We start from the raw sequence: 144,179 nt of genomic DNA, 5'->3' as shown, positions 1-144,179 counted from the left end.
GCGTTGTTAACATTCTCGCGATCGAATTTCGAGGGTAATTGAGTCAAGGTTGATCCGAAAAAGGGTAGCCGTTTTCTTTTGTTAGTTTGAGTGTCGAAAAGTACTCGAAATTCGTTTGCCGATTCTTTTGCTTGGTGACCGTAGCCTGAGTTGCGCGTAAGAGAGTAACGTTAACTTCGGGGAATCCAGAAAATCGAGTCGAGCCACGGGTTGAGCCGAGACGTTATTGTCTCGAGCTTGAGTGTGACCGAAGTCCGTTACACGGGGTCAATTCACGTCATCCGGCACATCTTCGATTATCGTACAGGTCGCGAGCAATCACGGGGAGCATTCGAATTCGCGACTGCGGCATGCCGTCGCCGAGGCAGTGAAGCTCGGGTGCGTGCTGATAAGCGTATGCGTTTTTAGAGGAGGATCGCGGGTGTCGCGACGAGCCTCGCATCACTTTAGTTATTTAATATTCTTTTTAGTTATTTAATATTCTTTTTTTTCTTTTTTTTGTTTGCATTATCAGTTAGTATTAAGTTGGCGATTAGCGCCATTGTGTAAAGGACGTTCGCGGGCAGCGTGTCGAGTCCGATTTTGTTTTTTTTTTTATGAAGTAGGGTATTGTTAAGACGGCGACTAGCGCACGTAGGCCGTAGAGGTCTCTTAGATTTATTCACCTTTTTTTTTGTTGTTATTATTTTTCTATTTTTATTTTTATTTGGAGTATTTCTACCTTTCTTATTTAGTTTAGATAATAGTAACATTGTGTTTGGAATCGCGAAAGACGACTTGCGTGGTCGTATTATCATTCTTTTTTTTTCTTTATTATTTTTCTTTCTTTTTATTTTGTACTATCGCTGATGAAAAATATACCATCGGAATTTTATAGTAATTTGGCCACAGCACGTGTTGGCTTACTGGTTGCAATTCTCTCTACCCGAAAATCACCCCTCCCCTCTCCGCGGTACTGAGCTACCGAGCATATGGTCGCGGTATATCGTATGACCGATTTCGAGGCGTGTTGACCACGCCAGGCGCCCAACAAATTTCGCGATATTGTTTTAGATCCAGGGTACATCGTGGACGCCAAATTATTGTGCACGCGGTAAGTTCCCGGTTATTTGCTCCGAGTAACCGAGGTGCAGAAAAATCCACGTCACAAATTGGCGCCCAACGTGGGGCCTTCGCGAAATTTCCGCTGTAAATTTCCGAGAAAGATAATAGCGTTGCGCGCTTTGGAAAATTTCGAATTAGTAACGGATAGCGCTCGCGTAACGAAAACAGCGGTCGGAGGTTACGGGAGAGAGAGGTTGCGCGACACTTCGGATAAGCGTGTTGACGTTTGCAGTACAGCGAGACAATTTTGAATACAGAGGACGAGAATAAAATTGTATACAAAGGGTGGCAAATAACACCGAAACTGGCGATTTACGACTCAGGCTACGACTTGAAGAATATATCGGGTGGCGAAAAAGTACCCCGTATATATTCACACCGTATATTTCTAATACTGGGGATAAGATCGCCTGCTTTTACCGCCAATCTCTTGCTTGTGTCATTTTATTTTCTTTTGTTATCGCTTTTGGATTTTTGCTTCCCTTTTAGTTTTCTTGTGTTTTCTTTTGTTTGCTGCAATTTCGAAATATTTTTTTTTTGTTTTTGTTTTTTTTTTGTGTGTTTCGAAGACGGAGTTCAGCATCGCGGTTGAAGATTTTTTTTTTTTTTTTTTTTGGTTTTGTTGCTGGTGCGACAATATATTTTTTTTTTCCAGCCCGTCTTTTGTTTTTTTTTGTTCTGTTTTATTTTGTTTACGGTATTTTTTTTGTTGGCGCTTTTATTCGCAATTTTGATATCGTTAAGGTAATAGAGGTGATTACACCAATACGAGGAAACATCTCTCTCACGTTCTGTTGGTGCTGGTGGAAAATAGCGAACTAATTCAACAAGTTTCGCGGAAGTATCCATACTGGGTATCATTGCTTGCGCTCAGACTCTACCTACGGCTTTTGTCTTTCGGTGCGAATAGTGGTTGTGCGTGCTTTCACTTTCATCACTTCTCATTTCTTTTGTGCGCTTTTACCTTAATTTCTGCTCTTCATTTTCGCGGGTAAAGTCAACATGGCGGAAGTACCCATTGGCGCGTGGTTGTATGACATGACGAGCGATGAGCTCGAGTTGGCGTTAGTGACCGCGAGGGTAAATTCCACCGGTAGCCTACTGGTGCGTCGTGACCGATACGTACGACACCTCCTGCGTGAGCGCGGGGATTTGACGGTCACCTGGGAACCAGAGGACGAGGATGTCTTCGCGGGGTTGGCCGAATTAGCGACCATTCCGGAACCAGTGAGGGAACAGCCCCGAAGGGCTAGCGATTCGCGGCTGTTAGAACCCGTCAATATTACCATCGCGACCCGACTAACCACGGTCGCGACGACGAGTACGGTGGTGAGCGTAGCCGTCGCCTCGGCGGCCATCACCACCTCGGCGGTTTATGGTAGCGCCTCGCGACCGACCGCGTACCAGGTTCCGACGCGAATACCCTTCCACTCGATTCCGTTTTCAAGGGCGAGTGGAGCACAGGGGTACTGGGGAGAGGCCTCCCCAATCCAAGGGCATCGACATGGGCTCGAGGAACCCATCGGGGATTCTACCCGGCTAGTAGCGGGGCCGCCAGCTCCGCGGGTCGAGTTCCGGTCGCTGCCGGTCGATCCCGCCACAATTCCTCGCGATATGGCGACCGCTGCCCGGCCGACCTGGGCCCGGGATTCAAACATCGAATCGCGTACCCGGGATTCAAACATCGAATCGCGTACCCGGGAAACAATCCGTGACATCCCGAGGGCCCTGCGAGGGTGGAACCTCAAGTTCTCTGGGATTGGCGAGCCGAGTGTCGAGGATTTCTTGACGCGGTTGGAAGAGTGGCGTAGTTTGTCGGAATTGAGCGAGAACGAAGTGTTGAGTTCGCTCACGATGATCTTCTCGGGCGTAGCCTTGGAATGGTTGCGTTGCGAACGGGACAGCTGGGTCACGTACGATGAGTTTCGCGCAGCATTACGTTTGTGGTTCGGGGACGGGACAGTCGGAAGTCGCGTGGAGGACCAGGCTAGGTCGCGAACTCAGGGACCAGTAGAGTCAGTTACGGAATATCTTTCCTGCGTTCGAGGGTTGTTGAGACGGATGCCGCGTCCGTACACGATGGAACAGCAACTAGACCTGGCCTTTAAGAACCTGCGTCCCGAAATTCGCGAAGTCCTCCGTCGAAGGGAAATTCGTACGTGGAGCGAATTAATCTATCTCGCCACGGAGCGGGAACGAAACCTCGCGTTATCTCGCGAATACCGCCCCCCGCCCACGCCGAAAGAATCCTTCATTAGTGAACTAGCGTGCCGGACCAAAACCGCGGCGGCTCGAGGCGAACCGGGATTAGCCGCAATTACCGAACCAGGGGTCGAGTCAACCGTAGCGCAGACGATCGAGAAGCTACTCGCGGCCCAGGTGAAAGGGCTCGAGGAGAAATTGCTGAAGGCTATGGCGGTGGCGACCCAGAGGGGTAAGTCTAGCGGCGCACAGCCAAGTGGCGGAAGCCCGGCTTCAACGAGGCCGACCTCGCCAAAGTTACCCGCGCGAGGACCAAGGAGGGGAGCGACCCCCTCGGTTAACCAGCCGGCCCCTAGCGTGTCCCGGGCCGAACAATTTCGTGGCGACAAGGTGTGGGACAACAAGCTATGCATGAATTGTCATCGTCCCGGTCACCGATTTAGCCGTTGCCCGGACCCCTTGCGAATCTTTTGCTACCATTGCGGGTACGACGGCGTCTATTCGACGAATTGTCCGCGGTGTTCGGGAAACCAGGGAGGGCAGCCTCGCTAAGTGTCGGCGCGGCGCCCCGAGTGGAAGACACCACGGCATTGCGTGGCGTCGAGGGGGAAATCGCGACGTGTTTTCCGATGCAAACCATGGAGTTCGGTCAACGCTGGTTTTTGCGGGTGTGCATCGGGGGCACATGGGTCAGGGCGTTGTTAGACACCGGCTCATCGCGAACATTTCTCGGTACGATCGGACACCAAATTGCGTTAGAGTACGGTCAACCGGTAAAATCACCCAGCTGTTCGAGTGTCGTATTGGCGAATGGATCGGTAGAATCAATAACCGGAGAAGTAGAGCTGCCGATAACGTTGCTGAGTGTCGCGCATAAGTTTTCGTTGCGGATTATCCCCACCTTAGTTGGAGATTGCGTTCTGGGCATGGATTTCGTGCGAAAATTTGGCTTTTCGATTAATGGCGCGCGCGAATCATGGAGAATCGCGAATATTCCGGAATACGAGGGAAAATTTGAGGAGGGTCACCCGATCCCCGTTACCGAGGTGTCAAGTTGCAGCGGTATCGTAGAGCTAGGGGATACCGAGAATCGCGAACTACGGGAATTCTTAGCGAAGGAATTACCGAAAGTCTCGGGAGACTTGGGCCTCACTCATCTCGCGGAGCACAAAATAGACGTGCAGGGAAGCGCCCCGATTAAACAGCGGTATTACCTCGTATCCCCGAAGGTGCAGGAAGCTATTAACGAGGAGGTAGACCGTATGCTCGCGGATGGAGTGATCGAACCCTCCCAAAGTTCGTGGTCGACGCCAATCGTGATGGTCAAAAAGCCAAACGGGAAATACCGGTTTTGTTTGGATTTTAGAAAAGTCAATAGCGTTTCGAAAAAAGATGCGTATCCGATCCCGTTTATGAACGGTATCTTGGATAAATTGCGGTCGGCCAAGTACATCTCGACTATAGACTTGAGTCAAGCTTACCACCAGATTCCCTTGACACCCGAGAGTCGCGAAATAACGGCGTTTACGGTCCCCGGTCGCGGATTATTTCAGTTTGTGCGGATGCCATACGGGCTTACCGGAGCCCCGGCCACCTTTCAACGGTTAATAGACAAATTAATTACTCCCGAGATGGAGCCGCATGCCTTCGCGTATCTCGACGACATTATTGTAGTGACCACCGATTTTCGTTCGCACTTAAAATGGCTATCCCGCGTTATCGAACGGATAGTGTTGGCCGGGCTTACCATCAACCCGGAGAAGTGCGAGTTTTGTCGTAGCGAAGTTCGGTATCTAGGGTTCAAGGTGAACCAGGACGGCCTACAGGTCGATGCCGACAAGGTGGAACCGATTCTCGAATATCCCGCGCCGAAAAACCTGCGGCAATTGAGGCGATTTTTGGGTATGGCGTCGTGGTATCGAAAGTTCATCCCCGAGTTCGCGAGCGTGGCGGAACCCCTTACCCGGCTATTGCGTAAGGATAAGAGATGGGACTGGGGTCGCGAACAGGAAGCGGCGTTCAAACGCATAAAAGCCGCGTTAACGTCGGCTCCGGTTTTAACGTGTCCCGATTTTGAGCACGAGTTCGTAGTACAGACCGATGCGAGTAGCTTTGGCATTGGCGCAGTCTTGACACAGACTATTGGCGGTATTGAGCGTGTGATCGCGTACGCGAGCCGGACAATGTCGGATGCGGAACGAAAGTATTCCACAACCGAACAGGAATGTCTCGCGGTGATTTGGGCCGTTAAAAAGTTTAGAGCATACCTAGAAGGATATCACTTCACGGTAATAACCGACCACGCGAGTCTAAAGTGGTTGCGGGAATTGCGAAATCCGACGGGTCGGTTGGCTAGGTGGGCGCTCGACTTACTCGAGTACGATTGCGAGATCAAACATCGAAAGGGGGCGATGCACCATGTGCCCGATGCACTATCGCGAATGTACGAGGGCGAAAACGAGGGGACGGAGCAGCTAGCCGCCCTCGACGTGGCTGGTGACGGCAAACCAGGGACGGAGCGTAAGGCCGTCTGGGAAGTCGTAGTCGATCCCTGGTACCAACATCGCGTCAAGGACGTCCTGGACTACCCTCACAAGTTCCGAACTTGGTCGGTGGTCGAGGGACGTCTCTACCATCTCCGGGCGGACCCCTTAGTCGAGCCAATACTAGCGGACTTGGCGCCGTGGAAATTGGTGCTCCCGAGGGAGCAGCGATCGCGGATTTTTGCGGAAGTCCACGAGGACCCCCAGGCAGGGCATCTTGGCGTCGAGAAGACCTACGCGCGAGCGAGGGCCGACTACTACTGGCCCGGAATGTATCGCGATATAGTTTTGATGGTTCGAGCGTGCGAGCGTTGCCAAGAGTGCAAAGTACAACAGGTGCCACCAGCGGGCCTTATGGGTCGACGGGTCGTCGACACGCCCTGGACTGTGGTTGCGGCGGACGTCATGGGTCCATTTCCCCGAAGTCGCGCCGGGTTCGAGTATTTGTTGGTTTTTGAAGATCTGTTTACCCGGTGGGTGGAGGTAGCGCCATTGCGAAAATCCAACGCGAAAAACATCCTTGCCGCGCTGGAAGATCTCGTGCTGTCCCGATGGGGTACCCCGGAGGTGCTCCTGACGGATAACGGCACGGAATTCGCGAATAAGGCCGTCGACGAACTGTGCGCTGCGTACCATATTACCCACGCGAAAGTACCGCCGTACCACGCGCAAGCTAACCCCGTTGAGAGGGTGAATCGCGTATTAAAAACCATGATCGTGGCCTACATCGAGGCAGATCACCGGGATTGGGATGTACACCTTCACGAATTTCGGTTTGCGTATAATACCGCTGTGCATAGCTCACTGAGAGTCAGTCCCGCGTTTTTAAACTTGGGTCGCGATCCCAAACCACGGATGCAGTTGCGACGACTCGCGGAAGGTCCCGCGGAAATCCCCGTTCCCCGTCCCGAAGTATGGGGGGACCGAATGGCGAAATTGGGTGAGCTGCGTGACTTAGTAACTAAACATCTCGAGGAGGCCCACGAGCGACAGGCACGCTATTATAACCAAGGACACCGGGATATCCGTTTCGAAGTAGGGGAATGGGTATGGAAGCGAAACCGAGTTCTGTCCTCGGCCACCCAACAGGTCGCTGCGAAGCTAGCCCCCAAGTTTACCGGTCCATTTCGCGTTGCGCAAGTAATCTCGCCCGTCGTCTATGAATTAGAGGATAGCGAAGGAGGGGGTCGCGGTAGACACCACATAAAGGATTTGAAGCGGTACGTGGAGTCTGAAGCAATCGCGCGAAGAGACGGGTAGGAACCGTGAGGGGGAAAATAGGCTTCGCGGGGAGAGGAAAGGAGTGACCGACGATCGCCACGATCCTGACTACCTTTTCCCCTTAGCTGGAGGAGATGTAGCGAGGACGGAGGATGATGTCCGGGCGATCCGGGACCTCCTCCAGTGGGCCAGGATCCCGCGCCCACCAGCCAGCGGGGAGTATACCGGGAGCCGCCTCGCGCCCCCAGACTGGCGACGGTGGATGCCACCAGCGGGGTGCTGGAATTGCTGGTGGCGGCGCCACGACTACCACGATTGCGAGGAGAAGTTGGGGCTATTTTGCCGCCGGTGTGGGTGGCCGGGCTGCGCGAAGCCCTCCTGCCCGAGCTGCCACAACCTGCCCAGCCGACCGGGCAGGTGCGCCCTCCCGACGCCACCAGCAAGCCAGCGGATCCCCCCCCTGATGTCAGTAAGGGTCCCGATGTTCCCCATAGCGAGGGAGATACCCCCGGAGAGGGCCCTAATAGCGAGGGAAGCCACCCCCCATATCCCCGTTGCGAGGGGAGTGGAGAACGATAGCGAGAAGGTGGAAGTGCTCCGCCAGCGGATCCTCGCGTCCGCCACCGGCCGGGGCCGAGACCGAGGCCGGCCGGGGCGGCGGGGCTAGAAAAACCGTCATAAATTTTTTTTTTTTTTTTTTTTTTTTTTTTCTTTTTTTTTTTCTTTCTTTCTTTTTTTTTTTTTTGTGTAGTCGTTTTTTTTTTGTTGTTATATATAATAAATTCTTAGCCCCGAACATGAATGGCGTCCGCTTCTTTCATAGATCCCAGGTGGCGGGTTTTGGAAAAAAAAAATTTCAGATCCAGTGGCGCAGTAGAAAGCTCCCCGAGGCAACCATGGCGTGAGGAAGGGGATCAGTTGAGCTCGCGAAGGATCCCAGAGGACACGGGAGAAAATCTTTTTTTTTGTTTTTTTTTGTTGTTTTACCGTCCTCTTGGGAGGGGATTCTCGGTGAATACCGCGCAGTAGCGTGTAAGTACTTCGAGCTTGCGGTCACCTCGCGAAGTTCGGCTCGCGGGATGCAGCGCTGGCGCTCTGGCACCCCACGATCCGTCTAGGGGGGGGGGAGTTGTAACGTGGCAGTTCGGCTAGGCCTGCCCGTTACAAGAGACTCCCTGAACCCTGGGCGAGATCCCGGAATCAGGGTCTAGAAAATCGAGTCGCGGAATAATTTCAGAGAGCGCCAGAACTGGAGTCACGCACCCGAGCTTCGACAGGGACAAAATAGAGCATTGCGACCCAGATATTTCAGGTTTTTGTTTTTAATTTGTTTTTCGAGTGCACCGGCTACCCTCCAGTGACCAATTCCAACACCGAACATCTTTCGAGGCCAGGCGAAACCACGACGATCTCGCGGGAAGGACACCGAGGCTGCGGAGGGGGAGGCAACGCAGATCCCTGCAGCGAGGGAATCCAAGGCGGACGCGATTCCCGCTGGCGGCCGGCGCGCCGCAGCCTCCCCGCTCACCCCGCTTACGCCCAACCAAGGCAACCGCGAGGCACCAGCTAGCGACGAGGGAGCACCACCCCGCCCAACCCCAGGACTACGTAGAGCTGCGCGGGCGACGACATCGCGATCTAGCCTTAAGTTCTGCGCCGCGTAGAGACGACAGGTGCGCGGCAAGTTGCGCAATCCCCAAAAATCGATGACCGATCGATTGTTGCGCATTCTTAGGGTGATGACGTCACGAAAAATTAGCGCGACGAGATCGGCGTTGCGACCATCCGAGATCACTTGAGTTCTGGCGACTAACCAAGACAGTAGTCAAGTGGCGAAGTTGCGTTAGGTCAGGCTTTTCTTTGGGTTTGCGTTATTGTACAGAAGTGGTGATCGCGAGGAATGATGACTAGCCATCGTCACGAGGGAGTTGGACCCTTCGTAGCGTGGATGTGGAGCGGTAAGCGTTGTTAACATTCTCGCGATCGAATTTCGAGGGTAATTGAGTCAAGGTTGATCCGAAAAAGGGTAGCCGTTTTCTTTTGTTAGTTTGAGTGTCGAAAAGTACTCGAAATTCGTTTGCCGATTCTTTTGCTTGGTGACCGTAGCCTGAGTTGCGCGTAAGAGAGTAACGTTAACTTCGGGGAATCCAGAAAATCGAGTCGAGCCACGGGTTGAGCCGAGACGTTATTGTCTCGAGCTTGAGTGTGACCGAAGTCCGTTACACGGGGTCAATTCACGTCATCCGGCACATCTTCGATTATCGTACAGGTCGCGAGCAATCACGGGGAGCATTCGAATTCGCGACTGCGGCATGCCGTCGCCGAGGCAGTGAAGCTCGGGTGCGTGCTGATAAGCGTATGCGTTTTTAGAGGAGGATCGCGGGTGTCGCGACGAGCCTCGCATCACTTTAGTTATTTAATATTCTTTTTAGTTATTTAATATTCTTTTTTTTCTTTTTTTTGTTTGCATTATCAGTTAGTATTAAGTTGGCGATTAGCGCCATTGTGTAAAGGACGTTCGCGGGCAGCGTGTCGAGTCCGATTTTGTTTTTTTTTTTATGAAGTAGGGTATTGTTAAGACGGCGACTAGCGCACGTAGGCCGTAGAGGTCTCTTAGATTTATTCACCTTTTTTTTTGTTGTTATTATTTTTCTATTTTTATTTTTATTTGGAGTATTTCTACCTTTCTTATTTAGTTTAGATAATAGTAACATTGTGTTTGGAATCGCGAAAGACGACTTGCGTGGTCGTATTATCATTCTTTTTTTTTCTTTATTATTTTTCTTTCTTTTTATTTTGTACTATCGCTGATGAAAAATATACCATCGGAATTTTATAGTAATTTGGCCACAGCACGTGTTGGCTTACTGGTTGCAATTCTCTCTACCCGAAAATCACCCCTCCCCTCTCCGCGGTACTGAGCTACCGAGCATATGGTCGCGGTATATCGTATGACCGATTTCGAGGCGTGTTGACCACGCCAGGCGCCCAACAAATTTCGCGATATTGTTTTAGATCCAGGGTACATCGTGGACGCCAAATTATTGTGCACGCGGTAAGTTCCCGGTTATTTGCTCCGAGTAACCGAGGTGCAGAAAAATCCACGTCACAATACATATAACCATCACAAATAAAAATATTTGGTACCATAAGCATAAAACCAATTAACGAATCGAAACAACGAAGCAAATAAAAATAAACACGAGGATGTGGGAGAATTATGTAAACCACGGCAGTATATTATTTGGTATTGATAAAAAATTGATTGTCGAAATAGTAAAAAGAAAAGTGAGGTCTTTTTTTTTAAGAAGTTACTTGTCGTACGATATTGCTATTCCCCAATCTTGTTGATTACCAACTAAAAATACGTTAAAAGAAAGCATTGATACATTATACACACAGCCGTCATTTAAAATGAAATCACACATTATCTAGCCGATACAAGATTATATAGTTCAAGAATGCAAAGAAAAGAAACTTAACGCTTGAGGAGAAAAGAAGAATAATTGAAATACATTATTAAGTTATTCAACTCCAAAAACAAAACACATAACGTACTGTAACGTGGCGTTTCAGAGTCGCCCGTCACAAGGGCACACAACCGTTATTATTTTTAGTTTACGCGTCCTCAGCAGGGTACTCCAACCGAACTCGATACAAAATAGGCAATAACTACTTTTAACTAATTCTTTTTTTGTAAATTCTTTATTTCGCGCTTCGGCGCAAGCTAATAAGGTACTTGGACGACAACGATCCCGACCAACGAGGGACCACTAGCTACCGTTTGCAGCTCTCGACGACTTCGCCTACCGACGGTCTAATCAGACTATACTGGCTACCTTGGTGCACCTTTATATACACCTGGGGTAGCATCCACCCGAACCTTCCGTATCGCCTCGACTGCCGGTGAACAGGGAGATAAAAATCCTCCCGGCGGCCGAGGGCACCGTTTCTCGAAGAGGAACCAGCCGCCAGCTCTATCGGTTGCCGTAAGGATGGCGTGAAGGGCAGACCGTAGCCTGCCATCCTCCGACTTACCGGCCTGGTGCCGGACCGACCCCAAACCACTACGTTCAGGTTGATAAAGCCATCGTTCCGAGGATCGACGCTGCCTTCCTATCAGCAAGGACTAATTGTGTGGGTCGTGGTCCACGGTTTGGCCAACCGTCTGACTGCACGACCTCAGGTACAGGCAGCTAGCTACTGTCTGTGCAAAAAGCCGGTGGAGGTGAACAATGAGGCGTCACTTTCCACTCGGTAACTTTGGCCGAGAGGCACCCTGTGTATGCCTCTGTCAAAGAAGTCCCCGATGATAGGCAGCCTGGACCGTAAACCGAAGCAGCTACAAAATCGTACGAGTTGGTGTCAACGACGAAATCGCGAGCAGCACATTACGCCACATCTAGCGGTAATTTTGGAAAACGTATGACCACGCAGTAACCAATATTCGCCACAGGGGGATGGCCTATTTGCGGTGGGGGTCAACCAACCAATCAAAGAAGAAGAATCACCTCACGACAACCGCGAGATCGGCGAGCCGAACTACGACCTCCTATTCTACGCTTGACGTGCTGAGCGACAGCTTTGTTTTCCGCATCCTTCCGATTATTCTCTCGATTTAAGCTACCGATCCTTCTTCCTTTCATTCTACCGTTATTGTATCTACCATTTTTCCATACTCTCTATCGTTGCACTACCGTTAACTTCTTCCTGTAAATTCAAGTCCTTTCCTTCCTTTCTACTTTCGTTTTATTATTCTAAGTTTGATTTAAATTAGAGTCAGTTTGTGTGCCTGAAGTCAACAGCCAAGGTAAGGCTTCTGCCTTTGAAGTGTATCGTTACGAATTTGCTCATAAATTCTATTCTTTCTTATGGTATTTATCGACTTTGTGTGAATCATGGTCCACGGCTTAAAGTTGCAGTAAGCCGCCGTGTGGCTGCATGATTTCGGTCATTAATATTATATTTATTGTTTCTTGGTTGCATCGTGTGATGCCAGTTTTGTGTGAATCATGGTCCACGGCCTAGAGTTGCAGTAAGCCGCCGTGTGACTGCATGATTTCAGTAATTTATTATTTTCGTATCTGAGCGACCTCGTAACTGCCGAATAATTATTTCCCTTGTATTTATGATTTTTCTGATTATTTGTGAATCTCTATTAGCCTGCTTCTGTACTTTCTATCGTATTTTGAGCCCTATTGGCTTTATATTTCGTTTCATACTCTTTTGTAATAGTAGTGTGCTTCATATTTTATTTCTGTTATTGCTTATTATATTTTTATTCATTTTTGTGCCTATTGTATCATATATCGAGTTCCTTGGAGTACAACCGAGCGTAGTATCAGCCCCTAGATATTACCGCACTTTCTCTTTATTGCTACTGGCAATTTTATATTATTTTTGCCTGTTATTTATTTCTCTGTATTTTGTTAAATTAAGTTCTGCGAATTATTCTTTTGTACTGCGGTGTATTTAGTGTATTTCTTTATTTTGTAAACTCTCCGAAATTCTCACTCTCTCATAATTTTGTATTTTGTATTCTCTCAAAAGTTATGTTTAGGAATTCGGTATTTAATTCCTCAAGTCCGTAATAATTGTAAATTATCGAATCTACCGTTCATGAATAATTCTACCGTAGGCTATCTAGTCGATCGTTTGCCGACTTTGTAAATTGTTAATGAATGTCAATCTCTCGTACTGGTTATAATTTATGGTAAATTCGTCGTATTATCTACCGGACTATCGTTACGTTGTTTTCTACCGATCGCAGTAAAGTTCTCTCGTTTCTAATTGACAGAATAATAATTTTCGTAGCGTCATTTACAACTTGGGTAAGATCACGTCGCCCAGTGACGTGTAGTTTTAAGTAAATTCTTGCATTATATCGCATCTCCCGACCTACGTTCATTTTTCTCTGTTAACTACCGTCTCTCGTTTTAAAGCTACCGTTTACTGCTATTCTACCGAAATTATTGTGAACAACGATTGTTTATTTTATTAACTACCGCTGTCGATACCATTTTATTTGCCTATCTCAACCATGTAAACTTCTCGACAATATATGATCGATTGACCTGTTCATTTTCCTTCTGACGTGAGTTTATTCTTTATTTTGTTATTTTCTTTAATTCTGGAATTACTGTTAGCTGCCTTGAATACAGTGCCGGCGCTAGCCCACGGCTGGTCCCGGGCGAGCCTTGAAAATCGGGCCCCTTATCAGAAATTTTTGGACCACTGAAGTCTTAAAGTGGGACTTTGCGAGATTTTTTGTTCGCAAAAGATGCTATAATATCGCTGAAATTCAACTCGTTGCAAATTCCATGCTCAATTGACATCGCAGCTAAACCATTCAGTCGATCTTGGCACATAGTGGATCGCAGGTAAGTTTTGATGAGCTTTAGCTTTGAGAAGGTCCTTTCACCCGACGCGGAGGTTACTGGTAATGTTAAGAAAATTCTTAAGGTCACAGTGAAATTTGGATATATCTCATCCAGACCTTTATCAATAATGTGCGATATCATAACGAGTGCACTCAAGTCGGTCATTCCAGCGGCTACGAAGTAAGCTTTTAAAGATTCCAGTTCTTCGGCAAGCTCCCGACCATCAATGTCACTGTTCTCGTCTTCACCAGTCAGATAATTTTCTAAAGCCTTGGACTTAGTCAAAATTTGGGTTCTGTCCTATCTCATAAAGTTATCCGAGTTTCGGATGATACTAAATGGTTCACAAACGTTTTGGGTCATTTCGAAACGTTCGCGTAGGCTTGATATCGCTATATCGCATAATTTGTTGAAAAATTCAATTTCTAACCTTTTCATCGGATCGCTAGGTCGTTCGTCGTGCTGAGACTCATAATCAAAGAATCGTCTTGTTCGTGGGGTACGTGATTCGGGTAAAGTTTGTGAAATATCTAACTTCTCAGCCATTTTTTTAGCGGTGGCTATGCAAGTTTCGAAACCGGATTCTCGAAAGGTTTGTAATTGAAGAAGAGCACCATCAATCATGTTCATCGCAGTATGCAAATCAACTTTCGGACATTGTAAAGCTTTACTGATTTTGTTGATCACTTGCAGTACATCATACCATACTACCAATCTAATCAGAAAAGACAATGACTCAATTTCGAAACATAGGCCTCTCAGTTCCGATCTCAGCTTTGCATCTTTACCTTGCGACATTCGACAAAGTTCCTGCAACGCATCTCTGATTTCTGCTACCTGGAACCTCACAGCTTTTACAGCATTTATTTTCCCTTCCCAGCGAGTTTCAGGCAATGATTTCACACTGATATTAACGTGCTCCTTCAATATTTGCCACCTCTGGGTTGAAGCAGCGAAGACTGCGAATAGCCTTTGAAGAACACCAAAGAATAGTTCAGCTGTGACGGACGAATGTCCGGCATCTGAAACTACTAGGTTGAGGTTGTGACAACTGCAGGAAACGAAAAACGCTCTTTTATTATCCTTCAAAATTCTGGCCTGAACACCACTATTTTTACCTTTCATATTACTGCCATTGTCATACCCTTGACCCCGACAGTTATTCAATTCAAGATTGTTTGATTTCAAGATATCTAACAACGTTTTATACAATCCCTTACCAGTTGTATCGTCTACAACAACGAAGCCAATGAAATGCTCGCAAATGTCCACGGTGTTTTCAGACACAGTGACAAATCGAACAACGGCAGTCATTTGTTCTTCATGACTAATATCGGAGGTGCAGTCTAAAATTATGGAGTAATATTTCGCGGCTACCACTCGCCTGCTAATTTCTTTGAAAATTGCATTACCCAGTATGTCAATGAATTCGTTCTGAGTTTCCTTTCCCAAATAGTGAACGCGCTGGAGGTCCCCACTTTGAACTCGACGTACATGTTCGCTTAAAATAGGATCGAATTTCGCCATCAGTTCAACTTGGCTCAAGAAATTACCGTTATTCGGCTCGTGTAATCGATCGACAGTACCTTGAAATGCCATATTCCGCTTAGCTAAATGCTTAATTATTTCAACGAGTCTTTCAAGTACTTGTTTCCAATAGGTTTCCTCTCTTTGGATTAAATTTTGATTCTCATCATCGATGGTTTTTCTACAATCTAAACGGACTTTGAGTTCTTTCCAGTCTGTCATGCATTCAATGTGCATTTTGGATTTTTCATGCGAGCTCAAACTGTCTTGCAAGTGCCGCCAGGATCTAAATCCGGTCGATTGCAATTGGGTTGGAATGTTGCGGAGGCCAAACAATTTGCAGCAAAAACAATAAACGGAATCCTTAGTCTCTGAATAAATTAACCAGGATCTCTCCATTTTTTCGCCATTCTTCAGGGTTCGATAACAATTTTCTATGCTGAAGCGCCGGCGATCTGTATCAAAAGGAAAAATTGTATTCCGATCTATTTTTGTAGGCCCTAGCTTTACCAATGCTACGCGTGAACTGTCGCTGATGTTATTCGGCCACTTAGCAGGATCTTGCCAATCAATATTTGATACTGTAGAATCTTTTTCTATAACTTTTTCTGCCCAGTTGTTTCTATCTGTAGCTATCGTCATATCTCCGGTATTCACTGACTGAGCGTCCAAATTTCCATCAGAATCTACGGCGTCCTTGGAAGGTGGACAAGCGGGGTCTAAATCATCCGTGGTTTGGCTACATTCACCACCCTCATTATCAGACCTCAACCGCTTAACATAGCCTTGAAAAAAAACAGCACTTTTTTTGTCCGCTTCACATCGAGCTTTTTTTAATTTCCGCTTTTGGGACCCTGATAAGTCTTTGGGCTTGTTCATAATGACTATCGACTATGACTTGTGCAATCCAACAATTACAAAAATAAATTCAGAAAAATTCAATCAAATCGTAATTTATGCAATGTGAGTCAAGTTGAACGCGGTTAATTAATGTTGAGTAATATGAATATCCGTAGAAATGCCTATATTAAAGATTGTGCCCTAAACGTGATCGGCCGCTGCCTGACCGGAACGTCGGCAGCTTCTGAATAAATGTCTCGTCGATATCCGAGAGTTTGCAAATTACTAGTAATTTCAAAAGAGCATCGAGAATAAAAAATAAGAAACAACAATAGGTAGCGAGAAAATTTTCAAGAAATGTTCACGTTGTTGAAAGAGTTCCTATGGAATATGCGAATACAGCGGTTCAGCTAGACAGAGCGTAGCAGTGAATCCACAGTCCATACAAGTTACAAGCAGCGTTGTCTGATAGTAGTCTCTGGGCACGCCGCGCCGCACGACGTAGCTTGACGTTTGAGCTATAAACTGGCGCATGCGCTGCAGCCGAACAAATTGTGGTGGGGGCCGTCGGTCCAGCCAACACCCCGCGCGGTCCGTGCTCGCCGTTAACCTAGTACAGCAGCGTGAGCCGTACAATGTTTCTACAAGGGCCCAATCGTTCAACCTCATTTTATAATTTTTTTTCATATTTTTTTTCTTACACCTATCATCTCGATGTTCACACACAGGATAATGTATTATCGCAGTTAACCTTATTCCGAAAAAAATTCTTATTTTCTTCAGTCTTTGGGCCCCCTCGGGAACAGGGCCCCGGGCGGTTGCCCGGTTAGCCCATACGTAGCGCCGGCGCTGAACTTGAATACCGCCACTCTACCGGGATGTACGCGAACGTACCTGAGCCTAGCCAGCCATACAACGGGTTCTCTATTTATCTTTTTTGTACGGTTTTGTGTTATTTTTATTGATTTGTATTATTGTTTGAAAATCGACGCTAACGCGTCTGGCGCCCAACCTAATTGATTTTGTTATAGTTTGATATTGTGAATAAGTAGAGAATCGCGCCAAAGTGTCAACGGTAAGTCCTCATCCGAGGGTAACAGAATTTAGCGTTACAGTACAAAAGGAAACTTACACTAGAAAAAGGGGGTCTAATATATATATACACAATAAACTTAAAACTACTCCATAATTATTAACCCTCAGGCTCTGCAACAAACAAATAAATATTGGTTAAACTATCACCTTATGGAAACCTGCAAGGGGGACCGCGTAGGTCCTATACCGACTCGTCGCGTACCTACAGCTCGATACTAACGAACGAACGGTGAAATTAGTTGACTATTTACCAACATTAACCATAATTAACTACATCTAAATGCATGGACCATTAGGCTCATGGTAACAAGGGCTTCAGTAACAAATAAGATAAAATAACCATACCCTGTCGTATCACGGTGCCTGGTTTCAGGCGCCCGTCGGCGTATAGAGCCTCAGCCTCCGTGGCCACGTACAGACTAAATTCGCCAATGCAAAGGCCACACTTACAATTAGCTCCCGACAGCCTCACCACCGGACGGGCGCAATTATCGCAAATCATCAGGATGTCGAGTGGCAGCGCGAATAATGTGTGGCAACCCAACCTAACGTAGGATCCCAATTCCATAACCACACAAATGCAGCAATACACCCCCCCCCCCCCCCCCCGCAGGGCGGGCGCCTCGCATCGAAATCGGTGCAACGCGTTTTTTTGCAAAAGCTTGCCCATAAGGCGGTCGCCGCTCCTTCAGCAAACCACAAAAGGGCAAGTCCCAACGCTCAACGGCCAACAACACATCCTTCATGAGTTTGGTTAAAAATAACCTTGGTCGAACTAAAACAACAAAACACAATTAAAATCCCATCCACACAAACAACGTGAGACACGACCAACAAAATCAACCGATATCCATTTCTGATCTTTTTCTTTCTTTTTTTTTTCCTCCTTCAAATTTTTCTCCCCCAAACTATTTTCCAACGTTAGACTCTCCCAAAAACAAAAGGCGACTGAGCCCGCAGGGGATTCAGCCGGGGTCTATGTAGGCCCTCGAGAGTACCCAAAATCTTGGTGAAAATCGTAAACTAAGGCCCAACTATGCCACACATTCACACACACACATCACACCAACCCAAGATTAAAGGGTGGTACACCAGGAGAGGGAGTAAGGGTGAACCAGAACCCATAAACACGCCCGCGCATATCCACATACTCTATGCTCACGCATTTCCCCTACGCTTAGCGATCAAAAAGGAAAAAATTTAAAACTTACGCTTCCCCTACCTACTCTAAGAAGACACATATCCAACCACCGTAATTCCCCGCTGAAAGCCACCCGCTCACAATTAATAATCCTCATCAGCATTATGATTTCAACTACTACATCAACATTTCACTTTTGCAGATGAATCCCTTGGCAAACCAGGAAAAATTGGTTGTACTATTCGCTGATAGATTTCGGCCAGATATGCGAACCTTAGAAATAAATCGTGCTGTTAATATTACTGTCGTAATATGCTATAGAACCATACCAGATTGAGTAAAGAGCATGATCCGTCAGTTGTTATGGAACGACGATCTGCCACCAAGAATCTATAATTATAGCGTATATACCGACTACATCATTAACGATATGTATACCACCGTCAATCATCTCGACTACGGCAACCACCCGAATAGCATAGTAATGATCAAAGACGTAGATGGCGACATATTTTCAGTACTTTTGATGGTCAAAATTACAAAAGGTCGAGCAACACTTTATAATCGACAATCTGGCAATCGAAATTCCTAACGACGATAACGATGAACTAATAAATCAAAACCATGACGAGACCCACTGTCGGGTGCGTAATCAAATAATTCTATTACCACAACTAATTATGCCGCGCATAGATATCTCTAGTTTAGTACATCGGATATATGTATAGCATACATTCAACAATAAGATAAGAATAAAGAAACACCCAACCCTTATGTAGAGATGACAGCTAGTGTACGACGAAATGTATACAGTTACCACTCAAGACATAACCTCCGCCTTTTCGAAGGAAGGACGTCAACAATTATGTGGGTACGAGTTGATTCAAACCGAACACACAAAACTACTCATCATCGAGGAGCCAACTAAAAATGCGTTCAGTCACAAAAAACCCATAGCGATCAGTAACCTGGACATTTTCACCTATGTAAACTCAAAATTCGTCTACGTGAAAAGACACATGAGAATGCAGATGTCAGCCTTATACCGAGACGTACTCTCACAGAAATGCAAACTGGAACAACAAGTCTTACGGAACTTATTGACCACCGCAGCCCTAACGCCCGACGACTTCGCGCATCAGCTGATGAAAGGACCTGGCCACATGGCAACAATAGCACGAGAGGTAATCCACGTGATCAAATGCATACCACTTGACGTAAAGGTCAGAAAGACCAAGAACTGTTACCAAGAATCACCGGTACTCAGAGGAAACGCCAGCATGTTTGTATCACCAAAGAGTCGCATGTTGTTAAAAACTGGAGTACAGATAGAATGTAACGCTTTCATCCCAGTAATGTTCAACCTCGATAAGAAATGGTATAAACTACTACCAGAATTAACCGAATCAGTGAAACTAGGTACAATCGAACCTTTGACTACACCAACATGGAAATACATTAACCCCAATAATCCAGCCGCCAGTGAAATTTACTACCCAGAAGATCTGGAACGACTAAGAGATCATATCATGTTCCCAGCAGAAAGATCTGGAATATTGAACGACATAGCAAGAGGAATGTCAGGACAAACCATAGCCAACCAACAATTATCTATCATACAATTTCCAACCGAAGAAACAATGCAAAAAATAGCAAAGGACACATGGACGAAAATGTGGGGCTGGTTCGTAAGTTTTGGCACCCTCACCGCAGGAGGAATCGGAATTTGGGTAACCATCCAAATAACCAAATTCATCCTTGACACAATAATCCACGGATATGCTGTGAAAAACGCCTACGGGTGCAGCTTTCACATGCTTGGAGCCATATGGAATTCCCTGACAAACCTGCTCTTACATTTAGCTAGACAAAAACAAGTGGAAGATACGGGATCCAAAGAACTACCTAACAATCAAGCTAAGCCACCCCTAGAACCAAAACCTTTAGATATATCCTGGAACCAAGAATAACCAAAACCGAAACACTGTTCTGGAATCCCCGGAATACACATGGATGTGTCAATCAAACATGAATACGCGATACCGGGATCCTTCACGCAAGAAATACGAACACCAAAATCTACAGTCACACAATATTATGAACCAATGGGAAACAACAAGAGAAACATTAGCTAAGAAACATTAGACTAAGCCAACAACAAAAGGGAACGGAGGATACAAAACACCCCAAGAAAAGCCGATACCCATACATACCAATTTAAACATGCAACCAAACAACGAAGCACACTCATCAACCCAAATACCAGTTGCAAAGAACGTGTCAACATCAACTATGGGCCCCAAGGACAACCAAAATACCGTATTGATTCAACAACCTACAGCACCCAACGACCGTCAGGAAGAATGATCGATCAAAGGCTCGCCATTCTTGTGTAAGAGGAGAGGTGTACATTCGACCGGAACGTTCGTATGTTTTGACGATTATTATTATTGTGTTTCACTTTTATCAACTAACCAAACTCGACGTACGGCAATCTTGTAACCATAAGGTAATAAAACAACTGTTTCATAGTTATTTATATCTATGGATATTCCAAATAGTTAGACAACTATTCGGAATATCCCTAGATGTAAATAACTATGAAATTCACTAACCAAAGCCTAAAAACCATGTTACGAGATCTTGGCACTACAAAGAGCTATAATATTATTATACTTTATTATATATCAGTATCATACTAACACCATAATTAACTAAAACCATTATACCCAATTATTATATAACAATCAACAATGCCATTTGCGCATTTGGAGCTGAGAGCTACACTATAAGCAACTTACGCTATACCATACAGCCTAGAGAATAGAAGACTGTAAAACCATAGATACATGTGTAACCGATATAATGTGAAGATAGATGCTTTGCTGCAATAATCCATAAAACCAGTAGTAGGGGAGCCCAAGCGGGGATTTTGGGTTTTATTTAGGCGCGGCAGAAAAACATAAGGGAAGAAACCTTGCACCCTGTTATTAACGACCACCATATATGAACCCTTAATATACAAGGGTGCGTCTAGGGCAGCCAATGAGATAAGTAAAAAAAAAATCGACCGTTGAATTAATTCGAGCTCGTCAGATTGACAGAAGGTAAGTTAATTACATGCAGAAAAGTGTAAATTTCAATATTCTGACGATTTGACCATGACATAAGAAAATAAGCGAGTCACTATGCAAAAAAAAAAAACGTCACCTGGAAGTATTCGAGCGCGGATAAATTTTTTTTATTTTGAAGGAAATCATGTAAGGATTACGGATATAATATAATCTGCCGGTTTCTACAACGTGAAAAAGCTAAAATTATTAATAAAGTGAGGTACGTGCAGGTGCTGAGAACTATGTATTTCGCACTCCGCGCCTCTCTCCCCTTCTCACTCTTTCTCTATTTCTCACTGTCTCGCACTGTCCCCACCATATATATGTATGTATATTTTTTTTACCTTATATATTATGTTCTATTTATTGTAATTGTTCCATTTAATAACAAAAAAGAAAAAGAATCAAAATTTTCTTTTAAACTGTCAAAACAACGAAATTCCTCTACATAATTGTCAGATTCTAGGTCAGCACAACAAGGACATCAAGCTAAACCATCTGTATATAAATCTGATGAGCTTAAGTATTTCAAGGTCACGATTTTTTTTTACATTTTCAAAAATCGACCGTGAGTTCTGACTGCATCCAAATCGTCAGTCTTTTGAATATAATACCTTTTAGAGGTCACTTAACATTCGTCCTGAATATCTGATAAGCTTGAATAAAAATTTTTTTTTTCTCATTTTCTACCCCTTCATGCTGCCACCCCCGACTTGTAAGCCGGAAGATTGATATTTCTCTGTTACCAGAAGCATATAGGGCGTATACGATATTAATGTCTGACGCGCTCTAGTATTTCTTTGTAATAAATTTTTTTTACATTTTTTAAAATTAGTACACACTTCCCCCAGGAGTGAAAGGGCATATATCATATGAACTTTTTTCTTTTTCAGTATCTAATCTTCACAATCAAATAGGTTCCCGCAACGCCTAAATAACATCCCATTTAGCCTCTTGGGCTCCCCTACTACAGAGACTGCAAAACCTTCAAAACCGTGAATACCGATTATCCAGCATGAATTATACTTTCCTCCGTAACGCTGCATTGTAGGCAACGCGTGCAGCGTTTTGAAGGAAATGCAGATCTCCAATGTGGAGCCATACAGAGCCCCATTTGGAGAACACATTAGGAAACTTAACGGTGAAACGATGGAAGGTAAATCAACTCACGGAATGATTCTGTAAGGCGAAACAACTAATCAGAATTACAATAAATGTATCAATACACTAACGATCGACCCTTTTAAGTGAGCAAAGACGATACCAATTTTGAGGTAAAACGTAAGAAAACATATCCCTAGCGCCTTATAGGTATTGTATGACACCAAGGAATAAACTCATAGATGTATGCGTGGCAACGCCCAGTAACAGGCAACCAACAAACATAAGAACAACGCTCCAATACCTTCCAAGCCGATCTATATCAATATAAGAATTAACAATTACAGAAGAGAATTATACGAAAGCACATATGTAAACCTGCTCTAAAACTAAGAATTATCAAATTATTAAACACCCTAAATCCGTTAAGATTGCTATATACAAACTCCTAAGAATATTCACAGCAGTGCAATCCTAATAATATTAAGTAATTAGAAACTATGTTTCGTAAATAATCACTTTTGCACTCCAGATGAATAACGATAGTAATCAATTATCATACATATGCATTTTAAATATTTACATGAGTAAGAATTTCTTCTCTGCATGCACGATGTAAGGAGACTGTAGTGTGTAGATGTTTATGTTTACCCCTTTCAATCCTTCGCTTCCGATGAGAAGCCCGTAAGACAGAATGCTGTCTAATAAATGAGATGCGGGTGTGCAAATCATTAATCTACGAGAGAATATTTGTTGAGAAAATGTAAATTTGAACAACTGGTGAATTTGAAAAATTAACGACGGAGCCAGGAATCGAACCTGGAATCTAGCGATGCTTTACCGGAGACTTACTCCACTAGACCACCTAGCCGCCCTAAGGCGGCTTTTTTTTAGGGCGGCTAGGGCGGCTAGGTGGTCTAGTGGAGTAAGTCTCCGGTAAAGCATCGCTAGATTCCAGGTTCGATTCCTGGCTCCGTCGTTAATTTTTCAAATTCACCAGTTGTTCAAATTTACATTTTCTCATTAAATATTTACACTTGGTAATCTTAATATATAGACTTTGTAACGAACAGGATAGTAAGAACATTCAAGAAGTAAACTACGACTAGAATTCAGCGTATCGTGACCCCGAAAAATGCACACAGCCCTAACGTCCTCGACATATGACATCACGAAACATGGGTCACCTCTAGCGCATGTGAAATGTGATCACCATATTAGGAAATAGCAGCGAAAATCGGACCAGGTCCTAACGCCCACGAAAAGGGGGGAAAAAGCACGATAGCCAAGGGGGGTTGCTGCCCGTACACCAAAGCCCACGCAGATAGCAAGCTTGGAAGCTGACGGCGCAACGACCCTATGCCCACACCACCGCACCAACAGAGCGTTATGCCATACATAAAAAGCTTGCAATATAGTAATAGCTAAAGAGCTAAGATCACGAGCGAACATGTGACGAAGATGTCGTGCCCTCATTTTAATTCCTAGAAAAGGGGGAAGGTGAGCAGAAGTTGACAAAGAGCTAAAGAAGGGGATCGTTCTGCGCAGCGATCGATACCCGTAAAACGGCGACCGATCATCGGATCGTTCTCTTGTTTTCTGCCACTAGATTCGTTATCTTGTCCCGGTACAGTCTCGCGGTAAAATCCTTTTGCCTTTTGCATTTAAACTTTTCCTATGAAGTTACTCTGTCCAAAACTCCAGCGAACGAGCTTTCAGCTCAATTTTTGTCATATTAATTCAAAATCTAACAACTAAGTAACCCCGTTGTTTGTGACTTGAAATACTGAACTTACAAAATAAATCCAAGTTAATCAAAGTTTCCAAATACATTAAAATCAGTCATTCCGTTAAATCACCAATCTACGCTGCAATTCATCATATCCAGATAATCCTCAAAAGGTGAGCCAATTAATCAAATCTTTTATCCAACAATTACTCATTCCTCGGTTCATTCGATTACAGTGATAGAACGACCGTTGTCCGGTGTATTTCAATATTTTATCGGTAATTGGTGACCCAAACTATTGATGTGAATGTAACTGTAGCTGTGTAAAGGATTCCAGTGTCTAACATCTAGAAATTTCCACCGGGTACCGTACTTTTAATATATTTGGATACTTTGATGAACTTGGATTTATTTTGTAAGTTCAGATTTCAAGTCACAAACAACGGGGTGGCTTAGTTGTTAGATCTTAAATTAATATGACAAAATGGAGCTGGAAACTCGCTGGAGTTTTAGACACAGTAACTTCGTAGGAAAGGTTTAAATGCAAAAGGTAAAAAGATGTCACCGCGAGACTGTACCGGGACAAGGGAACGAATCTAGTGGTAGAAATCAAGAGGACGATCCGCTGATCAGTCGCCGTTTTTATGGGTATCGATCGTTGCGAAGAACGATCCTCCTCTTTTACTGTGTCAACTTCTTCGTACCTTCCCCCTTTTTCTAGGAATTAAAATTAGGGCACGATATCTTCATCGCATGTTTGCCCGTGATCTTGGCTCTTTAGCTATTACTATATTGCAAGCTTTTTTATATATGGTATAACGCTGTGTTGGTGCGGTGGTGTGGGCGTAGGGTCGTTGCGCCGTCAGCTTCCTATCCGCGTCAGCTTTGGTGTTGGGGCAGCAATCTCCTTAGCTACCGTGCTTCCTCTCCTCTTTTTGTAGGTGTTAGGACCTGGGCCGATTCTAGCTGCTATTCCATAATATGGTAATCACAGTGCACGTGCGCTAGCGGTGACCTCTGTTTCGTGGTGTCATATGTCGCGGACGTTAGTGCCGTGTGCACTCTCGGGGTCACGATGCGCTGAGTTCTAGACGTAGTTTACTTCTTAAATATTCTTACTATCCTGTTGGTTACGAGGTCTATAAATTAAGATTATCATATCGGTTATTTTTTATTTTGTTAGTTTTATAGTGTGTAAATATGTAGAATTGCATGTGTGTTATAATTAATTACTATCATTATTCACCTGGAGTACAATAGTGGGACATAGTTGCTATTTATTTAATATTAAATGTAATACTAGGATTGCCCTGCTGCGAATATTCTTAGGTGTTCGTGTTATAACAATCTTAAGAGATTTAGGGTATTTAACAATTTGATAATTCGTAGTTTTGGAGCTGGTTTACATATGTGCTTTTGTATAATCCTCTTCTGTAATTGTTAATTCTTATATTGATATAGATTGGCTTGAAAGGTATTAGAGCATTGTTCTTATGTTTGTTGGTTGCCTGTTACTAGGCGTTGCCACGTATATATCTTTGAGTTAATTCCTTGGTGTCGTACAATACCTGTAAGGAGCTAGGGATATGTTTTCTTACGTTTTACCTTAAAACTGGTATAAGCCTTGTTTACCTGAAAGGGTTGATTGTTATTGTATTGATACGTTAATTGTAATTCTGTTTGGTTGTTTCGCTTTACAAGATCATCCCATCAGTTGATTCATCTACAATCGTTTCGTCGTTAAGCTTCGTAATATGTTCTCTAGATGAGGCTCTGTATGGCTCCACATTGGAGATCAGCATTACCTTCAAAACGCTGCACACGTTACCTACAATACGGCGATACGGTGGAAAGTATAATTCATGACGGATATTTGGTATTCACGGTTTTGAATGTTTTGCAGTCTCTGGTGTTATGGATTATTGCAGCAGTGCATCTATCTTTACATAATATCGGTTATACATTTATCTATGGTTTCACAGTCTTCTACTCTCCAGATTATACGGTATAGCGTAAGTTGCATATAGTGTAGGTCTCAGCTCAAAATGTGCAAATGGCATTGTCGAGTGTTTTATAATAATTGGATATAATGGTGTTAGTTAATCATAGTGTTAATATGATAATGATATATAATAACGTATAATAATATTATAGCTCTTTGTAGTGCGAACTACATCTCGTAACATGGTTTTTAAGCCTTGATTAGTGAATTTCATAGTTATTTCTATCTAGGGATATTCCAAATAGTTAGACGGTTGTTTTAATACCTTACGGTTACAAGATTGTTGTACGTAGAGTTTGGTTAGTTAATAAAAATGATAAATAATAATAACCATCCATTATATTAACGTCCATGATATATCATACAAACAACAGGAATTAACAGGAACTTGGACTATTGATAAACGCAAATCATTGATTCCGCAACGTTTCGACCATTTTATTTGGCCTTCTTCAGGCGTCTATAAACATACATATAAATACAAAATATTTTAAACACAACGCATAATACATAAAACAAGATTATACAATTAATAGCAAATAAATTTACCTCAATTTATAAGCGTAAACAATATAAATCTTCTTATACAACTTCATTAGCTCCTCATAAATAATTAACAAAATTCAAAAATTTTATTAATTAAAAAGAACGCAGCTAACGGAACCGACTTGTACATGTAAATAAACTGTCGACCGCAGTCAACCTCAAAATGTACATAAATGAGGAAACAGTAAGCGAATGAAGCGCCCTTGTTTCCCACATTCACCGTCGCGGGAATTCAAAAACAATACTAATAGCTTTGAAGAGAATATCCAGTTCACCATGGAAGTGGAACAGAATGGTTGTATTCCATTCCTAGATATCATGGTTGAAAGATCCAACAACCATTTGAAGACTAATTGGTACACCAAACCAACTAGTTCAGGAAGAATTTTGAATTTCTGTTCCAATCACCCAATGTCACAGAAAGTGGGAATGATTCATGGTTTACTGGATAGAATGTTTAGACTTAGCAGCGAGGAGTATCATGAGGACAATTATCAAAAAATTGAGATGTTGTTAACCAATAACAGTTATCCAAGATCGTTTGTTCGTGCAGCTATCATTAAGTTTAAAGAGAATAAAGCAAATGGTGGGGTTGGTGGAGTTCGTCCTACGAATTTCATCAAGTACTGCCGGTTTCCTTTTGTTCCGGGCTTGTCACATAAAATTAATAGTTGTTTTACAGGTACTAATGTAAAGCTGGCTTATTATAACGTGTATAAAATAAAATCATTATACACTAAGTTAAAGGATCCAGTGCAGCAGGATCAAAGAGCAGGTGTAGTGTACAAGATCCCGTGCTCTTGTGGACTTTGTTATGTGGGTCAAACCAAACAGTATTTAAAAAATAGGATTTACCAACATAGGAATAGTTGTAGGAATGTTAAAATCTTAGATGAGAATAAAACAGCACTGGCCGCACATTACTTCGACTCGGGTCATGGGTTTGATTTTGACAAAGCGAAGATCTTAGATTTAGAGAATAACTGGTTAAAAAGATCGGTTAGTGAAATGATTTGGATTAAACTTAATGACACGGTAAACAAGCGTACTGACACCCAGAATCTGAGTGCAATGTACAACGAGATTTTATCGGTCTATAACGATTATCTTGGTGACGCACGTTAGTTTTACTTTATTTTGAATGTTTAGACTATTTTAATGTATTTAATTTTTGTTTTGACTCAGATATTGTAGAAATGTTTTAGAGTATTGTTTTGAATTCCCACGACGGTGAATGTGGGAAACAAGGGCGCTTCATTCGCTTACTGTTTCCTCATTTATGTACATTTTGAGGTTGACTGCGGTCGACAGTTTATTTACATGTACAAGTCGGTTCTGTTAGCTGCGTTCTTTTTAATTAATAAAATTTTTGAATTTTGTTAATTATTTATGAGGAGCTAATGAAGTTGTATAAGAAGATTTATATTGTTTACGCTTATAAATTGAGGTAAATTTATTTGCTATTAATTGTATAATCTTGTTTTATGTATTATGCGTTGTGTTTAAAATATTTTGTATTTATATGTATGTTTATAGACGCCTGAAGAAAGCCAAATAAAATGGTCGAAACGTTGCGGAATCAATGATTTGCGTTTATCAATAGTCCAAGTTCCTGTTAATTCCTGTTGTTTGAATAATAATAACAATAATCGATAAAACATACGGACGTTCCGGTCGGATGTTACAGTACAGAGCATAAAATATGTCTAATCCATATAAATTTACACTGATCTCACGTAGGTATCCAATTATGACGTCACGCCACATCCTTCGCAATGACAGGGCGTTCCTTTCCGCCGGATATTTTGTTATATTCATTTTTTTTCAACAAATACAATTCTAAAATCCATTTCTACGCTTTAATTTTTACTTAAATTACATAATGTTAATAATATAGTAATGATCTGATAAAATTTTTTATTATCAGACAACCCTATTCATTTTCGCGATTCAATTTTGAGTCTATCTCGTAATTTGTCCAGAATTGACTGCTAGGACGTCACTTCTGATTGCTTATGAGCGCCTTTCTGGTGACTTGTTGAACCCCGTCGCTTTTCGGTGGTCACTTCTTTAGTTGAAAATCCATACGACATACTTTTCCTTGCCTTTACACTGCGTAGTTTATGCTGATCGTGAGTGGTGAAACGCGATCTAAGCTGAATTCGGTATTTCTCTTCCTATTTTATTAAAAATCGGACCTCTACGGTTTTCGATGTCTTCAAAAAGTGCTTAGGCCAAGTCTGGACAATGGCAGCACACAAGACAGGCGGCCAAAGCGCCCGGAAGAAAGTCCAGGTGAGTACGGATCAGTCCGTATAACCAAAGCTTAGTGAAAACGTAAACAAATCATCATACGAGATGTTAACATGACAGGTTACATTTATCATATATTTGTATGTAACTTCTTGTCCTACACCTTCATTGCTCCTCGCAATGATGTTATTGCGTTACATTGCTCATTATCGAATCTTCCTTTCCTCTGCAACGGTAAAAGGTGTCTATGGTAATTAGAGACGAAGTTGAACGTAAGCATAGAGCTGGCGTAAACTCACTGCAGTATGATCCAGTATCGCACAGACTCTATTCGGCAGGAAGAGACAGTATAATTCGAATATGGAACTGCAAAAATATAAAAGAACCGTACATCCAGTCAATGGAACATCATACTGACTGGGTGAACGACATTGTGTCGTGTTGCGGTGGAAAGAATTGTAAGTCAAAGTGACTTCTTGCCACGTTGTCTTTCTTCTTTGATGCTTTCAAATTCTTTACTCTTATTTTGCTTTATCAATTTTCTCAGTGATATCAGCTAGTTCGGACACAACAGTCAAAGTTTGGAATGCTCACAAAGGCTTTTGTATGTCTACATTGCGTACGCATAAAGATTATGTGAAAGCGCTTGCTTATGCCAAGGACAGAGAACAGGTGGCCAGTGCCGGATTGGACAGAGCAATATTCCTATGGGATGTCAACACTCTCACTGCTCTCACTGCTAGCAACAATACAGTAACCAGTAAGTATGATCACTTGAATCTCGCTCATAGTTCTGCGATTGATGCAACATCTGGCTGCCACAATATTTTTAGGAATATTATGTTTTTAATCTTTATCATTGGTCTTCAAGTTCAAATAAATTAAAATGAACTGAAAGTATTATTTTCGAATTTGCTGGAATCAAAAATAAGTTCAAAAGAACATAAGGTTAAAATTTGTAATGTTAATATAACCACGCATACACAGGAAACCTGACGTCTGTAATGTCAGCAGAACGATGTTGGAAAAATCGATTCTTACAGATACCATAACTAGGTGCTCTTTAGGTGCTAATTAGGTGTCCTATTCAAAAATTAGATGCTCGATTCTATTACCGATAAGAAAGATTCTTCACTCTGAGCTGCTGATCCAATGTCATGCTAGTAGCGCATAGTCTGAAAATGTCCAATATTGGTTATGGTTTTCCATTGTTATGGTAGTCTAAAAATGACTGCGCAAGAGTTAGGTGCCCTTTAACTCGAATTCATTGTCTTAAAAAATGTATTTACTTTTCAAAAAATCGTTAAATAATAGCGGTAGAATAAAAATGGTTGACTCAGGAATTAGGTGCTTTTTAGGTGCTGATTGCCTGATTTAAGAGCTTTTAAATACCAGTGGTGACAATTTCTGATTTTCAATCCTTAGTAAAAAACAAAAAAAAAAAAAAACCATCCTTAAAATTCATTGCAGCGATTTCTTTTTTATGGCAAAATGTTCAGCGATCTAAGAGCTAACCGGACATGAATGATTTGATTTTTGAGATACTGCCCCCTAATAACCCCCTGTTCCAATTTGTTTCCGATCATCAGAAAACTACCCTTCAAATTCATCGCAGCGAATTTTTTTTTTACAGCAACTCACACAACATGCCAGTACTCATCGTTTTGAATTTTGTTTTCTCCTCTCATCGTGATTGGGCGTGGATATATCCATAGGGGTTGTTTCTACGACATTTTTTCCAATGTATTTCAGGAGTTCCTAATTAGTTCCTAATTCTTACATGATCAAAATGATTAAAAAAAATTTTTTTTCTGTGGCGGGGCTAGCTTTTCGGTAAGCTGATCCCCCCACTTTACAAAATGGATTTTCTCGTAACAGAAACGAGCTCAAAAATCGCGGTTTGCGGCATTGTAGAACGCATAAATAGCTCCTTAATCTATGATTTAAAAAAAATTTTTGGAGCATGTGGAGAGGGCAGCTTTTTGGAGGTGTAATCTTTGTATTGTTCTCAAAATAAGCAGGATACCGCGCTCTATCCATATCTGAACCTCAAATTTCTGTACTCCTAAAGGCAACTGAAATATTAAAACTAAAATTTTCAAAAAATCAAAAAAGTTAATAAAAGTCAGAAAAAAGTCATTTTTATGGCGATTTATGAAAATTTGAATGTCTTACTCTAGGTCAAGAAATCAGGACCTATATAGAGGTGCCCGTTCATGCTGGACCTTGAATTGGAAAATTGGTATTTTTTTTGTTTAAGCACCGATTTTGCACAACCTAATAATCGCGCAAGGAGGGAGGTTTGGAATTAGATTAGGGATGGAATGAACCACCCAATCTTCGATTTTCCAAATCATCTGTTGAAATTGAGTATTGTTTCAAAGCCGTTAAAAGAACGGTTTTTCGTCTCCAAATTTGAAATTAAAAATTCGGAAACAATTTCATCTTGTAGGAAATTTTATAGCAAACATGAAAAGTGCTGTACATTTTTATGCTCAGAGCCGTCATTTCGGAATTATTTCAATTAAACTGATGGGAAAACTTTGGATTTGCACTAGCGGAATTTTTTTCATAATTTGCCGTCACATTCAGCCCGGCGCACATCGATATTCTCAAATGTTACATTTTTTGGGAAATACTCAAAAAAAAAAAAAAATGTGATCTTTCATTTGGTCAAATCATTAGTTAAAAGCTGTTTGGATGACTGGTCTAAAACGCATTTTAATCTAAAAAAACGTTTCAAAAGTTGTAAAAATTGAGTTTGAGATTTGCAACTTTTTAACTGAGCTTCAAATGATACTCCAAAGAAATAAGATGATGGATATTGAGATACCTTTATTATTTCGAAATTAAATAATTTAAAAATATCTAAAGAATATTTTTCACTGCAGATTTCTGTGTAAAAAGTTACCCCAAGAAAAAAAATCACCAGCCGGGTGACTTGCTCCTTTAACATGACGATACATTGCATCAGCAAGCTTACGTAAAACTTAATTGCGAATGATATGAAATGTAGCACCTAATTTTTTATAGTATACACAATCAGTACCTAAAGAGCACATAATTCCTGGGTCAACTATTTTTTTCTACCGCCATTATTTGACAACTTTACGAAGTGGAAATACATTTTTTAAGATAATAAATTCAAGCACTTAATTTTTGAACAGAGCACCTGAAGAGCAACTAATTCTTGCATAAAGTAATTTTTTCCATACTCAATATTCCGCGCCTTTAGACTATGTGCTGCCAGGATGACATTCTGTCAGCAGCTCAGAGTGAAAATCCTTTTTTATCGGTAATGGAATCGAGCACCTAATTTTTGAAAAGGACACCTAATTAGCACCTAAAGAGCACCTATTATGGTATCTGTAACGATCAATTTTTCCAATATGGTTCTGCTAACATTACAGACGTCCAGATCGAACACAGGGCAATTTTTATCGACATTTATTCGGATTTGAACAAATTAGATTTTTTAAACATAAATACATATCTGCAACTTTTGAAACTAAAAACCAATTTCAATCTCTAAGACATTGAAATTGCAAAGATGTTGTAATGAATTATTCTGTATCCCACTCATCTGATTTGATTTAGTTTACTGAGGCAAACATGTTGCATCAATATGAGGTTGAAGTTCACAACGCTAATGTAACGATAAGTTTGATGAAAAATCAGTTATTCAAAGAGTTCTGGATTGTTTGAATAATGGGTGGGGATAAAAATGTCGTAAGATCAGAAAATAGAACGATCATAATGTTACGTCTGGTGTTCCACCACGCATCTTTCCTCATCTTCTTCGACCAACTCTACCTGCTAATTCTTCCACATTCCTTATAGTAACATTATAGTCTCCATCCTGTCCTATTTCCATCCAGCCTCACACTACTCATTATCGCCCTCAATTCACTTATTCTATTCCCCACTATTCTGGATTCCAGCACCTTTCGTGTACTCACAATTTTTGTCCTAAAACACTTCTATTTTATTGTTCATCAGATATACTTCAATCCCAACGTTCGTGTAATCGACCTCTATTCCATCCTACATGAAATATACAGTGAAACTTCGTAATAGCAGACATCTTCGGGACTAGTAATATTATCCATTATTGAGGAGTGTTCGCTATTCAGGATAATATTAACGTGTGAATTGTGCTTCTGGAGATTTTTAGACTGTCTCTTGTAAAGCGGAATCCGTTGTTGGGAGGTGTCCGTTAAGAGAAGTTTCACTGTATGCCAATTCCAATATTCAGACAATCCACTTTGTTCAACTATACATTTAAATTCCTCACTATTCCAATAAAGCATTTATACATTCAACCATAAACCTTCCTTGAATCAATTCTTACTCCTTCCTCCATTCTTTTACTCAAGAGCAGTGACGAAATCAGACCCAAAGATACCTGAAACAACATATCGAGTGGGTATAGAAACGTATCGATAGCCGTTCGTCAATACCTCCCCGCTATCCTATAACAACAATATTGGATTTACAAAAACACGAAGATCCATTATTATTTATAGATTTTCAAAATGTTGAAAATCAAAGTGAAAAGATTTTAAAATGTTGAAAGCCAAAGTATGAAATCGTCAGAATGAATGCAAATATAGCAAGCAAAAATAGTATCGTCAGAAGTCTAATGATTCTATATATTATGGTGTACTACTTTACCTCTTTACATTTTGACTTTTCTTTATTTCGATTTTCTACATCTTAAACTTCTATGAATTGGCTTTTCCAGTCTTTGAAAATCTGATATTGTGACTCTTGTATTTTTTGGATGTTCTTACATTTTTATCCCTACTCATTATTGTTGTTCGTTGTTTCTGAAGTACAAGATTTTATATAGAATTACAGAACATACCACACTTTGGAATTACTGTTATAAAAGTAAAGAAGTGAACCTGATGTCTGTCTCCATTATTGGGTATTTTTCAGCAGTAATTCCTAATTTCTAACGCATCAACGCATAAAATTTTCTGACGATCCTGTTTTTTATGCGGCAGACTTAATCTTACATAATGTCAAAAATTGATTGTTTTAATGAAATCGTTTACAAAGTAGTTAGTGCATCTTTTGCAACTTGTAATCTTGCCTTCATCATTTTTGTGACTAGTTACACTTGCTTCATTGTTTTTCAACCTCTTATTTCAGCTGCTGAGCTCTCTCGATTATCAATATTCATTTATGATGATATTAATCACAATGGGAATTTGTATGCTGAATATCTAGCCTTTATATTTACTAATATTGGAAACCGTCTGCTTATTATTTAATCAATAATTGAATCTCAGTGTTTTTAAAAGTAAAGAAAAAGTGTTGTAAAATGCAATATGTTGAAGTAGGGAAAACGCGTAATTTTGGGTTGGGAAATGGGAGGAAAATTTGGAGAGTGTTTAAAACAAAATTGAGGGCCACTCTGTAACTTACATAAGAAAAATCATATATAGATGTACACGTACTTTATTTTACAGCATCCTCGTTAACTGGAAATAAGGACTCTATTTACAGCCTGGCGATGAATCCTTCTGGGACTGTGATAGTCAGTGGCAGTACCGAGAAAGTGTTGCGTGTCTGGGATCCCAGGTCATGTGCAAAATTGATGAAGCTCAGGGGGCATGCGGATAATATTAAAGCTTTGGTGTTAAACAAAGATGGTACTCAATGTCTCTCTGCAAGCTCAGACGGTACCATAAAATTATGGTCTCTTGGCCAACAGTGGTGCATACAAACTTTCAGGGTACACACGGAAGGCGTTTGGGCTTTACTAGTACGTATTGTATTTCAACTCAGATTATCATTATCCTACTTGAGAATTTCATGAATTCTGCTAAAATTGTAAATATTAAACTCCTTTAGGTGTTTTTTTATCAAGTATCAAATTTACAAAAAACATCCATTATTTGATTTGTTTTCATGAAAAATCAACTGTCAATAATAAATGCTCTCAGTATGATTCACACATAATTTAACACGAGAATGCGTGATCAATCTTGAATCACCGAATTTCGTGCTAAAAACAAAGAATCATTTTATAATTAAATTTTCCACTAGAAATATGGAATTATGTTAAAATCAAATTTCCCACTAGAATCATTAAATTGTTTCTAAATTGCTAAATTTCCCAATGAAGACGCTAATTTACCTAAGAATCACTAGATTTTTTGCTGACCTTGGTAAATGAATAAGTCTTGACGAAAACCTTCCAAAACAACTAAATATTGCGTGAAAATAACTGAATTAATGATACTACACATTCTGGCCGTTTGGTTCAGTTGCACCTTATGTTTTAGAGAGTGAGGTCATATCAAACATAAATTTGCAACTAAAAACACTGGATTTGCTACGTCTTATTTTTGCATAAAAATTGTATAACCCAATTTTCATAGCATGATATTGAGAATTTCGCATTATCCAAGAACTCTTATGCAGAAATATTAAGGTGGTGCCCTGTTGGATTTCGATATTGATGTATGTATCTCCAAATATCGAGGTCCATATATCTCAAACACGAAAAGGGCTTGACAGCACTATTCTATATATAATTCTGAACAAAACCATTCCAAACTATTTTCATTTGAGGCCGAAAAAAAGAAATAGCGAGGATTCTACAAAATCGCAATAGTAAATTTTGCAGAATTCATGTCATTTCTTTATTTCTGCGTCACACGAAAGTGCTTTGGAGTATTTTTGTTCAGGATTGTGTATAGAATGGGGCTGTTAAGGTTTTTTTCGCGTTTAGAATGCGTGGACTTCGATATTTAGATATATACGATAACGTCGAAATCAACTAGGGTACCCCTGCAAGGGGGGTATTCATACCAATCATTTCCTTTGTACTATTTCGCAAAATGAAATCCTTTGGCGGTATGGAATAATCATTCCTTTTAAAAATGATACATTTGCTGGCCAAGGATATCAGATCATCATGCCACATAGTGTGGCATTTACGTTAAAATAGCCAAAAAAATTAAGACAAATATGTGAAACACACTTTGAAAAGTTACGAAAAGTATTTCAAGCTTTTCTAAGCGTATACTCGATATAACTATAATAACTATAAAAAAAAAAATTTTACACGAAATTAGGAAATCTGAAACATTTCTTGTAATTCTACGAACCTTTTCAAAGACCCTGAATTTATTTGATATCCCTTCAGAATCAAAAGTGTCAAATGTTTATATCATCCCTCTACTGAATTTCTATTGACTGAATCTTAATACACAAATTTAGGCCACGGATACATTCAGTCATGTGATATCTGGAGGAAGAGATAGAAAAGTAATAATGACAGAGCTGAGAGCAACTGAGAAATGTACTGTTATATGTGAGGAAAATGCTCCGATCCTTAAAATGGCTATGACGCCCGATCAGACCAGCTTGTGGGTAGCAACAAGTGAATCTACCATAAATAATTGGGTATGTGAAGAGGAAAAACCTTATTTTGACCGATTCCTCATTTTCCCAATTAGCTTTTTAAGTTGAAAATTTCAACCTGGTTGCAAATTGCATGTGTTGTAGATATTATTCAGTTTAATATACTTTTATACTTAATATACTTATAAATACACTACGAGATGAAAATCTTCCATTTTTTAGGTAAAAATTTCAACTTTTCCTGTCAAGAAAAAAAAAAAATATCAATTAATGTGTTTTTGGTAAAAATCTATGATGCTTCCGAACGTGAAATCCATTTTGCGGTAAATCTTTATGAACTGCTAAGGAACATGATTGTTGGCCTTTCGAGTTCTGTAGATTCGAACGCCCAAAAAATAAGTTTATTTTTTTTTCTTGAACAGTAGATATTTTGAAGTAGGTATATTCTACAATTGTTTGAGCGGTTTGAAAATAACAGCGATTTTGAATTTTGCAAGTTCATCGTAGGAAAAATAAAAAATAGATTTATTTTTGGTCTAAAAAAGTAGCAATTTTTTGTATGTTCTGAAATTTTTAGTGGAATTAAAGTAGGATTATAATTGAGTCCGTAATTCCCCTAATATAAAATATATTCAGAAAATGCTAAATCCCTGGAATATTCGTACCAATCCTATTATGATGCCATGTTCATGCCACTCAAAATTTTAGCATACATTGAAGAATGTCTACTTTTTCGCGCAATGAAATGTAAACAAATGAAAATTCAAAGACAAAAGATCCAGTTTAAAAACGTGATAAAATTGATCAACGCGTTTTTTGTAACCGTTAAGGCCAAAAAATGCAGGGATTTTCATAGCATCGTGCAGGCTACAACAAAGTCAAATTGCAACCCACTAAAAATAGTAATCCTACAAAGGTAGACGAAAGGTTGCAGATCGGTTCGTTTATAACTGTGCGGAAGTTGAGACTTTTTATTTTCACATTTCTTTTTGATATGCAGACAATTACTCAAAAAGACTGGCAGTGTGGTGACTATTGCGAAGACGCAATGGGGAACGGAGGTGGTTTGAGGACTATGGGACCACGTAACTCGGACCCTGCACAAAAAATTATAGGTGGTGCTGCAGTTAGGCATTGTCATGTATTAAATGACAGAAGACACGTTTTGACTCGGGACACTGAGGAGAATGTGGCGCTTTATGATGTCTTGAAAGCTGTCAAAGTCGTTGATCTTGGACGAGTAGACTTTGAGCAGGAAGTGAAGAAGAGAAATAAGACTGTATATGTCCCTAACTGGTTCAATGTCGACCTCAAAACCGGGGTCAGTTGCTATTCCCATTATTACCTGCATATTCGTCCAGAATAAAATTTTACTTTGTATAGTGACAGTGATTTATTGTCGTTTAGTAACCAAAACTATCGTACTGTTTGACAAATTTGATCAAAGTTTCCTGTGCCCTGACGCTGAGCGACTATCGTAGTTTGTGAACAGATACTAATAATACTCTTTTAGCTTCAAAGAATATCAAATTACTTAGATTTTGGCTCGGAAATTGAAATGAAAAAATATTCGGCATGCATTCATTTGACAAGTCTCTTATTTTTGGTTTCACTGCCTGTCGAATTTCAGTTGTCTGATGAATGATCCGTATCTTGTTTTGTTCGATAAATCATTACTGATCATTGTTTAAATCCGTTTTATCGCATTTACTGCAAGATTTTTATTGTCGTTTATAGATGCTGACAATACACTTGGGCCAGGACGAAAATGACTGTTTTTCTGCATGGGTGTCTGCAAAAGAAACGAACTTGGCTGACAACGATGCTGTTGACCAAAAAGGTACAAAATATTGTTGAATTCAAAATTCCGTGTCATTGGTATGTTGACATTTTTAGGCTTCAATTTTTTATATTCAAGTTGTACATTACGCTGTCGAGTGTCACGGCAACTGAGATATGATAGAAGAAATTTGTCTTCAACTATTGGTTTGCGATCAAGACTATCAATTAAATTCGTAACAACTTTTACTTTAATTTATGCACCTTGAAATATTAATCTACACCCAATTGGAATTGAATTTTCGACACTTAATTTTTTTTCCATTCTAATCATTTCAATGAAGGTCGGTAACTGTCTAGTTCCGCTTTTCAACTAAAGCTTACATCTATGATTTATATCTGATTGTTTCTGATCTTTTTTCGGTTTTTAACTCTTAAGACTTCAAATTTTTACGAACCTGAAGATAGTATGGTAAACGTATCGAAATATTTTTAGAAAATTCGCCAATTTACAATTTGACAATAACTTTGAAGGTGTTGAATTTGTTTTGGTTTATTACAACGTAGTGAATTTTATACCATCCCGATATTGGGAAATAACAATTTTTCGTTAAAAGGCATCGCTCATCAATGCTAAAAATTTCAACGTCAACCATTTTTTTTATACCGATTTGACATTCTGCTTATGGCTTACTCTCGGTTATATAAAACTTTGAATTCTTGAAAATCTTGAAAAGGGACAGACTCTAATACAAAATTCATCACTTTTCATCTATTTTCACTGTTGTTAAAAACCCCGATTTTTTAATGGGTGTAGTTTTTCGAAGACAGCAATTTTTGAAGTTCGTAACATGAAGTTAAAAAAACTTTCGTTTTAAATCGCTATTCTAAAACTTGAACTTTATATGATACATACTCGGATAATTGAAAGATGCTGGACCTCAACGATAACGTGCCGGGAGTCACGCTGACTGTTAAATGTCATATACACCCAGACACAGCAGTTGAATCTATAGTTTGCTTAGTGTGCAAAGAATTGTGGATCAAAAGTGACTTCGTAAGATTGCTACCAAAAGAAATGAGATCTTAGAATATGGGAGACGAGAGTATGGAATGTGTGACTTCTTAGTGTGCGAAAAATTGTGGTTCAAATGTGACTTCGTAAGGTTGCTATCAAAAGAAACGAGATTTCGGAATATATGATGCTCATCTGGACATGACCTCCAAGTGTCAACAGGGAGATACTGATAATTATTCCTTACGTGATTCGTTCATTACTAAAGCAGTGCTTGCATATTACGTAAATATGTACCGTTACCTAAACCAGTCAAGAGCCAAATATAAAAAAGTCATACCAAGATAACATGCAAGTAAAAGAGAACAGCAAAGACGGTGTGAAAGATGGGAATGTTACTTTCGAGACTGAACCGCCAAAAATACTGTATTGGCCCGAATACAATTAGACCCCAAATTTTTTACCTCTGATTCAGGACTTTTTTTGGATCCGAATGTAGGTCAAATTTCAGAAGCAAACTACCTATTATCACAGGTGGATATTTATTTATAATATTGCAGTTTTTTTTAGAATATACTACATATTACTACATAAATTGAACTTGAGTCAAACAAAATTAGACATGGTTTTAGGTACATTTCTATCAGCAGAGTTTTCATCGGTGTCCTTCCCAGTTGCTGAGGCTTTGACAGAGCTCTTCTCGGTCATTGAACTTTTGTTTTCTGGGATGGGAGCATCTTCATTTTCCCAGAGCACGTCATCTTCAGTTCCATCCATTTCGTTGCTTATGCAGTATTTTTTGAAGCCTGCGACGATAGTTTCACTTTTAATAGAATCAGATTGCCAGGCAGTTTTTATCTATTACAACAATAAAGGAACAAACGGTTTCCATATTTTTCCAGTCCGTGTAAGAGTCCAAGATCTGCTTCCAAGCATCCAGTTCGTATAACCCTTCAGCTTGCCTTTGAAGGGTTTGTTCACCATTGTCCAGGACTTGTAACTGACAAGTAAACTGCCTGAGGTTCCCCCTCCCCCCGATTTCGACAATTTGAACATATGTTCAAATAAAAAACATTGAAAGAAATCGGAAAGTTAACATGGAATGGTTTGTATACCATTGAAGAAATTAAAGTTACCACCACTATCAAGGTATTCACCCCTTTAAACCGTTCTTCCGCCGATAAAAAGAAATACGTATCGCTTATATTTTGATGGAGAATAACATATCCTCAAATGGTCGAAATCGGGGGGGGGGGGGGGGGGGGGGGGAGCACCTCAGGCAGTTTCCTTGTGAGACAAAATGCCTCCTGAGATGATGATTAAATCTGACTTTAAATTTTGGATTTGACTTTTTACGGTGACAGTTGTGTGCCCACGGAAAGCATCTCGAACAAACATTACCCTCCAACTCAGCAGAGCGGCAGGTCGCTTATCCCATACCACTCTCAGCCAGTCTTGCACTAGATCTTCAGACATCCACCTATTGTCTTGGCAGCGAACGTATATTTCAAGTGGTAGCGTTTCTTTCGGTACCGTTTGCGTTTTGGTACAACGTGCGGTGGAAGTTTAGTGCTGTCAGTTAGCACCACCAACATTACAATTATCCTTAATTTCTTACTTCCAGAGCTTTTGATGAGTACGCTCTTTGCACCTCTGACCGTCGTATTTGATGGCATATCAAAATATACTGGTGTCTAGTCAGCACTAACCATTTGGCCAAGTAGATAGTTGTACTCTTTCCTTAATTTTAATACAAATCGCTGGTACTTGACTACGTTTTTTTTCGAAATCATTGGCTAGGCACTGGGCGAGAGGTGTTCTTTACCGTACAGTTAAACCGTGTCTTCTCATCATACACTTACACCATCCCATACTAGTTTTAAACCGCATTCGTGGAATACTCATGGAACTATTTCCAATCCCTTGAATTGTATAACTCCGCACGTAATTGCCAAACCTTGCATTCTTTTTTCGCGCACAAAGGCTGCGACTCGATTATCCAATTCTGTATAGAAATCCGGCAGAAGCCGGATCTATGTGCTCTAAAACAGTCGCATACATTTTTTCTATTATATCGTATTTTAACACGGCTCGGCAATTGTTGGTGTTTTCGGCTTCCCGCACAACCATTAGTTTGAAGTTCGCATTATAACTATGACGAACTTTTTTTTGTACCTGATTTGTCTGTGAAACCCGAGACTTCACTCTATATGCACTCCGAACATTGATTTTTCACAATTCTCAATTATTACACGCGTGAAATATCAAATTAACAACTTGTTTACCCCGACTTCAGACTGATGCTTCGAAAAATTGAAGTTTGAATCTTCGATCTTCGAGATTGGGCACGCGCACTGCGCGAATATGCGTAGCATTGCTAAAATATTAGGATTATCGATCGATAACGAAGTTTTCAGTTGATAATGCTAATTCTCTACAAAGTCCCGAATATAAGTCTAGTACGGTTTTTGAGGGTAAGATCTCTTACCAAAAACCACGACTTATATTCAGACCAATATAGTAATTTCCAGATGAAGTTATATGACAAATTAAAAAGCAAAAATAGTCTATTGATTGAAAAATTTAACACTAACAGAAACATCGCATTTTCTCAGGTTGTGAAATCTGGCAATATAAGCAAGCAAAGGTATAATGGACAATAGCTTTAATCAAGTTAACATACCCTCTATGATTATAGAGTGTAGTTAAAAAGATAATATAGATAATGTTGAGAAGGAAATAAAGAAAAAAATCATTGCTAAAACACCTGTAATTGCTACATACAAAAAAGTGAATAAGAATAAAATCATTTTGAAATGCCTTGGTGGAAACGAAATTAAGAACCTCATGGAACAGCAGTGATCAATGAATAGTATAAGGTCACGATCGACAAGCAGAAGAGTCCTTTAATAAAAGTTATAGGAATTAATGCAGATTTCGATTATAAAAATGACTCATTAGAAAAGGAAATCATCGAGAGAAAAAAGTTTTATGATCTGCAAGATAAATTAAGAATGCCGAATGTCCAAAGTACTAGGAAGCTGAACACAAAGTCGCACACGGGAACCCTTGAAGTAAACAGAGAAGTATATTCTGTCTTCATGAACACAAAAAGAATATACGTAGGATGGCAAAGTTGTAGAATAGTAGATGAATTTAATCTAAACAGATGTTTTAAATGCTGCGGCTATATCGACTTTTCTAAAAAGCACCATAGTGCAGGTAAGTGTTACAAGTGTGCTTGTGACCACGGCGAAAGTAACTGTAACAGTAGCATAATTAACTACGTGGTTTATCTCCCTGTAAATGAAAAGTATAACTTAGGCTTGAGCACGAGTCATAAATGTACTGAAGGGGAAAAATGTGGCTCCTATTTATGATTTTTGACAAAAGTGATCAAAGAGACGGATTACCCATATAATAAACCCCTAGGAAGACATATGAGTTTATTGTGTGGAAACCTACCTGTGTTGCCACACGATCGGTATTGGCTTATCGCCTCGTTCTCGGGCCTAGGATTGCCAGGTAAGCCTAGAGAATTTCGAGGCTTACCACGAGATAAGTTATTCAATCAGGTGGATTAATTGTCAGGTCGTCTTTTGTTTATTGCGAATAAAGTAAAGATTAAAAAATGGACACGCAGGAAATATAACGTAAGCATCGGTGTGGCTTGAGGATAAAGACAGCCTGGTGAAAAACCACGCGTAAGATGTGTAAGACAAAGCAACTTATGCGGACGACTCGTAGTCCACGTTATCAGCGGTGGTGCATCTCAGCTGACGATCATGAGGAACCTGGCTTACTTTGAATGTACGTCTGGGATTTCCCATGACAAGTTGATATACCAACAAGGGTAGCAGGAAAAGTGAAGACGCTAGCAACAAAAATCCTAAAAATAGCCGTGACAAGTAATCTGGCTCAATTTCATATTGTCGAGGGTTCAGTCATAGATGGTAAATTGTTTAGAAAAGCTACCAATCAGGCAGTCACGATTATGTGATGAAGAAGCTGGTGAAGGTGGTATTGCTCTAATTAAAGAACTCATATTTAATAACATTGATTATCTTAATAAAAATATTATCTAAGTAAAAGAAATCTCGATCATGTATCCGAATATTAGAAGTTTGAACTGCAATTTTGGACAAATGTTGATGCTACTTCAAAGCTTGAACCAAATCATTTGTGGGTGCAAGTCGTCGGAATTGTGGAAACGTTCATTGGAAAATGAAAAGATGACCTTGGCAGACGTACTAGACATCGTGCAAGTGCTCGATGGCACAAGCCAAGTTGACGAGTAGGGAATCGGTCACAAGGATTTCTAACAAGTCGCCAGGGATGGCTAGAGATCAGAATAAAAGTTTTAAATGCTTCGGATGCGGTCGTTCAGGTCACATGACAAGTGACAAATTTGTCCAGCTAGGGATAAAAAATGTGCGAAGTGCAAGAAGAGAGGTCGCTACGCGATTGTCTGTAAAACGGAAAAGACGTCTAAAAACAAAGTAGAGCGGCAAAAGAAACCGAATAACCAAAACAAATAGAAGTCGGATCAAGTCAAGATGGTCGAAGCGAGGACGAGGGGCTAGTCACTCTCGATGTATGTATAGTCGCTTCTTACTACCTTATCTAACTTATTTGCTGGTGACGAGTACCGATGAGTATCGACGAGTCTTTAGATGGATAAGGCAAATAAGTTAAATAAGACAGTAAGACGCGAGTATTCTCGAGAGTGACTAGCCCCTTGGGCCAGGACAACAGCGCGGTGGACTACGCGTTCACACTGACGGCGTGGGATTCAATCAATAATGTGATCGAGAAGACAGATTCCGCTGAAGTAGGTGGAATATCAATGGCCATCGTAGTCGATTCGGCATCAGCGTGAAATATTATAAGTCATGATACGTGGCAATGGTGCAGAAAGCAAGGTATAAGTTGCGTTTCGGCAATAAGGTCTGATAGAATAGTTTTTGCATACGGTCGAAAGACAATCTTCAACTCGGGGAGAGTTTCATTGTTCTCTTAAAGTGGGGAAATACGAAGTCAAAGTTGAGTTGCTAGTAGTCCATGATTCAACAAAATCTGTGACGAGTTATAAAACGGTAGTTGAGCTACAGGTAACACAAATCGGGACAGAACTTCAAGTATATAGCATTAGAGAAGTCGATGATAAATTGTTTAACGGCATTGGCAAAGAGAAGTGAATTCGAACATGTTTTTGGTGAATAGAAAAATTAACGACGGTGCCAGGAATCGAACCTGGTATCTAGAAATGCTTTGCGGGAGACTTACTCCACTAGACCACCTTCGGCACAACAGCCGCCCCCGAAGCTCCGCGCCAGGACGTCGTATGCGTACCTCAATCATGTGAACTCTAAATCCAGGGGTAATTACTACTCGAGCAAGGACAGCTCCTGCGACGACCTTGGAAGAGCGAGGATCGAGGTCCTCCTAGACCGCGGTACAGAGGGGCTGCAGGCGGCCTCGACGTCGATAGTGCCGGACCCTGGTAGCAGGGGGTACCTCCACCATCGCCTGCCGTGATCAAAGGCCTTCAAATAATGATAATAATAATAACGACGACGACGACGACGACGACGACGACGACGACGACAATAATAATAATAATAATAATAATGATAATCTATAATTTTTCGATACGATTAATGCTTATTTTATTTTTTGGTGAACTTTTTTTCATTTTCGGAAATTTTTCTTCGTTTTCTGGAAACTTTTTTTCATTTTCTGAAAGCTTTTTTTTGTTTTCTAGAAACTTTTTTTACGTGTTAATTAAATAGGAAAAATGTTTTCGGGAAAACTTTTTTTACGTGCTAATTAAATGGGAAAAATGTTTTCGGAAAACTTTTTTTCGTTTTCTGAACACTTTTTTTCATTTTCTGAAAACTTTTTTTCGTTTTCTGGAAACTTTTTTTCATTTTCTGAAAACTTTTTTTACGTGTTAATCAAATGGGAAAAAAGTTTTCGGAAAACTTTTTTTCGTTTTCTGGAAACTTTTTTCCATTTTCGGAAAACTTTTTTTCGTGGTAAACGAATAAATATGAATAATTGTTCAATATATTAATAATAAATAAATAAATAATTGATGAATACATGAATTTACATGGTATTCGAATTTTAAAACTTCGATCTGCTCAATATCGTATTGCTGGCGAAACGTCTCTGCTTCATGAAGTATTGCCCTGGGTATCAAACGCATATATTTACAACGGTTCTATGCCCTCGGTTCCAGCCTACGGCTAGTTTATTGCGGGGCTGCAGCACACCCTCCAAGTTCTGGTGCCCGTTTGCCCAGGTATCGGTTGCATATTACCGTCATGTCAACTCATGATCAATTTTTCAGTACATTGGGGCTAACCTCGCGTTTTTTACTACGTATTAAACACTGTGAGGTTGATCAACTCTTGGTAAGCCCCTCAGACGGTTCTTATAATCATTAAACGTGATGTTATTTATCGTTGCAGTTTTCGCATCCCTTGACACGTTTGCTCACTTTGATAATGTTGATATGTATCGTTTCGTCTTCAACCGTGGTGGTAAATGTGTATAGTTTCGCACGGATCTATCGTATTGTTGAAGAATTATCTCTGTTTGATGATGGGGTTGTCCTTACAGCAGTTCTATGCCCTCAGTTCTATCCTATGGTCAGTTTATTGTGGGGGTGGTGGTAACCCCCTCAAGGTATTGCGTCTGTTTGTCCAGGTACCAGTTGCATATTACAGTCTTGCCAACTCAACGTCAATTTTTCAGTACAATGGGACTAACTTCATGTTTTTTACTACGTATTAGGCATTGTGGTATGGACCAACTCTTTGTAAGCCTCCCCATGCGATGCTTATAATCGTTAAACGTGACGGTTTTCAACGTTGCACTTTTGGCATCCTTGACACGCTTACCCACTTTAACACCGTTGTCACATTTTTGTTTCATCCTCATCCGTGGTGGGGGGAAAGATGCGGCTGCTGCTATGAAATCTGTACTGACTCAGAGCCGTATACCTGCACATCTATACGTTGATCAATGCAAAGAATTTCACAACAGAAAATTGAAAGCCCTCAGAATGCAGCACAATATCAACATGTATTTGACACTCAGCAACTTAAAGGCGTCGATATGCGAATGTTTTAGTCGAACATTGAAAAAATAAAATGTGGATGCGGTTTACTCTCCTAGGATTTCACAAGTAGATTAATATTTTGGGTTGATTCAATGAAGTCCTACAATAGCACCAAGCATCGCACGATTCGAATAAAACTTACAGGATGTTAGCACGGAGAATGAAAAACAGCTGTATCGTAGCGTGTACAAGCCTCGGCAAATCAAACGAAGTGATCGAGCGCGGAAATTCAGTGTAGGCGATCGAGTTCGAATCAGCAAGTACAAGAATATATTCGGAAAAGGCTATACACCCAATTGAACGACTGAAATATTCACCGTGAGTGAGGTGAAAAATACCAATCCACCCACCTACAAACTTACCGATTATCAAGATCATCCCATCGAGGGGGGCTTCTATGAGGAAGAGCTCACCAAAGTGAAATATCCCAATGCTACCTTGTGGGGAAAGTATTACGCAAACGGATGAATCTGTTCTATGTGAAGTGGTTGGGTTTTGATAATTCGCATAATAGTTGGATAAATAAAACAGACATGTAACATAATTTGTATGTATTTTCCGAATTACAATAAAAGATTTTGAATATACAAATATTTCCACATTTTATCTCCTTTGTACGCACATGTGCCATACTCTGTACTACGAAAATAACAACAACAACAACAACAACAACAACAACAACAACAACAACAACAACAACAACAACAACAACAACAACAACAACAACAGCAACAATAATAATGATGATAATATGCCATACGATTTTTACACATTTTATTTTTTGGAAAACTTATTTTCATTTTCTGAAAACGTTTTTTTATTTTCTGAAAACTTTTCTCGTGGCAAACGAATAAATATAAATAATTGCTCGATATATTAATAATAATAAATAAGTAATTGTTAAGTATTTGAATTCACATTTTTAAATCCATTAAATATCGTATTGATGGTGAAACGTTTCCGCCCGATGGTGGGTCGTCCGAGGCGTCAAACATCAAATATTTACATCAATTTTACGTCTACAGTTTTATCATATAGCTATTGGGAGGCTGGGACAAACCTCCAAGGTACGGTGTCGGTCTGTCCAGGTATCAATTGCCGCTTGTCATCCTGCCAACTCAGAGCCAATTTTTTTTCTACGATCGTGCTTACTTCGTGTTTTTTGCTGCGTATTAAACACTGTGGAAGAGTCAACTCTTGGTAAGCCGTCAGACAGCGCTTATAATCATCAAACGTGGTGCTATTTATCGATGAATTTCTTACACCCTTGGCGCGCTTACTCACTTTCACGCCACTGTCATATTTTTCCCCATCCTCACCCATCGTAGTGAATGTGTACAGCTTTGCTCGCAGTCCCACAAACTTTGTCATAATTTTACCATTATTTTCATCCTTCATTAGCCCTAGTTGTTTTTTGTTTTTAAGGGGAATACCATACACATTGTCGGGAGGATAGTCAGAGGTATCAAACATTGTATCTACATCACGTTTGATGATATCGTAGATATTAGGCACATTGAATTGATAAATAAGGCTGTCTGTGTCGGTATACATCAATGTGGCTTGTTTATTCGAAAAGTTGGTTTTAATATAATTATAGTGGAAATCGTAGAGAAAGATTTTTGACAGATCTAGAATTGATGCGCCGACGTAAATAGGTTTGGCGAAGTGAACTTTGACACGATTCATTTCAATGATAACCATATCAGTGCCAAATACGGTGCAGCTGTGAAAGTTTGCTCGGGCAATAAGCGTCCTCGCACCACCTCTTCCCTCCCATTTTGTGACCAATTTGACATCTTAATGATTTCGCACATTCTCCATAGTCTTCCGAACACAGCGTTATTCATGAGTTTGTAAAAGTTTTTCTCAAATTCATTCCTAGACCGCTTACGCATGTCTGTGTTGAGAGTGATGTAAGGCTCAAGCCATGGAGATTGTGCAAACTTTAAAATTCTGTGCGCTTTCGTTAATTTCAATCCTAAACTCAAACACTGTTTCAAATTTCTATAGTGCAATATATACTTTGTTTTGGGGTGAAGGGTGGTCGCGAGTTTGGCATTTTTACTACCTGGAGGAGTAAAATGTTCGGGGCAAAGAGGTAAGTCTTTGTGATCCTCGTGGAGTTCCACAGAATAGTCCAAATCTACCTCCAGAAAGTAACCGATCGACGAATCGTCCGGATGGCTTGTTATATCGATGTGCTGATACTCCCACTCGAACGAACCGATTGGCAAATGCACGCTCATAGCTGCACCGTACAGATTATTCCCGTCAAAATACGTGAAATACGATTCCGCTTTGTTTGGATCAAAATCTGTTCTCATGAATCTGTTATTGGCCCGAGCGTGTCGATTAGAACATTGTGCTACGCCGCCTCAAATGGTTCTTTTAGTAAATAACAACATTTCAGGGTTGTCTAAAAGTTGCAAATTTACATTAGTATGCTTGAGCATCGCGTCAAAAGCAAGTCCCGGTACAGCGTAGTAGTGCAACGGATCCAAATCGTATGTTTTGAAGCAGCTAGCGCGGAAATTTTCGAAAATATCGGCAAGCAAAAGAACATCGGTCCTCAAATATAAATCTGAATAGTCCCCCAATGACTCTAAATGGAATTCCTCCCAAACAGTTTTCGTGTGCTCGTAATCGGTGTCTGAAATATTTGCATCGCAGAGGTGCGAGTAGAAATGCTTCTTTGCAGGTAATCGCGTTTCATCGAGTTTCCCCCAACAATCGACGTATTCATAGGGAAAAACGCGTTTGCGGGTCATCAAACTGAACTGAGTCGGGTTATTATAAAATTTACGTGTTATGCGTTTATCGGTATCGGTCAAATATGTGGAAAGTTTATTGATGCTGCTAGCCATAAATCGAAACGAATCGATGAATCTCAAGTGCATCATTGTTTCATCGACGCGTTTCGTGAAGGATATATATTTTTCCTTATTTATGGGTAGCAGTGTAATTTTACCGGGGAAAGTTGACGCGAGGGATTTTATTAAAAAGTGAGAATCGTAACCGGACAAATTGTGGAAAACTTTCGGAATTGTGTGCGACTCTCTGAAATTCAAATTACACCGATTATGAGCAGGACCACGATATTTACCCGTGAAGTGACAGTGATCGTAACACTTTTTCTCCTCAGGGGTAAACGGTTTTTCGCAAATATAACAATTTTTTGCGCGCATGTGACGATCGCGTTACACTTGGGTAAGAGACTTCATCGGAATTATGTTTTTGATGCGTGACTCTACTTGAATTGATAAATCCATAAGCTGTTTCATAAACCAATCTATGCAATCGACACCGCGTTTACCGTGAAACTCCGATAAAGTCTCATCGTACGCGCAATGTATATTGTACGCTACACTGTGCGGGACATGCTTTTGAATTTCACAAGTCTTACGAGTTTCAAATTCATCTACAGGTTCAGGGTTTAATATACATTCGAGATCGGCGTATACGACAAATGGAACGGTGCCTTTGTTTTGAAAATTGGAAAATACGAAATCTTTACACTTGGGAAATTCCATGCATACTTTATTTAGCATAATACAATCTTGTCGATGATTGTCGTAGGCATGTTTCACGGTAAAGTGGCACAAACAATTGTCACATAAAAACAGTCGACCATCATGATCAGACAATTGTTTGCTCACCAATCGGGAAAGATTTTTAATCCAAGCAAAGTAGAATCTTGGTGCAAACTCACCAGTCATATCGTCTTCCGGATTACTCTCAACCATTAGAAGATGGATCGTGTCAATGTTTACGCTATGCAAATTTTTACTCAAATAAATTGGCACGATGACGCTTTTATTTGATTCTGCACGATGCGAAAAAGTTTGAGATTTTATTCCATATACGTTGATTCGCAAATTATTCAATCTCTCAAGCTTTTTTACATCATGTCGAGTAGCAGGGAATTTGATACCTGTACAGTCCAACTCGGAAATATAGCGACGATAGTTGTGAGTCTTATCGGTGTGGGTGTTGACCGGGTGGAGGGCTGCTGTGACGGACCAGAGGAGGCATCCTTCGTCCTCGTTCATCACGTTCACCACCGCTCTCTTCCGTTGAATGTCTTGGGGCAGCTCGATGAATGTTGAAGCCCCCGCGGCGAGAGGCTGGTAGCGATTGATATTTACAGCGATGTTGAGGATCTCAATCATACTCCAGCCGGAATCACGTTGCTCGAAATCTTCCACCTTTGATAGCAGATCACCCCGTGCACGTGTAAACCAACCATTTATATCGCTCGATGGGAGAAGAATCGCCACGTTGGAGGTGTTGAAACTCTTAACTTCGGTAGAGATCTTTTCGTGCTTGACATTTTCGAATTTGCATGATAATATGAGCCTAACCTTCACATTTCCTTCCTCGCGCAGTATCAGCTCCAACTTCTCGGTGACGACGCGCTGCACATCGTTCAGAAAGACGTCCAAATTTTTTTGACGGAGATTTGTCACAACCCCCGTTCTGATTCGGCTGGCAAAAGCACTATCCACGTCGTCCCATTGTACACCCGCAGGAGTACCGATATTTCCACCCGTCACCACTACGCACTGCTGCAACTGCTTGATCTTCGTCACCCAAGATTGCAGGAGTGCGATCATATCATGCGAAAATACGGATCATGTTGGATCCGTATTTTCGCACCAACGGTTGTTCCTCGTTGCATGGAAATATCGCGCAGAACTTGGATATTTGCAATTCCAACATCAGTCCAATGATTGATGACAGCGTCATTATCTTCTCCGGGTGGTTGCTCTCTCAGCAAATTGTACGTCCCCTTCATCTGCTCTGCAAGTCCCATATACGCTTCGACTGCCATGACTTTAACGGTTATAGGTAACAATTGTATGTCAGAGAAATGAAAATTATAGGCTTTTGACTTGCACGTATCGTGTTAGACTGATGAGTTTGCGTCGGATGCGTTGAGCTTATATATAGGCCGATAGATCACAAGAATTTGGGAACGGTGCGCACTGCGTTCTGCGCATATCGGAGGAAAAAATGACGTCAGAGATGCGGTGCGCACTGCGTTCTGCGCATCTCGGAGGGAAAAATGATGTCAGAGACGGCTGGGTCCGCCCTTTACCCGACCCGCCATCCCTAAATTTTTGGGTTTTATTGCTCTCCCGGCTCTGCAAAGATGATGAAATTCATGTAAAAAAATGACGTCAAAGACAGCGGGGTCCGCAGTCCCCGCCCGCACCATCCCTAAATTTTTACGGTTTATTGCTCGTTTGAAGTCACCCGGTTCCGCAGCTGCATCTTGCCTAAAAGCGTGTTGGAACAGGTTTTCACCCTCTCCCCCTCCCCCTCTCCACGAACCCACCGCCGCCTACGATGGACGCCCACCTAAGTATAAAAATCTGCGCAAATGCTGTGAGTAGAGTAGCCATGTATAGTTTCCCAAGCGTGTATGTAATGGAAATCGGTCAACGAAGTGCAGGTAGTGGGCGCTGCAGGTATAAAAAATCGGGGCCCAGAGCCCTTGCCCCGAATACCTACGTTTATGACGTTCGGCGGAAAACAAGTCTCTGTGTGTGTGTGTGCGTGCGTGCGTGCGTGCGTGCGTGCGTGCGTGCGTGAGAGAGAGAGAGAGAGAGAGAGAGAGAGAGAGGGAGAGGGAGAGGGAGAGGGAGAGGGAGAGGGAGAGGGAGAGGGAGAGGGAGAGGGAGAGGGAGAGGGAGAGGGAGAGGGAGAGGGAGAGGGAGAGGGAGAGGGAGAGGGAGAGGGAGAGGGAGAGGGAGAGGGAGAGGGAGAGGGAGAGGGAGAGGGAGAGGGAGAGGGAGAGGGAGAGGGAGAGGGAGAGGGAGAGGGAGAGGGAGAGGGAGAGGGAGAGGGAGAGGGAGAGGGAGAGGGAGAGGGAGAGGGAGAGGGAGAGGGAGAGGGAGAGGGAGAGGGAGAGGGAGAGGGAGAGGGAGAGGGAGAGGGAGAGGGAGAGGGAGAGGGAGAGGGAGAGGGAGAGGGAGAGGGAGAGGGAGAGGGAGAGGGAGAGGGAGAGGGAGAGGGAGAGGGAGAGGGAGAGGGAGAGGGAGAGGGAGAGGGAGAGGGAGAGGGAGAGGGAGAGGGAGAGGGAGAGGGAGAGGGAGAGGGAGAGGGAGAGGGAGAGGGAGAGGGAGAGGGAGAGGGAGAGGGAGAGGGAGAGGGAGAGGGAGAGGGAGAGGGAGAGGGAGAGGGAGAGGGAGAGGGAGAGGGAGAGGGAGAGGGAGAGGGAGAGGGAGAGGGAGAGGGAGAGGGAGAGGGAGAGGGAGAGGGAGAGGGAGAGGGAGAGGGAGAGGGAGAGGGAGAGGGAGAGGGAGAGGGAGAGGGAGAGAGAGAGAGAGAGAGAGAGAGAGAGAGAGAGCTGGGGTCGGGGGGGGGGGGGCTCAATCCAGATTCGGCCTCCCTCGGGCTGAGGGGGGGGCTAGGGGGGAGCTAGGGGGGAACGCCGCCATTGTGTGGTCCAGATCTGTCGTATATACACTACTTACTGTAACGTGTGCGGCTTATCTCGAGGCTAGAACCTATGAGAAAGCCCCGTTATTGTCAGATTCTTTGCCTTAAACACAGAAATTAAGGTTTAGATTGAAAATTTTGAAGACCTCCTCTGATGGGCAAAAGGTAGGGTCAGTCTTTCCGACCCAAAAACACACTGACTCATATACCTACGAGGACTTCGGGAATTCAAACGTCGCCTTGTTTTTTTGGAAGTTATACTTCTTTAGGCGCGTTATGAAAAACTAATGAGAGTGAAATTTCAGGATACGCGCGCATCACTGTAACACAAAACTGTAACACTAAATTAACAGGATGAAGTTGCCCACTCAACCGAATTCATGCGCGCGCATCACTGTAACACAAAATTAACAGGATGAAGTTGCCCACTCAACCGAATTCATTAAGTCTCGAAAAAAAGCTAAATATTTATCCACATGGTTTTAGTTTTTACAGTTACAACACGTGTTTTATTTCCATACAAGTGCGAATTATATATGTGGCAATAAAATATATTCAGTAGTGATTTAAATTGAATATTTGGATTAATATTATTTACTATTTGTGAATATTAGTGAAAAAATTGTGCTAAAATACTTTTTCAAGTGCTCCAATATAATTGAGGTTAGTTATCCGTATGTATTATTTATTGATATAAATTAAAATATCATTATTTAATATAATTAATACTAAATATTATTAAATTATCAACGTTCAATATTTATTATTGGTTTTTTAATATTTACAAAATAAAGAAATAAATTTAATAGAACATTTAATAAAAAGTTCGTGACAAAAATTTAATAGATTATTTAAATATAATGTAAGACATCCGTTATTTGTTTTATTGTTTTTTATTACATACTTCTTTTCTTTATCATTGTGTGACAGAAGATTTTGACATGTTGTGTATTTTTTAATGATGCCAAAGAAGTATAACTTCTCACGCGCGTACATAAGTACACGCACCCATTTTTTTTTGAACAATCTCCTCTTTCTTATGCTCCCTTACGTATGACAACAGCAGTCTTGCTTAAGCAACGTATCGGAGACAATAGACTGAGGAGTATGTCATCTTATTCGGAGATACGGGTTTCCTTGTGCTTCCTTTTGTCTGCGAACTCGGTGTAAACAGAATCGCCTCCCTACTCTCACAATCAGTCTTGAGTTGACGACCCTTACACAACGGCTATCCTGTAGACCACGGATGACCTTGGCTGCCTGTTTTTTCTATCCAATGTGTAATTCTAAATAAACAAACCGTGTAGGACAGAGAAATACACGCGTTGTATAAATTTTGCAACTCAACCAAAATAAGTTTTTAATCAAAGTAAATTGTTCAAGACAACAAACGAAATAATACAATGTCGCGCTCAGCGTTCAGATTAACTAAATTCTTAAAAAGAACAGTGAAAAATAACAAACTAAAATAATTTTGCGAGAATTCATAGGTTCGTTCTGCTCCTGATCGTTTTATTGTTCAAATTTTATATTATGCTTTATGCTGAAATTCCTATCTCTCTATAGACATCCCGTGTTTTCGTGGATTCTACTCTTTCTCAACTTTTCTAAGTTTGAAACTAAGCGCTGTGCTCGCATTTCTATTTTACAAGTTACTGAAGCTAAATTCGACAGTGCCATCCAAACGAGGAACACCCCGTTACAAGATCTGGGTCAGTCAGTTCGGCCATATGCCGGTCAACTGCTCCTTCAGGGGAGACTTCGGTGAAAAAAAAAGTCCCGTATATTTTGATCAATTTCTTTGAAAATTGGACCAGTTATTTACAGTCCTAAAACTAGAATCTGATCCAAAATTCAGCTTAACAGGTCAAGTAATTCCAAAGTTATGCATTTTTTTCTAAGGTTTCATCGTAGAAGGTTGAAACTTTTTGTTGATACATTTAATACCATAGACTAAAATTTGTAGCAGGGAATTTTCGATTAGAGATTTCTAAGTCATTGAAACTATTACTTCAACTATTTAAATTTTTTTTTGCTACAATTTTTAGTATATTTTAGGCTAGGAAATGAGTTACATTCACCGGAGCTAAAATTCCCTGCAACGATTTCAAGATAATATGCCTAAGAATATACCGGGACAATCTCTTGAAACTATACATATAACGCGCATGCGCCAAATAATTTAATCTCATTGGTCGGTGAAATCGCGCCGCGGTGATGTTTTCATCTGCTGAGCAAGGCACCAACGTACACAAAATGAAACAAAAGCTGTAATTCTCTCGCGCGTAAAACCGTGGATTGAGGTTATGCTGCTGTTTATTTTTACGTAGCGTGAATTGTCTAAGAAGAATAGTATCGTTCAGCAATACCGTGGTTGATTTCGGAAGATATTCAACCGACGCAATAAAGAATTTAACGGAAAAACAAATATCAAATGATACAGAAATTGGGTATTATTTATTGAAAAAAGAAATCTTCAATTCAACGTGAAATGTCATTAACAAGTGGGAGTCTGGACAAACAGAGGTAGGTAAGTAAAAACAATGTTTATTGTGAACAGATTCTCTATTTACATAAAATTAAAAATAAATGAATGGTTGAGACCCAGTAGAAGGTATTTCCAGAGTAGATTCGTTACGGTGCAGTGCTCCAGAAGTCAGTAATTAGTGCCGATGAACATGAAATAAATAAAAGAAATGAGTAACAAGGAATAAAGAAATTATTCATCTTAAACACGAAGCTTAGGAGGACAAAGAGTAGCAATTAACAGAAAACGTACCCGACGCAATACTCAAGAAACCCTCGCCAACATCGTTGATTAGTTGACAAAGTTTTTGCAGCTCCATTGTACAACAATCAATGTTCCGTTAACAAAGAGGGTTCACCAGATATCCAAGAATAAAAAGAGAAAAAGAACAACAGTTAATATTACAGTGTAAATCATGCTATTAATGAAAAATTAGGAAACAAAACAATAACTTACAAGACAATCGTCCGATAACACTGGGAGGCCAATCTCCACTCTTCTGATCACCCCTCGTCTGACCATTGGTTGCCTTTCAAAAAGTGCTGCCTTTTTTTTGCCTTCAAAAATACCGAAAGATCCTGTTTGATAATAATAGCTTCTAATATTTTCAGGTACGAAATAATTCATTGTCAAAGCGGGACTAAATTTGTCAGGCATGGAAGCATGTAAGTAAATTTCCAATTACGTGATCTTTGACAATGACAATATTTTAACATGGATTCAATGATAAAATTGGTTTTTTTTCAGCAGGCTCGAAGTTTAAACTTTAATTACCACGAGGAAAATTATGCCTTACCTGATGGTCAAAACGTTTAGGTGGCAAGGATCCTAGTTTCTCGAGCGGTGCAATCATTAGAACCATCGAACCTGGTTGTTTCGTCAGACCTCAGGTGCCAGAGTGAATTTTATCAGGCCATCGCCACCTTCTTAACATCAGTTGAGGCAAAATTGAAGAGCGGGATATACTACAGATGATAATGGCTGAATATCCCATCATTTTACTTTGATCGAGCCAATAGCGATAAGTTTCTTACTTAACCGTTGCTGTCAATTCATTCTACCGAGGAATCATTCTGTGCACCATTGTAATTTAAGCATTATTATTGACCAGCATTGTTTTTCAAACTTTATACCATTTGATTTGGTATCTTATTTTGAAGCTTACTTTTACTCTCTTTGGCATTGAATTCAGATAAATAGTTTTTCAAGTCCTCAATTAGATTGTAGGGTTGAATTTTGCTAGGCAAACTGAATCAATCTAAATCTAGACCTGTTAAATAAGTTCAGTTAAAAATGTCTTTAAATTTAATCTTAGTTGACGGTGTCATCTGGCTAGCTAGTTGCACGATAACTTGAAACCAAATTCAATTTTACACTCTTTATAGGGTCCTACGCTAAGACTGAAAGCTTGTGAGTCTCCATGTACCGCAATTATTTCTGCATTTCATGTTAGCATTATCTGGAGCAAAAAAAAATCTCATTTTGAGATTGAAAATGGAACCTGAAACACAGAGTCATTCAATAGCACGAATTGAAAACCAAGAATTTTATTATGGTTTCTGCAACAAAGGGACTCTTTCCAAATATCCTTGTTAGAAGGTGATGTTCGGAGTACTATGAACAAGATATTGTATCGGATTACATTATTTGGAAAAAAATCTTTGTAAACTTCGTTAAAAATTAGATATTCATTTATTTTGATGGAACAAGGGACACAATCTTTACATTACTTTAAAATTGACATTACTCTAAAATATGATTGTCCTTGAAGCTAATTGTGACATTGAGGCGCATTTTGAGAAACTTGATTTTCAACTTGCGTCACAGGATGTGATTTACATTCCGGAGTTCTACGCTTTCGATTAGATTTTCTTTGTTTCGAACCGCACTAACATGAAATACAGAAATCATTTTAATAAATCTAATATTACTTGAATTTTCAATTTGAGTATTAGGTTCCCTTCATTTATTTAATCGAACATCATTGAAAATTTGCGAAATAAATTCTGATAATCATTCGGAAATTTTAAATAGTAGTAGCAATAATTTGTTAATCGGAAAAAATACATTGGCTATCGACTATTCGTAAATTTTGTTGAACTATTTTCAAGAAAAAAAAGATTCACAGTTCCGTTACAGATAGTGAGATATTTAAATTTCTTTAACGCTCGGTTTAATGTCTCATTTTCGAAAGTGATAAAATTCAATATTACCGCCTGAAATCACAAAAGAGTGAGAAAGTTGCTTAGTTGCTTGAAAGTGGCGATGATCTTTGTACGTCTGACAAATTGAATGGGTAGATAACAGTGAATATCAGAGATGTAATTATTTCAGCCGTATCACCTGTTGATAGATAAAAATTCCATTGTTATTTCTAATGTACGAAATAATAAAAATGATTAAATAAAGTGTTCGCACTTACCTGCTGCGTTTCTTTCAAGCACCCAACATTTAAACAGATTTCTCATTTTAGTCGAATAAAGCCAATTTTCAAAGAGCATTAGCATCAACTTTCCGAGTCACTACCTCGACTGTTTAAGATTCTAACCTCAAAAATTCGTATGAACTACAACGCCGCCAGAAACAGAGTTTGACAGCTGAAACTCGGAGTGGCCAACCTGCCCGAGCAGCCGATAAAACTCGCGCATGCGCATTATATGTATAGTTTCAAGAGATTGTCCCGGTATCTGTCAAAGGGCAAAATGATTGAATGAAAACTAATGCGCAAGGAATTTGTTGAATACCTGAAAACATAGTTCTGAGATAAACGCGATTGAATGAATTCAGTTTCATGACCTGCTAAGAAGCAAATATGAAGTATGCACAGAATGAGATATTTACTGTAGATGTAAGACACTTCGACTTAGTTGACCTTAACATTGATTTGGACCATATAAAATACGGTCAAAAGGAAAACAATTCATTATTCAGTAATTGTTTGTTTCAATTCCATTTATTTGAATCGAATCATAATTCATTTTAGAATGTAAGTAATGTATTGATAAATTATGTGTCGCTCGTTAGTGTCTATTGCTGTTTTGATTGATCTTTTCAATTTCATTCCTCGGTGCCAGTTTGTATCAAATCGGTTTCTGCGTATCTGTTCTGAGGTCAACCCTCTTCTTACTCCGCTTCTTCCTTCACAATCATTCAATTTTCAATGAGCTCACTCCGGAACATAAAGGCAAAGAAAAATCCAATTGTTTTATTGTGGAATGATTACTAGGGCTAGACAAATATTTTAGTAATATATTGAGTAAATGAAAATGATCAACTAATATTTATCTAGCCGACATTTGAGTCTACTATACAATAATATAATTGAATTTTACTTTGGAGCTGACTGCTTGCAAATTAGTCCTGTGAAGAAACCGTTAGAATTCTCCAGCACCATACATTGTCCTTTCAGCTTCTGTTTCAGCCTTCTCCGCAGCGGTTTTTTTAATTTTCACTGTTCGTCTGGTTTTCTTGCACTCCCTCGTTGCGTTCCATTCAGCCTTACGCTTTCATCTGGCATCTCGTTGCTGGCTCATCTTTTTTGCATTATCTGCGACCTTCTCAGACCTCACTGATATCTTTGCTTTTTGAGCATGGAGCGGTCCCATGTTGAACTCAGCAACTGCGGTTGCTACTGTAGTTTTTACTGCATTCTGATTTATGACCATCCTGCCACACTGCAAAATTGGGCGAAGTAGCATCTAGTTGGGCTGCGACAACGATACACATCTGGCAATATATTGAGGGTACCTGGCAATCGATGGCCAGTTCAGTAATGATGTCGATGACTATTCCTACTCCATATAACGATGGAAGGCTTCGTTTGTGCCACGTACCGTTGTAAGATACTGCGACGTCAAGTACTACCCCACTCTTCATTGAGGGATCCATTACTTCATGCGCTCTTCCAACAGTTTTTCTACCTTTCTCGAAAACTCTCGATTCTAACTTCTCTGTCTCTGCAATCACCTGGTCCACATGACTATTGAAGCTACTGACACTCATGCCTTCGATACCCATCTCAGCACAGAATTTTTCCATACTTAAGTGCCCTAGTCCAATGCTAATCATTCCATCAAATACTCGCCTATTCATTTTGAAGGGTGGCCTTGTTGGACTGTCATTGGTACGTGGATTTGTGTAATTTTCACCCATTTCATAACCGCAGCTGTAGCATTTGACGTCGAGCGAGTGCTGATTCGAGTTATTTTGAGAGGCAGATCTCTTCAAAATTCACGTCGGAGTAGTTCAAACCACAAGCAAATTTGTCACAGTTCGTCCAATCTATCGTTCGAAAAATAGCTTGGCAAACACATTCGCGGGGAATAACTGCTAACCCATAGAAATTTTCATACCTAGATGCTTAGAGTATATGTCACAATGACTGGTATGAGAGTTATCCGCAATTTTATCGACCAATGATGTGGCGCAAAGGCAGCCTGTTAACTTCGCGTTCCTTTACTTTCAAAAAATAATGGAACAGTTCGATGGACTTCCGCCCGAAAATTGGTACTCAAACGTTTTTTGGATCGCTGATCACGAATCCAAAGACATATTTTGAAAAATTTTGAAAGTGGACCCATTATGACAGTGAAAAGTTCAAAATTTTTTTTTGTCGGGCAAAAAAACACATAAAAAAAAATATTTCAGCAATGTCAAATTTTTCTCAGGTGGGGGATGGTTCAACGAACGTTTTTCCGTAAAAAACCGGAAACCGATTTTTCGGTCATTTTTCACGAAAATTTCACTGAAGTCTCCCCGTAACAGAGTTGATAACGAGTGACTCAGTTCGGCGCTATGCCGGTCAACTGCTGACGATGCTCTCCGTGGCTCTCCTTCCTATACTCGTCATGATCACCTGTCACGCTACATCGTCATGGTCTCTGTCTTATCGGTGGGCTTCGTCGGTGCGGTGGATCGTTGAATTAGTGTGTGTCACGAGCCGTCGGACAACGTCAGTTGTTGTTGGGATTTATCGTATGTACGACCATGGCTGATGTTGGAGGTGACCTCGACCAGCTGTCCGTTACAGTACATTTTGGTGTCCGTACTTTGCCCATGTTGTGCATGTATCGTCCGAAGTAACCGTCTCTCGTCAGAAGTTGGGCGACGTAGAAATTTACGTCCCCAAAGTGCTTTCGGATCCACGGTCTCAGGTCCTGTATCAGTCGTCTCGTCCAGTTTTCTGCTGTTTCTTCCGTCCATCGTTGTTCCCACGTCTGTAGGGTGATGTCTCTTCCGCGTCCTGTCGTGCAGTGTCCGTGTCCCTACCCTAGATTCTCTTGCGCCTGAAAGCAAGGAGAGCGATAAGATTCACGCCCGCCTTCACCAGGACGCGGACGGCCTATGCCGAAACGGTGCCGTAGGTGATTCTCAACGCGCTTCGTCTCTGTATTGTCGTCATCGCGTGGCAGTAGTTCTTAGTCTTTATGGAATACGCCCAGATCTCCGCTCGTTACAGGAGAATTGAGTCGCGTCGTCGACATTAAAAGTTTCCGTTCACCCTGTTTAGGTCCGTTCGTGTTTGCTATCAGGCGGCTTAGGGATGCTATCCTATCTGCCGTTATCCGGACTGTCTTGTGTGTAAGGCCAGAAAATCATCTTCGTATCTAGGGCCACCCTTAGATACTTGACTTCCCCTCCGGACTCGATCTCGTCTGTCCTTACTGTCATGCGTATTCTAATCGGTATGCGTTTTCTGGTGAGATTCGCCAGTTCTGCCTTTGCCGTTGCGAGTTGCAGTCCGTGGTCAGTCATCCACTGCCCAACTCATCTCATCGTCTGGTTCAGTTTATACTACGCTAGTTCTGAAGAACGCTCGACTGTCACCGCTGCCATATCATCAGCATATACGACTAAGCGACCGCCCAGCAAGAGCTCCAGTTTGACCAGGCAGTCTAGATATCGTTCCGGAAGTGTGGTCCAAGTATGGACCCTTGGGCGGCCCTCGCGGTGATCTGTCGTGTTACTTGTTTTTCTCTTGTCTTGTATATTATTTGTCTGATTTGAAAATAGTCTTTCACAACCCGAGCAAGTACGATGGAACCCCGAAGTCGCCTCTCAGAGCCTCCAGAATTTCTATCCACTTGGCCGAGTTGAAGGCATTGTTCGCGTCTAGTGTCGCTAGCAGCCAGTCTTTCCGCCTGTCTCCGGCCAGTCAACTCTGAGGGAACGTCTAAAATCGGAGACGGTGCTGCCGCCAGTTCCTCCTACAATTTTCGTACTTCCAGTTTGTCCGTGTTCCACCGTGGGGGGTGCTGGATGCTGGTCCGTGTCGTCGTTGTCTCTCCTGCCACTTCGAAGGCGATGTACTGGTTGTCACTGGCCATGTAGTCCTCGACCACCAGTCATCGCCACACGTGACAGTATTCCGTTTGACATCATCTTTGCGCCACAGTGCAGTTTGGGTTCAGGTAAACGCTGGCGTAAGTGATAGCGCTGACCCTGGCCCAAACGTAGTCGTCCCCCACGTCACAGCTGGTGATTCGAGATCGGAGAGCATCCCTCCACCCAGATCGCTACTTTCTCAGTTTCGTTCATGATATATATCTTTGTTCGTCGTATCTTGTACGGTTTGCACAGGATCAGGATCTCGGCGTTGTGTTCGTCTGCTATCTGTGGTAGTGGCATATATGCTGTCCTATTTTGGTTCAGGTTTCCCGGAATTATCCTGTTCGTCGTCCGACCTATTTCCTGCACTTCTTCAGCGTAACGCGGAACACCGTGCACATCCCGGACCCCGCGAGATGCGCCGCAACCTCGTGTCCCGCCTCGGCGCACAGTGGACAGGCCAGTTTGTTTTTGCAATCTGTGGCGTAGCGTCCCGTCTCGCCGCATTTCATGCAGCACTTCGTCCGGTACTTGCTTGTCACGTGCGGAGCGGTCTCGCACGCGACGACTTAACCCTCTAGGTAACCGTAGAGGTTTATATTTAATTTTTCCGTGGGTAAGTTGGCGATCGCCTTCTACAGGACGATCCTTGTGAAATGGATTGGAGAATTTCAATATTAAATTTAGGAATGTTTTTTATGGAACCAAAATGTTTAACGAAAAAGATAGCAAGAGAAATGGGAAACGGGGAAGCTTACAATGGTTTTATCTTAATGTTTACTCGCGCTCTCTCGCACTTACTCTTCGGTGGTTCAGCTCCGAATTCACAGAACCGCTCATTCTTTCTCACTCACATGCAATTAAGACTACACAATTTAATTAAGTTCGTGGCACAGCTTCCTACACTTGAAGTCTAACTTCGAAAGGCTGACGTCGCGACGCGAGACGCTTCGAACACCGCGTGTAGAATTAGAGGAATTCTCTCTCTATTCGTCGGTGACTCTAAGACTGATAACTCTATACTCGACAGCTTGGAAGGAGCCTGTTTCCGTTGACGTTGGTTTGATCCTGTCTCTAACGGGACTGACTTCGCTCGCTCGTCCGACACCCCTTGGAGCGTCGGGCAGCGAGCGAGGTTTTTGCTGAATTTACAATTTCGGAACAAAGGCTCGCCTCGTGACGGTCATCCTCGAAGCGCGTGATCTCGCGCACGCCTCATCCCGGTGTTGATTACACCCGGGATCTGGCGGGCGCGGAGACGCTGACGTTGCTGACGGTCAACTACGCCGTTGCGCTTTGGTCGTGCCACGAACTGTTTTGTAGATGAATAATTATGAATTCACTAATAAATTTAAAGCTATGTTTCCTCGTCTCTAAAGCGATATTAATAATTATTGACATGGTTATGATCATATATTCGGGTGTGAATATGCGGCGTTCGTGACATGCTTACGCAATTCGCTTTTGTGTGTCCGTAGCCTAGGCATGTATGGCATTTTGTCACCGTTTGTCGCTGTCGGACGTGGCAACCTACCCAACCTATCCCTACCAGTCCCCTATCCAGCAGCACCTTGGCTTTCCGTGACATTAAGTTGCACACAGCCATGAACTGCTTGGCATGGTTCGAACCGAAGATGTGGACGCCAAAGTCTGCGTCTCGTTCTGTTTTCTGTCTTAGTGCCTGTACCACGTCGTCTGTGGTCGTCACACAGTTCCGGTTCATTACCTCCAGTTGAGCCCTGGAGGTCCCGCCCTGATGTTGCCTGCGTCATCGACTGCGTCCTGGAGCACCCATCAGAAATCCTCTTGTCCGTATGCGTCTGTCTTTTTCTTCAAGAAGCACAGTCCGTTTTTGGTCTTCCGCGGAATCGTCACCGTGCACATGGCACTTCGTTGGCTCTATCGTCTACCGTATTTTTTTAATTATGTCCGAGTATGAACTTTTTTCGCCAGGTTTGACGAACACAGCTGTCACCCAATGTTCGGGAGCTAGTCTGCGTCTCTCAGCGTAGGTTGTTGCGTTCGTCTCGTCCGTCCTCGTTACTCATTCCACCTGTGGGCCTTTCTGATTTTATAATTAAAATGTACTATTCCTTTCAGTATAGAGATTTGAGATGGGAAGATTTTAAGAAAATTCAACTCAAATTTAATTTATCGAAACATATTCATTAAGCATACACTACCGGCAGAAAGTTTCTGGATAAGAGTTGGAAAAAGTGCTGGAACGGTTTTTTATGCCATTTCGCCGGTAGTTGGTCTAGTCCAAATTGACTAACGGCATTTTAAAGAGGGAGGATTTACCTACATTTTGGCTTTTCAAACAAATTTTTACGATTTTTTTGACATTTAGCGCCCAGTTTTGAAAACGACCATTGTTTGTCGTTTTTTGTTCTTTTGTGAGTGGACACCGTTTGCAATAAAAATCTTTTTTATGCATTTCTCCGACTCAAATCATAAAGGGGGAAGCCTAGGCTTCAATTTCGTTTTGTAGAAAAATTGTCGGGATTTTTTCTCCAAATAATATTTCGTTTTTTGATGAAAAATAGACAATTTCAAAATTGCTCCGGAGTACGAAAATGACGAGGTTTACAACAAAACCTCAAGACGGTAAAAAGTTGCATTACTTCTTGCTGAGTTCATGAGAATTTTTTCAGTTTTTTTTTTGTGAATTTTTTTAAATCTATTTCTGATCAGAGCTCGATTGATCTCAACACCATGATAATAATATAATTAAATTTTTGACTTACATATTATACTTTGGTCTCGTCGAAGAAACCTCCTCTCGCTGATAGCACGCTCTTTACCACACGAGGCATCCTCTCCACAAGTTTTTCGAATGTCTCTCGGGGTGTTACTTTCCATGATTTTTGTAGGGAATCCCATAGCTTTTCGGCGGATGAATACGTGATCTTGCGCACTTTATAGGTTTCTTCGGCGAGATCAAAGTATGATATGTAAGTAAAAAATTTAATTATATTATCATCATGGTGTTGAGATCAATCGAGCTCCGACCGGAAATAGATTAAAAAAAAATTCGCAAAAAAATCTGAAAAAATTCTCATGAACTCAACAAGTAGTAATGCAACTTTTTATCATCTTGAGGTTTTGTTGTAAACCTCGTCGTTTTCGTACTCCGGAGCAATTTTAAAATTATTAATTTCTTACAAAAAAACGAAATATTATTTGGAAAAAAAAATCGCAAAAATTTTTCTACAAAACGAAATTGAAGCTTAGGCTTCCCCCTTTATGATTTTAGTCGGAGAAATGCATAAAAAAGATTCTTACTGCAAACGGGATCCACTCGCAAAAGAACAAAAAAACGACAAAAAATGGTCGTTTTTAAAACTGGGTGTTAAGTGTCGAAAAAATCGTAAAAATTTTTTTTAAAAGCCAAAATGTAGGTAAATCCCCCCTCTTTAAAATGCCGTTAGTCAAATTGGTCTAGGCCAACTACCGGCGGAATGGCATAAAAAACCGTTCCGGCACTTTTTCCAACTCTTGTCCGGAAACTTTCCGCCGGTAGTGTATATCGACAAACGACAACCCATTGCAAAGAAGGAAAATTAAATTGATATGAGGAATTATTTGATGAATACATTCTTAAATGTAGTCTATAATTTGTAGTCTACATTTCGAAGACATTTTAAAAAGTTCTGACTGTTAAATATATACAAAATTTGCTAAATTTTTACCTGTCACCAACTTACAATTAGATATTGATAAACTGTCATGTGAGTGAAGATTACATTCAATCGACTTTAAGGTTACGTTTTCTATGCGATGGTATAACAGGTGAGATTATTACTGCAATACTATTGTTGCACTAAAAACTGCATCTAATACTAGGTATCCTGTTATCAAACAAATATTTCAAGCTGTCCTAGCATTAACACAACGTACTGCTGACGTGGAAAGAGGTTTTTACAAATCTGGTAGAATCTTGACAAATGAAAGAACTCGAATGAAAGAATGCATGCTGGACGCGAAACTATCGATTGTCGATGAATTGAAAAAGTACAACGGAATGATACACATGGTACCTTTAACAAATGTTTTTCTAATGCTTGCGTACAGTGCACATCATCCCTATCAAATATATTTAGAAAAGAAAAAACTAAATGTTGCAGAAAAGAAGCGTGATGAAGCAGTGGGAATTGAATGTGCAGTTACGGAAAAAGCGATACTAAAGAATATTGAAAAGGAGAATAAGATCATTGAAAGCTTAGAAGTAGAGTTAGAATCTGCGCAAAATTCATATAATGTAATGATGTTGTAAATGACGCGCAATCACTGCAACAAACCCAGACGCAAACCCTTGAAGGTTACCCCTACCCTCGTCAGATAAAATGCACTCTGCCGATCAATCGTCGGTAAAAAATCTCCCCAATGACCATGATCATCGGTAAAAAATTACCCAAATGACCGTAATCGTTGGTAAAAAATCCCCGAAATTGCCGTAGTTTTTATCCCTCGTGCGTTCTTCGTCGGTAAGAAGTGTGTGAAATTAGCTATCAGTTACCTTGGGTCTTAGTCTTACCAGATAAATAGCGCTTTCGGTTAACATGCTCATCGAGCGGGATCGAGAATCTACATTACCGAGCGCACCCCGTGAATCCTCGCACGTGTCAGGTTGAGCTTCCAGAAGGTTCGAGAAGATTCTCCGATAATCGAGAGGTTTCGAGGGGGAGGTATGACGTTGGGAGGCTTATGCAACGACCCTTAACGAATTTATGCTGATAAACAATTCTCGGAATCATCCAACGAAAAAAAAATACTCGGAATCGTCCGACGAGTTTCAACTTGACGTTGAGCGGCCCACGGTCGAAGGATTTCGGTGCGACGTTGAATTCCGGAAGGTTCTGTAGCCGTGAGAAAGACCCGCTTTGGCCTTGAACGAATTTCAGGTCGACAAATAATTCTCGGAATCGTCCGACGAAAACAATACTCGGAATCGTCTGACGAGATTTGACTTGACTTTGAGCGGTCTGTGGTCAAAGGATTTCGGTGCGACGTTGAATTTCTGGAAAGTTTCGCAGACGTTTTGTCTGTAGCTTATAAAGCTTCTAGAAATTTCTAAAGGATTGTACGCTTGATGGGAGAAATGTGGCTATAAAAGTCAAAAATTTCACGCCATAACATTAGTCTTACATCTCCGCTAATGAAGAGCAGTTCGAAACAAAGAGAACTACGGCAGCGAATTGACATATTCTTGAAAAATATCGAAAACTTGACAAATATTATTGATTAAAAATCTAGACTCAACAAAGTGATTAAAAAGTTAGAGCATTTAAACTTTAATACAGAGTAAAGGCACGAAGTGAAAAAAACTGACCAAAAAATGCATCTCACCAAACTCTGTAAAATTGGTAAACTGGAAGAATTTCTACCGACGAGAAAGTTGGTAGACTTGGAGATGTTCAAAAATTACCGAGTTACAAGCATAAGAAGAGTACAAACACGGTTCGGACAACGGGTGGCTGTCGACATCGATGGTACGTTCAGCGTGTTCCTCCCAGCACGGATGGCGAAAGTCCTTTGTGAGGACAAAGTTCTGTTCCAGAACATGGCCCAAGATATCCAGGAGGGTTGCCTGCTCGTGCGATACCTGGGTGGTCAGTACAACCAAGTGGTATTTGCGGATGCGTCGACTCTCGAATAAGTTTCCAATTAATCTATGTTTCTTCTTGTATACGAATTAATTATAATAATTAACCTATGAAAAATTATGTGAATTTTTAAAACATATTTATTATTATGAAAATTTCATCATACATGTATAAGTAAGAAAAAAAAAAAAAAAATTTAAGTGTTGAAACTATTGACGGAGGTGCTTCAATTCCTCCAGTGTTCTGATACAAAGAAAACGAATAATATGTAATTTTGGAAATTTGGAAAACCTAGAAATATTTAAGTTTTATAATGGTTACTGTCAAACTGAAGAGAGCAAATAATTGTAAAAATTTAGAAATTTAAGAAACCTAGAATTATGCAAGTTTTATAATAGTTGATGTAAAACTGAGAAGAACAAATAATTCAATTTTCTTATGAAAAAGTTTTGAAACTGTTGTATCATCCAATACTTTAGAACAAATAAAAATGAATTAACAAAGTATTATTCACCAACAAATGAATATTTCTTTCCTACAGTATATAAATTTCCTCACTGTAAATATTATTGAAAAAAAGGGTTGTTTTTTGTTAAAATTTATATTGTTGAAACCACCATGTTCCGTCCCGTTCCTTCTGCAGATGAGCTAGTACACCTTCTGGATGAATGAAAATTTCCGTTTCCTCAGTCCCGTAAGTAATGATGGCCATGTTGACAGAGGTCATTAAAAATTCGAGGAGCAAATTAATTACCCACTCTCGCGACACGCGAATTAATAGCGTTATGCGAACGTACTCCATATTCTGGAAACCAATCATGAGAAAAAATTTAAAAACATTGAAATAATTTTTTAATGATAAACCTGAAAAAAGAAGATATTTTGGTACAATTCACCGGTGTAGGTAGCGATAAACGTAGTTTTTCTTGAATGTAAAATTTTTGTTCTTGAAAATAATCTGAAACAAAAACACACATACAATCGGTGAATTATTTCTATTCACTCAAGTAAAATCCCAAGTTGCACAAAAAACGTGAAGACTTTATGACTGCACTGATTTCGATCACCCACCTGAACGCTGCAATGGTTCGTAACGGAATGTTTCCATCAGACGTATGGGGCACCCACTCTTCGTACAGCATCTTCATGTGTTTACATTCACAATTAAACCTATATCAAATCACAAAGTAGTTGACACTTGTCGGTTACGTTTGTATAATATTTCTGTCTCACTCTGCTCTACTGCACCAGTACGTAGGCCTCAAAATCGTGAACCCAATACTGTAGGTAAAGTAAAACATCCTCATAACGCTTTTAGCGAATGATATCTACTAATACCACTACACTTTCGTGTATCACTCTTGCGATTAGTTCACTACCGCAGCTCTCTCGTACGTGAGGCGTGTGAGACTTTTTCGCCAAGTTTCAAGAACTACCCTACCATATTACACGCGGTGCAGGTTCGTTCGAGAAATATCTTGAAATTTTTGTTGAAGAATATTGCACACGGTTGTTCACGAATTTTCTACAATGCGTGAGTCATGTTGTTACTTGCCCATAAAAGGGACCGTGTCAGCGTAGAGCAGTCATTCTGAAACAAGCCTTGTAACCATAGCTTTGTCAAGTGTGTGCGATTGAAAGAAGAAGAAACAAACATGGGTTCCGAAAGTACTTGAAATTAATAAAAATCGTGGAGACAGCGCCTAAGATTTTATCTCAGAAATCTCCACCGACAGAGATTCAAACGTGGATTCGATTTAGAACCCAAAATACCAGACTTTTGAATGAAATTGTATGAAACAACGCCTCAACGATCGGACAGAAGACACGAATTTCGACCACAATTGGAATCTTGAAATCGTTGACAGCTAAATTTCAACAGTTTCAAAAAGTGGGTGATGGATTACAAAGCCGACGAAACAGTGATCGAGTACGGTGGAAATATTTGGAGACAGCTTTCGAAAGTCGCATTAGAACGGGAGCCGTACTGAATCTGCGGCATAAGGACTTGAGCAGGTTCTTGGAAGATGCAAAACACCTCGTCGTTGCAAGACTGAAGAAGATGCTGCAAAAGACAGGAACTTTAAAAGCGAACTGTGACTTGTCCTGTAAATTCAGTATAATGAAGAACGCTGAAATTAGGAAATTAAATTTTTCAATACTAAAAATCAATTCATCCTCCAACCAACGGACATACACGGGTGGTTTGAAGAGAACGTGAAGCAAAAAGTGTTGGCCAAAGTGGAGGATTTCCAAGAAAAAAACTCTGACTGGTCGTTGACCGAAATAATCAATTTGACTGTGAATATTAACAAGTATGTGCCATTACGAGGAGGTGTGTTTACATACACACCACTACCTACGGACATTCAAGTTAAGGTAGTTGTCGTGAAAAACGCGTACAGTCAGAAAATTCTGAAATTTGGTATATTTATTAAGGACATGATAAAACAATCACTCTTAAAATTTGAAGTCGATTGACCCTTTCTAACTCGAGATACATTTAATTAAAAATCGGTTCATTAACATGGAGAGTATAGGTGCTTAGCACAACATAGTGCTTATACCAATTTATCAGTCTTAATAAAAAACTAACTGTCAGAAATTTTCAAAAAACTAACAGTCACTTATTGTTTGTGTTCTGAATTCTTGGAAAAAATGAAATAAAATATCGTCCGTCTCATTGTCAATAAATAATAATGTAAAGTTCAACAGTTTATGAGAAAGTATACGTACTAGCTAGTTGGACAGAAACAACTTGACAACGCTGTACGTGAGTATGGATATTATTTGCGCGGTAAATTGAAACGGACGGAGGGACAAATGGATATACAATAATATTTTCAGTACTCATATATTTATTGCTGATAAAATATTTTAAATTTTAACTTGTACAAGAACAATTTCAACACAATCTTTGTATTATATATAAAGGAAACACAGGATACAATAATACAGAAGCATCTGAAAATTAAACTTGTAAATGTTAATAATAAACGATATAAATATAACGCGACATAAAAATTTCCTTTCATCATATGTTTTTTTCTATATTTTAAAAAATGAACATTTTTGTAATTATATACTTATCCGTAGTGACTTTTTCTAGACAAGAAAGAAATTAAATTTTAAATAAAATTTAACGTGAAACTTACATAGTCATTACAAATATATACTTCTCGCAAAAATTAAGGGAACAACAAAATTTTCGCAATTTTTTGGTGATTTTCAACAGGCTGTATTTCAGTGAAAAATGGTCGTGCAAGAAATAAAAAAACAAAGCTTTTGAAGCTTGAAAACTCTAGTTTTTGAATTTTTTGGTTAAAAATTTTTCGAAGCACTATTAGCCATGCAATCCTTGGATAAAGCACGAAGAAAAAATTTTCAAAATTTTTTACATTTTTTTTTTCGCTCTACGGGCATGGAAAAATTTTTCCGAGCTAAACCAATGCATAGGTCGCATAGCCTGTTTATTCAGCTTCAAGATGCTTTTTTTTAAACCTCGATACGACCATTTGTCTTCGAGATATCGAATTTTGAATGCCAAAGGATCCTTTTTCACTCAACTGCCGATATCTCTGGAACTACTGGTCGCACAGCGAGCCGAAGGGCAGTTTCTTTTTCTGCGGAAGATTTCCTACAAAAATCTGTCAAGGTTGATGTCAAAAAAATCGATCGGTTCAGCGGTTTTCCTGGACCGATTGATTGAAAATTTGACAAAATTAAGAGAACAAGGTTCCTTAAGAAACAAAAACCTTGTTCCCTTGATTTTTTCAAAATTTCAATCAATCAGTCCAGGAAAACCGCTGAACCGATCGATCTACCGATTTAGGAGGACCTTTGGGGTACATTAGGCTGTAAAATTTTCTTCTAACCTAAGCTCTTTCCCCAATATTGACGAAGATACAGTCAATTATCCAAAAAAAGGCAAAATGGCATTTTTTTGCTCTTTTTTCACGTTAACGCTACAGGTGGAAAAAAATTTTTTTTGACATCAACCTTGACAGATTTTTGTAGGAAATCTTCCGCAGAAAAAGAAACTGCCCTTCGGCTCGCTGTGCGACCAGTAGTTCCAGAGATATCGGCAGTTGAGTGAAAAAGGATCCTTTGGCATTCAAAATTCGATATCTCGAAGAAAAATGGTCGTATCGAGGTTTAAAAAAAAGCATCTTGAAGCTGAATAAACAGGCTATGCGACCTATGCATTGGTTTAGCTCGGAAAAATTTTTCCATGCCCGTAGAGCGAAAAAAAAAATGTAAAAAATTTTGAAAATTTTTTCTTCGTGCTTTATCCAAGGATTGCATGGCTAATAGTGCTTCGAAAAATTTTTAACCAAAAAATTCAAAAACTAGAGTCTTCAAGCTTCAAAAGCTTTGTTTTTTTATTTCTTGCACGACCATTTTTCACTGAAATACAGCCTGTTGAAAATCACCAAAAAATTGCGAAAATCTTGTTGTTCCCTTAATTTTTGCGAGAAGTGTAATATACTATATATTTTTGGTAACACAATAAATAATATTAATATAATCTTTGTGTTAAACTTAAATTAAACACAGCATATAACACAACTGAAGTTTTTTAAACTCAGATGATATAAATAATAAATGAAAGAAATATTACGTGAGTTACATATATTGCACTTAATCACATATATTTTCGGACTTGAAGTAGGTTACGATTTGCGCAATTCATTACAGAAAAATTCACAATAAAAGAAAAACATACCGAATACAACTTTTGTGTCGAGATCCGAGTGTTTGCCACTGTCTTCATTAACATGAACTTTACCTGTTTCAACTATATTTAATATACAACACTTCTTACATTGTATACAAAACGTGGAATGAAGACCTGAACGGATTTCTTTTTTTATTCTCTTTAAAGATAACGTTTCATCACAAACTTTGCACTCTAAATTATCTGCACTTTCATCGACGTCAATTATACCTTTCCCAACTTTCAGGTTAGAATCATCCTCAGTTTCATTTTCCACCTGTGATTCCATTTTTCGTATTCGGCCTTTATCAATTGATTTAATCAGTTGTAGACGTTTATCTAACACTTTTTTTTTAATAAATCTTCCTCCATATCTTAAATTTTCTGACATTATTTCATTTATTGTAGACGCAGTGAAAAATATAAACACAAAACACTGAATGTACGTATCAATCTATACTGTACATAGATTTAGTCTCCAATATATCAAGACTGGTAGGGTCTAAGTAACGTTGCCGGATTGCAATGTATAAAAATGTTTAAGAGTTTGGTGTCCACGTGCATATAAGTACTGTGTGGGTAACGTCTCCATGGATACAGTATTACACGAAAATTATAGTACATTCTGCTACAAGCTCGTGTGCTCTCTAACCGCGCGCATGATACAACACTTTCTCACAATATTGTGCCACGATAACTACCGTAAGAAGGCTGTCCTCACATTCGTAACAGCGACTCATATTGCTTTCTTTGGTCGGGCACCGCAGCCCTCTTTCTAGCCAACAACAATCCCAGCGTAGTCACTTCGTATCCGCATTTCAGCTAAGTGCTACGGTACGATGGTTTGAATTTTCCAATGTCTTAAGATAAAATTCCGAAATTCATTTTTTAGTGTTACAGACTGAAATTGATGATGATGATGACGATGATGATGATGATATGGATAATTATGAAAAAAAAGTAACTCATCATTTTGCATGGATTCGAAATTTATCGCGATTAACAAAATCACAAATACCTAGACACCGTGCTCGTACTTGGTTATGCGATAAGTGTCTGTCACACTTTCAATCTGAAAGATGTTTGTTGGAGCACAGAAGAAGCTCGAGAGCAGACGACACCAACCAACGAACAATTTCATTCTAAATTAAACGACTAGGACATAACAGACAACGATTACGCGCACGCATGCAAAGTTTGGCAAACTCCTAACGTTCAAACTTTGGGAAAATATTCGGATTTGTATTTACAGATAATAGAGGATCCCGCATTAGAACGACCTTCACCGAGCTGGTTAATGGATGAAAAGTATTTTATATTCAATTAAATATGTCAATAAATATATTGCAAATGGGTTGTCTAAAAAATTCCATCCAGAATATGATCAATTAATAATTGAAATTTTTTTTTTTTAAATTTCACTGGTTTGGTTAATAGGCAAATTCCATACCAATCGAAAGTATGAAGCCAATAGAATATGCAAACGTTAGGTTGACTACTTTTTTCCCGTCACAGCTCTTGGGTAGGCAGGTATAAATAGGTAAACCGATACTAGTAAATTGCACCGGTCTGGTTAATGAATTAAAATTAAATTAAAACAAAGATTATTTCATTACGAATACGGTGGTTTCGGGTTGTCTACGAAAAATCAGTACTGAATTACGGTTATCGAATTTTAAAAAGTGAAATATTGCCGCGAGTGAATACGTGCGACAGAGAGGTCCTAGCGAACCATCCCATGCGATAGAAGAGTACACAGCATTGCAGCTGTGTGTAGTTCGTCCATTGAAAGAAAGAGAGTGCGCATGCTATTTGTCCTTGAAAATGAAAAGGATTCTCTCTCTGTCGCACGTATTCACTCGCAGCAATATTTCACTTTTTAAAATTCGATAACCGTAATTCAGGACTGATTTTTCGCAGACAACCCGAAATCACCGTGTTCGTAATGAAATAATCTTTGTTTTAATTTAACTTTAATTCATTAACCAGACCGATGCAAGTTACTAGTATCGGTTTACCTGTTTATACCTGCTTACCCGGGAGTTGTGACGGGAAAAAAATAGTCAACCTAACGTTTGCATATTCTATGGGCTTCATACTTTTGATTGGTATGGAATTTGCCTATTAACCAAACCAGTGAAATTTAAAAAAAAAAAAAAAAATTTCAATTATTAATTGATCATATTCTGGACTGAAATTTTTTAGAAAACCCATTTGCAATATATTTATTGACATATTTAATTGAATATAAAATACTTTTCATCCATTAACCAGCTCGGTGAAGGTCGTTCCAATGCGGGATCTTAGACTAAGACGGACGTGTTTTTACTGGCTGCCGTTTTTCAAAACTTTGGATAGAACTGGTGGATGACGTATAGACTGGATCCGTTACATTATTACACCGCGCCCGGGCTGTTGTTTGACGCAATGCTCAAGTGTACCGACATCGAGCTCGAACTTCTGACTGATATAGGTCTGATTATGTTTATCGAAAAAGGTATTCGTGGCGGTGTGTCGCAATGCTCGAACAGATATGCAGAGCCCAACAACAGGTACATGGAAGAGGCATTCGATCCAGAAGTCGAAGAATCTTATCTCATGTACTTCGACGTTAACAATTTGCACGGTGCTGTTACGAGCTTTGCTCTGCCTTGCAGTTCTTTTGAATAGGTATCAGATTTCAGACAATGCGATGTTCTAACCACCTCAGACAAAGCGGAGTTCGGTTACATATTAGAAGTAGATTTGGAATATCCTGACGAATTGCATGAAATGCATAAAGATTTACCACTTTGTCCGGAGCATTACGTACCTCCGATTTCGAACGGTAAACAGTCGAAATTGACGACCACGCTACTTTCCAAACAAAACTACGTTATTTATTATCGCGTTTTCAAATAATGTTTACAATTAGGCTTAAGGTTAGCTAAAATTCACATAGTTTTGAAATTCCGGCAAACACCATGGCTTAAAAATTATATATATTTGAATGCAGATTTACGGAAAAAATCCATCAACGAATTCGAACAAAACTTTTACGAGCTAATGAATAACGCAGTTTTCGGTGAAACAATGGAAAATGTTAGGAAGTACAGAGATGTCAGGCTGATCACGAAATGGGATGGAAGATACGGTGCTAGAACTGCTATTGCCAAACCAAATTTCCATAGCTGCACGATTTTCGAGGAAGTCATGATAAGAGTTGAATTAAGTAAAACAAAAGTCAAATCATATAAGCCATTGTACGTAGGCTTCTCCATTCTAGATCTTTCGAAAACCTATATTCACGATTTTTACTAATTATGTTGAAATGAAATTTGGAAACCATGCAAAATTAATGTACACTGATACAGAGAGTTTAATTTATCAATTCACTGTCCCTTACATATACCAGTGTATTAGAGAGGACTTGTACAAATTCGACACGTCTGATTACCCACACGATAATGTTAAGCCTAGACGTACCGCCTTGGCGTACCTTTTTCAAAATTCAATTTCATTTCATTTCTTTAATTTCTTCAATGCACAGATATTATTTCATCAAAATCTCATATTCTAACAACAGCAAGTTTCACCCCTCCTAGAAAAAGTCACGTACATTCCTCGGCATCCGTTAACATTGTATATTATTTGCTGATACCAAGAACCGCGCTATAGAATTGCTGAGCTAGTAACAGCGGAGCTCAGCCTAATAATACCTCTTTTTTTAAGGCAAAATTGTCATTAATAATTAGCATAAACTATTCATCTATTGTGAACTAAATTAAAATAGATTACTTATTAAGATATATGAATTGATGTGCGAACATTGTTTGTAAATATCTCTTGTTCATATTTTTAATAAGTCACCGACGAGATTGAGAACCGATGGAGGACTGGAGTCGCACTCGAGGTAACGTTGTCCATGTGGAAGCGGGGACCGGAAGATTGCGTTCCAACAAAAAAGAGCTGCCCAGGAACACCAGGTTGACGCCCTCGCACTTCATTGGCTAATTACCGTTGTAACTTATTGCAACCGCAGCTTCTTGGACCCTCAGGTCCAAGCAGCCACGTCTTTCGTTTGTCAAGTCGCGAAGTGCGTGGACGTCAACCCGTATTAGCCCTTCTTGAGTAATAGTAGTGTTCGGAAAATTTTAGTTGTGACTGGCCTAAAATCTCTTGCTAATCCGTCAACTCGAGAATTCATATTATCTTGTGATTTGAAAAGACTCACTATCTCCTACTTCCCAAATTCTTTCCTGTTCTTTACTATTTCTTATGTCTTCGAGAATAGACATTTTTATGATATTCCGCTTTCCTCAAATTAAACCAAGTTCGGCCCAGATTCAATCCGGATCTGGTAATATTAAGCATTTACTTTAATAATCAAGAACTTCATTACTATCGAAATCAATCAAGACTGAGGGACCGGGTTCATCGTTTCTAATATCATCCATCCACCCTTAAGAATTCGAAGTGAGGCCCTGCTTCATAATACTACGGACACTGACCTACACGACCGACGGCTCTCAATCTCACCGAACTTCGCATCTAAAGATAAGTCAATTCGAGTAGTCTTCTTCAACATCATTCCAAATTTTGCATAACGTCGTATTAAACAAAAACAAATGGCAAGCTTCACTAGCCACTGTCAAACATTCAGTATTGTTTTCTGAGAATATCAATATAGGTTTTCTCGTAGAGTTCCATAGCAAAACTGAGCAAGATAGAATTAGCGCCTAGCTGTAGATAATAACCTTGGCTATTCAGAGAGACACTCTCCTGTCTACAGCTCGGTCTCCAAAATCATATTTTCTTGCTAGCTCAAATCAGAGCTAAGTAACGCATATAATTCTACGGATGGACTGATCCGTAGCGTAGAATTGGATTACCAACATAAGTTACATTTAATTTAAAAAGAGAGATACAATATCAAATAATCACGACCAGCTAGTTATAAGAATCGTTCAGGATAGATGTTCTTGGTATCAAATAATAATATCATTTAGAATAGAATAACATACGATTTGCTCAAACGCGCAAATGGTCAAATTTAGTGATTCTGCAGCTTCTCTGCATTTGAATATAAATTCGCCCAGAGGCGTGGATTGTTGTATAAACTGAAACAATTTATAAATTGTTACTTTCGGGTTCTACGTCATTATCGTCATTCATTGTTACAGAATATACTTCAACTTTTACCAGTGAAATCATTTCAAACCATTTATTTTGAACGACGACCTTTTTCCATTTTCATTATTATAAATTAGCCTCAATCATTTAAACAACTCTCACAGACCTGTGTAGGACTAGGCAACAACGTACCCACATTACCGGCTTATCGAGAGGTAAGTGTTTCTTAGTTTTAATTTTTATTTATTGTCGTTACGTGGGAGCATCTTTGATTATTCATTAATCATTAACTACCACTGCTCAGTACCCGCCCACCCCCACCCCCACGTAACAATAACATCTATGGAATGCCTTTAGCAAATAAAAAATTTGTTGGATTAAGAGCTAAATTATATTCATTTCCAGTGTTGGGAGATAAGAAAGATCAAAAACGGGCCAAGGGTGTAAAAGGGTCGGTCTTGAAAACAATAACTTTTAACCATTACAAGGAATGTGCTTTACAACATAAAAATGTAATAAAAAATCAGAATTTGATATTGAGTGAAAAACATGAAGTTTATACTGTGAAACAGAAAAAGCTAGCACTGAGCTAGAATGACGACAAACGGATCGTATTCCATGACACGACCGACACGCTTCTGTGGGGCTATAGACCATGTGAATAAAGTGGACTTCAAGTTATAAGATATGCTTTAGATTTATAAGTACCGCATCGTAGCGTATAGGGTGCGATTTGAAATTGTACAGTGATCTATGTATAATATATGTATGGCGTCAAATAATAACGCATACTTAATACAAAGGGTGTAAAATAAAGACATATTCATTACAAGAAAATTTCATTTATTCAATTTATAATTTTACATGTCAGATTCATTTATCGAACTGTTGTGTGTACTGTCAAAACCTAACTATTTTACATCCAATATTTTCTAACGCTTCTTGAGAATCTTCTCCACGAGATAGATGTCCGGATGTTCAACCTTGAGGAGCTCCTGTTCGTAGAAACCGTTAGCGATGGGTTGATTTCGATAATCTTTGAGCTTGTACGTTATAGCATGGGTATTGTCTACTTGGCTCATCGTGAATATCTTCGTCGTCCAATTGGGAGTGAAATCTTTTCCGAAGACGAAGGTACTCGAGAAGCTGTGAAAAAAGAAAGTGGTAAATATATCACCGGATCACCACGCCTCCTACCGGTACTCTCAAAAGTTGGCGGATTACTACCTTTTCTCATACCTATTTTGGCCGGTCTCAGCGCTACGAGTGCGTTAGTGGGGGATGCTGCGGATATAGCGAAGGCTATAAACGATGCAAGCGCGGCTAAACGAGAATTGGAGGAGAGCAAACGGCATAACAAAACGATGGAAGCGATCACCTTGGGTAAAGGTCTCCATCTTAAACCATACAAAAAGGATTTCGGTCTTCATCTTTCAAAGAACTAAGTTTGAAGCTAGCACCCCGAGCTTTGACCAACTGGGATTTGCTAAAGTATGTAAAAATCATGAAAATTCCCTACTTTCGAGGTGTTTTTATGCGCAACGAAATGTACAAAAATGGGCCGCATAGAAACGAGGTAGCTGTCGTTAATCTTGACGATATTGCACATAAGTAACGCGGCAACGATGTCGTATATTTCGACAACTTCGGTCATCTACAACCTCCGTTAGATTTCGTGAAATATCTCGGTGTTGGTAGTGTTAAGTATAACGATGAAAGATATCAGGATTACGATACATTCGATTGCGGGCACTTGTGTCTGAAATTACTAAGCCATGAGCTATATAAACATGACACGTAATTTAATAACGTTAGTCCAACATTTGTAGTCACGGATGATTCGTTTACGTTAACGATATCGGGAACGTCTTTGATTCTCGAAGCGCAATATTTTCCTTCGATCGAACTTGCTCTAAACAAAAATTACGTCCTCGGCCTCGTTGAACTGTTAACCTTGAATTCCATTCCCAACGTTGATGTCGGTCACAATAAAATATACATAGCCGATAAAGTAGTCACTATATCTACTGGCAGCTACGAAATTGAGGTTATTGAAAAGTATGTTCAAAACGCGTTAAAAAATACCGACATTAAAATCAGCGTAAAGCCCAACAATAATACGTTGTGCAACGAAATCAAATGTAACCATATTATAAATTTCTATTGGTCAGCTTCTCGGATTTACACCGCGCGTATTGACAGCTAACCAAACTCATCAATCGGATATGCCATTAGCTATTCTCAAGATCAACGTGTTGCCGAGTCAAATGTAGCATTACAACGGGTGCCTACGTCAATGAGCGCAAAGTGCATACTGCTCACGTATTTTTCCCTATCGTTCCGCCGGGATGTAAGATCGTGGAAGTGCTGTCGCACTTCATTTATCTTCCGATCGCCGTCAAGACTATAGATCACATACAGCTTCGGTTAGTCGATCAAGACGGAGACCTGTTTAATTTTCGTGGAGAAGTATAACTGTGAGACTGCACGTCAAATTGCAATAAAAGATGGGTATTGTATATAACAGATCGTCCAAAAAGAGTTATATTAGTCAGTCAGCATGTCCCGATCAAGTCAGTCATCGATCGATTCCCGAACCGCTAACACGTCGAAACGTGGAGTTCCTAATAGCTTTGGGTCTAAAGCTGACACCTTTTGGAAAAGGAATTTCCGACAAATAAAATTGCGATCCTGCTGTTTCGTTGTATGCTACGTACCATGGAGGAGGAAATCTTGAGCATTCAAACACCTGTCGTCTTTGACGAATCAATCGTCCGCCAAGAAATATATGCACACAAACGCATCGTCAACTTTCAACAACAGCGATGAGATTCGAATCACCGTTCAGCATCAGGATTTATGCGTATTACCGAGCAAGAGTTCGCTGCATATCTCTGGAAAATTGCTCAAATCAGACGGCACTGCAGCAGCGATCACAACTGTGGCGGTCGAGCCACGTTCCTCGCTAGGGAATGTTCCCCAGCGCGACGACAGCGACAAGCGGCAGAGACGAAAACAAGAATTGCAACCACGGAGAATTTTCTCGATGCTTCGAGAAGTCGACTAGTAACGAGCGAACTCTCCATCGCGATAACGGCAACGGCTGTCTCTCTTACTCTAGTAGTAACAAAACTTGTGATATCAGAATAATAAATAACCGTTGGTTAGTTGATAGCGTCATTACAAGTGCGGCGTTTGTCTACAATCATTTCTAGCTATAGAACCACGAACCCGTACACAACTTTAGTCAATAACGCCATCTGCCATTTGTTCGAAGATGTACAGTACAAACTAAACTCTGCAGCGCTGTAGAGATTGATAAATGTAAAAACGTTGGTCTGACCAGCCTACTGAAGGGTTTCGCTTCGCTCAACCCTGGTCAGAGTTGGCTTATGGAAAATACAGGATGGCTCGATGTTCAAGAACCGAAAAAATTAACTGATAGCGATGGCAACTTCGATGTAGTTATTCCCTTGAGCATGATATTGAGCTTCGCTGAAGACTATCGCAAGATCATCGTTGACGCGAAACATGAGCTGATTCTTACAAGATCAAAAAGTGATTTGAATGCCATCATTCAAAATCAAGACGAAGACTTTAGAATCGTGATCGATTAAATGGAATGGTTAGTAGGGTATGCGAAGCTTTCGGATCAACGAATAATAGCACTGTACCGGCAACCACGAAACCCGTTTGGACTGTGAAAACGTCTACCCATTGGGCGTAACCACGATTTGCGATGCTCAGTTTTAAACAAATCGAAAAAACGAAGCCGGCAAAAACGCCAGTCATCTTGATCACTGTAACATTACTGACGTCAAGCTCTTCTTGAATAACGAGTATTAACCGCACGGTAACCTGAACTTGGACATGAGTCACAATCGCTTTGCTTTGCTGTACGAGATGTACGCAAACTGTCAAGCCACATATTATGGCAAAGTACCCGAGCCTTTGTTGACGAAGAGCGAATTTCCACAGTACGAACCTTTGATTTTCATCGACTGTTCGAAACAAAGCGAGGCTCTGAAATCCGGACCAGTAGATATTCCTATCGAATTTGAGGCTAAAAATAACTTTCGTGCTGGTACATCTGCCCACTGCTTGGTTTTACATGATCGTATAATTGAATACAATCCGTTGAGTGGTGGTGTGAGGAAATTGGTATAAAAACCTTGAAGTTTACGACAGTCGATTCAGTATTTGTTTCACGATGGAGTTCATAGTCGACGTGCAAGAAATCAGGAGACCGGGTCCCGGTTTTACACCAAAGAGTTTGCAGTTGTGTCCCTCGACGAAAGTACCAACCCGTCAATTTCTCTCTTCGAACCTCCGTACGATTGGTATTTCTTACTCGCTCCATTTAAAAGCGAAAATTTGTGGCCGTCACGGAATTATCACGGGCTATCCTCGGAAGGTGGCAATTTACCTTTTGGCTGCAAAAAATTCTGGATGAAAAAGTTGAAGTCGTTGATTTGGTGGATTTGGGTTGTCCATCGTTGCAGAAATTAAATAAAACGTCAGATACTATTTCGAATTGTGCGCATCATGCTATATTACATCCAAATTGTGCAGCTCAAAACGTATTGTTACTGCGAAATTTTCTGCTGAAACAGAAAAGCCGATCGGTGTCTACTCGAACAGTTCTTCATTCCTATTGTCTAAAGCATGGTTACAATACCGTTGAGTAAGAAACATCTAATTACACTCATATATCAGCATCACGAATTTTATGTAAAACTGTAATCTTTAGTTTTTTTCAATAAAATATTTTTCATTATCAATACCAACCGTTTTGTTTCAGAACCTATGTCTTGCTAGTTGAGAGTTTATTTCAGAACCTTCCAGAATTCAACGTCGCACCGAAATCCTTTGATCGCGGGCGGCTCAACATCAGGTCGGACGATTCCGAGAATTGTTTGTCGGCCTAAATTCGTTCAGGGTCGTTGCATGAGTCTCCTAACGTCGTACCTCCCCCTCGAAACCTCTCGATCATCGGAGAATCTTCTCGAAACTTCTGGAACCTCAACCTGACACGTGCGAGGACTCTCGGTCGAACGTCCGAGGATTCACTGGATGTGCTCGAACGCTCGAGGGTTCACGGGGTTTGCTCGGTAATGTAGTTACTCGATCCCGCTCGATGAGCATGGTAACCGAGAGCGCTACTCATCTGGTAAGAGTAAGACGCAAGGTAACTGATAGCTAATTTAACACACTTCCTACCGACGTAGAACGCACGAGGGATACAAACTACGGCAATTTCGTGGATTTTTTACCAACGATTACGGTCATTTGGGGTTTTTTTTTACTGACGATCATGGTCATTGGAGAGATTTTTCACCGGCGATCGATCGGCAAAGTGCATTTTATCTGACGAGGGTGGGGTTAACCTTCAAGGGTTTGCGTCTGGGTAGAGCTTTGCCGGTAAAAAGGTGTTTGTATCCAGAATCCCTCTTGTATACGTACTCGTAAGTCCATTTTTTTAAATACGACATGCATATTTTTTTGACAGATTCGAATTCCACATAAAAAAATATGCATCTTCCGTTTGAAACATGTTTTCCTAAAACGTCATTCGTGACAGCTCAATGACCTAAATGACTTAAACTTGTAACTGTTCCGTACGGAACTGGATTTCATCTCCCGATACTTAATTTCACAGGACAAAAAAGTTATCTAACGATAAATCAGATTTGTTCATGATTTTCAAAGTGTGATATTATTTTATCTTACTTAGCGTACGTTTCAGAACACAGGAGAACTAAAATTCCAAATAACAAATCGGTTTAGCGAGACAAAAGTTTTCAGTCTGAACGCATAATAGATTTTTCACAATTATATCCATCCCTGCAATTATGCTCAATTTATTTTAAGATAACATAACAAAATTGCAAGTTATTTTATAATAACATAACATATTGATAATTTGTTTTCTAATAACATAGGATAATGACAATTTTTTTAACATTCTTAAATATACATATAGTACATTTTCACTGTTCTCAAAATAAAACTTTTTCAATGAATACCGTTGAAGAAACTTTATGTGAAAATAAGTCGTAACTCTGTGTAATCAAACACTTTAGTGTTCAAAATATGCTCCGCGTTGCAAGATACATGTCTGTACTCTTGTTGAGAAGTCATCAACAGCTTGTCTAGTTTCTGCTGCCTCAAGCGACTCAATTGCTTCCGTGATTTTTCGAATCATATTGTCTTTTGTCGTCGGACGTTCATGGTAAACTAAAACTTTCGTGCGGACCGATCACAAGTTGAATTGTAAAGATCATTTAGGTGTCAAGAATGACGTTTTAAGGAAAAATGTTTTAAACAAAAGATGCATATTTTTTGACGTAGAATCCGATTCTGCCATAAATATATATGCATGTCTTATTCAAAAAAATGTACTTCTGGTTTAAAAAACGCATATGCGGTCTGCACCGGAGGTCATTAATATTATCATTCAATAGGGCAGGCCCGATATAGCCATACTAGGTTTTCAAATTTTCAAAAAAATCAGTTTTTCACATTTTAGAAGTGGTAGACGGGTGGTCTGGGACACCCGGTATATTGTAATTATTACGTACATAATGACCTTTACTTTAACCGTATTAATAATTAATATCACACATGCAATGAAAATTCTAAAGGCTGTGAAAGAAACAATTGTTCCTGTTTAACTTAAGATTATTTCATAGTGTAATATAATTTTATTAGTTGTAAGCAATATCAAGATAAATTTGGCACGAAAAAATTGGTACTGTAAACACATTAGCGGACGTCATGAATTATTTATACATTAAACTAGATAAAACTAAACCGACTGTGACGTTATTATTGTACCTAAGGAAGGTCTTTGATACGGAAAAATTGGGGAGATATGCTGTACGTGGCAAAGCTTGTGATCCAATAAAAATCTATTTCGCAGAGAGAATACAACTAGTAAGGATAAATGAAACCTGGAGTGAGTAATGCACCAGAAGTCAAGTTAGGCGTTTCTCAAGGTTCAATACTAGACCTACTTTTATTCATAATCTAACTCAATGACATATTTTCTGTACTACCGGTAGGAAATTATATGCTGATGATAGCATTATATTATCATCTGAAGAATCTTGGAAAGAAGTTATTGAATATGCAAATGATCAGCTAAAATCTATACAGTTGGCTGTATATCCAGCAACTATCAATTAATCTGCAAAAAACGGTCTACTTGACTTTTGGTGTCTGCTCTAATTGTCTCTCTACGCATACTCTACGGTAAAAGTCGAAAATATGGTCGTAAAACGAGTAACCGAAGCCTAATACCTCGAATTAATAATCGATCATAATATTAAATAGGATGCATAATTGCAAAAACCAGTAAACGTTGTAAATACTGATTTATTCTCTTTGGTAAATTGAAAAAAGTGATGGACAAGAAACCCCTTCTATAATTTACTGTGCCTTATTTCATGTAATTGCATCCTACGGGATCATTGCGTGGAGTTCTGGGTATAACACTAACTTATGACCATTACGCAATTTGCAAGATAGATTTCTGCAAATAATCCTCATGGCCAGAACAAATAGATCCGGCTGAACCAAAAATGCGTCCTCCAAAGTCCCCCTTAATCTTCGGCATGCGTATGATTGAAATACGTTACTCATACATTACAGTCAGCTGAAAGTAATGTATGATGATAGATATCGTGCTGCTACGGCAGTAGCGGCCTTCTGTAAACCTTACGGAATAACCGATGTTCTTGTATAACATAGTCTGGTCAATTTAGACATTTCGAACCACAATAATTCCGACAGAGCTGAATTTTGGTAGAGACCTTGGGTTTACCACTGTGAAGAAAAACAAAAAAGTCCCCATCGATCCCATGTGTGCTAAAAAAGTTATTCAAGGTCAAAGGTCAAAATTTTTGGTTTTTTCGATTTTTCTCGTTAACGGTTAATTTTATCAAAAAAATAGCTTCGACCAAAATTGTAGATCATAAAATTATCCACAAAAATGGTCTCGGTACTTTTTTTCCTAGGAATCATCATTTCTGAGATATCACGATTCTGAAAGTCGAACGAGTTACATTTTGTATAATATGCTCGCATATTATATATGTCACGGATATACATAGTATATGTATAGTATATATAGTATATATACATGGTGTATGTACCAACACCATGTTCGAATGTATTTGACGGATATTATTCAATATTTTAATGTGACCCAGTTGAGGAAGCTGGAAGTTTATCCTAGGTACCCATTTTTCGAAAAGGCGAAAAACCACGTTTTTAGCAATGTTGAATCACTCGAAGATCGTGCGATCAAAAAATTTCTTCGACACGGCAATTCGAAGAAAACATATGAACTGTCAAGCGCTACTATATAGAGTTCCGTTCGTTGCATAAAAAAATTATTATCTCCCTCCAACCGTCAGAATTGGATTTCTTACGTGTTAATCAAATGGGTATTACAAAATCTCGATGCGGCACCTCTTAAAAAATTGAACGGCGATTTCCTTTCACGAGGTTCAATATTATGTTATATACTATGATTTCATGAAGCTGCAGATCAAAAAAAAAATTTTTTTTTTTTTTTTGAGGCAGTCTGATATATACTGTATATATACTATGTATATCAGTATATATACTATATATATATACTATATATACACCATGTATATATACTATATATACTATACATATACTATGTATATCCGTGACATGTATAATATGCGTGCATATTACCGGGTGTCCCATTTTAATCTTACATCTAAATTATCTCGAAAAATATTGCTCTGATCAAATTTTGTTTAAAACAAAAGTTTTAGAGTTCAAAAGGGGACGTTCAAAAAAATTTTGTTGAAGGTCCCAAATTTAAAATAGCGACGCTACGATGGCTGACATGGTTTTTTTAAGGGAAACCTAACTTTTTTTTATGACAAAACAATGCATTGCATTGAAACTAACAACTTTTGTAAGAAACATTTTTCGATTCTGATTGTGGTTTTCATGTTGGAACTCCATTTTTGACTATTTAGCGCTGACCGGAAGGTACCATACAAAACCCAAACAAACCCAAACGAACCCAAACAAACCCAAACAATGCCAAACAAACCCAAACAAACCCAAACAAACCTTCGCGAAAAAAAAACAAACATGCCCACAATCGTGCAACCTCAGACACGCACACACAGATGCATGCACACTTTTGTTTAGGTTTGTTTGGGTTTGTTTGGGTTTGTTTCGGTTTGTTTGGGTTTGTTTGGGTTTTGTATGGTACCTTCCGGACAGCGCTAAATAGTCAAAAATGGAGTTCCAACATGAAAACCACAATCTGAATCGAAAAATGTTTCTTACAAAAGTTGTTAGTTTCAATGCAATGCATTGTTTTGTCATAAAAAAAAGTTAGGTTTCCCTTAAAAAAAACCATGTCAGCCATCGTAGCGTCGCTATTGTAAATTTGGGACCTTCAACAAAATTTTTTTTGAACGTCCCCCTTTGAACTCTAAAACTTTTGTTTCAAACAAAATTTGATCAGAGCAATATTTTTCGAGATAATTTAGATGTAAGATTAAAATGGGACACCCTGTATATAGAATGTAACTCGTTCGACTTTCAGAATCGTGATATCTCAGAAATGATGATTCCTAGGAAAAAAAGTACTGAGACCATTTTTGTGGATAATTTTATGATCTAAAATTTTGGTCGAAGCTATTTTTTTGATAAAATTAACCGTTAACGAGAAAAATCGAAAAAACCAAAAATTTTGACCTTTGACCTTGAATAACTTTTTTAGCACACATGGGATCGATAGGGACTTTTTTGTTTTTCTTCACAATGGTAAACCCAAGGTCTCTACCAAAATTCAGCTCTGTCGGAATTATTGTTGTTCGATCACTATTTTTATGTCTAAATTGACCGGACTAACAGGCATTGGTGAAAATATCAAATGTAAGCTATTCAAATGTCGTTATTCATATGTCGTTTTTTATTTTTCCTATTGTGTTCTTTAGTTTGTAGGTTGTATTTTTTATTGTTTCTATTCCCGACTCAATCATAATGTTATCTCTTTTGACCTGAATAGTGGGGCGAAAGTAGTATATTAGTCCCTCTCAACTTTTCTCCCGCATTTGCGGGGAATGTGGCCTTAAATAATTTTTTTAGTTTTCTCTCCTTTTCTTTTTGTATTGTTCGTCGACAATTCGCCACAAGGGAAGGGGCGTGTCTAAGAGACCGGCGATATGTATCGTTATAAACTATCAATAATATTCTAGCCTGCAAGCTGATAAAATGATCACACTTACGCATAAATAAAAGAATTATAATGATTTTTAATCCAAAATTTTGTAAGTACTCAACAAATTGATGATATTTCCAAGAATGAAGTAGAAATTTATTACACTCCTTAAACTTGATTGAAGATGGATTTCCGTATGAGCATAAATATTTATATTACATGATCGTGTAATATTCAATGACACATTCTTTCCGTTTGATAACATGTAAGATATATGCATTTTTTCCTGTGGCAGCCCCCCTCCACCTCCACCACAACCACCACCGTAGGGGCTCCGCCCTGTAAACTCTCACCAGGGCCCACACCCATATACTAATTTTATGCATTTTTGATACTGAATTACTTTTGTATTTTGTAGTTTCTAGTTTGTGGACCTGTCTCTGGTTATAAATCAGGCCTGTGCATAGAGTAGTACTCTACTGCAGGGGAGCAATCCTTACGTCTTGTCGCGTAATGTACTCAATGTCTGTTTTTATTCCCTATTGTATGTATGTAATATTTATTGCTCCCCTTGGGGTTACAAGGACTTCCCTTTTCCTCTTCCTTTACAATATTTTTACATGTTTTCTTAACCTATTCTTACCCTATTCTTACTTCCTACCTTATCCTTACTTAATTTCTAATTGCCTGTGCCCTGTGCCGTTGCCTTGCCATTCCCTTACTTTCCCTCTTATCCTTTTCTTATTCTTTATCCTTATCTTTACTTAACCTTATCCTATTTTACCTTATTCTATTCCCTATTCGTCCTTATCCTAATCGACTTCCATTTCCCATTCATCTCTCACTCTTTCATTCTCTTGTACATCCCTGATCCTTTCCAGTTCTCTCATCCAGACTTCTCCCACCCCCTCCTCACCTAACATCTCCCTCACCACCTCCTGCCAGCTTTCCCCCCTTCTACCCCAGCCCACGCACCTTTCCCATACGTGCTCCCATGTTTCCTCCTCCCCCCCGCACATTCTACACCTTCTCTTTTCCTCTTCTTCCCAGTACCTTGCCTCCTTCATCTCGCTTCCTAATCTAAATCTTGCCACCCTTGTCCACCTGCTTTCCCCCCATCCCTTTCCCAGATACCCTGATATCCCTTCTCCTTTCACTAGCCTGTACCATCTGTTGTACCTCGATTCCCTTATTTTCTCCCACCTCTCTTTTCTCTGTTCTTCCCTCTCTCTCTCCTCTATTTCCCTAAACTCCATCTCGCCCCTCTCCCTTCTCGCGACTACCTCTCTACTCTCTGCTCCCCTTTCCGCAAAGAAACTTTCCCTTTCTCTTTCCCATCTCGATCCCTGCCTCCCAGCTTCCGCCTTTTTCCTTATCTCTTCCCAGCATCTCCTAGCTAACTCGCTACCTTCCCCTCTCTCCAGCTTCCTTTCAAAATTCCATGCCCTTCTCCCTGCCCTAATCTTTAGCTTCTCCCTCTGTAATTCCTCTCTTACTAAATATCCCGGTGTTCGCCCATCCACTCCTAATGTCCATCTCAAAAATCTATCCTGTACCGCCTCGACCGCCCTCCATTCTCTCCACCCCCATATCTCCGATGCATACTCTATTACCGTCCATACTAGCCTGTCAAATAACCAAATCCTTTTTTCCCAATCCCTCCCAAACCTTCTTTTTCCTATTCCCCATACCTGCCTCATTACTACCCCTGCCTTACGTACTCTCTCTTTCACCTGTGCTTCCTGTACCCCATTGCACTTTACTCTATACCCTAGATAGCTGAACTCTTTCACCTCCTCTATCTTTTTCCCTTTCCATCTCCAATCTATGTTTTTCCTTCTACCGCCTCCTTTCCTAAATCTCATAATCCTTGATTTCCCTACATTTACCGTTAGCCTTTTCCTATCCATATACCTTTCTAACTTCCTAATCATTACCTCCATTTCCTCTTCACTTTCCGCTAGTAACACTATATCATCCGCATAAGCTAACGTGCATACCCTGCCGCCGGCTAACTACACCCCCCCAACCCTTCTCCCTCTCCCCATTTCCTCTTCTAAGTCCGTCAGCAGCAGGTTGAACACATGCGGACTGAGCGGACATCCCTGCCTTACCCCCCTCGCTGTCCAGAACGCCTCTCCTACCTTTCCCCCGCTCCTCACTCGACTCTTTGTTTCCTTGTAAATTTCCTCTATCCTTACCCTTAGCCCTTCCCGCACCCCTCTCCTTTCCATAGTCTCCCACAGCACCTTCCTGTTCACTGAATCGAAAGCCGCTTTCAGGTCCACAAAAAACGCCACCATCTTTTCCTTATCCTTTCCCACCTGCCTATTGATAAAATAATTAGGTACATAGATATTGTCAATTGTACCCATGCCTTTTCTGAAACCCGTTTGGTTTTGCGGTATCAAGCCCTTTTCCTCTACCTCTCTTTCTAACCTATCCGCTAATGCCATCGCATACACCTTATATAGAGTTGGCATCAAAGTCACCCCCCTATACTCTTCTACCCTTTTCCCCTCCCCCTTCCTTACTATCGGCGCTATCAATCTCTCCCTCCAATCCTCTGGCCAGCCCTCCCCCACCCAAACTCTGTTACATGTTTTCCATGTCCACTGCTCCATTTCTTCCCCCCCATACCTCCATACCTCGCTAACTATTCCATCCCCCCCTGGTGCCTTTCCATCCCTCAGCTTTCCTATCACCTTTTTAATCTCTTCCCTCTGCAGCACCCCTTCCCCATCCCCCTTCCTATTTACCATCTCCCCGCCTTCTGTTACCTCGCTTTCTACCCCGCCTAATAATCCCATGAAATACTCCCTCCACTCCTGATCTCCTATTTCTTCATTCACCCTCTTTCACTTCTTTCTTTCCCTGTTAACTATCTCCCATACCTTGCTTTCTGTCCTTGCTTCCGCTGCTTCTTTTATGAATTCCTCATTTTATTTCTTTTTCCTCTCCTCGCATAGCCTATTATATTCCCTTCTTTCCTTTCTATACGCGTCCCCTTCCCCCTCCCCCTTTCTCCATTTCCTTAGACTCTGTCTAACTTCCGCTTTTTTTCGCCTACATTCCTCATCACACCATCCCTTTTTTGCTTCTCTTCCCCTCCCTTCTACATCTAAGGCTCGTCTAAACTCCCTTATTCTTTTCTCTATCTCTTTACATACATCCACTTCTCCTATCCCCTCCCATTTGACTTCTGTTCTAAACCTCATCCTACCCTCCTCCGTCCAATCTCCTCTACTAGTTCCCCCTACTCTTTTTTCCTTCTTTGTCCTAGCCACTGCCCCCCTCAACCACACTATTACCGGGTGATGATCCGAGTCAACCCTATCCCCAAGCTCTATCCTTTTGACCCTATCCCTTACCTCGATGTCTCCTACAGCGTAGTCTATCACCGTCACCCCCGCCCCTTCTACATACGTAAATTCCCCCTCCTCATCCCGCTCTATGTTCCCGTTCATTATTGCCCATCCTGTCTTATCTAAAAATTGCACCAGCTGCCTACCTTCCGAGTTTATTTTCCTGTCCTTTGATTTCCTACTCCTACTCTCCTCTCCTTCCCCCCAGCATCCTCCCCCCTCCTGCCCTGTCCCAGCATTAAAATCACCTCCCACTAGCACTTTTACCCTTTCCTCTATCTCTTCTGCCCGCTCCTTCAATTCCCCTATCTTCTCTTTTAGATCCCCATTTACGTATATTCCTATTACTACCCATTTTTCCCCCCCTACACTTATTTTCCTTGTTATCATGCTCTCTTTTACCTCTTCCCTCCCTTCCTCCCCACTTACTATCTCCCTTCTTACCCCTGACAGCATTCCGCCTATTGCTCTTCCCTTCCTACTTTTTCGAACCGCATACTGCACTTCCCATTTATACCCTGCTGGCAACTTATTTCTAATCCTTCCCCACCCCTTCTTTTCTATCCATGTCTCCATTATAAATATTACATCCCACTCCCCTAGCCCCCTCCAGAAATCTTCATCCTTTTTCGCGAGCCCCACCACATTCCAAAAAGCTACTTTCCACCCCTCCCTTTCTGTCTCGCCTACTTCCCTCTCTCTCCTCCTTATCTCTCTCCCCACCTGCCTCTGTCCCCCCCACTACCCATTCCCCCGACTGCCTTTCCCTACGTACCCTTCCCTGAGCTTCTATACTTCCCTCTTGTCTTTCCTCGCTTGCTGACCTTTCCCTATCGCTTTCCCTTGCTTTTCCCCTCACCTCTCTTTGCCCCTCTTCCCACGCTCTCCCTGTATCGTCCCTTAGCACCTCTCCCATCTCATCCGACTTCCACATTTACCCTCCCATCCAGATCTTTGCATACCCTATTCTTACTCTGTTTCCCCTTCTCTCCTCAACAGCTGCTATCTCCGTCAACTTCCATTTCATTCTCCTCTCTGCCCAGGTGAGATCCTCGTCTATTCTCTCCTCCCTCCCTTTGAGGAGGCTTTTTTTCCCATTACCTGCCTCTTTTGCTTCCTATTTCCTAGTCTTGCTATCCATATCCCCTTTTCTCCCCCCTTTTTCGCGCCTCGCTCCCACATATCCTTTACCTCGACCTCTACCCCTATCAACTGCAAAATCTTTTTCAACCCTTCCTTTTCTCTTCCCTTCTCTAGTCTCGCTCCTCTCACTACTATATTTCCCCTTTTTTCTACCCTTTCTTTCCTCTCTATGGCCCACTCCATCTCTTTTAACCTATCTACTGTTACCTGCGCCACTTCCGCATTCCCCTGTACCTGCCTTTTCCCCCCCGCCTTCTGCACTCTTCTTTTCTAATTCTATCAGCCTCTCCTTTACCCTTTCTATCTCCCCCCTCTCCGCTCTTCTACCTCTTCTAGTCTTTTACCCAGATCCCTTATCATTTCCTTCATCTCCCCCCTCTCTACTTCCCACTGCTCTTCCCTTCTAGTCATTTCGCCTTTAATCTTTTCCATTTCTTCCCTGATCCCCCTTCCCCGCCCTTTGACCTCCTCTAGACCTATCTTTAGCTCTTCCCTAATCAACCTTAGCATATCCTGTATACCCCCTCCCTCTTCCTTCCCTTCCTCCCCTGTCTTACCCTCCGGCGACCGGTGCACTTTCCTGCTTTTCCCAAATACTCTTTCTCTTTCCTGCATCTCGTCTACATCCTCCTCCCCTTTTTTCCCGTCCTCCTTCTGCTTTCTCTTTCATAAATCTAGCACCGTCGTCGCCGATCCCAGACTATGACTCCTATCCCTCCCTAACGCTGCTACTGCACCCGGCCTACCTTTCTTTTTCTCCTCCTCTTCCCTGTTCGCCCCTTCTTTTTGGTCACCCGCGTTACTCATATTCTTTCTCTCCGTCACCGCTCCCTACCTTATCTATCTGCCGCCCACCTGTCTCTACTCTATCCCCCTTCCTATTCCCTAGATGTCACCGCCTATTCTTATCTCATCCGAATCGTTGCCCTCCGCCGGCTCTTTCTGCCTAACCTCAAAACTCTCCCCCTTCTTTCTTTTTTAACTGCCCTTCCCTTCTATTCCTGCCTCCCTGTTCCCTTTACCCGACCTCCCTTCTATGTCTTCCCCGCTCCTTCTCTACCCTATTTCCTTTTCTCCTCACCTTTGCTATCCTGCTCAATTCTCGCCTTTTCACTCACACTCTTTCGCACACCTGCCACTCACATTCAAAACGGAAACGGAAGTCTCATTCCCTATTGTATACCTAATGATAAATAAATACTCGGTCTAATTTTCAAGGGTATGACCTGATTTGAGAAGCGCGATGAAGTTTTTACTGCTTCTTGGATTTCGTTTGAGTTTCTCTCAAATTCAAAAAGAAGGGTAGATCTGTATATTTTCGCTGAATGTTTAAAACAAGTTTCAACAGAATGGAATTATAAACCACTTTCAACCACTTTTCCTCAAAGATTGGCGCACATTTCATAAATTTGATCGAGATCATGATACAAATTTTTTTTTCAACTTCAAAAGAGACTAAGAAATTGAAATGTAAGAAAAATATATAAAATGTATAAGAGAAACATGAAAATATACAGATACTTCATGACTGGTAGTATTCGATTGCGCTTATAGATTTTGAAAATATGTAGGTACAATACATTGAAGAGCAGACTTCCTGCTTGAAAATTTTATATTATCTAACCTAATTTTATTAATTTGTTTCTTTCAAAGTAAACTATGGAAATCTACTACTTCAAGCACTTCTGGAGCACTGGTGGAGGCCGTTACATGGTGATGATGAAAATGAAGGAAATGGTAATGACGGGAATGGTCCAACGCATACGAGAGGAGGGAATCCATATTTCTCAGTACCTGGACATACGCCTGTAATCTTCAGGTATGTCTTGGTTTACAACATTGACTATGCACGGTAATTTATGTGCAATATGAATACATTTCCGAGGGTAACTACCACTGAAGTGGCTCCAAGTGACTTGATATGCCTTATTTTGTCTTGTACACTTGGGTACCTCTATCAAGCTGGCACCACCACATAAGAAATATGAAGTTTACCATATAAAACAATTAAATGCTAATTAAATACCGTAACGCCAAATTTGTCGCTCCGCGTTTATTCAACAAAAACCTGTGGCAGTGCCAGCTCAGAGGCAAGCTAGCAGCGCCACATCGAAATATCTACTAAGGGTAAGTGATTTCGAAAAAGTAACTATACGTTAGTATTTTAATGCTAATTAGAAGCTCCAAGAATACCCAAAACCCGAATTTGATGCTCGCCGTTTGTTATTTTCTAAATATTTTCTTTCTATTATCTGTGTGAAGCTGGAATTTAGTAGACTTTCTAATCTTAGGTGATATTACGAGATGTCAAACCATCAGAGAAATCGAATTTTTGAGTATCGAGTCATTGGTTGATAATTGCAGGAATGGCCCATACGTACTTAGTCAATAATTCTGGATTACTATGATGTACTTCTTTCGATGTATTGCTGTGAAATTCGATTTAACGCCTTGTTTTGCGTGCGTAAAATGTGATTACACACACACCTGTGGGTAAAATATAAAAATTTAAAATATATTTTTCAACTTCATGAGGCAACTAATATAAAAAAAGTGAACATGTATTATTGTTTACATGAATTGTTGAAGTTAATAATATAAATCATAATTTATTTTCGAAATTCAAAAAGGAACCACTAGAAGCAGAACTGCTGATGTGAAAACGGTGAATATTGATTAATTATTATGTGATTGATTGAGGCTGCTAATACAAATTATATGCTATTTGGAATTAAAAGTGCAATCAAAATGTGAAAAAATGTGAATGTTGATTACTCATTCCGTGAATTTTTGCTGTTACTAATAACAAATAAATGAAAGGCAATTATTTCCTTTATATTCCCACAAATTTGTCTTATTTTTTTTTTGATTTTTGGAAGTATTTTTTTTAGATACGGGGGTTCATACTGGCTTCCCATATCAAACTTTTCCCGGCAGGAATTACAAGATATTATGTGTGCTATGTGCGGCGATCTCCAAAATCCGAAACCGCCAACATTTACCCGCACTCGTGTCCCGATTACACTGTTACCTTCGAATATCGCCGGCATTGTTTTCATAGTTGTATACTGCAAGTAAGAATCAGTACATGGTAAAGAGCGGGGTAACAAGTACGTGCAAATGGTACCTTTGTGAGTTCCGTTACGTTGTTCCTACATGTACGGAAATAAAACGTCGATATTTCAATGTACATATAATATTTATATATGTCGGCGCAAGTAGTCGGCAGCTTCAGCGCTTGACGCACGTACTATTTTTGTTTTGATTTTAGATCGTATGAGTATCGACTCCAAGTTTGGAGTTTTGTAACATAGCAGAGGACAGGTAAGGTACTTTGCTAATCCCAGAAGAACAACACAGAGTTTACCTTAGGGAAGTCGACACAAGGGAGCTCAGTTAGAGTCCGAGGCTCAAGAGTGAACGACCAAGAGGGTCTCGAAATCCCTACGCCTATCCGCTGCTATGATAGTCTAATTAGATATAAGAAGGAAGCATTCCAAATAAGATGAGCGACTCCCCAGACCCCGACTATCCACCTTCACTAACCCCAACATATACATAAAAGAATAATGAATCTTATCTAAGGTTCATATGCGTTTTGAATCTAAAATTCCCTGATTTTTCCAGGTATTCCAATCTGAAAATAGAATTTTTTCAGCAACCTTTCAAAAATATGCCGCTGGTGATGACAATTTCTGTAAACAATAATACTAATACCTACCTTTAATATTATCTAGTCACTATCAATTTACAAAAAACAGCTTGCGATTTTCCATAAAAAAAAAAAAACGAAACAAGGTTTAGTATTTAGTGACGTACACTTCGGGACAATGAATCTGAGACGGCTAATTTTATACACTAGACAGTTACGTTGGCAACACAGTAAAACCTACAGCGATATAGTCGGCTGAGCGCGAAGGAAACTCAAACTTGATAAACATAACATAACCCGTGACCGTCAAATCTAACCTTAGACTACTACGAGGATAATGGCTTGCTGACGTGTCAATCCACCAAGTAGATATTGCGATGTGGCTCCGTCACAGGTGTTTTTAAAAAAACGCGGAGCGACAAATTCGGCGTTACAGCATTTAATCAGTATCTAATTAGTATTTAATTATTTTATATGGTAAAATTCATGTTTCTTATGTGGCGGAGCCAGCTTCACAGAGGTCCCTTGGGACTAGGGGTGGTCATCCTCTCGTGAAGGTCTTGAAGCTGTTGAAACTATTCCCAGATGAAGAAATCACGTACCGAGCTTGTTTGCTTACAGTGAGGTCGGTGGCAGGACTCTGTACAGATTGCTCGTTCGCGATGCAGCTGGAGAAACGGAAGGCGTTCTTCTAAATGAGACTGTCCCTCCCTGGGTGGTGGACATCGTTGTGGATAAAAATCTACCGAAATTTATTAAAATTCCCTTCTACCTTTTGCCACACTCCACCTCTGGGGTGAAGAGTTTGAAAAAGTATGTTTTATTTCTTCTCTCTTTGATGTTGAGTAAGTTGAGTAAGCTGAATGAATTTCTAATCGAATGTAAATAATGGAATATCAATGTTTACAGGGATCGCCTGATTGCCAATGACTTTATACAGGTACGCAAAGTTGCCGAACACGTCTATGATAAGGTATTGGGGGCTGGAAGTGATTCAGGTTCAGTTACTGGTGCTGGAAATACGGTATCAGGTGGATCTCCAGCTGGAGATAGAACGAACGCTGACTCAAACACGGATAACACATCGTTGGCAGAAGAGAAAGTTGAGTTGCTCTGCAATGACCAGGTTTTGGATCCATCTATGGACTTGAGAACGGTAAAGAACTGTTAAAATATTCACACGGCGTCTTATTTGTCATTTTTCATTTCATGACAAAATACTCCATCTCGTTTATACTTCCAGGTGAGACATTTCATATGGAAGAATTCTGCCGATTTAACACTCCATTATCGACCAATCAAATAGTTAAAACCTGGACCAGAGCCCTCGAAGACTTATCGATATACATTGCGACACTATGGCATTACGGCCAATAAAACTCTGAGTGAGTACTTCATTTAATCCTCGAAAATTATTCGCAGAAGACTTGTAAAGTGTGTATGCGGATGATAATGCGGTGAGTCGAGGGCGATGATTTAAAGATTTTTCAACATGTAATTCGAAATTCGAAAAAAAGTAAAAACTATCCCAAAACTTTTCTGATGTTCACTTCTAGAATGTAGTTAATCCCCAGATATATTGGAAAAATTATAATCAGTAAACTATCTAAGTTTTCACATGTTGCCACTGAGATTCGAAAATCCGTGAATAAAGAGCATGTAATATATTAACATATTGAAAATAGACAGTGTCACTGGATGATGGCAGATTCACGTAAATTCAGACAGAGGAGCCCAACCTAACTAACATGATCTACTTTTAACACTTGATGGACAAGGCAACGTTTGATTTTTTACATTTAAAATATTTACAAAAACTGCCATTTTGCGATATTGAAGTTTTGTCTCACCCATTACCTTAGACGGTAGATAGGGAGTTCGGTATGTAGGAAAATTTTTGCCACTTCTGAAAAATTACATGGAAAATACGAAGAAAATATGAATTTCAATGACTGTTCGGTTTTTTCATTGCTACGGAAACCACTCAAAACTGGATGTATCAATATTTTTCTACTGTTCTTTATATTCACTTTTTATATTCGCATCAAACTTTTTTACCGTTTTTCAGTGCGTAGGTATGGCGATAGAATTTTAAGCTGTCTGTCGTCACTATTCAAGTTTTCACTACACACCTTGATGATATTACTAGATATTACCATTACTAGATATTGGGACAACGAAACAATTCTCGTCAATGGAAGTACGCTACATATTAAAACTCTGACATCTGCAGAAGCACACAGAAATTGGGAAATTTACTAAGTTCAGTTTAATTAATTCATTGAGATACGTAATGGATGTTTAAAACTTGAGATCAACTTCAAACTTCGAGTGGGCAGTGACTGTTTGGAAATGAAATTAGATAAGGCCAAGGTTGGGATGTTCGATGACCACTTGAGTAGATAATTTCATAGTCGACTATTCCATTGTATTCGTTAAGTATGAATGGGCTTCACCATCTGAATCACAAGTTGGTAAAAAGAAGAAACGTTAAAAAAAAATTCAGCTATATTATATGCGCCAATGAAGACGAATGAAACAACGTCTCTATGATGCAATGAAAATGAATCTAAACAAATTCGAATAACATAAGCTATCAACAAAGTGAGAAAATTTTTTGTAATTAAAACGTTCAGAATGATTGAACTGGTGTTTTTTTTTTTATCGTATTCTAATGTTTTTGAGATTATTTTATTTATCGGATCGCCTGAAAAACATTTCACAAATAATTATGTCTGGAGTTGATGAAAACAGATTTGTGTAAGTATTGCATTACAGATGTTCATGAACAGTTACGTTTGTCCATCATACCTACACTATAACGTAAGATTTCCGGAATGGTTTTGCAATAATCCGTGAGGATTCGAGAATGAGGAGGTCAGCGAGCAACACGAACCTGAAGACACTAGAATCGGATAAAAAATACCGGAGTTTAATCATATTCAACGTTTCAATTATAAAACCATTTTTCAAATGGTTTATATTCTAGCTTGTATTATTTGCATTTGCTCAAATTTATTTCTTTCAGATCTTAGGATTATATTTTTATTCGTGGTTACTATCAATGGTGCTAATAACATTGATGGAGATTCGTTGTACCGTCTTTTTTTTATTTTTAACTTTTGACTTGGACCTTATTCATCTGCAGAAATTACGGGTAGCTGAAAAGTACATCGGATGAATGTAGTGCTAGATTTTGTTAATTTCATAATTCTAACTAGAATGAATCTGTATAGAGTGTTAATAAAATATTTTCGAATGCATCAGTTTCACTTGCGATGAATGTATTGACAAGATTCTTAAAAATTCATACATTCAAACTAGTTTAATGACGATGATACCGATAATGTAATATTTTATTATGTTCACGTAAGTCGTACCATTCACGAAAAATTCACATGTCATTTGTAAATAGTCTTTCCTGTCTATGTACATGTGAGTATATAATTGTAACAATGAAAATTTTCGAAAGAAACATTTTGTAAGCTAGCGGGCATGAAACATTTTCATTAGTTTAAAAATATTGTCTATAACTTGAAGATTTGCTTTGCAATCAGTTTCAGGTAACTCATCATCGCCGTGCGCCACCTTTGTCATCTCATTTAGCCAAAAAGTTTTTGCCTTTTTAGTGATCTTTGCCAAATGTAACATATAGGATATGTAAAATTGAATAATCCTTAAAACGAGTAATTGTGGTGCTTTTCTCATGTAAGCCAAAATCTCTCTTGTCTATTAGGCGGTTTCACTAACAACTGCAGTCTAAACAGACAAAATAAAACCTTATGAAGCCGAGAAATAAATACATGTCAATTTATAATCAATCAAACTGTATCTAAGCAGCCAAAGTAATGTTAAACATTCGCCAAATAGTTTTACGAAATGATGGGTCACACACACTAATTAGTCTATGGTTATGTTTGTCTATACTGTGTTTCAATTTTTTAAAGAAGTACTGTTATTGCATTTACTGTTGAAGAAAAATTTACAATCAAGGAGATGCTACATTTGAGTAAATAACCATGATTGCAGGTTTTCGGATGTCGATTGGACGGAGTATCAAATTAAATTTCCCTCGACCACTCGATATTTTAGATGTTGTATAATGGCGCTGGTGTTGAAAGGACGTCTGTTTTCAACTACCTTACCCATAGAGCAACCAAGTTTCTCCAACGTTGATGGATTTCTGTAGCAAGTCCCATTTCATGAACTGTAGATTGTTGAATGCCTGAAAGACATAGTAGATTATGCACCAAGAGAATAATCAGCTTTATTCCCGTGTTGAAAATAGGATTTTATTTCCAACTTAACTGTGACCAAATTATAGTAGATCAATAGTGTTTACTCCATTAGTGTTGGTAGATTTTATTGACTCCGTTCAAGCGTAATCAGGAAATGTACGAGTAAGGCATTTTCTCGATGAGAAGAAAAAAATTCAACTACGTTGTATTTCTCATTGGGAAAGTCATTCTACACTCATAGTGACATTATTAATTATTTAGCATCCTTTGACAAACATAGCACTCAAACTTTGTTCAAATCTTAATTCAAAGACTATTTTGCTCTGCTACTTGTTTGAATGGGATGATTTTTTTATGGAGATTAAAGGAAACCTCCGTTGAAACTAATAGAAGTCATCATTACCGCACGTTAATTGTAAGGAAGTTATGCCGATGAGAAAAATAACAGAAAGTGCAGCTTTTCCTTGAACATTTATTATCTTACGTATTAAAAAAAAAAACTCTTAGAAATCGAAAATATTACATATTTCGCGACGTTAAAGTTATTGCACCTTGTTATTAATTATATGATTTTTCAGATCCATTTAGAACATAAGAAATTCATATTTGTAAATATTGTAGGCTGTAGATTGATATTGTCCAATAAATAAGAATCTACAGATTACGAGTTTATTCTGAAGATCATCGAAGTCATCCTCGAGGTTATCGTAGTCAATTGTACTTGTGAGATCTGATTCAACGTGTTGTCGAAATTGCTTGAGAAATAGCATGCTTTCCGTCTTCACCGTGAAACTGTGGCGGCGCTAGTCTGAAATCAAGAGGAACGCAGAAAGACACGAAAAAAACGTGATACTAACAGCAGAGAAATTACGATTTGTACGACCCTTTCCATTATAACGCGACCCTCAGGAACGCAGAAAGTTGTGAAAAAGACCCATAGAATCAACAGCAGAGAAATTACGAAGAAATCTCTCGCTCTCCGATTTTTCTTTAACTCTTCATCCATTGCTCGCAACGTATTCGGACTGCGCGCAATCGATTCTTCTAGCAAAATTACGTCGATATAGTGCAGCAAAAATTGATTTCGCTATTATTCAAACTCAGTCTACGCAAAAAGGATCAGGAACGCTGCCACACGGCAGCAGTATTTTTGTGTACATGGCGTTCAGCGCCTCTGTCAAGTGGTAGCGTAAATAACAGCCCTCTTAACTCCACTTCGCTCTTTTTAGCGGCCAATCTTTAGCGTCAACTTCAAACTCGCAATAAAACACGCCGAATTGACAGGAGTGTGGGATGAAGAACGAAGTCATAATATTAGGTTATTGTAAAATTAATTTTTATTTCGAACAGTTCGAAAAATATTTTCATGGCATTCGATACACTGTTACGTTCTGAGAAGAACGTTGCGAGAAATCTATTCTTCACTGCGTGATTTTCGACTTCAGTTTTATTTACAAACCTTGTGGTGTTTAGGTCTCGGTATGATTTCTCGCGCAGCCTGTCTTGATCTAGAATTATGTTTTGGGTCGTGCCAGCTCACTATGCGTGATTGAAATAATTTGTTTTATTTGGTTAATATTCTCTTTTGATGTCTGCAAGACGATTGTTCTTGAAGAGGCCAATCGGTGCAATGCTGACCACATCGTTGCAAGAATGCAGATTTGAATTCTAAATGATACTTTGTGAATTACTCATCTTCTCTTTTCTCACGTTCCTTACGTGTGGTCAGTAAAGTTTCACGAGCCTGAGTTCCGTGAATTTGGATTGTAGACCCACATGGTCTATGTGTGAGTTGAAATTAAAGAAATAAAGTGAATAAATGATAATGATATATACTGGGTGACCACGATGACGTGGCCACTCCCCTCCAAAATCTAGCCCTGTGATATTTTGAGAATCTTGTTGCACGATTCTTAAAGGAAATGAGACAATATCTCCGATGGCGAGGTTGTGACACTTTATTCTACTAATGAACAATTCGTTAAAATAAATAAATAAATTAGAGGTAAATAACAGAGACAGTGTTGTAAAAATAAGATTGTAAAGATAAAATGGTAGAAATAAAAGTGTAAACCTAAATAATCAAAAGTAATTCATTCGTCCAACCGTTTACACAATTTAAAAATACGCCTTCGATACACAATACGTTAAAAAATAAACTGCTTTCCTGGGCTTAGTCTTTGAATGCTGTTGTCAGCTTCTGCCACATTCGAGTCACTTGCCTTTCCTGTTCTTGTTCGTTCCTTCGCTCTCGTTAGCTAGATAGTTGGAATTCTTATGTGCAGCTTCTGGTTTCACAACATCGTTACCACTGATGTATCAGTTGTATCCGGAGCTTACACACATTATAGTGGCGATAATAGCAGCAAGGACCGGAAACTCAGCAAATAGGCGGTGAACTTCGTATTGTGAATACTGAACTCTGAAACTTTGAAAAACACTAGACTTTCAACTACTGCAGAGGATTATCGTTGGCGGGCTGTCCAGTTTGGCGTCTTCTCGCAGAGTCCCTTGCTTCAGCTTCTACGCTCCGGATTCACCGCGCGTTCCACCACACTGATCAAATATCAATTCTCTCTCGTCGAGTCAAATCCGAAACATTTTCTCTTATATTTGAATACTTGTAATGTCACAAGGTCGACATTTTTTTGAGATTAACCGTTTTTGCGTGTGAAAAAATATTTTCGATTTTGGGACTAAAAGTATGGTTGAATTTTTTTTCGGAAAATACGCAAAATCCTAAGTGCGCATATCAAAAATTTTTCAGGATCGGTAAAACCCATCACTTAGAAATAAATCTAAAATTCGCAATTTTTGTCGAAAATTCAGTACTTACTGGCGGAACAGGACCAGCGCCAACTTCACCAGAGTCCAGGTAGCGGTACACGATATGTCATTGACGATTCTGCGCAATGGGTTTCGTCGGACTGACTTTCTCTGTTTGCAGCTAGGCGAGCAGCAAGATTAGTAGTTTGAAAATATCTGCATTGAGACAAGCGTGACAAAAACGTCCGCATTTAAAAATATAAATGATAATCAACACGAAAACAGCATAACATGAGGTTCAGCTCGGAGGTTAGCGGACGTTCGCGCGTGGCCGATCCGGCTGATCAAGATTCCGTTATTACCGTTTGCCGACGACGGGATGATGTAGCTCAAAAATTGCAATTCTTTAGTATTTTTTAGCTTCGGAAGGCTTGAGGTCCTTATGTTCGCACAGTTTGAACGAGTCTATCGAAGATTCTAAAATTTTCGAAATGTCAAACGTGTTACACGCCTCACATTGGGATTCTTTATTCCCATCTAATATCTTATGTAAAAATATACGGGATAAGTTTTCTTGGCTATGGAGGTAGCTTAAGTTCGAAACGTAGAAGATTTTGCAGAATGCAATGGGCTCGTTTGGATTTATTACCGGGTAACCTAGCTGTGATGCCGTACAAAGATGCGATTCTGTTCAAAGTGAAGCCTTATTGTCGAAGGCATTTCACTCTTATTTTACACCACAATCAATTTATTCATGTTCTGGAGAACGAAGCGAGAAAATTGATTAACTTTGACACCATGTATTTACTTTCGTACGTCGAATATTTCCGCGGCAACAAGACACACGGGTGACCAACTTTTCTGTGATTCTAGCAGTAACAACGAGCGCAAGATTGCCACGACCCAGGGTTATTTTCGCGCAATGATCAAACCGGGGACAGTAAACTAAGAATCGAAATCATTTTCGGCGAAAATATGCGGTTGCATTTCGGGATTCGTTAGTTGTCGAACAAATTGATACGTGACGCATAAGAGCGAAATGACTCGCATTTGGTCAGAATGAAACGCGGGCATTGCTCTCTACTTCGGTACAAAAATCATATTATTCCTATCCACATGACAGAAGTATGTGCGAGGCACGACAGGCTGAGGTATAGTTAAAGTATGGCGGAAGTATGGCTGAGGTATGACAGAAGTAGAAGCACGAAGAAATAATGGTAAGGTATAATTGATCTACCTTTTACCTGTTATTATATTACGAGTCTCGTTCTTCGAGATTACAATGTAGTACCGCTACTTCCCGCCAGGGTGAGCCACATTCCAGAGAGTATAATAAAAATCACGCCGCCCGGCCTGTCCCCGCTGACTCATCTTCATAACGTTCTTTGTGCCAGCGAGAGTCACAGTTGAAGAGAGTTTTGTGTGGTAAATTCGTGATTCACGGGTGTTTTTGTACTTTTAACCAGAAAATACGTTAATTAAGTGTGACTTCCGTTTCCGTTTTGGATGTGAGTGGCAGGTGTGAGAAAGAGTGTTAGTGGAGAGGCGAGAATTTAGCAGGATAGCAAAGGTGAGGAGGAAAGGAAATAGGGCAGAGAAGGAGCGGGGAAGACATAGACGGGCGGACGGGTGAAGGGAATAGGGAGGCAGGAATAGAAGGGAAGGACAGTTGAAAAAGAAAAAAGGGGGAGAGTTTTGAGGTTAGGCAGAAAGAGCCGGCGGACGGCAACGGGAAGGATAAGACAAAAATAGGCGGTGACATCTAGGGAGTAAGAAGGGGGATAGAGCAGAGACAGGTAGGCGGCAGGTAGATAACGTAGGGAGCGGTGGCGGAGAGAAAGAGTATGAGCAACGCGGGTGGCCAAAAAGAAGGGGCGAAAAGAGAAGAAGAGGAGAAAAAGAAAGGTAGACCGGGTGCAGTAGCAGCGTTAGGGAGGGATCGGAGGCATAGCCTGGGATCGGCGACGACGGTGCTAGATTTATGGAAGAGAAAGCGGGAGGAGGAAGGGGAAAAAGGGGAGGAGGATGCAGATGAGATACAGGAAAGAGAAAGAGTATTTGGAAAAAGCAGGAAAGTGCACCGGTCGCCGGAGGGCAAGACAGGTGAGGAAGGGAAGGCAGAGGGAGGGAGTATACAGGATATGCTCAGGCTGATTAGGGAAGAGTTGAAGATAGGTCTAGAGGAGGTCAAAGGGCAGGGAAGGGGGATCAGGGAAGAAATGGAAAAGATTGAAGGGAAAATGACTAGAAGGAAAGAGCAGTGGGAAGTAGAGAGGGGGGAGATGAAGGAAATGATGAGGGACCTAGGTAAGAGACTAGAAGAGGTGGACGAGCGGAGAGGGGGGGAGATGGAAAGGGTAAAGGAGAGGCTGGTAGAATTAGAAAAGAAGAGTGCAGAGGGCGGTGGGGAGAGGCAGGGACAGGGGAATGCGGAAGTGGCGCAGGTAACAGTAGATGGGTTAAAAGAGATGGAGTGGGCCATAGAGAGGAAAGAAAGGGAAGAAAGAAGGGGAAATATAGTATTGAGAGGAGCGAAAATAGAGAAGGGAATAGAAAAGGAAGGGTTGAAAAAGATTATGCAGGTGATAGGGGTAGAGGTCGAGGTAAAGGATATGTGGGAGGTAAGCGCGAAAAAGGGGGCAGAAAAGGGGATATGGATAGCAAGGCTAGGAAATAGGGAGCAAAAGAGTCAGGTAATGGGAAGAAAAAGCCTCCTCAAAGGGAGGGAGGAGAGAATAGAGGAGGATCTCACCTGGGCAGAGAGGAGAATGAAATGGAAGTTGGGGGAGATAGCAGCTATCGAGGAGAGAAGGGGAAACAGAGTAAGTATAGGGTATGCAAAGATCTGGATGGAAGGGAAAATGTGGAAGTGGGATGAGATAGGAGAGGTGCTTAGGGACGGTGCAGGGAGAGAGAGGGAAGAGCGGCAAAGGGAGGGGAGGGGAAAAGTAGGGGAAAGCGATAGGGAAAGGACAGCAAGCGAGGAAAGACAAGAGGGAAGTATAGAAGCACAGGAAGGGGTACGTAGGGAAAGGCAGTCGGTGGAATGGGTAGTGGGAGGGGGGGGGGGGGGCAGAGGTAGGGGGGAGGGAGAGAAAGAGGAGAGAGAGAGGGAAGTAGGCGAGACCGAAAGGGAGGGGTGGAAAGTAGTTTTCTGGAATGTGGCGAGGCTCGCGAGAAAGGATGAAGATTTCTGGAGGGGGCTAGGGGAGTGGAATGTAATATTTCTGATGGAGACATGAATAGAAAAAAAAGGGTGGCAAAGGATTAGGAATAAGTTGCCAGCAGGGTATAAATGGGAAGTGCAGTATACGGTGAGAAAAAATAGGAAGGGGAGAGCAATAGGCGGAATGCTATCAGGGGTAAGAAGGGAGATAGTGAGTGGGGAGGGAGGGAGGGAAGAGGTGAAAGAGGGCATGATAATAAGGAAAATAAGTGTAGGGGGGGAAAATGGGTAGTAATAGGAATATACGTAAATGGGGATCTAGAAGAGAAGATAGGGGAATTGAAGGAGCGGGCAGAAGAGGTAGACGGAGGAGCAAAAGTGCTAGTGGGGGGTGATTTTAATGCCAGGACAGGGCAGGAGGGGGGAGGATGTTGGGGGGAAGGAGAGGAGGAGAGTAGGAGTAGGAAATCAAAGGACAGGAAAATAAACTCGGAAGGTAAGCAGCTGGTGCAATTTTCGGAAGAGACAGGATGGGCAATAATGAACGGGAACATAGAGGGTGATAAGGAGGGAGAATTTACGTATGTAGGTGGGGCGGAGGTGACGGTGATAGACTACGCTATAGGAGAAAGCGGGGTAAGGGATAGGGTCAAAAGGATAAAGATTGGGGATAGGGTTGACTCGGATCATCACCCGGTAATAGTGTCGATGAGGGGGGCAGTGACTAGGACAAGGAAGGAAAAAATAGTAGGGGGAACTAGTAGAGGAGACTGGACAGAGGAGGGTAGGATGAGGTTTAGAACAGAAGTCAAATGGGAGGGGATAGGAGAAGCGGATGTAGGCAAAGAGATAGAGAAAAGAATAAGGGGGTTTAGACGAGCCTTAGATGTAGGAGGGAGGGGGAGGAAAGCGAAAAAGGGATAGTGGGATGAGGAATGTAGGCGCAAAAAAAGCGGAAGTTAGGCAGAGTCTAGGGAAATGGAGAAAGGGGGAGGGGGAAGGGGACGCGTGTAGAAAGGAAAGAAGGGAATATAATAGGCTATGCGAGGAGAGGAAAAAGAAAGAAAATGAGGGTTTCATAGAAGAAGCAGCGGAAGCAAGGACAGAAAGCAAGGTATGGGAGATAGTTAACAGGGAAAAAAAGAAGTGGAAGAGGGTGAATGAGGACATAGGCGATCAGGAGAGGGGGGAGTATTTCATAGGATTATTAGGCGGAGTGGAAAGCAAGGTAACAGAAGGCGGGGGGATGGCAAATAGGAAGGGCGACGGGGAAGGGGAGCTGCAGAGGGAAGAGATTAAAAAGGTGATCGGAAAGCTGAGGGAAGGAAAGGCACCAGGGGGGGATGGAATAGTTAGCGAGGTATGGAGGTATGGGGGGGAAGAAATGGAGCAGTGGATATGGAAAACATGTAACAGAGTTTGGGTGGGGGAGGGCTGGCCAGAGGATTGAAGAGAGGGATTGATAGCGCGCATAGTAAAGCAGGGGGAGGGGAAAGGGGTAGAAGAGTATAGGGGGGTGACGGTAATGCCAACTTTATATAAGGTGTATGCGATGGCATTAGCGGATAGGTTAGAAAGAGAGGTAGAGGAGAAGGGCTTGATACCGCAAAATCAAACGGGATTCAGAAAAGGCATCGGTACAATTGACAATGTATATGTACTTAATTATTTAATCAATAGACAGGTGGGAAAGGACAAGGGAAAGATGGTGGCATTCTTTGTGGACTTGAAAGCGGCGTTCGATTCAGTGAACAGGAAGGTGCTGTGGGAGACTATGGAAAGGAGAGGGGTGAGGGAAGGGCTAAGGGTAAGGATAGAGGAAATTTACAAGGAAACAAAGAGTCGGGTGAGGAGCGGGGGAAAGGTAGGAGAGGCGTTCTGGACGGCGAGGGGGGTAAGGCAGGGATGCCCGCTCAGTCCGCATGTGTTCAACCTGCTGCTGGCGGATTTAGAAGAGGAAATGGGGAGAGGGAGAAGGGTTGGGGGGTGGAGTTGGCCGGCGGCAGGGTATGTACGTTAGCTTATGCGGATGATATAGTGCTACTAGCGGAAAGTGAAGAGGAAATGGAGGTAATGATTAGGAAGTTAGAAAGGTATATGGATAGGAAGAAGCTAACGGTAAATGTAGGGAAATCAAGGATTATGAGATTTAGGAAAGGAGGCGGCAGAAGGAAAAATATAGATTGGAGATGGAAAGGGAAAAAGATAGAGGAGGTGAAAGAGTTCAGCTATCTAGGGTATAGAGTAAAGTGCAATGGGGTACAGGAAGCACAGGTGAAAGAGAGAGTACGTAAGGCAGGGGTAGTAATGAGGCAGGTATGGGGAATAGGAAAAAGAAGGTTTGGGAGGGATTGGGAAAAAAGGATTTGGTTATTTGACAGGCTAGTATGGACGGTAATAGAGTATGCATCGGAGATATGGGGGTGGAGAGAATGGAGGGCGGTCGAGGCGGTACAGGATAGATTTTTGAGATGGACATTAGGAGTGGATGGGCGAACACCGGGATATTTAGTAAGAGAGGAATTACAGAGGGAGAAGCTAAAGATTAGGGCAGGGAGAAGGGCATGGAATTTTGAAAGGAAGCTGGAGAGAGGGGAAGGTAGCGAGTTAGCTAGGAGATGCTGGGAAGAGATAAGGAAAAAGGCGGAAGCTGGGAGGCAGGGATCGAGATGGGAAAGAGAAAGGGAAAGTTTCTTTGCGGAAAGGGGAGCAGAGAGTAGAGAGGTAGTCGCGAGAAGGGAGAGGGGCGAGATGGAGTTTAGGGAAATAGAGGAGAGAGAGAGGGAAGAACAGAGAAAAGAGAGGTGGGAGAAAATAAGGGAATCGAGGTACAACAGATGGTACAGGCTAGTGAAAGGAGAAGGGATATCAGGGTATCTGGGAAAGGGATGGGGGGAAAGCAGGTGGACAAGGGTGGCAAGATTTAGATTAGGAAGCGAGATGAAGGAGGCAAGGTACTGGGAAGAAGAGGAAAAGAGAAGGTGTAGAATGTGCGGGGGGGAGGAGGAAACATGGGAGCACGTATGGGAAAGGTGCGTGGGCTGGGGTAGAAGGGGGGAAAGCTGGCAGGAGGTGGTGAGGGAGATGTTAGGTGAGGAGGGGGTGGGAGAAGTCTGGATGAGAGAACTGGAAAGGATCAGGGATGTACAAGAGAATGAAAGAGTGAGAGATGAATGGGAAATGGAAGTCGATTAGGATAAGGACGAATAGGGAATAGAATAGGGTAAAATAGGATAAGGTTAAGTAAAGATAAGGATGAAGAATAAGAAAAGGATAAGAGGGAAAGTAAGGGAATGGCAAGGCAACGGCACAGGGCACAGGCAATTAGAAATTAAGTAAGGATAAGGTAGGAAGTAAGAATAGGGTAAGAATAGGTTAAGAAAACATGTAAAAATATTGTAAAGGAAGAGGAAAAGGGAAGTCCTTGTAACCCCAAGGGGAGCAATAAATATTACATCAATACATACGTTAATTAAGTGTAATTGTTATTTGATTTTTCGGAAATGGGGAAAGACAAAAAGCGAAGCGGGGAAAGAGATTCTGGTGGAGAAGAAATAACGAAGAGACTGCGGAGGTTAGAGAAAGAAATCGAACGCAAAAAACAACACAACCGAATAAAAGGTAGGTAAAAAATGAACTGTTATGTTTCGGTGGGTTCTCAAAAATTTTCCGGCGACATGTACTCGTTTGTGGGAGACATGCTCGTGCGTTCGGGCTCGTAAATTTCGCATGTAGGAAGCGATAACCACGAGTGCCATTAACGGCCATCTTGTTGATTCAGTCAGACGATCTGACGAAAACAAAGTGAACACTGAAACTAACGAGCTAAGACAGTCGCGTGCAACGTCTCAGAAAGACGTGGTGAATTCTCCTGAGGGCCAGCCTCTTTGGGGGCGTCCATTAATTACGTGAGGTGTTTAGGGGGGGGAGGGGATCGAACCGAATCTTACTACATCTCACTTGGGGGAGAGGGGGGGTCTTGGCAAATATCACGAAATTTTTTCCAACAGAAAACGGTGTGAAACTGCGTTATAATTAAGTTAAACCAAAGCTAGATGAAAGTAAACAACGTGTCTTGAATAAAATATGGCAAAATCTGACACAATTCAGCCGACGTTTTTATTAATTTAAAATGAGTTTTTAAGATTATTATAATGCTCACGTCAAAAGACACGTCTTAAAGACAAAAAAGCGCTGTCAGGAACAGGTGGTAAAGTTATGGAACACAGCAAAACATAATTTTCCGAAGAAAGAAGATTTGGTTCAGCACGTTCAACATGAGATCAACGAGCTTCTGAGAGAAGCGGCGGAGAGAAAGGCTCGAAATACTTTAGCGTTCTTTAAATAATACTTTAGAAATAAGGTAGGTTGAATCCTTTTTTTCTTTCTTTCATTTCTGTTTCGCAATAGTTCAGTATTTTAAAATTTTCTGTTATTTTAAAAATCGTACACTAACTTAATGTGAATTATAAATACATTTAAATGAGCTTCTGTGTGCAAGCGACAACGGCTTAGAGTGGCTAAATCAGAGCGAAGTTGGAGGAGCAGATGATTTCATTGAAAATCACTTGGATATGTTGGTTCCAATAGTCACTGTTGAGACCGTGCACGAGTCTCCATGGACTGAATTAGAATGAATATTTTATTAATTTTCGTTTAATTATTTATTATCTAATTTTATCACTGTGATTTAAGATTACAGCAATATTCTCATGCAATACTAGTCTTAAATAAAAATAATTAAGCAAATTGTGTTTTTTTTTTTTTTTTTAATAAATTCAACGCTTTTATACCCAAAATAGATATCTTGGAAAATCTCACGTGAGATTGGTGCAGGGGGGAGGGGGTCGAGAAAAATCTTACAATATCTCACCAAGGGGGGAAGGGGGGTCAAAAAATTCTCAAAACTACCTCACGTAATTAATGGACGCCCCCTTTCAGACAGATCTCTGTCTATCGAATCAAGGCCACAGACAGCCCAGATTACAATATGACTTCTGGAAGAATGTAGGAACAGTTCTTTTTTATGGCTTGGACGTCAGAATAATCATCAGAATGAACTGTTTTAGAAGTTCCTAAGACGTCGTATGCGCCGCTTTATGAATAAATTAAGACTTCTTAAAAAAGAGCTGTCAAAGAATTCTTCTTACTGACTTCATAAATAAGAATTCTTTATGAACTTATGTTTATGATTCATAAAAATGGCTCCCCTGAGAATTCATTTTTCTGCGTTCTCAATAATGAACTCTTGAACAATTCATTTTTTTGATGTCTGATATATGATTACATTAAGACTTCTTATTTCAGAACTGGAATATTTTATTGTAGGTATAAAAAAAATTTTTTTCATTATTAAATACAAGAATATTTATTGAAATTGAGTATAAGTACAAAATGATATGAATAAAATGGTAAATATTATATATAAACCATACATAGTTATTGTATTATATAGAAGTAATATCATTTTATTAAAATAAAACAAGTTTTTATATATTTATGGACAGTACATAAAGCAAAAGAAATTAATTATTTGTTTAATTGAGAGAAAAGAAAGAAGAAAATAGTTAAATAGTTTCATTATGTTACTCTTTGTTCAGTGCTTGGTGTTTCTCATTCGTATACTTAACCCGATCACTGGCATGTTGAAGCCAATTTTTTATTGCGTCATTAAGTTCTGCTAATGTGCACCGTGGATTACACTTAATGATAGTGCCTAAAAGTATAAAAAATTATTATTTTAATATACGATTTTTTTCAAAAAAGAAAAATACTAAGAAAGAAATTTTTTGACGCTAAGTAGTCCTAAACATTATTTACTACAAGTTTAGTGCAAACTAATGGTATAAAATTTTCTGAATACATATCATTTACATTAAATTATCGACAACTTCTACACCCATAATTGTGATGAATTTGAGATTAGAAATCATGATTTCATAAAAAGTTTAAAACAATATTTTAAATAATTTAGAATCAGGCATAAATGAAGATAATAATCTTACTTGTCAGAATGTTCACGAAATTCATCTCCTTCAGGGATATAGTTTTTTTTTAACCGCTCCAGGACAGTTTACAACTGAAGTTATTATCTAAAATAAATGCTAATACGTCCCGGACGTGTTTTTTTCCATCAGCTACTTTTCTAAGTTCAATAAGTTTTGTCTGAAAAAATAATTTGACACAATGTTGCATTAATTGGAGGAGATTAATGAAGAATTACAAATGTGGTTGAACTATTTATCAGGATTAAAATAAAATTAAAAAAACGTTTCTGTAAAACAAAAGAAAACCCAGAAATAAATCAACCAAAAAAATTGAGCTTAAATGTTCTTACGTATTGTGCATGTGCTTCTTTATTATTCAGTAAGGTTTGATTGAATTGCGTCAATGATTCAGTATTCTTCAGAGTATATTCAGGCAAAACATTGAGAACAGAGGTTGAAGACGTCTGTATACAGTTTGAAGTTACATTAGAATTTAGGACCATAAATAAGTATGGTGTCTAATTTTCGAAACATTTGATCCAGCTTCGATCGACATGCAGCTGTTAACAGAAAAGATACATCACTATTTTTAAAACCAAACAAAAGAAATTGCATAAAATTTTAATTGATAGCAAAAGACTATTAGAATTCTAAACATTAAAAAGTTAATGCTATATTGTTATCAGAAAAATATCAGAATTGAATCGCACTTACGACAGCAGGGACAAACTGGCGCATCAAATTGGTTGGCAGCAGTTTGTTTTTGTCCCTCAGAACCAGGCTGAGTTGCATTATTGTTAGTAACCACTGTTTTTTTTCACTGTTTTTCTGATGTATGATCTCATTAGGCATCTTGTCTTTGGAAGCATTGTCTAGTTGAGTTGAATTATTGTTCTTGGCATCGTCATTACTTCCATTATTTTTCTTAATAAAAATATGTTGTGGAGCTTGAGAACTTTTATCAGCTTCAGCAAGAACAAAGGGTAATTCTATATAAAAGAGAAAAATAATTATTAAATTTAGCATGATGAACTTTAAACAGCTATATCAATGAGATTTGTGAAATACCTAATAACGGTTTCAATACTAGTCACCAATATCTTTTTATTGCTCGTTTCGTGTTCTCTTAAATGATTGTATTCTTCACCGTCGAAGAAATCACTATAATCTAAGGGCTGAGTTTCTAACAAATCATCAGAATCGGCAACGATTTTATTGGACTTATAGTCAAAATTCTTTTCAGGAAGGCTCTTATTTTTTTGGTTATTATCTTTCTCTAAAAATTTTAAACAATCAAGATTTAATTGATTTATAATTATTATTATAAATATATATACTAAATAAATACTACACCTTCTTCATTATCGTCGCTCGACTCCTCGGATTTTTGATAACGTAACAGTAGTTGCCTCGTACGCTTTGATGGATTATTTTCCTTGTCATCAATATTCAGAACGGTAGTTTCGTCACTTGTTGCCAAATGAACAGCAGCCATTTCTACTTGTCTTGCCGTATCAAAGGTTTCTAAAAGAACCAAATTTCAAGTTAAGATGAAAAATATGGGAATTAATAAATTTTGCTTTCAAAATCGAGCTTAAAATATTACACAATTTTTTCTGTCATCGATTGTAGCTTAGTTAATTTTTCATAATAAACATTAATTTGCTACAATAATAGTTCGTGTACTGTATGGTCCAAGCAGCCTTGTATATTTTATCTGCAGCCAGTTACTCTTGGGGTCTATTCTTCTTTTACAAGCAGTTGTCGCATTTTCGTTTTGAGGAGGCCGTTTAATTAGTTTTGTATCTTCATCTACCCAACTTTTCGCTACCGTCTAACACCAATCCTCACAAAAAGCAACGAAATACATCCTAAAAAAAAATTAAGTTATTAATAAAACTAAATGTGAGGTTAGTTTTTCTTTTTCTTTTAAACTATGTGTTAAAACATAAAATATCGATGAGTATAAAATTGTAATATCAATTATTATTATGTGTTATCAAAATAAAATGTTAATAATCATGAAGAAAACGTTAAATTTACCTTAATAATTGTTCGTTAAAAAATTGTAGTTGAAGATTCTTGGCTTCTGGAAATTACACATGGACCGATATTTACTGTTTAGATGTATACTGGTACTTACAAATAAACTTAGATGGCATGTCTGTAGCACAGCGCGAAAATTGAAGTTGCAATTGTTATAATCGATATAAAATGTGTAGAATAAATAGATGCGTTTCAAAAAATTTGTTGTTTATTAATATTTTTGAACAAAACATATAATAACAAAAATTAAATTTACTAATAAACTACAATAAATGAATAATATATCTTCGAAATGTTTTAAATTTTTAAATAAAATGAATCAAAATTAATATTTTTATCATAGAATAACATTCAGTTCGAAGAATGAATCAAAGGGAAAAAATAAAATGAATCATCACATGGTATGAATAAGAATTCTGATGAATAAGAATTCTATAATACATCACATGGTATACAAACGGCTTTTTTAAAAATATCACTTGCTCTAAAATTCTCAGTATCAGCTGATCACTTATTCCCACTAACTATATGAATTAACTTCGAGTCAATAGGGTAATTTTTTAAGCTCTCAGAGTTAGTCAACGTTTGTCCTTGCAATATGATTTCATTACTTTTCATATTAATATTGTTTATTCGAACAATGTCATGATTAATAGTGTAACAGAATTCATCACAAGTTTGGGAAGCACTGAATGTAAAATTTCCATAGTCAATTTTATCATGTGAAGGAACTCCAATTCTCTAAGACTTTTTGAAATTAAAATTACTTACTTCAGGCTTAGTCAAACGTTGTTTTATAGTTTGTTTGAAACCACAATTGACTCGTTCTTGAATTCGCTTGTTTAATTGTTGCAATGGTTTGTCACCTTTCTTCAAAACTTATTAAAGAAAATATAAGTAACTTTCGAATGAAAATGCACTAAATGAGTCTAAATTACCAAATTTTAGAACATCGTCAGGTAAATGCACCAAGTTATGCACATTGGAAGTCACGAAATTTTTGCCATACAACTCCGCGCTTTCATCAACAAAATATTTTAATAATCTCCCTGCGCACGCGTTGTTGTTAATACAATCAGTTTCATCGCATAAAATCCTTATCGCACATTGTAAACAATTAAAATGATACATGTATTCTTCCGGTAAATAATTTTTTAGACCAATAGAACCCACATATAGTAAAAATAATCTCAGCTCTGTTGCCTTCCATCGATCAATTTCATCTAATTCTCGAGTTTTTCGAACAAATTCTGACGGTATCCAACTCTTTATTAAAGTTAATACATCTGAAATTTGTTGTTTTTTTTTATGGTTAAATTTCATTAATGTTTTTTCATTTACACGAAATCCAGTGATCCGTGATTTTAGAATTTTTTTTGCAACTCCGAAACAAACTAGGTGCTTATATTCCACAGGGAATTGGGAAACCATACCAATTTCAGTCTCTTCAAATTTTGATTTTCCAAGATGATGGTCTTCATTAACACGTTTAATAAAATTATCATCTGTACGTGTCGGTGCATCGGTCGATAAAAATCTCATTTGATAATTTTGATAATCACCCTCCTGCATACATTTGATGCAGCCATAATAACCTGAATGTCCCTTCGTACATGTCACATAAGAACGAGCTGGAGAATCGCAGATGACAGCTCTAATTTCCACAAAAAATTGACAATAATTATACTTGAAACCCGTCAAATGCAGAATTTTGTATTCGTTTATAAACTCTTCGAGAAATTCATTGCAGTTTTCAGGATTATTAAATCCATGATATATTCCAATCACAAAAAGTGTAGCAATTATTAGAAATACTTCAGCTAAAATAGGATATAACTGTCTTTTTTGAGCTTTTTGAAATTGGCAATCCATCGATGTGAACATTTATAAGAATATTTTTCGCAAATTTATCTATTCCAATAGATTTTGACTGGTCAATTAGTTTTCGCTCTAAGCCATAGTGAAAGTATTCCCCAGGTTTAACGGAGCGAATGACAGTAGTATGAGGTGTATTGAATAGGGTACGTGGATCTGTAGGTAATTTTTTTTATTCATCAACTGAGTTTACATTGATGAGCATTTTTAAAAGAGATCCGGTGGCCGCTTGACTTATATCATATTGGCATTGCCATTGTCCTATTTGAGTCCTTAAATCAATTGTTGTATCAGGATCAATGATTTTAGTTTGCACAGGACCAACATCGACATCTTTCACATTATCATCAGAAATTATATCATCTTGACGTTCAATGGAACTTTCTGGCAATATCAAATTATTAAAACTTGTACAACCAGCAGTATCTTGTTTATCATCAGAAAAACTATCCACATCGGGCCTCGTTAGCAGTGGAGAAGGAATTTGTTGCAATAGTGATCCGTTATTGACTCTTTTTAATCGCCGATTTCTTTGGCTTTTCGACAATTCACCGAAAGGCTTTCGGGTGGTCATTATCACCTATTAAATTTGAAATGAAATTTTTCAGTATTGAGTCACAAATAATTGTATCCTTTAGCTTTGTAAAATTCTGCTCACAAAACAAAGACAAAATGTTATAAAATATGAAAAAAAAATTAGATATTAATAAATGAACAATATTACCTTAATTCGTCTTATAATTGATAGAATCCACACTTAATAATTTTTCAAATAATTTTAATGTTTATAAATGACTGATAAATAAATTATTGATGTCCATAATTTCTATTCATTTTTGGTTGTAATGCACATGTCACGAGCGCCGCATATTTATTCGGACTATATCACCGATTATGTCAATTATTATTATCTCTAGAAACAAGGAAGCATAGCATAAACATATTAGTTAGTCTATATAAAATATTTTATTATAACCAGTTCGTGGAGTAACCGAGCGGAACGGCGTAGTTGGACGGCCAGCAACGTCAGCGTCTTCGCGCCCGCCGGATCCCGGGTGTAATCAACACCGGGATGAGGCGAACGCGAAATCACGCGCTTCGAGGATGACTGTCGCGAGGCGAGCCTTTGTTCCGGAATTATGTAGTTAGCGAAAACCCCGAATTGTAAATTCAGCGAAAACTCGCTCGCCGCCCGACGTTCCAAGGGGTGTCGGACGAGCGAGCGAAGGCAGTCCCGTCTTGAGACCGTCTGAATAACGACATCAGCGGAACCCGGCTCCTTCGAAGCGACCACGTATAGAGCTATAAATCCTTTTTCCGAAACCGACGATTAGAGCGTAATTCTCTAATCTACCCACGGCCGTAAAAGGTTACTCGCGTCGCGGTGTAAGTCTTACGAAGATAAAATAAGTGCAAGCGTTAAGCCACGAACTCTATTGAGCTGTGTAGCCTGTGAGTAAGTGTGTGTGAAGGCGTGTATACTTCGGCGAGTTCGAAGCCGAAGCTGCGAAGCGAGAGAGGGAGAGAACGTGAGTAGTATAAGACCAAAATAATTGTAAGCTTCCTTGTTTCGAACCTTCTCTGCTTTTTAGTTTTTGACCTATTAAACATTTTAACTTGGCTTTCCATCAAAACATTGGTACGATAAATTGAAATCTTCCAAACCTATTCCCAGGGAACGCCCTGTAGAGGACGTTCACCTCCCAACCCACCTAGGAAATAAATATAAACCTCCGTGAGAACTTAGAGGGTTGAAGCCGTCGCGTGCGAGACCGCTCCGCACGTGACAGGTTAAACTGGTGTCAGAAGTGGGACAAGAGGTGATTTTCCTTGGGAATTGGAATCGAGGATTCAATTTTTTTTTAGTTGCAATTCAAAACCACAAAAAATTTTCGAATTTTTCTTATTTTCAACAAACGAGCGAGTCGAACTATACGTAATAGAATCGCTTATCCTTTCGATATCCTTCCCTACCCCCGGACTTACCAACATGCCAAATCACGCTCAGGCCAGAGACGCCACCGATATGACGGCCGACCTGGTCGCCAGTGTCTCCACTATGGTGGAAAATTTGACTATTCAAAATAATTTCGCGAACATTCCCAAATTTGACGGGAAGAACATGCCGTTACGGGATTTTTTGCAAGACATCCAGAACGCGTCCATGTTCGTGCCAGCCGCGGCAGAATCGCAGTACCTCGGCGCAGTAATATCGCGATTACGCGGGGACGCGCGAAACTGCATCTACGGCGAGAAGGTCGAGACCATGGCCGGGTTGGTGAAACTGTTGAAAAATCGACTCGCCCGCGGACATACTTACGATTACTATACAGAGGCGCTGTCGACGGTCCGGATGAAACGCGATCAAACCGTCGGGCAATTTTACGATAAAGTCCGAATTTTGCTAAGCGGGGGAAGAAGCGCGTTCAGGTCATATTTTGGCATCGATCCGCCAGAATTGAACCGGGACCCGCTACATCGAATCGCGCTAGGTTCGTTCATAAAAGGGTTGCCTACCCATATCGGAGCCGCGGTAGATTTGCGAGAGCCGGAAACTCTCGAAGCATCCTTCCAAATCGCCGAAAAGCTAGCGCTTCGAAGTAGCCGATGGAAAGGAATTGATTCGAGCCAGGACGAATCGGCGCGTGTTCTTTACGCTCGCTATAACTCCCGAACTCCGTCGCCGACGGCTTGGGAAGGTAAACCGACGTCTGCTTATCGAAGCCAGTCACCACAACCGGCTACCGGATTTTTTGAACCCCCGCAAACGTCTGATAACCGCGAGGCTGCCACGGGAAAGTCATACTCTAGCCCGTTAACACCTTGCGGATATAAATATTGCTGTAAACAAAACAGGGGTTGCCCGTGCTGCCCGTTAAAGCAACGGTCACCTCCGGGACGTTCCCCGCAAAGGGAGCCTTTAAACTGTCCTGGGGCTCGCCGGGCAAATTCCCCTGCGGGCCCGACCGGAGTGAGCGAGTCGAGTCGACCCCGAGAACACCAACAGTCAGTGAGGTTCCTGGAGAACGATGTCTCGTTCTCTGGACCCCCACCGACCAGGAGAGCCCAGTAGTCGAACTAAGTGCTCCCGAACTTCGTAACAAGAAGGGAAAATTCTGTCTTGACACGGGTTCATCAGCCAGCTTAATTAAACTAAATGCCCTCGATCCAGACTTAATTGTAAACACTGACGATAAAATATGGGTAACAGGATTAGAGGAATCGGATATTCCGACACTCGGCTCAGTTGTCCTCCACATCTCTGAAAAACCAGCCAAGTTTTATGTGTTACGAAACCTGCCGCTGAGAAGCGACGCGTTAATCGGTAAACCTTATTTTTTCGCGGAAAAAGCCGAAATTTCATTTCACCATAATACTCTAGTTACCTCAAGCGATCCCATCCGACCTAAGCCTTTCATAGGCCTACCTCCTTCCGACGCAGAACCTACAAGGCGCGTGTTAGCGGCGAAAATCGCTTCGGAGAAACGAAGTTATAAACTGCGCGAGCGTACGAGTGAGCAAATAAGCATCCCTTTAAAGAACGCGAATCTAAAGGAGGGATACTTACCGCGAATCGAAACTCAACCGGGTGTGTTTATCGGAGAAAGTATCGTTGCTCCTACGGGAGGATCGTGCTACGTCTTAGCAATAAACACGCTATTCGACGACATCGAATTAGAAATCGAGCCTCAGGAACTCGAAGATTTCGAGCCATATCGGGAGAACGGCTATTGGAGCGGCGAAAGCTCCGACGGTAGCGGTGTAGAGACTACTCCGCCGACGGATCGAGTAGAAGCCATAATTGAATCACTGCGGTTAGATAGGCTCAATGAGGTAGAGCGTGCACATGTTATAAGTCTCATCGAGGAATACCCTCACATGTATAAGCTACCAGGCGATAGATTGCGATGCGCGGATCAAGTTCGCCATCGGATCCCGACGGTGGACGAGCTCCCGGTAAACGCAAAACAATACAGATTTCCTGTGGTGTATCGGTCGGAACTGGAGCGGCAAGTTGAGAAAAAGCTAAGTGAGGGAATAATTGTTCATTCACGCTCCCCGTATAACTCGCCGGTCTGGATAGTTCCCAAAAAAACCGACTCTCAAGGGAATCCGCGGATGCGCATGGTCATCGATTTCCGTAAACTGAACGAGAAGACGATTTCCGACGCGTACCCCCTCCCGAATATGATAGAAATACTCGAACAGCTGGGAAAAGCTACGTACTTTTCGACATTCGATCTAGCGAGCGGCTTCCAGCAGATCCCGATGGATTGGAGAGACGGTCCAAAGACAGCGTTTTCCACGATAAACGGGCACTACGAGTACGCTCGCATGCCCGTAGGTCTCAAAAACGCGCCCGCGACCTTTCAGCGCCTGATGGATCGGGTACTGATTGGGTTGCAAGTGACAGAACTGTTCGTGTATCTCGACGATATCGTAGTATTTGCGGAAACTCTCGAGGAGCATAAGACTAAAATCCGGCGTCTCATGCAACGTCTCGAGGAAGCTAACCTCGTCCTCAAACCGGATAAATGTGAGTTCTTGCGTAGCGAAGTCGCGTATCTCGGGCATATCGTTAGCCGCGACGGGTTGCGAATGGACCCGAAGAAGCTAGAGGCAGTGTGTAAATTTCCGCACCCAAGGACGCAGAAAAACGTGCGGCAATTTCTGGGACTCGCCGATTATTACCGTCGGTTTATTCCGGATTTCGCTGCCATATCCAAGCCCTTATCAGACTTACTCAAAAAGGGAAAACCATTCGTATGGGAGCGAGAGCAGAAAAACAGCTTTCGCAGGCTTCGCAAGGCCCTCTGTCGAGAACCGATCTTACAATATCCCGATCTATCTAAACAATTTATCTTGACGACCGACGCCTCGGAATTTGCACTCGGAGCAGTATTGTCGCAAATTCACGATGGCCACGATCTACCGGTCGCGTACCACTCTAGAATCTTCACTAACGCTGAAAAGAACTACGGAACTACGGAACAAGAGTGTCTGGCCATAATCGATTCAATTGAATATTTCTCCACGTATCTCTATGGAAGAAAATTTAAGCTCGTAAGCGATCACGAGCCTCTCAAATAGATGCGTTCTACGCTTGATCCTGGCAAGAGCCTCAACAGATGGAAAATTAGGTTATGTAAATACGATTATGAATTCCAACATAAGCCAGGGCGTGAAAATGTAAATGCCGATGCACTCTCCCGTAATCCCGTAGACCTAAAGAAACTCTCGTCTACAAGTGATTCGGACGTAGAGACGAACGTCCCTCAGAAGGCTCAGGTTTTGCCTTTATCTTTGAAACCTTTCGGAAATCGTAAAGGCACGACGCCCAGCACAGAAGTGTCGACACCTGAGACATCAGCTGGCCCGTCCAAGGCCGACGCATCAATCGTAGCGGCGCGCACACGTTCGCGCCTACGTAGCGTGCCCACGGTGCCAACAGTACCCAAAAGAAGAGAGGGGAGCTCGGAGAGCTCAGGCCCGGTGGCGAGACGCACGCGCGGGAAGGTCGTTACAAGACCCGCGAGGCGCCCACCTCCCGCCGACGCGAAACCCTCCGGATCTGAACCCGAGAGCTCAGGGCCACTCATACAGCGCTTGCACCGCAGTATGTTGCCCTCACAGTTACTTCCTCCGAAAAGACCGAAGTCTCCACCCCCCGTAGAGGTCAAGCCCCTCGGAGGTCCCCAAGAGCCGGTGTTTTCTTCGGAATCCGCAAGCGCGACGTCTGACCAGAGGCCTGCCACTATCACGGTCGCGCTCACCGCCCCCAGCAACGATTCAGATGGAAGCACGGAGGAATCGGAAGAAGATAGTACAAAGACGGTAACGGCAACTCTTGAAGATTCAATTAACAAATTCAACGAATCATTAAGGCGTTTGGAAGAGCGGCATCACACCAAATCCTCCCGTGACCCCCAAAAAAGGCCTGATAAAACAGATTTAGACTGGCCTGATCATCTGTCGGAGGGGGATGAGGTAGAAGAGGAGGCCCGGATGATTCTCCAAGAACAAGACCCTTTCGATGACATCGCCGGAGATGCTGAGCTTGCCAGCCGCTTGAAAGCGTTAGGAGGTAGGTTCAAGTCACCATCGGACCAGGAATTAGTACGGCGGCTGAGTGCGAGGGAGAAGATATCATCACGCACGGTAGAAGAAGGAACGGAGGCGGACGACGAGAGCGATGAGCAACCAGCTGAGAGAGAGAGTATGCCGCGAGAAAGCGCGAGAGTGAGACCCAAGACAAGTATGGCCGTGGGACTCGAGCGCGAACCCGACACCTCGCAGCCCGCTCGGACCTTTCTACTGCCCGCCCCCCGCCTCACGGTGAGATGGTCATTGCCCAGCAACGATGCGGCCCCGGCTGCAAAGTCTACACCATACCGAGCACGTGCGCTACCACGTGCTACACCTTCCGAAAAGTCCACCGGTAATAAAAGCAAATTCATAACTTTCTCTGATGACCCTATCATAATGGGATCGAAAGACACGAGTTCGTCCCCGATCATGTCGTCCTCACTGGACTCCTCCAGTGAAGAGGAACCTGACCAAGAAAAACCTATAGCAAAAACAAGTACGATAATTAGCTCGCGAGAATGTCTAACGTACAAACCAGATAATTTAGTCCATTTCATCTCTGCGGATGGAGAACTATCAACCTCAGTGGGAAAACTACTCGCTGACTTAGGCAGGTTAGATGGACAAACAATTAAAGACCGGAATTTATCGATCGGACAAATAGCGGTGACTCCGTATGGGTCCAATAAAATTTATAGTATTGTTATTAAAAAACGGTACTACGACGAAACAAACACCGAGCACATATACAAGGGACTCGAGAATCTTAAATTCGCCCTTCAACAAGCGGCCGTGAAGTCGGTTCGTATTTCACGCTCGGGCGACTATACGGACGAACTACCGCGCACAAAACTGCTCGATTGGTTAAACAAGATACTCGGTAAAACAAACATAGTCACCACGATATGCTACGGTACCATTCGACGACCACCGGACGACCAACACCATCAAATAATTGAGGAATTTCATGCGAGCCTTGTCGGAGGCCATCGACGGGTAACCAAGACCTATCGTAAAATCCGTGAACGTTTTTATTGGCCTTCGCTGAGAAATGAAGTGCAAAATTATATTCGTAGCTGCAAAGGCTGTCAGGAACGTAAATTGGTTCGAGCGAAGACGCGCGAGCCGATGCTCATTACTGATACGCCGGCTGACGTTTTTGATAAGGTGTCACTCGATACGGTGCGTCCGTTGCCGACAACACCACATGGCAATAAGCACATATTAACCATGCAAGACCACTTATCGAAATATTGTTTAGCGGAACCGATACCCGATTTAAAAGCGACTACGATCGCCGAAGCTATGGCGAGGCGATTAATTGCGCAATTCGGAGCTCCCCGTGCGATCCTTACTGATCGCGGAGCAGCCTTTACCGGAAATTTACTACGCGAAATATCCAAAATCTTTCACATAAATCAACTCACGACTTCCGGCTATCGACCACAGACGAACGGAGCGCTCGAACGAAGTCACATACTGTTAGCGGAATACATAAAGCAGTATGCAGGTACGTACGACGATTGGGACCGTTTGTTGCCTTACGCGGAATTATCGTATAACACTAGCGTGCACGAGGCGACAAATTTCACCCCTTACGAAATCGTGTACGGGAGGCTGCCTCGGCTACCGAGTCAGTTCCCCGTGGACGAAAAACTATCCACGTATAATTCGTATACTATCGAGCTAATAAAACGCCTCTCCGAAATACGCGAAATGGCCGGTGAAAATCAAAATCGCGCGAAGGAAACAACCAAAAAATACTACGACAAGAAAGTCCGTCCTTTCCCAGGTAAAGTGAGCGACCTTGCCTATGTCCTTAAGGAACCTCGTAAGGGTAAGTTCGACTCCCAATATCATGGCCCATATAAAATTGTCCAAATAACTGACCATAGCAATATAATACTAGAGGCAGAAAACGGGAAAAGGATAAGGAAGCATGCCGACAAGGTAAAACTGGCAGTGGTATAAGCCGCTAGCCAGATTGCTGAAATTGTACCATAAAAATATATGTGTCGGAATGTACAGCGGAGCTACGCAGTAATTGCCGTAAGCGAAGCAAACATGTGTATGAAGGTGTGCAAGTATGAGTGTGAAAGGTACCAGTAAGGCGTGTGTAAACATGTTATCTGCATGTGTTCGCAGAAGAGTGCAGGAGTGAGAAAGCGAGACGCGTAAACAACCAGTGTAGGAGTACGAGCCACCGTCCACCAATTCGACGATGTTGTGCATGTGGGTGCTTCTAGCTTCGACGGCCCTGGCCGCCGCCGAGCTTCGCAGCAACAACGCGTATCACATAACACCCATGAAAGACCAGCCGGGAATTGACTACGAGAGGGTGGCCCCCCTCCGCCTGCAACACGTGGACTGGAGAGTCACCGTGTTCATGGATATAGACGCCTTTATTACGGATTCACCCCCCGCCGAGAGGCAGTTAAACGAAGCGTTCAAGGCATGCTCCCAGGTCATGACCAAGGAGGCTTGCCGTGAAACGACAAATTTGGATTACCTTCAAGGACTCATGAGGCGCGCTAAAGAAATGGCGGATAACCTTGAAGCCATTTCTCACCACTCCAGACTCAGCGCGCCGATGAAGCCATTACAAATCAGAACTATGAAGAAACGATCGGTCCCGCTAGGTTTCATTGGGTCGCTCAGCAAATCGCTGTTCGGCACCATGAACGAAGAGGATGCTACGTATATCAATGCGCAGATCGATCGATTGTTTAGCGACCAATCCAATCTAACTCAAATTATCAGCAAGGAAATACATGTAACCCACTCAAAATTCCAGGAGTTGCATCGAGAACATCGGATGGAATTAGACATGGTTGATAAACTGCACGCACGGATTGATCAGTTATCCAACCAGACGAGTTTGATGATGCGCCGGAACATCCTAGCGAACTTCGCGTACCGAGTGGAGGCTAAGGTCAAGCAGTATATCCAGACAAGCGAGAAGTACTTGCACGCGTTATCGATGGCTAGAGAAGGACGCTACGACCCCAGCATGTTAACAGCGACGCAGCTGACTGCCATAACGAAGGAAATACAAACTCGGGCACCCGATTTCGAATTTCCCCTCGCGATCGAGTACTTACGAGGAGAATCGTTGGCCCGCGTAGTCAATACGGACATTGTATCTCACTCGGGCAGGATCCTAATTGTGGTACATATCCCCCTGCTCGAGCGAACGGCTTATCATCTCTACCGAATGCACGCGTGGCCAGCCTCCCAGCGCGGAACGCTACTAAACGGATCGGCTCATATTCAGCCGTCGGCACCGTATATAGTTGTGTCGGCAGACCACCGTACATACTTTATGGCGGACTCCGTATACATAAACCAATGCACCAGTGTAGAGCGCCGATACATCTGCTCGATGGAGACCCCTCTGAAGGAGGTATCGACGTCACAGCAATGCGAGGTAGCGATGCTAATAAACCCATCAATCGACGCATATAGGCACTGCGATGTGAGGATACAAACGACGGATGACCCGTTCTGGAAGCATCTACCCTCCCAGGGTGGATGGCTCTATTAGTTACACGCATCAGAACATATCCACATACTCTGTCCAGCAAGAATGGAAGTCTCAACCACGTTGAAAGGTGCCGGGATACTCCACCTCAGCGCTGACTGTGTTGGACGCACCCGAAGTACCTCCCTTACTGGAATGCGGGTTTACGAGAGTCGTGAGCAATACTTTTATGCGCCGGAAATTTCACTGAATATTTCTCAAATTGCCCCCAGCTTCGGAAAACCGTTGGAGGAAAAATTATAAAACTCAGGTCAAGGCAATATACTGTCGCAATATACCGAGAAGGACTCAGCATGGCGAACGTCACGTGCTGACGAATCCCTGGACGACGTACAACGGCGACTCTCAGAAATCGGCGGCCACCGCCGTGACAAGGAAGAACAGCACATCCTATTTACGACCGGGTTTGCCCTGGACCTCCTTCTTGGAATAATATTGGCTACTTACATATGGCGAACCAACATCTACAAAGTGGCTAAATGGATTGGGTTGCCATGCAGACGCCCGAAGCGTACGGCACCTGCAACACATTACGAAGACATCGAGCTAGCCCAGACAAAACAGGCCCCACGTCGAGACCACGGCGGCGCCGGAAACCCGAGCGCTGCCCCAGGAATTGCTCCGCGTACACGGTACGAAGTGGATAAGGAAAGAACAACGGGTCAACCCAAGGGAAGAGGAGGAGAGTCTTCTTGCCCCCTTCCGCGGCAAGAGGCTGAGGTGGCATACTAGGAGAATAACACCCTCAGAAACATCGAGACTTCTCCCACTACCACGCCAAAGGGAAGGAGAGCCAGAGGGCCTAACCATACGCCATTCGATTCCCGGAGTTAGACCCGAGCAGTCGCAATTTTAGAAGAGAATACAGCACTTTGAAAATCGAGTAGAAAATGTCCAACGCGGTTAACTTAAACACGTTCGCGAGGGCGAAGGCAACCAAGGAGTGCGCGGTCTGCCGCGAAAGCCTAACGAGTTGCCCAAACTGGGTAACTTGCTATCTAAAATGGGCGGATCAGGGGAACGGGTCGGACCTCAGCCCCTGTCCACTGTGTAAAACGGAGCTACCGGGAAAGGAACGGGTGGCTCACGCACTCTCGTGCTTATCTAAGTGCGAGATAGCGATCCGGCCACCAGTACGAGTACCAGCGCCAGTACGAGAGCTACCACCAGCAAGAGTAACAGCGCCCGAACCAGCACCGGCTGAGGCGGCGGTTTCGACCGTTTCGCCGAAGCTGGTGGTGACAGCGCTACCTCCGACGGCGAAGGCGACGACGGCGGCGATGACCCAGGCGGTGGAGAGGCTGAGGAGCGGCACCTGTCCGACCTGCGGAAAGAGCGGAGGAAACCAGCATTGGGAGGAATGCTACTTGGAGCGTTTCCTCTCGCGCCGGAGGGCGGCGAGCTCGACCTGTACACTCTGCGGCGAGAGTGTCGGAAATAGGCCGGGCCTACACGCGGGCCACTGCGTGGAAGCTTTCAGCCGCCTCCTCGTCGAGAAGAAAGCAGCTCCGAAGACAACCCGAGAAGAAAGACCTACGCCAAGGATCAACGCGCCAGTGCAGGCGACGACGTCGCGGCGCCATACCCCCGCAACCAAAGACAAGTCAATACAAACCGGGCGGGACACCAAGGACAAGGGAATCCAAACCGACCACCTGGTCATCTTGGAGGGAGAAGAGGCTCCCTTCTTGATTGATTACAGGAGGTTGACCAGGGTGATGATTCCCGCCGTCCGTACGCGGATCCTGGGTCGCTGGATCACCCTGGAAAGGGCGATGAAGCAACTCCTGGGACCCGCAGAAGAAGAAGAACCGGCAGAGGGGAACCTCATCCAGTGGGAGATTCCACCCACAACGCCAGGATCTCCGGCGAACCTCGCGGACGTCCTGGTGGACGAACCGGAGGTCGTCGAGGACCTCATCCAGTGGGAGACTCCACCCGCAACCCTCCAGGCCGAGCCAACACAGACGGAAGGAGATGATAACACCAAGGCCGTCTGAGGAGACCTGAGGACCAAGCTCACGAGGGCAACGCAGCTGGCGAGACGCAAGGACGACCGAGCGACGAGCCAGCAGTGTGGTGACAAGTGAGTGATAAAGCCAAACGAAAACAAAAAGAAAAGTGTTGTGTGTGTGTGTGTGTGCGGGTCATGAAAGAGCGTATGCGCAACACACAAAACAATGTAAATACCGAATGTATGAAATATGCGGTCAGCTGTGAGCCAACCCTTCAGTGTCCGTGTCACCGTCGGCCCGGCGCACCGAGTCGATGAGAGCATCGACACCTAAGGGGGGAGGGATGTCACGAGCGCCGCACATTTACCCAAAACTGTAATATATAACCGATCATAACAATTATCATTTTTCATTATTATTATCTTAGAGACAAAGAAGCATAGTTTTAGTTTGACCATATAAAATATCTTATTATAATCAGTTCGTGGTATAGCCAAGCGCGACGGCGTAGCTGGACAGCCAGCAACGTCAGCGTCTTCGCGCCCGCCGGATCCCGGGTGTAATCAACACCGGGATGAGGCGAGCGCGAAATCACGCGCTTCGAGGATGACCGTTGCGAGGCGAGCCTTTGTTTGAAATTGCAAAGTCAGCAAAAAGTTCGCTCGCCGCCCGACGTTCCAAGGGGTGTCGGACGAGCGAGCGAAGACAGTCCCGTTAGAGACAGCATCAAACCAACATCTACGGAATCAGGCTCCTTCAGAGCTGTCGAGTAAAGAGTTATCAGTCTTGGGTCTCCGACGATCAGAGAGAGAATTCCCTGTAAATCTACACGCGGTCGTCCAAGCATCTCGCGTCGCGACATCAGTCTGTGAAGTTAGAATTAAGCGCAATACGCAAAGCCACGAACTTAATCAAGCCGTGTAGTACGTAAGTGAGTGAGTGAAGGTGTAAACTTCGGCACCTGCGAGGCCGAAGCAGAATCCGCGAGAGAGAGAGTGCGAAAGAGCGAGAACGTGAGTAGCATAAGAACGTACTGTAAGCTTCCTTGTCTATAACCTTGCTGCTTCCAGTTATTTCATTAAATATTTTTACTTGCTTCCATTCAAAACATTGGTACAAAATAATTGATATCCTTCAAACCATTTCCCACGGAACGCCCTGTAGAGGACCTTCACCTCCGAATCCACCAAAAATTAAATAAATAAACCTCGTTAATAACAAAGAGGGTGAAGTCGTCGCGTGCGAGACCGCTCCGCACGTGACAAGGCGACAAATTTCACCCCATACGAAATCGTGTATGGGAGGCTGCCTCGGCTACCGAGTCAGTTCCCCGTGGACGAAAAACTATCCACGTATAATTCGTATATTATCGAGCTAAAAAAACGCCTCTCCGAAATACGCGAAATGGCCGGTGAAAATCAAAATCGCGCGAAGGAAACAATCAAAAAATACTACGACAAGAAAGTCCGTCCTTTCCCAGGTAAAGTGAGCGACCTTGCCTATGTCCTTAAGGAACCTCGTAAGGGTAAGTTCGACTCCCAATATCATGGCCCATATAAAATCGTCCAGATAACTGACCATAGTAATATAATACTGGAGGCAGAGAATGGGAAAAGGATAAGGAAGCATGCCGACAAGGTAAAACTGGCAGTGGTATAAGCCGCTATCCAGTTTGCTGAAGTTGTACCATATAAAAAGGTATATCGGAATGTACAGCTGAGCTACGCAGTAATTGCCGTAAGCAAAGCAAACATGTGTATGAGGGTGCGCAAGTATGAGTGTGAGAGGTACCAGTAAAGCGTGTGTAAACATGTTATCTGCATGTGTTCGCAGAAGAGTGCGGGAGTGAGAAAGCGAGACGCGTGAACAACCAGTGTAGGAGTATGAGCCACCGTCCACCAATTCGACGATGTTGTGCGTGTGGGTGCTTCTAGCTTCGACGGCCCTGGCCGCCGCAGAGCTTCGCAGCAACAACGCGTATCACATAACACCCATGGAAGATCAACCGGGAATTTACTACGAGAGGGTGGCCCCCCTCCGCCTGCAACACGTGGACTGGAGAGTCACCGTGTTTATGGATATAGACGCTTTCATTACGGATTCACCCCCCGCTGAAAGGCAGTGAAACGAAGCGTTCAAGGCATGCTGCCGGGTCACGACCAGGGAGGCTTGCCGTGAAATGACAAATTTGGACTACCTTCAAGGACTCATGCGGCGCGCTGAAGAAATGGCAGATAACCTTGAAGCCATTTCTCACAACTCCAGACTCGGGGCGCCAATTAAGCCATTACGAATCCGAACTATGAAGAAGCGATCGGTGCCGCTAGGTTTCATTGGGTCGCTCAGCAAATCGCTATTCGGCACAATGAATGAAGAGGATGCAACGTATATCAATGCGCAGATCGATCGATTGTTTAGTGACCAATCCAATCTAACTGAAATAATCAGCAAGGAAATACACGTGACCCACTCGAGATTCCAGTAGTTACATCGAGAACATCTGATGGAATTAGACATGGTTGATAAGCTGCACGCACGAATCAATCAACTATCCAACCAGACGAGTATGACGATGCGCCGGAACGTCTTAGCGAACTTCGTGTACCGGGTGGAGGCAAAGATCAAGCAATATATCCAGACAAGCGAGAGGTACTTGCACGCGATATCGATGGCTAGAGAAGGACGTTACGATCTCAGCATGTTAACAGCGACGCAGCTGACCGCCATCACGAAGGAAATACAGACTCGGGCACCCGATTTTGAATTCCCCCTCTCGACCGAGTACCTACGAGGAGAATCGTTATCCCGCATTGTTGATACGGATATTGTGTTTCACTCGGGCAGGATCCCCATTGTGGTTCATATTCCCGTGCTCGAGCGAGCGGCTTATCATCTTTACCGCATGCACGCGTGGCCAGCCTTCCAACGCGGAACGCTACTAAACGGATCGGCTCATATTCAACCGTCGGCGCCGTATATAGTTGTGTCGGCGGACCGCCGTACATACTTTATGGCAGACTCCGTATACATTAACGAACGCACCAGTGTAGAGCGCCGTTATATCTGCTCGATGGAGACCCCTCTGAAGGAGGTATCGACATCGCGGCAATGCGAGGTAGTGATGCTAATAAACCCCTCAATCGACGCATATAGGCACTGCGATGTGAGGATTCAAACGACGGACGACTCGTTCTGGAAGCATCTACCCTCCCAGGGTGGATGGCTCTATTCGCTGCACGCACCGGAGCATCTCCATATACTCTGTCCGGCAAGGATGGAAGTCTCAACCACGTTGAAAGGTGCCGGGATACTCCACCTCAGCGCTGACTGTGTTGGACGCACCCGAAGTACCTCCCTCACTGGAATGCGCGTTTACGAGAGTCGTGAACAATACTTTTACGCGCCGGAGATTTCACTGAACATCTCTCTAATTGCCCCCAGTTTCGGAGAACCGTTGGAGGGAAAATTAGAAAACTCGGGACAAGGCAACATACTGTCGCAATATACCAGGAAGGGCTCAGCATGGCGAATGTCACGTGCTGACGAATCCCTGGACGACGTGCAACAACGACTCTCAGAAATCGGCAGCCACCGCCGTGACAAAGAGGAACAGCACGTCTTGTTTACGACCGGGTTTTCCCTGGACCTCCTTCTCGGAATAATATTGGTTACCTACATATGGCGAGCCAACATCTACAAAATGGCTAAGTGGATTGGGTTGCCATGCGGACGCCCGAAGCGTACGGCTCATGCAACTCATTACGAAGACATCGAGCTAGCCCAGACAAAACAGGCCCCACGTCGAGACCACGGCGGCGCCGGAAACCCGAGCGCTGCCCCAGGAATTGCTCCGCGTACACGGTACGAAGTGGAAAGGGAAGGAACAACGGGTCAACCCAAGGGAAGAAGAGGAGAGTCTTCTTGCCCCCTTCCCCGCCAAGAGGCTGAGGTGGCATATTAGGAGAATAACACCCTAGATGACATCGAGACTTCTCCCACCACAGCACCAAGGGGAAGGAGAGCCAGAGGGACTAACCAACGCCATTCGATCCCCGGAGTCAGACCCGAGCAGTCGCGAACTTCGGAAAAGGATTCAGTGTACTTCAAAATCAAGAGGAAATGTCCGACGCGAGCTATCTCCGTACGTTCGCCAGGGCGACGGCGAACAAGGCGTGCGCGGTCTGCCGCGAAAGTCAGACACGTTGCACCAGCTGGGTAACCTGTTACTTGAGATGGGCGGATCAGGAGGGTGGTTCGGACCTCAGCCCCTGTCCTCTGTGTGCAACAGAGCGACCGGGAAATGAGCAGCTGTCCCACGCAATCTCATGCCTATCAAAGTACGAGTTAGCGATTCGACCACCGGTACAAGTACCAGCACCGGCACGAGTACTACCACCGGCACGAGTGTCAGCACCCGAACCAGCACCGGCTGAGGCGGCGGTCTCGACCGTCTCGCCGAAGCTGGCGGCACCTCCGACGGCGAAGACGACCTCAGCAACGATGACCCGGGCGGTGGACAAGATGAGGCGCGGCATCTGTCCGACCTGCGGGAGGAACGGAGACAACCAGCACTGGGAGGAATGCTACCTGGAGCGCTTCCTCTCGCGCCGGAGGTCGGCAAGCTCTAATTGCACCCTCTGCGGCGAGAGTGTCGGCAACAGACCGGGCCTACACGCGGGCCACTGCCTCCTCGGCGAAAAGGAAGCCTCCGCCGCACGAGCAGCTCCTAAGGCCACCCAAGAGGTCAAATCAACACCGAAAACCGACGCACCCGTGCAGGCGACGACGTCACGACGCCATCTACCTGCCAACACCAAGGAGAAGGGGGTACAAACCGACCACCTGGTCGTCTTGGAGGGAGAAGAGGCTCCCTTCTTGATTGACTACAGGAGGTTAGCCAAGGTAATGATCCCCGCAGTCCGCACGCGAATCCTGGGCCGTTGGATCACCCTCCAAAGGGAAATGGACCAACACCTTGGACCCGCAGAGGAGGAAGCACCAGCCGAAGGCAATCTGATCGGCTGGGAAGAACCGGCCGGTGAGATGCCACCCGCAACGCCAGGATCTCCGGCGAATCTCGCGGACGTCCTGCAGGATGAACCGGAGGTCGTCGAGGATCTGATCCGGTGGGAGGAATCACCGAGCGGACCTCCACCCGCAACCCTCCAAGCCGAGCGAGCCGAGACAAAAGGAAACGAGGACATCAAGGCCGTCTGAGGACACCCGAGGACGCCAAGGACCAAACTCACGAGGGCGACGCAGCTGGCGAGACGCAAGGACGGCCGAGCGACGAGTCAGCAGTGTGGTGACAAGTGAGCGACATAACCAAAACCAGAAAGTGTCGTGTGTGTGTGCACGGGTCATGAAAGAGCGTATGTGCGATACACAGACAATGTAAATACCGATAATTCGAAATATGCGGTCAGCGGTGAGCCAACCCTCCAGTGTCCGTGTCACCGTCGGCCCGGCGCACCGAGTCGATGGGGGCATCGACACCTAAGGGGGGAGGGATGTCACGAGCGCCGCATATTTATTCGGACTATATCACCGATTATGTCAATTATTATTATCTCTAGAAGCAAGGAAGCATAGCATAAACATATTAATTAGTTAGTCTATATAAAATATTTTATTATAACCAGTTCGTGGAGTAACCGAGCGGAACGGCGTAGTTGGACGGCCAGCAACGTCAGCGTCTTCGCGCCCGCCGGATCCCGGGTGTAATCAACACCGGGATGAGGCGAACGCGAAATCACGCGCTTCGAGGATGACTGTCGCGAGGCGAGCCTTTGTTCCGGAATTATGTAGTTAGCGAAAACCCCGAATTGTAAATTCAGCGAAAACTCGCTCGCCGCCCGACGTTCCAAGGGGTGTCGGACGAGCGAGCGAAGGCAGTCCCGTCTTGAGACCGTCTGAATAACGACATCAGCGGAACCCGGCTCCTTCGAAGCGACCACGTATAGAGCTATAAATCCTTTTTCCGAAACCGACGATTAGAGCGTAATTCTCTAATCTACCCACGGCCGTAAAAGGTTACTCGCGTCGCGGTGTAAGTCTTACGAAGATAAAATAAGTGCAAGCGTTAAGCCACGAACTCTATTGAGCTGTGTAGCCTGTGAGTAAGTGTGTGTGAAGGCGTGTATACTTCGGCGAGTTCGAAGCCGAAGCTGCGAAGCGAGAGAGGGAGAGAACGTGAGTAGTATAAGACCAAAATAATTGTAAGCTTCCTTGTTTCGAACCTTCTCTGCTTTTTAGTTTTTGACCTATTAAACATTTTAACTTGGCTTTCCATCAAAACATTGGTACGATAAATTGAAATCTTCCAAACCTATTCCCAGGGAACGCCCTGTAGAGGACGTTCACCTCCCAACCCACCTAGGAAATAAATATAAACCTCCGTGAGAACTTAGAGGGTTGAAGCCGTCGCGTGCGAGACCGCTCCGCACGTGACACATATGTGAACAATATATCAAGCGCATGCGCATTGACTCACTATGAGCATGCGCATAAAAATTATATTTTCATTATAAACAGACGATAAAAAGATGTCTTGAAGGACTCATGTTTTTGATTTCTATGAGAAGTCGTCAAAATGAATACATTATGTTATCATAAAACTGACGTCTTTACTATGAGTTCTTAAAGAGATCATAATTTTGATTTCAATAAGAAGTCAAGAAAAAGAATACTTATGTATGGCACAAAACTAATGTCTTAAAAAAGACGTCTTAAGGAGTTCTAAATTTTGAGTTCTTAAATAAGATGTCTCTAAGAACTCATAGTTGGACTTCTGGCAGAAGTCTATCAAAAGGCTTCTCGCAGTATTCTTTATGATTTGGATGCTATCTGGGCGTGAGCTTGGAAAATCCATCTACATCTAGAGACGAAGTTGAATCAGAAACTTTGATAATCCTTGATAATACCCATCCAACCTCCAGAGCAAAACAGTTGGACGTGATCACAGACCCATCCTCTGAACCAAATCAGCCTAATGAGGTGACGGATATACCCTTCGAGTCAAAAAAGTTGGACGATGAGACAGAGTGCCTCCTAGGCGATGATCCAGCGCGCAACAATATTAAAAAAGTGGACTTACATCAAAGTCTGGTCGCTAGATGGTCCGCCTGGCTGTCGGAAGGCTTGACCAAAGAGGATAAGAACAGAGTCCTGGAAAAGTATCCTCGTACAGGAAACATTTCACTTGAAGCTCCAGCACTGAACGCTGAAATAGCTCTCACCCTGACTGAGGCTGCCTCCAAAAGAGATAATCTTTTTATCATTGAGCAGAACTATGTTGCTTCAGCTCTATCAGCCGTGGGAGAAGCAATCACAATGATTCTGAAAAATGACGGGGAACCAGTAGACCATCTTGAGTTGCTAGAATCATTAGCAGACGTGGGAAGATTAATTTCCCAACTTCATTACCAGATGTCTTCGGCTAGAAAGGCTTTTATTGCCCCGATACTGGCAAAACCGATGAAAGATCTGTTACAAAAGACAACGCCAGGTACATTCTTGTACGGGGATGATTTATCTGACCTAATCAAATCGGCCAAATCGATGAAAAAAATGGGAAAAGAAATTAAAAGTACCAGTACTCCGAGGACTCCTTCGGGACGTCCTTTAAACTGGCGGGGCCCGTATGTGAGACAGGGGATTCCACATCAGGGCCAGAAATCTTTTCGTCCAAAAACGAATTGTTCGAAGACGAACCCGTCCAGCAACAGGCCGTCGCAGAACAACTCGTTCAAACAAACCAGGGCGAACCAGAATCCCCAGAACAACATCGAGCGTCAGTAGAAATTGAGGTGAGACCAATAGCAGGCCGTCTTAAACATATTCATCAAAAGTGAAAAGAAATTACTCAAGATAAGATTATCTTAAAATGTGTAACTGGTTATGAAATACCGTTTACCAACAGGCCTCCACAAGCATTAAGTTATAAAAAAGATTCAGGTTTTTCTAGTGAAGCTGAATATTTTTTATCATTGGAGGTAAAAAAGTTATTAGCCTGTCCTGCTGTCGCTAGGTACAACCCTGTTGAAGGACAATTTCTATCACCGTTTTTCCTAGTTCCAAAACCGAACGGTTCGAAACGCTTTGTTTTAAACTTAAAAATCTTGAATCAATTTATAAAAACCTCACATTTCAAAATAGAAGATTTAAGAACTACGCTGAAATTAATCACTCAGGGCTCCTTTATCCGTAATCTTGACCTCAGATGCCTATTTTTAATCCCAGTAGACGAGAAATGTAGAAAATTTCTACGCTTTAAATTCAATGGCAATATTTTTGAATTTTCTTGATTGCCTTGTGGGCTTTCCACGAGCCCTTATGTGTTCACTAGGGTTCTAACATCTGTTTTAAGTTACCTGAGAGAAAGAAACCTATTATCTACAGTATACTTAGATGATATTCTGTGCATTGGGAACAATTTTCAAAACTGCTTAAGTAATGTAGAAACCATCAGAAATCTACTTGTATGTTTGGGCTTTGAAATTATTGAAGATAAAAGCTCGCAGAAGCCAGAACTTTCATGCAGATTCCTTGGGTTCATAATTAATTCAGGTGACATGACGCTAGCTTTACCAGTAGAGAAAAGAATTAATTTAGTAAGGCTTGTTAAAGAATATTTAGGAAAATATAAGTGTCAGATTAGAGATTTCGCACGATTAATCGGCATGCTCGTCGCAGCGTGTTCAGCTGTCTCTTATGGATGGCTTTATACGAAGTTGTTGCAGAGAGAAAAACTAACTGCACTCTTACTAAATGAGCAGGACTTTATTTAGGAAATGCTGATACCTAGCAGTATACAAAACGACAATTGGGGCTATTCACCATCCCTGTAGTTAGAAATCCTGATCGAAAGTTTAAATTTGAAGTAGAAATATTTTCTAATGCGCCTCTAACAGGCTGGGGTGCCCACTGCAATAATCAGAGTGCTCACGGGTTTTGGACGCGATCATAAAGCAAACTTGACATGAATCGCCTTGAGCTTATAGCAGCTTTCCTGGCGCTCAGATGTTTCGCTCGAGATATCTTGAACTGGATGATTGGTCAGAAACCTTTGGAATTGGTGCGAAGAGAGAAAAATTTGGGTCTACGCATCATATATTCCTTCCAAAGAAAACACGGTTGCCGATAGGGAATCGAGAAACAAAGACATTGATACCCAGTGGGAGTTAGCCGAATCTGCTTTCAAGCAAATTACCGACAAATGGGGTCCCCTGGAAATAGATCTTTTCGCTTCAAGAAATAATTCAAAAGTCAAACAGTTTTGCTCGTGGAAAAGACACCCTGAAGCAGTAACAGTGAATGCTTTCACGATTAGCTGGAATAACTACCGTTTCTACGCTTTTCCACCTTTTGCTATTATTTCAAGAGTTCTCCAACAAATCAGGTTCGACAAGGCTCAAGGAGTCATAATTGTACCTCATTGGCCTACGCAGCCACGGTTCCCCGTATTTACATCCATGCTCACTTTTGTTCCTCTGTAGGAAATCAATTACTTTGTTTAGAAAGCACGAAGAGACAGTCATCGCATTGACTTTTAAACATACGCCGAATACTCCCCAGACAACGAAACCAGGAATGAAATCTGAGATATGATTTTTTTTACAAATTTCCAATGGTTGATAACACGAAACTGTGATTAATTATTAATATTGTCATTCAGAGGGAGAAAAAAAAATGTGTCTTAGGTGTGTGAAAATAATATAACAAAAGTGGTGGAACGTCACGACTTTTTGTTTACTACCGCACACACAACTGTATCTGATAAACATCAATTCAACTGAAATTATTCAAACAAATAACATAGGAATCGTTGTTATCGAAACGGCACCTCGTATTTTCCTTATTGTGCTATTTAATGTTGAAAATAGGTATAGCGACAGTCCCGTAGGGTCTCGAGAATAAGCAGGGTCTTGCTATCGGCGGATACGACAAGCTGGCAAAACCAGACATGAAACGCAAGATAAGTTTCTTTTTAACAAACGCTCATATTAAATACTACAAAATTCTAAGGAATACTTCTTATTGCAAATAAATCTGAGCTTCAGCGTTTCTGTAATGCGAGAATGGTATCACGATAATGGTGAAAAGTCGAGTTCATATCCGTTTGATTTTAATGCACGTGAAACTGCGTCTGTCGTTTCAAAAATGTTAGATTTAATTTGATCAAAATATGTGCCTCGTAATTTTGTAATCGCGATATTTGATTTTCAAAAATGGGTACGACGGCAGTACCGTGGGGTGTGGACGACCGCAAGGAATGGCTTTATGTGGGCGGTAACACAGAATGAGACTAAAAATGAAACGCAACATCAGTTTCTTTTTACCAAACGCTCTTATTGAATACTACAAAAATCTAATGAATCTTATTGTAAATAAATCTGAGTTTCAGCGTTTCTGTAATGCTAGAAGAGTGTCACGCAAATGGTGAAAAGACGAGTTCACATCCAATAACTTTTGTTAGATTGATTTTATCAAAATATGTGCCTCGTAATTTTCTAATCGTGATATTTGATTCTCAAAAACAGGTACGATAACAGTTCCGTGGGGTGTGGACGACAGCAGGGAACGGCTTTTGGTGGTGGTTTTAGTGGGTATTCCGTAAGGCGAGTTCCACACTCCTGGGAGTGACGGTACCCTACCTAGGGTGGTCCATAAAGGATTTCCCCACCGATTTGGCCATGTGAAAAAGAAATGCACACACACGAATACAGGTACTCAGATTACGTCAATTCAGCAATTTAAACTTGTATGTCGACTTGGTGCACCTGTGAAAAAATAGACCATTTATAATTGTTGATATTTTAGGTCCCCATCTTCAAATAAATATGTGAGGTGTCCTTATTTATTTAGTTAATGACGATGGTATGATTCTTTATTCATACTTAATAATGATTGGTAAGATACATTGTAATTGAGTTATATATGCTCGTGCGCTACATGGCGGACTATCTTCTACTCACTCTTGCTTAAACACTCATACGCACACACCTTTTCATAGCTGCGCGCGCATCCTCGTTTGTAGCATTCACTCATATCAAGATATAAGTATATGTATATAATTGTTCTCGCATGTAATTACAGCATACGAATTACACATATTTTAACAATAATAATACCACGTCCATTTCATAATGCATTATATTTTCAGTAAATAATGCATCAATTCCATGTCTCTAACCAAATTTGTGTAATCAAAACAAAGAAATGAATGAATGTGTGAATGAAACGAGTTCATGCAACACTTTTCAAATTGTCCTGAAAGTACAAACAGCACCGAGTAGCGGAAAACGATCTCTTAGTAATATTTTGACAGTCAACTCTCGCTAATTTTCATAAGAAAATTATCATATTTAAATTATCATTAAGTACGGTTAAGCACAGGGTACGACGTGTGGGTTGACAATGTGAAAATGATCGCCGTCACAGAGATTATGTACAAGGGTCCGAAAGAAACGACACGAGCACTCTTGAAAATTATCTTAGTCAACAATAGTTTGAAAGAGATGAGTCCAACCGGGAAAAGCAAACACGAAGCAATACCGGCGAATGTTTATTACGCAGTAAAAAGTCATTACGCATTATTCAATGTATGATATGTAGCGGACAACATTGCAAATATTATACCCGGATCCCTGTAAATTTCAGCATTCATCGAAAAAATTTTCAGCGAGGAGGACGGATTAACATGCGAAGAGTATCGAATGTGCATAACTCTGTTGTGCAATACTATGCGCAATCCTAAAAAAATAAGAGATCCACGACTTTACGCATTATACATATTTTGAAAGAAACAAAATATTTCATTGCACACGTAAAGACTAATCGAACATTTGGATTTCCATATCTGTAAGGAATCGTATAGAATTAGGTATCCAATCTCTGTGTTGAAGCAAGCTTCGCATATTTTTCTTGTGCGCATGCGTGTCGCTGGGTGCCATATTTTTTTTCTTCCAAAATGTAACGACCTGCGAGCCCGCGTCCAGTTAGTCACTTTCGAGCAGAGCAACGACAAACACGTGCCCCAATAAAGCAATATATTTTCTTTGTTCTTTCAATAACGAGACGCGTACGTTTATTCTCCCTCACTTCCTTTCCTTGTCTCTAGTTGGCTGTCTCGAGAAGAGAAGAAAGAATGAAACTGTGGAATACTTTAACACTCTGCATCGGTTTATAAGCTTAATATTATTTTGCCAATTATTGTCATTGCCGAACTGTCATCTAATTGAAATGGAAAGTGAAGCGTGGCGATCGCACTTACGAAAATATACTGTCCCTGTCGCCCACGAAATGGAACAATTTGAAATCAAACTAACTTATCTGTAAGTGTTGTTCGATTGTAATTATATAAGAGTCTTGTTCGAGATAATTATAAGGTAGTACCGCTACTTCCCGCCAGGGTGCGCCACATTTCAGAAAGTATAATAAAAATCACGCCGACCGGCCTGTCCCCGCTGACTTATCTTCATAAAGTTTGAAGCTGCTCTTATACATACTGTAACGTTCTTGAACGTTACGAAAATAAATATTATTAGAAGATTTTTCAATTGTTCGTAACTACGCGGCGTAGATCGAGGTTAGGTGGTAAAGAGAACTAGGGTGGCGGTACGTTTTTTTTTTATGCGACCGGTAAAACAGCGCGGTTCTTTATTGACACTATGCTTTTTAGGAGACGTATACATAAATACATATAGATAATAAAGAATATAAAAACTAAAGGGACGTACAATACATTTCACGAGACGCACACATTCACGGCGGTCCGCTCGGGACAGACTAACTCGGCCCCCAACCCCAGTCGTGCGGCTAGGCCGCGCTTTTCGCGTCTCATTAATGGGTGGGGGTAGTGCGGTCCGATAATCACGCCGTATTTCTTAGATTCTTAACAATATGGATTCGTGAGTTTGATTATCAAGCCAAAATCAAAGGCGTGAATAAAATGCTGAGAATGAGCTTTAATTGCAGGGTACGTGTTTCTGGTTTTAAGTCTGAAACAAGACTGTTTTTACAATAATGTTGGTTGACGCAGCAACCTTATTCTTTTAAAAGACATAAGAGGTTTATAAACGTCTTTTATCTGTGATGACTACTAGATCATTAAAAACGGGGCAAAACGGGTGATTTCACCCTTTGTAACAATACTATGTCCAAAAATAAAAAAACGTTGTAACAAACACCAACTTCGTCCAGAACGTGAAATCTTTGGGTGGGAAAATCTGTAAAAGGGTGGGAGTGTAATCATCTCGAACGAGACTCTTATATAATTACAATCGAACTTCACTTACAGGTAAGATAGTTTGATTTTAAATTATATTGCGAGTGTCGTTCTTCGAAATGACAAGGTAGATGTTCAGAGTAAGGTAACCTACCTACCTATAATATTATAAATTTCGAATGACCAAACACAGAGTTCGTAAGTGGGCATATTTTTCTTTACTGAAATCGTGATTTTTTTTCCAATAAATCCGGAATATATAAGTATTTTAATGTATTGTAACGGGTGCGGTTTATCTTGAGGCCAGAGCCTATAAGATAAACCTGTTATTGTGTGTTCTTTGTCACTTTTAAATGACAGTATATATTTATATGGAACCCCCTCTGATGGGTAAAAAGCAGGATCAGCTTATCAGACCCAATAACCCTGAACAGTCGAACTATGCGGACTTAGGTATCACCAAAGCCGCCTTGATGCGTGAACAGGCACCTCCGCGCGCTGCTCCCTTCGGTAAGACAAGGGCTTGTTGGCCGTTGCTTCAAGCTGGAGACTAGTGAGCGAGGCGTATGTCACCTAGTCGGAGATACGGGTTTTCCAGTATTCCCTTCTAATTGCGAACGCGGAGTAAACAGAGTCGCCTGCCTATTTTCAGTTGTGGGTTACTGACCCTAAACACCGCCAATCCTTCAGACCAGGGATTACCTAGGTTGGCTGTTGGTTTACTCCCCCCCCCCCCCCCCCCCCCCTTTCCCAGGCGAAACTTTATGTTAGAGAAATATGTTTGACAATGAGACAGACGAGTGCATGTTTAGACTGTAAATATGCTTTATCAGAGATAACTCAAATACATTTGATATCGTCCGTGGTCGGCGATCTAGTTTATAAAGTTAACAATAGAGAACAAAATTATAAAATTAAAATAAAGAAATAATAATAATAATCAGAACTTCTCGGTTCTGCTCCTAAAATGGTCCCTACAGTTCAAACGTTTTTTAAATAAGCGGCTCTATTCTATCTTTGCTAATTCTCTTTAGAGATCCCGGGATATCGTGGACTCTGAATTTATAATATCCTTCCAATTACGAACTAAGCTCTTTGCTTAAAGTTCCTTTCTAATACTTTGAAGCTAAGATCGAGAATGTTCTCTGGACGAGTAACATTTCGTTTAAATATGACGCAGCTCGGCGCTTTGCCGGTCAACTGGTCTCCTAACTTTATCTATCTTTCTAATTTGTGATGCAGCTCGGCACTTTGCCGGACAACTGATTAACCGCTCTTCGTGATCCTCCAATTTATACTCTCCCGGAGCTGTTGCCAGATTATCTTGTCGACGTCTTTGCCCTATTTGTGAGTCCTGTTATGGGTCATCGTCCTGGTATGCGTTGGTCAACGTCCGTCGTCTTTGTTTATTATTTTGGATTTATGTAGTTCACTGTCGGTGTCGATGGTGGTCTCGATCAGCTGTCCGTTATAGTTGTTGTCGTGATTTGTGTATGTCACGGGCATTGTTAATATTATGCTTTCTTGAACAGCTGTCCGTTACAGTATGTAACAGAACTTTTATAGTTGGGTTGAATATTCTTCGGTTAAGTATCTGTAAGATATGTTACAGAACCTTCATGCTCAAGTTAAATATTGTATGGTAAGTTTTTGTCGCCTAAGAGCGAAGTTACAAAGGTACCGTTTGTTTCTATCGGTCTTTTATAGAATTTTGCAAAGACCTTGGAGTTCTCGGACTATCCGGCAGTGCTTTTTATAATATCTATATCTACCCCTTTTAGTGCTGCAGCCGACGCGACGTTGCTGCGTGTCTTGTACTATGAGCTGTGAAACATTTATCTATTCCAGCTAATTTCAAGCATTCCCTAATCCATCGACTGACTGTCATCGATGTTGCCTTTTAGTAAGGCCTTTTCACCGTGATAAAAAGGTTTCTCATTATTCCTCTCAAGTCTTTTGTGACTGAAATATTCCGGGTCAGAACCCGAGCGATGCAAGCCGTTTTGCGAGCTGTGAAGAGGGGTAGAAAAAAGACGGGTCGTGGAACACCTACTCTAGATGTCTTAATTGCATCGGTAATCCTGATGTCTATGCCTCCTTCCAGATATGAGATATCTTCTATCTTAATGAGTGACAGAGTTTGCCCTTGATGCCCAGTAGCTAGCGCTAATAATATAACTAGCTTAAATGTAAGAAGTATTAAATCGCATGTCTCAAGTAATTCCAGAGCTTCCGCCCATTTTAACACCGTTTCAGTATTCCAGATAGTATTGTACTTTGGTTTTGTGGGACGAATTTGAAAAACACCCTTAAAGAAACGCTTGATTCATGGGTTATTACCCAACTCTTAGTAGTACCCAAGACTTACAAGGAAACGTTTTCAGGTGTCCCCCTCTGATTTCGATGAAACTCTGGTATGTTATAGAGAGTCAAAATCGATGACATACGTATTTTTTTTATCGGCCCAAACTTATTTTAAAGGGGTGAAACACCCCTCCAAAGTTGACCACCTCCCAAGATGATTTTTCTGTTTTGCATACAAGGAGGGGATTTTGATAACTAATAATGATAGTAATAAATACCTTGTCAAAAGTGATGAAAAACACACTTCGAATATTCTCAAGAACTCTTTATTTTAGCGGTTAACTTGTATATACGAAGTTCATTTTTTACATTAGAAACAAGATGTTCATCAGAGCTCAATGAATCCAACAACACTGTGAAGAGCATGCAAGAATACAGAATACGTGCTTTCGATTTTTTCCCAAAAACTGAATTTTTATCGACTTTTTTCCTAATACTGCGGATTATGTCTAGTATTTAGCCATGAATCATTGAATAACATTGTTTGAGGCTCGCATTCATTCTGGCATCGCTCTCTTATCATTTTACTGTTTTATCATTTTTTTTTAAGAAACGTAAATATTTTTCATTTCAAGCAGACTATCAACTACTCGAAAATTCGATGTGTGTCATATGTAAACAAGTCATATCTCTACTTGAATTAATTCTATGGCACAGATATTTTTTTTAACGATTACGCGTATCTTTCAGATATTTTCAATATGAAAAGTCGTGAGACCGTTCAGTGCTTGTTAATACGTTAATAATAGAGCTTTGAGCAGTTATTGAATTTCTTCTCACGTTTAAAATGAAAGTGAATCCAATGAACGTTATTAAACTTCTGTGGGCAGCATTTGAAGTAATGAATATACCCGAGTCCCCGTTAACAAATGATGAACGTGAAATAGTATCGAACTTCGAAAAAATTTTATTACAAAGCACGACAGAATATAATAGGGTGGAAATGATTGAGGAAAATTCTCTTGACTTTAAAGAGCCCTACAAAAATCTTGAAACGTTCGCAGTGGAAGATGCAGATTTTCAGCCGCCTTTCGAAGGACCTGAAGATAGCTGTTCCGAAGATGACGAACCTTTAAGTTACGATTATAAAAAAAGAGCTGTTGAATATTGGAGGAGTGCAAAGACGAGAAAAAATCGCTCAATTGATACGGTTCGTCATAGATATAAAAAAGTCAAATCAGTACGACAAACGCGTCGTTGGGCACACCAAATCAACCAGGGAGGGACATACATGGAAAAATTGGCTCGCATATCAGAGTATACATTGCAGAATATGAAAAATGCCATTAACGCAGGCTTGATTGTTCATGAAACGGATCTGCGAAGATGGGCTTTACAGGCCCAAGGACTTATCAGTCATAAGGATTTTCGATTTAAAGCATCGCCAACGTGGTTACTTCACTTCAAGAAGATCCATCGCATTACTAGTAGAAAAATCAATAAATTCGTCACGCGAAAATCAGTGGAAAATAGTGAATATTGACACAAGAGTGCTGAAGAATTTTTGAAAAGAGTTGAACCTTATATTTCCGAATATGGATATGGACAAAACATATATAATTCTGATCAGAGTGGTTTCCAAATAGAGATTCATTCTGGACGAACGTTAACGGAAAAAGGAACTAAACAAGTGTCGTGCATAGTACAATCAGTAACTTCAACAACGCACAGTTATACTATACAGCCTACAATTTCAGCGGACGGAAAA

The 144,179-nt window shown here is 41.2% G+C and overlaps 3 protein-coding genes across 7 annotated transcripts; 1 reads left to right on the top strand and 2 right to left on the bottom strand.

The window, feature by feature from the left end:
- Positions 1-13,312: 13,312 nt before the first annotated feature.
- LOC124305576 (zinc finger MYM-type protein 1-like) lies at positions 13,313-15,856 on the bottom strand. Its single transcript, XM_046765153.1, has 2 exons — positions 13,881-15,856; positions 13,313-13,745 (listed from the first exon to the last, which is right to left on the bottom strand). Exons 1-2 carry the CDS (start codon positions 15,854-15,856, stop codon positions 13,313-13,315), a joined length of 2,409 nt encoding a protein of 802 aa, XP_046621109.1.
- A 12,795-nt stretch (positions 15,857-28,651) lies between these two features.
- LOC124305740 (WD repeat-containing protein 48) lies at positions 28,652-137,588 on the top strand. 5 transcript variants are annotated; one of them, XR_006908438.1, is made up of 12 exons: positions 28,652-28,839; positions 29,039-29,255; positions 29,345-29,557; positions 34,275-34,570; positions 36,034-36,219; positions 37,178-37,498; positions 37,915-38,017; positions 93,220-93,385; positions 95,840-96,031; positions 96,128-96,374; positions 96,462-96,603; positions 137,421-137,588. XR_006908438.1 is itself a non-coding variant. In XM_046765449.1 (11 exons), the coding sequence occupies exons 1-11, from the start codon at positions 28,792-28,794 to the stop codon at positions 96,522-96,524; spliced, it is 2,052 nt and encodes a 683-aa protein (XP_046621405.1). In that variant the 5' UTR covers positions 28,652-28,791; the 3' UTR covers positions 96,525-100,118. The 5 variants fall into 5 exon arrangements, 1 of the variants encoding a protein (XP_046621405.1); XR_006908437.1 differs by lacking the exon at positions 137,421-137,588 and adding an exon at positions 99,248-100,118; XR_006908436.1 differs by lacking the exon at positions 137,421-137,588 and adding an exon at positions 98,776-100,118.
- Positions 110,896-113,328, bottom strand: LOC124305743 (uncharacterized). The gene is made up of 5 exons (XM_046765453.1): positions 113,062-113,328; positions 112,729-112,899; positions 112,090-112,364; positions 111,394-111,553; positions 110,896-111,104 (listed from the first exon to the last, which is right to left on the bottom strand). The coding sequence occupies exons 2-4, from the start codon at positions 112,868-112,870 to the stop codon at positions 111,443-111,445; spliced, it is 528 nt and encodes a 175-aa protein (XP_046621409.1). The 5' UTR covers positions 112,871-112,899; positions 113,062-113,328; the 3' UTR covers positions 110,896-111,104; positions 111,394-111,442.
- Positions 137,589-144,179: the final 6,591 nt, after the last annotated feature.

The sequence above is a fragment of the Neodiprion virginianus genome, chromosome 5, assembly GCF_021901495.1.
Source record: "Neodiprion virginianus isolate iyNeoVirg1 chromosome 5, iyNeoVirg1.1, whole genome shotgun sequence".
NCBI classification, from domain to species: Eukaryota; Metazoa; Arthropoda; class Insecta; order Hymenoptera; family Diprionidae; genus Neodiprion; species Neodiprion virginianus.
Note: the sequence above shows the minus strand (reverse complement) of the source record. Positions and strands in the feature narration are given on the sequence as shown.

Excerpts from the sequence above, each read along its gene's own strand:
- LOC124305743 (XM_046765453.1), bottom strand. The coding sequence starts at position 112,870 with ATGGCTGCTGTTCATTTGGCAACAAGTGACGAAACTACCGTTCTGAAT. Across the intron at positions 112,365-112,728 it reads GAGCGACGATAATGAAGAAG|AATTACCCTTTGTTCTTGCT; the intron begins GTGTAGTATTTA and ends TCTTTTATATAG. Across the intron at positions 111,554-112,089 it reads GCCAGTTTGTCCCTGCTGTC|ACAAAACTTATTGAACTTAG; the intron begins GTAAGTGCGATT and ends TTATTTTTTCAG.
- LOC124305740 (XM_046765449.1), top strand. The coding sequence starts at position 28,792 with ATGGCAGCACACAAGACAGGCGGCCAAAGCGCCCGGAAGAAAGTCCAG. Across the intron at positions 36,220-37,177 it reads AATCTACCATAAATAATTGG|ACAATTACTCAAAAAGACTG; the intron begins GTATGTGAAGAG and ends TTTGATATGCAG. Across the intron at positions 93,386-95,839 it reads CATACGCCTGTAATCTTCAG|TGAGGTCGGTGGCAGGACTC; the intron begins GTATGTCTTGGT and ends GTTTGCTTACAG.
- LOC124305576 (XM_046765153.1), bottom strand. The coding sequence starts at position 15,856 with ATGAACAAGCCCAAAGACTTATCAGGGTCCCAAAAGCGGAAATTAAAA. Across the intron at positions 13,746-13,880 it reads CCTAGCGATCCGATGAAAAG|AACCCAAATTTTGACTAAGT; the intron begins GTTAGAAATTGA and ends GAGATAGGACAG.